The 119,772-nt window shown below is 45.1% G+C and overlaps 2 protein-coding genes across 6 annotated transcripts; one reads left to right on the top strand and one right to left on the bottom strand.

The window, feature by feature from the left end:
• Window positions 1-10,477: 10,477 nt before the first annotated feature.
• FERMT3 (FERM domain containing kindlin 3) lies at window positions 10,478-50,846 on the top strand. Of its 2 annotated transcripts, none has more exons than XM_083164164.1 (15): window positions 10,478-10,650; window positions 21,730-21,900; window positions 26,204-26,437; window positions 26,516-26,641; window positions 30,176-30,347; window positions 30,962-31,064; window positions 31,858-31,965; window positions 38,088-38,219; window positions 39,567-39,616; window positions 39,701-39,825; window positions 42,275-42,381; window positions 42,462-42,674; window positions 42,820-42,944; window positions 49,295-49,436; window positions 49,573-50,846. In XM_083164164.1, the coding sequence occupies exons 2-15, from the start codon at window positions 21,741-21,743 to the stop codon at window positions 49,753-49,755; spliced, it is 1,980 nt and encodes a 659-aa protein (XP_083020290.1). In that variant the 5' UTR covers window positions 10,478-10,650; window positions 21,730-21,740; the 3' UTR covers window positions 49,756-50,846. The 2 variants fall into 2 exon arrangements, with proteins under 2 accessions (XP_083020290.1, XP_083020289.1); XM_083164163.1 differs by lacking the exon at window positions 10,478-10,650 and adding an exon at window positions 14,165-14,616.
• Window positions 50,847-53,269: 2,423 nt separating this feature from the next.
• TRPT1 (tRNA phosphotransferase 1) lies at window positions 53,270-97,322 on the bottom strand. Of its 4 annotated transcripts, XM_083164167.1 has the most exons (9): window positions 97,179-97,322; window positions 89,239-89,340; window positions 86,762-86,815; window positions 84,066-84,147; window positions 83,179-83,348; window positions 62,874-63,036; window positions 59,245-59,301; window positions 54,104-54,214; window positions 53,270-53,335 (listed from the first exon to the last, which is right to left on the bottom strand). In XM_083164167.1, exons 3-9 carry the CDS (start codon window positions 86,801-86,803, stop codon window positions 53,313-53,315), a joined length of 648 nt encoding a protein of 215 aa, XP_083020293.1. In that variant the 5' UTR covers window positions 86,804-86,815; window positions 89,239-89,340; window positions 97,179-97,322; the 3' UTR covers window positions 53,270-53,312. The 4 variants fall into 4 exon arrangements, with proteins under 4 accessions (XP_083020293.1, XP_083020294.1, XP_083020292.1 ...); XM_083164168.1 differs by lacking the exon at window positions 89,239-89,340 and having other exon boundaries at window positions 97,179-97,316; XM_083164166.1 differs by lacking the exon at window positions 97,179-97,322 and having other exon boundaries at window positions 89,239-89,436.
• Window positions 97,323-119,772: the final 22,450 nt, after the last annotated feature.

Raw genomic sequence — 119,772 nt, 5'->3', positions numbered from 1 at the left:
GTGAACACGCCAAAACGCGTTGAGCAACAGCACCAGTATTCCAGCTTATTTCTGGAGAGAAATCCCATTCCACACCTATCTCCAATTTGGAGCCACTACACCAGATCTCATCAGGACCAGTTTTTTGCCATCACCTTGGACCTCGTTGGTTACTCCTTTCTGCAGGACTCAAGCCGGGTATAGTTATACCACAAAACTGCACCATACCAAATTGGATTATTATCATTGGCATCCACAACAGGGCAATCACCGGGACCTTGTCCAAGCCCCCATTCAATCACGGACATCGTCAATTTCTGGTAACTATATATTCCATGGTGTTCTTGGGATAACAATTGACTCTCTCCAACACATCTGAATACTAGCTGGAATCCAATCTCTGTTTTAAATCCCCGATACCATGTTTTTTGAGAATTCTCATATGAATTACACATTGTGATATTTTATTCATGTATTGTTTTTTATTAATTTATTTGCAATAAATTTGTTATAATAGAAACCTAGTGCTGTATCATAAATCTTCTATTTTTTGCTTTGTACCTTTTGGGAGCCTCACACCCTCCCGATACAGCTGCTTTAGCAACACCGGTGGTTCACTTTCCTTTGTAATACTTGGTATGAGGCTAGAGTATTAATGTATAGGCATCAATCAAATTGGATTCGTAAAGCAAACTACAATTCCCAAAAGGCAATGCGCTTAAGCGCAACTTCTGGAAGCGGCGGGGTTGTACGCATTCAGCAGTAATTGTGCAGACTACAAGCCCCCAGCGTGGCTGGCTGGCTACGTCTTCTCACCTAAAAGGCAATATTGCGGACTGCTGCTGTTGGGAGATTGCTACACTACACTTGAGACACTGAACCAAAGGTATAGTCCTTTCATTGATATCCGTACATGCTGGATTGTTACTCTTCTATGCCTCCGCATTAAATATATGCAATGTCTGACTTTAGGTCCTGCATAAGTGATCATGGTGCTGTCTTCTCCCCCATAAATCAGATTAGGCCCTGTGTGAGGTAAACTCTGACAATTTTTAGTGACAGGCATTTATTATTTGTTATAGTGTGTCTGCCAAGCCAGTCATTTCTAAAAAGAAGCCAGCAAAAAAGTATATTGACAAAAGCTGCATTGCTTGTGTCCACGTCTTTTCCCCCCGGATCCCAGAATAAATCCCTCTGTGATAAATGTGATGTTCAGCATGTTCCCACTCCTGATCAGCAAAAAATCCTATTAGATCTAATGGAGTGGATGAAGAAGTCGTTTGTATCCAAAGAGGAGTTTTTAGAATCACAAGGAAAGGGATCCGGCTGACTTTGGTTTTGAGGAGGAAGGCTCTTCAGAAGAAGGTTTGAAAGGGGTGGAATATATTTCATCAAAAGAATCGGGAGAGATTAGGGAGGAGGTTAGAAGCTTTAGCTTTGAAAGTGGAAAGTATCCTTAAAGCTATATACAAAACTATGAATTATAAAGAACCAGTAAATGCTGACGAAGGCGAAGATATTCTGTTTGAGGACAGGTCAAAGAAGAGTCGCCACTTCCCAATTCATAAAGTCATGAAAGATCTGATTTCAAAAGAATGGTCTAATCTGGACAAAATACAGGAGGGAAAGCTATCCAGAAAGACAAACTTTGGTACTTAAAGAAAAAGAAGGAAGCAGTGCTGGTAGTACAATGAAGAAATACACAATTTCAATGGATGTTTATATTGTATAGATATTTTTTATGTAATAAAAAAGTTTAAAACATTGACATAAGCAAATACATTTAAATACAATTAAAAAAATGAAAAGGAAAATGCAAGAGGGGTATCTCACTCTCAGGATGGACGCTGGATGCTTGGTCCAATGATGGGTAAGTGCACTTAGCCCAATGGCTGGTATTTGGGAAATCACTGCTCCAAGATGGGGTGGGGAAATTACGTAACAGGTCCTCACTAGAACACGGAAACTGTATCTTTTTGCCGCTGGAGGGTTCTGTGAATGTAGATTTCTTTGGTGCCCAAAGGTCCTCTCTAGACTAAGTAGGGCCACCAAAAGCCGCTGGAGGATAAGGTGGGCTGCGGTGAATCCCGTCAGGACAATCCAAACCGTCCAAGATCAGAAGACTCAACGCGTTTCAGAATAGTCCTTCGTCAAGAGTGTAAACGTTTACACTCCTGATGAAATACTATTCTGAAACGCGTTGAGTCTTCTGATCTTGGACGGTTCCCTGGAGGAGAACGGCTGCTGGTTCGGTGCGGTGTCCTTGGTGCTTCGGATCCCCTGTTCCGGACGGGTGTTCTGGACTCACCGTTGGATCCGCTTACTTCCATCTGGACCTTGCTGTTTATACCACTGTGGAAACCTACCATGCTTTTATATTAGTCTACATATTGTAAGTGTGGACCTTTTTTATTAAATGTCTTTTTAAAATGATAATTTGCACTATTTTTGTATTCCTCTGTCACCCCTTGAACACACATCTGCGTGAAAGGGGGGTTGTATTTGCAGGTTCTACCTCAGATCTGCTGGAACCAAAGTGCAAAAAATTGGTGACACCTATATTAGGGCGGAGTGAAAAAACTGAAATTGAGAAATTCAAAATCGGCTAGTGTGGAAAAGTTGTGACTTGACTTGAATAAGAAACGTGCAAAAGCATTTTGATCTGAGTCAACATCTTCTGTTCTGGCAAGAGGCCTGAAGTTTCACTTTTTTTGTGAAAATGACGAAAACTATGAAGATGCTCCGATCTAGTTAAAATTATGTCAGGATGTCTTAGAGTGGTTCATTAATATACTTTAGCATAGTAAAAGAGAGTACGAGATTGTCCTAGTGCAAAGTGACTGACTTTGGTGGGAGAAAAAATCCCTAATAATTGACCCATTTTCATAGTCACAATTGTGAATATTGTGTGTTTTCTCCTGAACGTGTTTATAATAGAAGAAGCACAAATACTCTAAATGGAATTTCGGTCACACTGTGTGAAATATAACACTGCATAATAGCCCTTAATCAGAGCTGATCCCAGTACAAATTTTTTCTCAAAATGGGCAAAACAAATGCTGCATTGCAGGTGGGGCAGATGTAACGTGCTGAGAGAGTTAAATTTGGTTGGGGTGTGTTGAAACTGAAATCTAAATTACAGTGTAAAAATAATGCAGCAGGTATTTACCTTGCACAGAAACAAAATAACTCAAACAAATCTAAAGGTGGCCATACATCTACAGATCGATTGTCAGATTGGGCTGGTTGGAACAAACAGCTGGTAATATCTGAATGACAGTTTTTCAGCATTTCAAAGCAAATGGTCAACTGTCATTTGCTCTCATCTTTTACCAGGATTTTGTTCCAACCAGACAGATCGGACAATAAATCTGTAGATGTATGGCCACCTTAAATCTCTCTGCACATGTTACATCTGCCCCACCTGCAGTCAAGCATTTTTTTGCCCATTTTGAGAACAAATTTGTACTGCGATCAGGTCTGATTAAGGGCCATTATGCAGTGTTATATTTCACACAGTGTCACTGAAATACATGAAATTGGATTTATGCTGCTCTCTTTGCAGTGCATATACAAAGATAGACAAACAATCCTGTGTATATAAATAAGAAATAAATGTTGCAGTCTGTTATTGAAAAACAGTAACTGTTACAATAAGTATTACAAGTAAAGGCCCATACACACTTGTAGACTTTCATTTCAAAAGACTTTGCCAAAATCTCTGATAGATTTATCTTTCACCAAAGTAGTGCGTACACACTGAACTATTTTCCCCAAAGAGCAAAAGATTTTCAGGAGGCAAAAGACTTTGCTGAAAATCTTTCATATAAAAGGCTATTTACATAATGGGCGGGGTTAGAATTCCAAGGGTGGGAGCAGGGGCCATTTTATTCAGTGCATGTCTGCTCTTGGGGCCTGATTCAGAACTGATCGCTGGGCTGTGTATATTCGGAGCCCAGCGATCAGGTAAAATCCCGAAACGCCATTGGAAGCGCATTAAAAAGTACTGTATTTTCAAGAGCCTGGAGTGACTTTATTTCTTCCATACAGATGGAGCCCGGCTCCCTCTTGCTGGCGAATCGCCAGAACGTCACCACTGGCGATCCGCCAGCAGCCCGGCTCTCCATCTGACTGAGACGTGCACACGTGTCTCAGTTTCCGGGGCGGCAGGGCGACGGGAACCCTGTCCGTCTCCGCTTCAGGGAGACGGACAGGGTTAGGAGGGGGGGTGCAGGGAGGTGGTGAGGACCCCGGGTTGACCGCCGACAAGCCAGCGGGGACCCGGCGGAGGAAGCACCGTCGGAAGGGGACGCGCGCGCATCTCGTGCGCGCACATCCCCTTTCGCAGATACAGATGGCGGGTGGCGGGGGATGGCGTCGCCATCGCCATCCCCTGCAAAGAAGAGACCCACTCCATCTGTAATTTTGTGTGTGTGTGTGTATATCTATATATATATATATATATATATATATATTCATATATAAATATTCATTGGTGGGTAGTGGAGCTATTAATATATACATTGCTGGCATGTGCCAGCAATGTATATATTATACTGGCCAATACATAAATATTCATTGGTGGGTAGTGGTGCCAGTAATATATACATTGCTGGCATGTGCCAGCAATATATATATTATACTGGCCAATACATAAATATTCATTGGTGGGTAGTGGTGCCAGTAATATATACATTGCTGGCATGTGCCAGCAATGTATATATTACTGGCTAATAACATTGGTGGCCAGTGTGCAGTATGCTGTGCTCCGTGTGGAGCAAGTCGGAGGGAGCAGGGCGGATAGAAGCCGGGAGGGGCGGGGCATCAGCTGACAGTCTGTGCTGTGGCCGGGCGGGAGCAGCTGCAGCCTGGAGAACTATGGAGCCGGGCAGACGAGCGGGGCGGTCCTTCAGCGGCGGTGAGTATGATCTGCAGCCGGTGGGGGAGCAGGGGGAGGGAGCGGGGCGGTCAGCCGGGCTGAAAGTGTATCATCTTTCAGTCCGCGCTGCGTACACACCTGGCGATGATGGTTGAAAAACCAGCCATCATCGCTAGATGTGCTGGTAAAACCAGCAGACTGCCCACCTCGTTGGCGATGATGCGGGAGCGCGCATCATCGCCAGTCGGCAGTCGGGGGGCATACACACCAGGCGACTTTCAGGTGAAAATCGCTCAAAACGGCTGTTTTGACCGATTTTCAGCTGAAAGTCGTCTAGTGTGTATGGGCCTTTAGTGTAAACTGTCTAATGTATCATTTTACATATCACTTCTGTTTATTGACAGAAAAACAGTGTTGCATCCCCTATGCTGGGAACATGAATGGGCTGCATTACAGCATATAATTATGCCAAAGATAAGCCAATATATTAACTGTTAAATACGTTGAAGTGTATTATGATGTAATAAATTGTAAGCTTGCAGCAGGGCCCTCTAACCCCCAAGTCTGTCTGTCATTACCCAGTTTGTTTTATCACTGTCTACTATTGTAAAGCATAAAGGAATCTGCTGAGCTATATAAGAAACTGTAAATAAATAAATAAACAAATACATCTAATGTTTAGGGGGGAAAAAAAACAAGAACATTGATTCAAAAAATAACAGGTTAATCATTCTATGAGTGGTGTCCAGCAGTACATATATGCCAATCACTGTGTTCATTTCTAGGCAGCAGGGCCGTCTTAACAGCAGTGTGGGCACCTGGGCAAAGCAATGCACTGGGGCCCTTACCCATTCTCCCCTCCTAGGGGTGGGGGGTGGTATCAGCAGCAGCTTTGATGTCCCACGGGTGGCAGGGGATGCTCTATCTTCCATTCAACATGTAGGACCTGGAGCAGTAACTTCTGCTATTTACTCCTTTACTGCACAGGTGGTGGGAGGGTGAACACTAACGTGTGGAAGGGGGCACTGAGCTGTATGAAGGGTCCCTTGTAAATGACTTCCAGGGAGGTAGGGGGTGTTTTATACACAGGGGATAATGGAGTGGGCTTAATATTCGTCATTTTCCGGTGGAAGGGCAGCTTGTTTGACTGCAGATATCGCCATTATCTGGAAATAGATTTCTTAAGTCCCAACTTTCAGGAGGTGCTGGGAACTTGGGTATCAGATCAGGAGTCAGAGCAATCCATTGACAAAAATATAAAACTACACCAGACGTTTGGAGCTGGAGCAGGGACCGGCTGCTTGAAGGCTGATATCTCTGGTTCTGGGCATGATAGAGACAAGCCGCTAGTGTCAGAGAGAACCTGAGAAATATGTCTGGAAATTGTATTTAACAGGTCGGATGTGGACTGCTGCTTTGAAGTTGGATATCTGCAGTTCCCCAGGGCCGATTTTCAAAATTCTGGTATCCCTGGAAAAAGGGGATCCTCAGCTATCAACATAGAGCCCTTATATGCCTGGGGCCCCTGGGCAAGTGCCCATTAAGCCCATACAAAAAAAACGGCCCTGCTAGGCAGGATTGATCAGCAATACTTATTACAGCATAATGCACTTTAATGTATTTAACTGTTAATATATTGGCTTATCTTTGGCATAATTATATGCTGTAATGCAGCTGCAGGTGGGGCAGATGTAACATGTGTAGAGGGAGTTAATGTGGCCAAACATCTACAGATTTATTGTCTGATCTGTCTGTTTGGAACAAAATACTGGTAATGGATGAGAGCACTTTGCTTTGAAATGCTAGAAAACTGCCAAAAACTGTCATTCAGATATTACCAGGTATTTGTTCCAACCAGCCAGATCTGACAATCGATCTGTAGATGTATGGCCACCTTTAGATTTGTGTTTGAGTTATTTTGTTTCTGTGCAGGGTAAATACCTGCTGCATTATTTTTACACTGCAATTTAGATTTCAGTTTCAACACACCCCACCCAAATTTAACTCTCTCAGCACATTACATCTGCCCCACCTGCAATGCAGCATTTGTTTTGCCCAATTTGAGAACAAATTTGTACTGGGATCAGCTCTGATTAAGGGCTATTATGCAGTGTTATATTTCACACAGTGTCACCGAAATTCCATTTAGAGTATTTGTACTTCTTCTATTATAAACACGTTCAGGAGAAAACACACAATATTCACAATTGTGACCATGAAAATGGGTCAATTATTAAGGATTTTTTCTCCCGCCAGTCAGTCACTTTGCACTAGGACAATCTCGTACTGTTTTTTACTATGCTAAAGTATATTAATGAACCACTCTAAGACATCCTGACATAATTATAACTAGATTGGAGCATCTTCATAGGTTTCGTCATTTTCACCTAAAAAGTGAAACTTTAGGCCTCTTGCCAGAACAGAAGATGTTGACTCAGATCAAAATGCTTTTGCACGTTTCTTATTCAGGTCAAGTCACAACTTTCCTGCACCAGTTTTTTCACTCCGCCCTAACCTATATCCATTTATTCATTTGTTTGCTAAACACTGAGTGCTATTTATTTTTCTCACCACCTCTTGTCTCTATCTGTAATCTTAGGTAACTTCTTGGATGTATACCTTTTGGTGATGATTAATTAAGCTGCACTATGTTTTTAATCGCGCACCTATATTTGGAAACTATATTTGCTATTGTATTATAGAGTCTGGCAGGCCTTCATTCATTGGAATGGCTCTGCAGAGAAAATTGAACAAGCCTCCACTCAAGTCTTATAGTTTTTATTTAATGGATATTCCTCTGGATTGGCTATGTCAACATTAAAAGTGCAAATATCAGCATTGAGTATATTGCTTAGCAGGAGATTGGCAGAAGATCTGATCAAGAGATTCTGCAATGCTGTTAAAAGGATTAGACCCTCGGTAAGATCACTAGTCGCCCTTGGGATCTGAACTTAGTGCTGAAAACTCTTATGAGAGAGCCATTTGAACCTTTGACAGAGACTTCTCTAAGATATCTCACATGGAAAATGGTCTTCCTAGTCGCAATTACCTCTGCGAGGAGAGTCAGCGAACTTCAAGCTTTGTGCATAGAGGAACCATATTTAATAATGTTTCATGACAGAGTGGTGTTAAGAACGCATCCTGATTTTTTGCCGAAGGTGATCAGTTCTTTTCATCTAAACCAAGAAATTACGCTCCCCGCCTTCTATTCCAATCAAAAGGACAAGACGGAGGAGGACTGGTCTAAGTTAGATTTGGTGAAAGGAATCACCATTTATCTAGATCGTCTTAAGGAAGTCAGAAAGTCAAAAAATCTATTTATTGTACCAGAAGGTGTAAGAAAGGGGTTGGCACCCTCTAAACAGACGATGGCTAGATGGATCAGAGAACTTATTTAATTTGTCTACAGACAAGAAAAGAAAGAAGTTCCTGGCATCATAAAGGCACACTCCACTCGGGCCATGGCGACTTCATGGGCTAAGAAGGCTCAAGCCTCTATCAAGGATATTTGCGGTGCAGCAACTTGGTCTTTCATACATACATTTTCAGGACATTTGTAAATACCTATAACAGTATAATCGGGCTCAACTTGTATTTATAATCAATATTTCAAAATTAATTTAGTACCAACCACATCTATTATGCTGCTCCCAAAAAAACAGAATAATTTGAACCTAAAAAAAACAAAACTAAAAATCAGAGAGCGCACTGTATTGATCGAATTGTAGTTTTATTAAAAATTATATATATACTGTAACCTAATCACATACACATAAAACAATAATTAAACTTTAAAAATTGCAGTTAATATTTCATTAATTAATTATCAATATGCAACAGCATCCACTTTTTTAATCAATTCTTCTAATAAATTTCTCTCTGGGTGCCTCAAACCCATTTAAACATATTGTAGCCTTCAATAAAAATGGATAGTGTTCCAATAACTTTTTCAAAGGATATGCTGAAAGTTTGTAACAATGGCCCTTATTCTGGTTGGTGCGGTAATATCCGCGTGCGTTCGTGCCGCCGATGTTTTGTGTCTGCGCATGTGCAGAGGCGTCTCTGCGCATGTGCGAGCGGGACGCACGGCCAAATCCCGCATGAAATGTGAACACTCCGAACAGGGGGTGGAGAGGGGCGTGAAGGGCTATTTGGGCTCATTACCATATGCATACGCCCCGCGTTTCATGGGCGTTCCCATGCAAACGCTGGGCGTACGTATGGTAATGCGGCCGTGACGCACGTGTAGGGGGCGGACATATGACATCGCCGGATGTCAGCTGCCCGCCCAGATCCCTGCTTTTGCACGGAAAAATGTCCGTGTGGTCTGAGGTTGCGGGAGCTGGTGGACCACTCGGTCCTGCATTCGATGGTCTGCGACCATCGAATGATGGGGGAGGTTCCCTGAGATGGAGGAGGCGTATTCCATGAAAAATACACGTGCGGTCCGTTCGGCCAGCTTTTTACCGCGTACGGACGGAGTTGGCGATCCGTATGGAAGGCGGGGTTTCGCACGCACGGTCCTGGCCGCATATTCGGATCCGGCCGCACCGATCAGAATAAGGGCCAAAGTTATTGATAACAATCAAAGTGTTCTTTGGTATAAAAGATAGAAGGTAGATAGATAGGTAGAAGATAACAAAAGGATGGTAATATTCATCATCTATATTTTTCACCCCTAATCCAAATACTGCAAGACTTGGAGATCTCAATACAATAACATCTTTTTATCCCTGATATATTCTATTGATTGCTCTTTTTTTTATCATATTTTATGTACCCATATTTTTTTTTATTCATTTATTATGTGATAGATGTACATGATTTGTGTTATTAATTAAATACTAATCTTTGAGAACCATCTTGTCTCAGTCATTGGAATCGCTAGCGCTGGCACATCTCTTGTTTGTTTATTCATATATTTTGGGCCTGACAACCCAGTGCCAGCTGCTATTGATAGCGTACCACTCCACTTCCATTGGTAATATAAACCATCTTGAACGCAGAACAAATTCCACTGTTATTAGCCACATAGGCTTCTTCTATACCAAATAACACGTTGATTGTTATCAATAACATTGTTACAAACTTTCAGCATATCTTTGATACAGTTATTGGAACACTATCCATTTTTATTGAAGGCTACAATATCTGTAAATGGGTTTGAGGCACCCAGAGAGAAATTTATTAGAAGAATTGATAAAAAAAAGTGGATGCTGTTGCATATTGATAATTAATGAATGAAATATTAATTGCAATTTTTTAAGTTTAATTATTGTTTTATGTGTACAGTATGTGTTTAAGTTATATATATCATTTTTAATAAAACTACAATTAGATCAATACAGTGCGCTCTCTGATTTTTAGTTTTGATTTTCAGGACATTATGCTCTAAATGTGTCAAATTCTTGCTTTTGGGATCAAGTCCTACAAAGTGTTCTTGTGGATTAAAATAATTTTTCATGCATATACTGTAGTTTCCCTCCCCTCTTCTTGCTTTGGCTGCCATGGAGATTGTAGAAGAAAACTGCGGATTATACTCACCAATCATTCCTTTTCTTCCTAGAGATCCCATGGCAGCCATTCGTTTTTCCCTTCCCTTGTGTTTTTTCCAGGACTCATTTCCAAGAGGAAAGGAGACACTAAAAAGACAAAGTGGAAAGGGAGACGCAGGGATTTATACAAGAAGGGGGAGGTCCTAAGAAAAAAAAACAGCCTTTCTAACTAGGAGAGGGATAAAATCCCCAAGGTCTTGGCTGTCATGGGATCTCCAGGATGAAAAATAATTATTGGTGAGTATAATCCGAATGTTTTTTTTGTGTTAATTTTCTGATACAGGATTGGGTACACGGACCGCAACATCTGTTGCTTTTTATGTAGAGGTGAAGCTATGTACACACATTTCGTTTTGCTTTTGATTCGAGGTTAGATTTGATTTTCTATTAGAACTGGCATTAGACCTTCACATTCGATTTGGCATTAGATCTGCACTTTTGCATTAGATATCGAATTTGATTTATATTCATGGTACATTTTCGATTTACTGGATCGAATTCGATATTTCCTTGGCTGCACAGTAGATTTTTCTTTTCGATTTTGAGAAAACGGGAGCGCGCATCGAATCGAATGCAGATTGAAAGTGTCCTAAAAACCATTCAAAAAATGCAAAAAAATGAAAACCTTGGTGCAGAGTTGAGGATTCACTAGGCACGTTCATTGTGTGTAGATAATACTGAGGGCTCCATAGCCACAATCACCCTATGCTTGGACAAGTATCCTCCAGAATGCAATTACGCCACTCAACAGTGAACGTGTTTCAAGCTCCTGCTCTTTCTCAGGGCACTGTGGAGTGGAGTGCTTTCCCTTTATGGAGTGCTTTCCCTTTATGTAGCATAGAGCAGTGGTTCCCAAACTGTGTGCCTAGGCTCCCTGGGGTGCCTCAGGAAACTTGTAGGGGTGCCTTATGCTGGTGGACCAAGATCAATTCATATTATTCATGGTCAATGTACCGGGCAAAACCAGTGCCGGTGGCTGCCAATCATAACATATGTGGACAAACAGAAGCAACTCCTGTCCCTCACCAGATAACTGTGACATATAAACACAATGCACTTAATGTAAATTTTTTTTTCTGAATTTCTTGATAAGAAGCATTTGGCCTAGGGGTGCCTTGAAAATATTTTGATGCTCTAGGGTGCCGTGATTAAAAATAGTTTGGGAACCCCTGGCATAGAGGCACAATACTTCCAGGTCAAAACATGGTTCAAATATTATTTTATAGAAACATAAAAAAAAGTGTATGTAATATGGGAAATTAACCCTGATGTTCATAGTATTTCCTCTTTGTATTATATAAGCTTTATGTTTGTATAATAGAATGGACATCCAGGTTAATTTGGATGTGAGATGGGTTGCTCCAGGGTTGGTAGAGCATCAGACCTAATGGAGCGAAGTAATTTGTTAGTGGATGGAGCTGGAGGAGGCAGACATTACTGGTCCCTTTCTTTTCTTCTATTATGGTATATTTAGCAATGGCTCCACTTCCTCTTCTCCACACTCGCAGGACTTTACCTAGGCAGCTAAGACTGAGGAAGTTACTGGTTGCAGGGTCATTACAACATGGTTTTTCTTTAGTATTCATATCTGCTATACAAATGGTGGTTTGCAGATAAAGGTGGGGATAGGCCACAATGTACAGAATATGGAGTAGAGGAAGCCGCACCATATAACCCTGGGAGACACACTGAACATAATACAGTCAACGTCACAGCAACCACCATAGCATACAGCGAACATGTGGCTGACTGCAGGACAATACAGAAAGTAAGGGCCCTTTCACAAAAGCTGTCCATTTTTTTGCTGGCTGTCAGTGCCTATCACATGCACTGGTTTTCAGCCGATTTTGAACATGTGCTTTCTTTCAAAATGAAAGTGAATTTGGAGTTGTGGTCTGCTACAACTCACTGAAAAGCCTGTGTGTGTGTGTGCGGGGGGGGGGGGGGGGTAAAACCCCACCCAAATCTAACTCTCTCTGCACATGTTACATCTGCCCCACCTGCAGTGCACATGGTTTTATGCATTTTAGAAGGTGCCTTTGTGAGTGAACCAGAATAAGGGCCACAGCCTGGCAAGTCAGTGGATGTTTCTGGCTGTAGACCAGCGGCTTGGCCGTGTCTGCGCAGTGTGAAAGAACACATAAGCTAGTATTTAACTACATTTTACACCCGGCAAAAAAAGTCTGGTTTTGTTTTGCCAGCCAGTCAAAACTAGTTGTGTGTGTGTGTGTGAAAGAGTCCTATCCGCAACCGCCATATAACATAGAGATCTTCGCACAGTACATTCCCTGGAAAGGGATCATTCTGAAGGTGGCCATACACTGCTGCAACTTCTTTGTATGCAGCTGCTGGGACTTGCAGTGCTGGCAGTGGGCATCTCAATACAAATCCAGGTGGCTGCTGCCTTTTGAAACAGTCACTGCACAGTGTATGAATCAGGCCCTTGGTTAGCAGCCAAGCAAATGGAAACAATTGCGGCCCAGTGTTTATCAAATTACACAGCTACTTAGATGATATATGGCCATTGCAACTTAATAAGGTAGTTCCCCTATTATCTTAAAATTGTGTATGCAGAACCTGGCATATTATAGTGACAAAATGGGATCCGTTATCTGTGTGGAGTAAATAAACAGAACAAAGTCGGTGTCACAGTGGTGCTTAAATGTTGTGCACACAGGAATAAATAAACTTTTGATCTTAAGCTGGGCGAATTCTCGCAGCATTGTTTGACCACTCACGAGCTGCCCGGGACCTTCCCGGACGGCAGGGTCAAATGTGATCCAGCACAAGTTGTCTTTATCTTGAGTCGCATGCGACCTCTGTTCCCTGCCTGGCCTGCCACCGGGAGGGAGGTCGGACCTGCATGCCGACCCGACATCCGACTCAGGGGACCGCACATCAGACCTTGGGGGACATCACACTGACCTGATTTGGGCCAATTTCTTGGCCCGTTCCGCTGGAAAATCGAGTTCGTGTTTAAGGGGCCTTTAGATCTCATTTTCAATGGGAATGTCTCCACAAAACCATTACAAATCCTACTTAAAGGATAAAGATAGCCATCATAGTGCAATAATTGTAAAGCGCAACGGAATATGCTGCACTATATAAGAAACTGTAAATAAATAAATAATGTTAGATTAAAATAATGCATTGCACTCACATAAAAAAACATAACATACCGTAAGCATATCACGATTGTGGAATCCTCCTGGCAAAACAGCTCGGCTAAGTCCGTGGCCAGCCCCTCAGATCTCAACTGGGTTGTGTGGGAGAGGGTGCTGGCTCCACCAACCTCCACATCTGGTCAGCGTCTAAAGCGCCTTTTGTTTCCAGGGGTATAAATGTCCATCACCAGCCTAATGCATTTCAGACTAATTCATCCTTCATCAGAGGCTTCTGTGACGCAAAATTTGTTCTGGTTCTCATGTACTTCGATGGTCTATAGCAGTGGTGTCAAACTCATGGCCCTCCAGCTGTTGTGGAACTACACATCCCAGCATGCCCTGCTACAGATTTTATATAATGGATTGCTAAAACCGTGGCAGGACATGATGGGACATTTGTCAATGTGAAGGCCTCGTGTGATCACAGGCAGCACTGGTGTTTTGTTTGCGCAATTTCTTGAGTAAATGGTCCACAAATAAGGGTTATGCAGGGAACTGGAAATGCCAAATATTTAAATAAAGGAGAAGTGGGGTTAGGGAGGAAACTGAAGGAGGAAGAGTAGGAGCCTACAGCGCAGTATTTTCCTTCTGTCAATGCACAGAGAGTGGAGCAAGACACTACAAATAATAGGTAGCACAGCAAAAGCAGACCACAGATGAACGCCTATACAAGAGGGAAGAGCAGGCTACAAGTAGAAGAGTATAATACAGATTGCAAGTGCAAGACAGGTTCAAGAAAACACTAAAAAACTTTTAGGCTATATTTAAACTAAGAAATAGAAGAGCAAGTGTAGATGTCCGGGGAAAGTAGTGCCCACAAGAAGAAAAGAGAGAGATAAGAGTGCAGCAACAAGAAGGAAGCCGGGTAGACCTACGGAGACAGGAAAGAATATATTCTCAGAGAAGGGAGGAGACCGCGCACAAAGGGAGTGGTAATGAGTAAGCACACAGCTCTACAGGACCAGAAGATCTGTGCTCAGAAGAAGTGCTAAAGTTGCCAGACCATAAGAAATCGACACAAGAACAACACAAAGAGGAGGTAAGTTATTTTATGTTAGTATATAGTAATGCAATGTATTAGCAGTATATGTTAGCAGCACAGATTATGGGCTGGGCCTTTCATATCTGTAACTATCTATGTGTCAGTCTTATAACGGTAATTACCAGTATACACAAATGATGTGCAGCAAGTTTCATATCTTTGGGGGTATTTCTATGTTTAAAACTGGAGCAGGATGTAGAATGGAGGTTGCACCTGTAACATTAGGCCAAGATATGACGTGGCTTATGTATACAGGAACAATATGCTGAAATTCATCGTCCTACAGTGATGTTTTATAACATATAAGGGTTATTCACTTACCTGCTACACTATGACTGGAATGAAGAACTCTAAAGCTGTTTTGTGATATGTATAGTAATTGTGTACTGAGGAATCCAACTGATTTGTATAATGGGATGAGGTAGATATCCACGAGTTTTCTGACCTCTAATACTTTAAGCACACGTTCACAGTGATGGAAAACGTTATAATATAGGAACAAAATCCCAATTTATTTTCCTGGCATTTATTATGAGCCATATAGCCAATAGCACTGGTCCCAACATTACGTTGTGTGTACAGTTGTGTCCTTTTACATCACCAAGATGCATATTCAGCCCAATGTTAGCAGAGTTGCGCGGGTCCATAGGGCCTAATTAATTTATGAGGACACACGTTCTAACATTTTGGAACTTATGGGGTGATTCAAATTGGCTCGCAAAGCACATTTGGTTTGCTAATGGACAAAACCATGTGCACTGCAGGTGGGGCAGATGTAACATGTGCAGAAAGAGTTAGATTTGGGTGTGGTGTATACTTCAATCTGATATCTATATTGCAGTGTAAAAATAAAGCAGTCAGTATGTTCCCTGCACAGAAACAAAATAACTCACCCAAATTGAACTCTCTCCGCACATTACATCTGCCCCACCTGCAGTGCACATGGTTTTGTCCATTAGCAAACCAAATGTGCTTTGAGTTCCAACCTGAATCACTTTCTTAATGCAAAGTATCTTGTGCTCATTTGGGGGACAGAAATAGGAAATTCCTTCTCTTCTGAGAACACCTTTGTAGGCCATGGTTGCCAGTGTCCCTGGCCATATAGAGAACCATTGGTCTCTCCTTGACATCTGATATCATTCTTCATATATATATATAGTTCCTCATGCCTGCTGTGAACCATCCACCGCTAATTTGAATTGTAACCTTTTGCACTTCTCTGTAAAACATGTTTCCAATGAATAGGTTGCATTGCAAAACTGATGTATTGCTTTAAGTGTGTAATGTGTGTACAATGGTCGCTACTTCACATTCACTGCAGAGAAACAGTAATGCCACACATAAAGGAGAAGTGAGGTTTGGGGAGGAAGCTGAAGGAGGAAGAGCAACAGAGCAGCCCTCCACTCCTCACACAGAATTTTACTGATGCAATACAAGGTCCTCCTTGGCTGCGTCATCAGCTTCCCATGTCAAAGGTATACAGTAGATTTCCATCAGATGTATAGGCTATGGGGAGGTCAGCATGTGACACTCCAGCTGCTGTGCAATTGCCACAGCTAGGAAATGACTAAAACTATGACAGGGCATGCTGGGATATTTAGTTCCACAGCAGGAGTGCCACAGGTTGCAGTACCTTTAATATAGGCTTTAAAAGCAAGATGGCATTTGGGGTAGGCCATAAGTTTTCATCAGCATTGTTGCGGTTGCCGACTTTTACAATCTCCTCTCCGGGAGAACCCCGGAGAGGAGACTGTCAACATCACTTCTGGGGGCGGGGCCTGATGGAGACATCATCAGTCCCTGCCCCCAGTAATGGAAATACTGCAATATGCGGGTCTCCGATGAGGGGGCGGGACTAAATATACACGATTTGCATATTTAGCCCCGCCCCTTTCGCCGAAATGCCTCGAATCGCGGCAATTTAAAGCCTCCGCCACCACCAGGTACATGAGGGGTGGAGGGGACAGCCGGAATCCGGGAGGGTTGCCCCCCTTTCCGGGGGGCCGGGAGGGGGACCCGATTTTCGGGATCCTCCCGGCCATTCCGGGAGGGTTGGCAACCCTGCATTGTTGCACTTCCCAGGGAAGTACATTTCAATTTGTTCAATGTAAAAATAGTTCACAGATTTCTCTTGTGAGCAGGCCCTGTATTTCCGCAGATTACCTCATCCCCATAATGGTTCCGGTTTATAGATTTGCAGTGTCTAGAATGACAGTCAATAGGTCTACCCTAAAAGGTCGACAGGGTCAAAAGGTAAAAATCCAATAGGTCAACATGGCTAAAATGTAGACAGGGTAGACTTATGACAAGGTTGACATGAGTCTTTCATCATTTTTATTTTTAAACTGGGTCATTCTTCACCATCCACATCAGCATAGAGGGATAATATACTAATGTGCCGAGCTTAGTGAGGCACCAAGCCTGAAGCATGGCAAATGCAGCAAGCCATGCGAGCTCCATGTTACTCTTATTGAGGTCCATGTCAACAGTTATCCATTGACACCAAAACTTCAAAAGTTGGGAGGTATGATATACCGTTTACAACAGGCAGTGTGAATGGGGTTAAACTTGCTCTGACTATGTTAAAGAAATGTTTAAAAAAAACTGGGTCAGAGCAGGTTTGGCAGTGGGAAAGCAGCATTAGTAAACAAAAACCTGAAGATATACATTGATATCTCTATAACGGTGGGTGGTATTTTAGCGTTTATATTTTTATGTGTAAGCTGACAGGAAGTGGAGTAGTATTTACTTGATATCAGCATTATTGTTTACATTCTGTCTATATCTAATTGTTGGAGGGATGCTGGCATATTTTCATTACTGTAAATCAGTCACTGAGATGCAGTCTGTGCTGCATGGTGGTCATGGAGATGTTGTCTGTGTTGCATGGTGGTCATGGAGATGCAGTCTGTGTTGTACAGCAGTTACTGTAAAGCTGGCTGAACTTTTTGGTGGCAAATGGGATGTTGTATGGCACTCACTGAAATGCTGTATGTGCTGAATGTTGTTCACCGGGATGCTCTCTGTGCTGCATGCTACTGGCATGTTGTCTGCAGTGTATGAGGGGCACTTGGATCCTGTCTGTACTATGTGGTGGTCACTGGCATATAGTCAGCACTGTATGGCAGCAACATTGATAAGGTCTGTACTGTATAATGGAAAAACAGAAAGCAGCGCTGTACCTTTGGAAAAACTATTTTTGCCAAACAGTACTGATTATGATGTAATAGTTACCCCTCCTGGGGCCTTATTCTGCTTGGAGCGTCCGGGCCGTACGCGTACGTCCCGGGGTTTTTTACGATCTGCGCATGTGCAGATACGCTAATGCGCCGGCGCGAGCACTCCACAACGCTTACGGCCGGTGTCTCAACGTGCGAAAAAACCTGTAGGCGAGCGTACGGGTAATGGGGCGGCATAGGGGCGTGTTGATGGGAGCGGCCGAAATAATGAGGGAAAATGGGCGTAAATATGGGCGTACACGGGGGTGTGCACCCAAAATGAGCGGTGCTACTACCGCACGATAGACTAAGGCACCGTTCGTTTCGGACACCAAACAGGCGGCCGCCAACCGCCAGCTAAAACCACCCCTACAGATACCGCATGCCAGCGTGCACCTGAGTTGGCTAATTAACGCTGATTACTACTCAAACACATACACCTGAATGTAATAAGCAATGCTGCAGTCTATTAACTCCAAACCATGATTTCACTGCCTGCAAGCCACACATGCAGCACGCAAACACATTGGAAGCTTATGTTTCTATACTTCTCCACAATTAAAGGTTTGTTTAATTTAAGGTAAGAATCTTTTTATACGCTAAGGTAGGTATTTGCTAAACAGACACATTCACTACGTGCTTTCATAGACTTTACGCAGTAGCACACTCAGTCTACACAAGTCGACATGTGTCAACGTGTTCACTCTAATACTAACATAGGATTTGTATTTAGGATACAATAACATAAACCACATCTAACACCTACAAAGGATGTTTCAGCAATGTTTTAAGCCCATGACCACTATTTTGCACATTAATTAATTCAATCAATTAATTAATTTTCATAATTATAGTTGAAAGGCAAGATTTGCAGATCCATATATATGAAGGGTATGTCAGCGTACACGGACGTACGCTCACTCTCACGAGCGGTGACATAAGCTGACTTTTCTATTGAAAACAATAGGGACCCGTCCGTGCAAGCTGGCGTACGCTCAGATCTCCGCAAGAAGGCGGTGGGAAGACGGACGAGAGACGTCCGTAAACGGCGCCGTACGCTCAGTTGTACGCCAGTTGTCGGAGTGTAAGGGCTGGGCCGTCCGCGTACGTTGCCGTACGCTCATTTGTACGCCACTCCCCTTCTACGGTATTTCTGGTCGTACGTAAGCGGCTGATTTGTGGGTGGAGTTAACCCTAATGGCCGCGTACGGCTAGCGTGCGGTAATGGCGAACGTACGCACGTTTGGCCGCTCCGATCAGAATAAGGCCCTAGGTGTATCAGTCTCATGGATGGATGGTATAGTCCATTTGTCCAAGTGGTCGGCCCAAAGATGGCACAAATTACCGGTCCACTGGAAAGGAATGCAGATGGTAGGTGTTGGGATACCAATTGACCAATGGAGGTAGACGGTTTGGAGAAAGAAATCAAGGTGACCCTTTTCCTTTTTTGGTTCTTGCCCACCCTTTTCCTTTTTTCTGTACTGTATAATGGTCATAGATTTTGGCTGTGCTGCATGGCAGCCACGAGGATACTCTTTGTGTGGTGGTCACATGCATGCTCTATGTATTGTACCGTGGCTAGAGTTAATAAGGCTTCTTGGCTGATCATGGTGCCATAGGCAGCTGCCTAAAGCTGCATTTTTGGTAGAGCCAGCCAGCCCTGGTTGGGAAGTAGGCCTTTTATATGTTATATGGTTATTTTGGTTCACTCTTTCTGACAAGTTCCATCTTAGATGGACAAAACCCATGTGCACTGCAGGTGGGGCAGATGTTACTTGTGCAGAGAGAATTAGATTTGGGTTTGGTTTTACTTCAAAGTGAGATCTATATTGCAGTGTAAAATAAAGCAGTCAGTATTTACATCTGCCCCCCTGCAGTGCACATGGTTTTGTCCATCTAAGAAGGAATTTGTCAGAAAGAGTGAACTCAATTAACCCCCAAAGTGTTTTTTTTACAATTTTCCCATGTTAGTACAAAACCAAGTTGGAAATGAGGTCCAGCATGACCCGAGTAAAACCTTACAGTAACATAGAAACATCACATAATCTATCTACCATACTCAAATAGTTACCATTGTAAAGCGCAACGGAATCTGCTGCGCTATATAAGAAACTGTAAATAAATAAATTAAATAAATAAATTAAGAGAATGATCAAATCTGAACAATCTAATTTCAGAAAACAACATTTACTTACTTCTCATACATATTTCCTGTGTATAGGTGCGGTCACAGCAAATCATTATGGCAGATCTGAGCTTGATTTCTAAGCAATCTGGTTAGATCACTTAGAAATGAAGCACAAATTGTTTGGGGGTGTGGTCAGAGTGTTCAGAGGTGGGCGGAGCTAAAATGGCACGATTCACATCATTTGACCTGCCCCCCCCCCCCCCCCCCCTGCTGAGTGGTTGTCTTGCCCCTCTTTCTGGGGGGGGGGGGGGGGGGCGATGGTTAGGTGGGGGACACAATTTCCCGGACCCTCCAGGCCTTTCCAGGAAGGTAGGCAACCCTGAGAATGGAAAAGTTTTCATTGCAGTTGCATGGACATGCTAATCTAAACAGGTCATTAATTTATTCAATTTATATAGCATTTTTCACTAATGGACACTTCAATACATGAAGAAGTACAATGTTATTATGCTTGGACATGTCTGTATAATGCTACAGCATGGGCTATATTAAAATTAATATCTTAACATACAGTAGCTTACTTACTGATTACCCCCATCCATGCCAAACAGCACCCGTTCAGCGGGGTCAAAGGGGGTAAATGCCGCCCGGTTGCATCCGGATCCCACCACTGGAAGGGACGGCTGCCGGACTGTGGCCATCCCTACCATTGTAAACTACTGTGTGCGGCACGGCTTCCTGGCCGTGGGGGTTTCGCCGCCCGGCAAGAGCCGGAGCGTGTGAAATAGCCCTATAAAGACAATAACACCTGAGATACTGCAGAGAAAACATTGGTTACATTTGTCAGTTTATTATGTTTATTGACCATTTTGTTATAAGAATGCAAAAAGACGCTATCGCCCTGCGATTATTATCCAGCTGATAGTAATCAGTCAGGGCCAGTGTTCACACCGGACAATACTGGCTCTGACAGATAGCTCAGTGGCACATCGCTGACACAACGCTGTGTGCTTAGCGATCATGCTAGCATCGCCCAAAACGCTTCAGCATCGGTACGTGTGTTGGCCCATTTAGGAGCCGATTGGCTGGTACTTTATCTCTGTTCTCTCCAAGATTTAGTAAATATACCTCATAATTAGTAACACCTGACACATACATATCTTTTAAAATGTGCCAACTACAGTAGTAAAGAATTCAACTCTGTTCCAACTAGTACATCTGGAAAACATGCACTGTTAGATGTCTCTGAGTAATGTAGCTGGGTGTCACTTTTTATACTACAGTCAGTATATTGTATGTTACATAATTGATAACAAAGAAAGGCCACTCTACAGATTTACACTATTCACATAACTACCCCTGCAGAATAGATAGGCTTAAACTCCCATCTGTTCTGCACCCTAAATATACACCCAAAGATCACTGAAGACGTGGAAGAGTTTTATTTACACCCTCCCGGGAGCTAAAATTCCTCAGATATACATAAGGGATCTTGAGACCCCTACTCAAAAATGCTGATATTAAAAGTAAGTAACACATTATTAACCAATAAATGTCCCCTTACATTGTTGGGCAGTGAACTACAACGGCTGGGCATACATCTAAACACAGCTATTTCATTTTCAATAAATATTATTCTATATCAACATCTCTTATGCTCACATCAGAATTATTAATATTATTGTGTGATCTCTTTTATATCATTCATCTTTTGCCATGACTACACATGGCTCATGTATCCTTGTGTATATTCCTTCCATACAGGTGGACTGAAGATGGCCGGGATTCAGACCTCCACTGGAGAATATATAGATTCCTCCTGGGAGCTAAGAGTCTATGTTGAGGAATACGGGGAGGAAGCTGACCCTGTAACACTCAGAGTAACTGGGGACACTCACATTGGAGGCGTTATGCTGCAATTGGTGGAGAAGATAGGTAATGATAGACTCTAGCTGTAACCCATCACATAACCATTATTTCTACTCCCGAGCATTTCTGGTATGGTCAGAGTAATCAGTGTGTCTCAGGCTGCCCTGCGGTTGGGAACTTCCTCCTATTCCTATCAGGGTCTGACACTTTTACAGACAAAAATAACCCAGGGGATAGAAAGGAGGAAGCTCTCTGCACTGACAAGAAGTAACAAGTTGAGTGGACTCAGTGACTCAACCAAGGGGACTATCTGCATTGCAGCGACTGGGAACTACTGTATACATAAAATCCATGTATGATGGCATGATTGCTGGAATGATGGTCGGCTGGACACACTGAACAGTATAGTGTACAATTTATCATCCAATGGCCACATCCAGCAGCTGATATCTTCAGAATAGACTTACAGGCCAATCAGAAGATGCAAGGAATGACGTGTGGGATATCGCAATAGTGCACACAGACAGACTGATGAGAATGATACATTGCAACTAGGGGGTAATTCTGGTTGACCCGCAAAGCTGCAAAATTTGCAGCTTTGTGAGTTATCTAAACGCCGCCCGAACGACCGTCCACCTCCCTTCCATCCAACGATTCCGCCAACCATCAAACGATTTCTACAGCGCTCGCAGATCTAAGACCCTGGCGTCTTAGATCTGCATTGCATCCCTGTATGTGAAGTGGGCGGGCAGCTGACATCCACTGCTGTCAGCTGCCCGACCACAGCACCCGCATCACGGGATCTTTCCATGGGTCTGCCCAGTGTTTTCATGGGCACAACCCCTATCCCCATCGCATGCCATGTGCCAGCATGCGATTTTAAATTGTATAAGCCCCTATAAGATTTTTAATTGTATAAGCACCCTAATGGGTGCTTACAATGTTAAATGCACCCCCACGCCACCCCCACTATCAACGCCAACCCGAAGCGTGGCCAGCACAGCGGTACGCGTCCTCTGACCTTTTCATACCCCCACTATCCACGTCGGCGTGGAGTCAATTTTATATAGTGTGGTGAGTGCAGAGAGCCACCGAGCCCGAATCGTGGCGAGCGCAGCGAGCCCCACGAGGGGACGCGTATTACTTTACATGCATTCCGCGTCCGCTCGCCACGCTTCGGGCTCGGTGGCTCACTGCGCTCGCCACACTATATATAATCAACTCCACGCCGAGGTGGATAGTGGGGTATGAAAAGGTCGGAGGACGCGTACCGCCGCCGCTCGCGGGCTTGCTGCGCTCACCACGCTTCGGGTTGGCGTTGATAGTGAGGGTGGCGTTGTGGGTGCTTTTAACATAGTAAGCACCTATTACGGTGCTTATACAATTAATTATCTTATAGGGGGCACATTTAACATTGAAAACACCCTTATACAATTTTAAATCGTATACCATTGTATATGGCATACAATGGCATACAATGCGATGGTATACAATTTAAAATTGTATAACATCGGCTGCCATCGCGTTACATCGCATCGCATACCATCGTATGCCTTATGGTCTGCAAATCGATGGGTGCCGTGCTAGGAAACAAGTACCGAGGTCTTTATTGTTTCATTGCCTATCTTCCCTAGAAGGGAAATGATGCCTAGTTGAGTTATGTTAGAATGGGAGATTGTCATCCTCCCACCGACCCAGGCACTAGAAACATACATAGCTAGAATTTGTTACCACAAATATAAAACTGTGTATGTCCTCAACAAAAATACATTTCTAATTTGCTTGTAATAAATTGCTGTGGAATAATGTTAGACCTTTAACAACTACAACTATAGAAAGTACAGACATTGGGGGAAATTTACTAAGATGGGAATAAGACTTCACATGTGATGTTGCTATGGGCAACCAATCAGAATCTACCTCTTTTTTTTATTTAGCACTCTCTAGATAGTAGACAGGATCTGATTGGTTGCCCATAGCAACATCACATGTGAAGTCTTATTCCCATTTTAGTAAATTCTCATATAAAATCCCAAAAATGATGTGCAAAAAAACAACCCACAAACAGTAGCTACTCTATGCTTTACATACAGGTTCGTCATATTATACATATACTTAATATACAATATGATAAAACATGTAAAACTAATGGAAAAAAAGACAGTAATTAACTTTATCCTCTAAAATGAGCATAAAACATGAGACCGTACAGGAATCACAGAGCGGCTGTATTTTATATAATATATTGTCAGGTATACATAGGGAGGACCAGCCGACGGGATGTCCACAGTATTTTAGTGGAGGGAATCCCGATAGTCAGGGATTTGTAAGTATGCTTACCTTCTCCCTGCTGCCCCTAACCTTCCAACCCCGCACCCTAAGCCTCCTGCCCTGTAGCCTGGCCCTAACTCTCCCTCCCTGCAGCTTAACCTTCAGCCCTGCATCCTAACCCTAATGCCTAAACCTAACATATATGAATATTATTAGGACCAATCCCCATTTTAAGTTTCATGCCTCACCTGGATACATCATGGGTGGAATATACATCCCAGAAATTGATGACTCAATATAGTCACCACATTGCAATAGTAAAACCATAGTCTCTGTGGCCCTTATTCTGGTTGGTGCAGTAATATCCGCGTGCGTTCGTGCCGCCGATGTTTTGTGTCTGCGCATGTGCAGAGCGGGACGCACGGCCACATTCCGCATGAAATGTGTACACTACGAACAGGGGGCGGAGAGGGGCGTGAAGGACTGTTTGGGCTCATTACCATATGTTTACATCCCGCGTTTCATGGGCGTTCCCATGCAAACGCTGGGTGTACGTATGGTAATGCGACCGTGACGCACGTGTAGGGGGCGGACATATGACATTGCCGGATGTCAGCTGCCTGCCCAGATCCCTGCTTTTGCACGGAGAAATGCCCGTGTGGTCTGAGGTTGCGGGAGCTGCCTGGCCACTCGATCCTGCATTCGATGGTCTGCGACCATCGAATGATGGGGGAGGTTCCCTGAGATGGAGGTGTATTCATGAGAAATACACGTGCGGTCCGTTCGGACAGCTTCTTACCGCGTACGGACGGAGTTGGCGATCCGTATGGAAGGCGGGGTTTAGGACGCACGGTGCTGGCCGCATATTCGGATCCGGCCGCACCGATCAGAATAAGGGCCTGTATCTCTTGCATAGCTAAATCCCCTTTATTGTGCTCATGGATTCTGTATTGTATTTTGGTTTATTGATACATGCTCTATTCTGTTTCCACAATGTGAAGCACCTTGAGTGCTATTGGAGAACGAGGGCTACACACAATTATTATTATAGTTATTTTTTTTTTCAGATATATTTTATTGAGCCTCAATAAGCAAAATCAATATATCAAATAGTACAGATAGTGATGTATAAAGATCAAAATACATTTTCAAAATTTTCCAAACAGATAACACTATAGAAATAGATTAAAGAGTTATCTCCTATTTTAACAAAATAAGAACGGGAGGTGTTGTCTACAATCTCTTAAAGGTCAGGTAGGAGGAAATACCTCTAAGCATTGAACTCAACATAAACATAGGACCGTTATAGTGTTAAAAACCAAACACACACAAAAAAACAAACAAATATATATAAACTATAACAATAAAATGAAAATAAAAAGGAAAAACAAATTGGTCAAATACAAATGACATTTAGAGCAGTCTGATCTCTCTGACGTGCCCAACAAATAACAGCGTTTAGGGGGAAATAGGCTCTATGCTGGGATGAGTTTAAGGTTTATTAAAAATGTATTCAAGATAGCTTCAGGGTCTAGAGAGGAGGATTGGAAGGCCCATTTAGTGAGCGCTGGGAGGTCAGTGTCAGGGTCTAATTTAGGGCGGATGCGGGCATATATAGTAGAGATAGAATGTGTTTTAGTACAAATAACAGAATCCAGAGGGTTTGTAATATCCTGGGGTCGTAGCTTAGATAAAATTGATTGCAAATAGTGGGTAGCTTGAAGGTAAGAAAAGGCGTGGCTAGGTGGCAGATGAAATCAGTGCATAGCCTCATCAAATGTAAGTGGGACATTAGAAGTGTTGAGTAAGTGTCGTAGACATAGGATTCCAGAAGACCGCCACGCCGTAAAAGGTGGCCTGGCTTTACCATTCTGGAATTCTAGGTTCCCCACCAATGGGAGGGATAGGGAATTATACTTATTTTTATTATTATATGAGAGACCTGTTTGTGCTTGTCAGTGTCTTCTATAGAAACAGGAAGGCCCGTTGGTTCTCAGTTAATCTTTCCTTTGTATTAAACTCCTCATTCTCTACACATACAGTACATGTGTGTTTGTTCTGTGTCAGGAAGACTTTTTCTTGCTCTCTCGTGCTGCAGAGATGTCCAAGGACTGGTCTGACCATGCTTTATGGTGGAAGCAGAAAAGCCAGTGGCTACTGAAGACTAACTGGACCTTGGACAAATATGGTGTACTAGCAGATGCCCTTCTCCACTTCATGCCGCAACACAAACCGGTCATCTTATCACTACCAAACCAGTGCTCCCTTAGGATCCGGGTTTGCTTCTCCAGCACCACATTTAGTGCTTGTGCTGAGGTCTGTAAGGCTCTGGGTAAGTGTTCTAGAATCAATTATTATAAGTCCTTGAGCATATGCATGCCCCATATTCATCTCACCCTGTCTCCTGAAGGCATCCGACACCCAGAGGAGCTTTCTTTCCTGAAGGCACCTGATGAACAAGAAAAGAAAAAGAAGAAAGAGAAAGACCCAGTGACACAAGAAATCTTCGACGTTACTTCCTTTCAACCTTCATCTGGTCAATAAATAAATATATTTTTATATATATGGGAAATATCTTGGTACTAAAACACACCTAGAAAAGGGCCCCATCAATACTTCAAACGTACTTGTGTCTGAATGCAATTACAGCAGAATAAAAACCCACTAGGCCACAAGACAGGTGGTAGAACATCCCCAGCCTGGCATCCTGTTGCCCCATTTACTTCTCCCCGGTAGTTTTGTGTTTGACCCCTATGTTTTCCATGTCTTTAGCTTATTCTAGCAGCTCCCCAAATGGCACTTTTGCTGCATCTATATCCTAGGTCTTCTTACCCCAACTTTTCCCTCCTGGTTTCATGTCCGCAGTCTGCTAAACACCCATGCTGGTGTCCATCTTTCTTGACTGTATGCTTCTCTGCTGCCTATCACCTCATGCCTCTTAGTACTACCTTTTATCCTGTCCTCTTCTCTGTCTCGTTACTAATGTCTTCTCTGTCTTGTTACTAATGTCTTCTCTGTGTCTTTACTAAGGACTTCTCTGTCTCGTTACTAATGTCTTCTCTGTCTCGTTACTAATGTCTTCCCAGTCTCTTTACTAATGTCTTCTCTGTCTCTTTACTAATGTCTTCTCTGTCTCGTTACTAATGTCTTCTCTGTCTCGTTACTAATGTCTTCCCAGTCTCTTTACTAATGTCTTCTCTGTCTCGTTACTAATGTCTTCTCTGTCTCGTTACTAATGTCTTCTCTGTCTCGTTACTAATGTCTTCTCTGTCTCGTTACTAATGTCTTCTCTGTCTCGTTACTAATGTCTTCCCTGTCTCTTTACTAATGTCTTCCCTGTCTCTTTACTAATGTCTTCTCTGTCTCTTTACTAATGTCTTCTCTGTCTCGTTACTAATGTCTTCTCTGTCTCTTTACTAATGTCTTCTCTGTCTCTTTACTAATGTCTTCTCTGTGTCGTTACTAATGTCTTCTCTGTCTCGTTACTAATGTCATTTCTGTCTCTTTACTTATGTCTTCTCTGTCTCGTTACTAATGTCTTCTCTGTCTCGTTACTAATGTCTTCTCTGTCTCGTTACTAATTTCTTCTCTGTCTCTTTACTAATGTCTTCTCTGTCTCTTTACTAATGTCTTCTCTGTGTCGTTACTAATGTCTTCTCTGTCTCATTACTAATGTCTTCTCTGTCTTGTTACTAATGCCTTTTCTGTCTCTTTACTAATGCCTTCTCTATCTCTTTACTAATGCCTTCTCTGTCTCTTTACTAATGCCTTCTCTGTCTCTTTACTAATGCCTTCTCTGTCTCTTTACTAATGTCTTCTCTGTCTCGTTACTAAGGACTTCTCTGTCTCGTTACTAATGTCTTCTCTGTCTCTTTACTAATGTCTTCTGTCTCTTTACTAATGTCTTCTCTGTCTCGTTAATAATGTCTTCTCTGTCTCGTCACTAATGTCTTCTCTGTCTTGTCACTAATGTCTTCTCTGTCTAGTGACTAATGTCTTCTCTGTCTCGTGACTAATGTTTTCTCTGTCTTGTTAGTAATTTCTTCTCTTCTCTGTTTACTAATTACCAACAGGGGTGATCCAAGAGCTGAGCCACAACAGCAGATCCCAGTTTTCTTTTTTCTGGTGCCCCCATATTAGTAGCCCCTTATTCTGCGCCCTACTTGTTCTCGTTCACTGCCGGTGAGGCACACAAGCAAGAAAGGGCCAGTTGGGACTCTAGGGGTGCACACTTGTTTGCTAGTGCTATAAATAGCTCAGATAAATTTATGTTTGACTATATGTGCATAATTGAAATGAAAATTATGACAGGATACTATTAATGATATTGGGGTCTCCTGCATAGTGGCCGACACCACTGTAACATCATATTTTCGCCATCTTTTTTATTGACTTTTTTGATTATCTCACCTAATTTTTAATTTTTAATTTATAGTATCACTATTGATTGTCACCTACTCAATAAAACTCAGCCCTGCTGATCAATGACCCAAGTGGTTCTGAGGAGGATCACAGGTTGTGTTCATTGACGACACAAAATGATACATTTATCACATTTTTCACAAAAACATTTCTTGTTAGATTTGTCAGTATTAATTGAAAAACCAGTGTTCAGGTGCATTTATTGTTTGGTTAAGGTTGGCTCCAATACACTGAGGATACAACTTGAATTCTGTATTGGTCCAATTTCACACATATAACAATTCTTCATCTAGATAAATCGTAGTATTTCTTTACCTCTTCCCAATTCTTGTTTACCAGGTTATTGCTGTATAGTGTGTCTGTTCTTCTTTAATTGACATGAATAAAATTTAATAATTTTAACCGTATAAGATAGTGCCCCTAAAAAGAGAGTTATCTTTTCTCTAGTCTCAAACATATGGTTATCCATAACTCTAGGGAGCACCACCAACTAGTATATGCTTGATATTTGGGTACTCTTTACCTAGAAGGGCGCCCACGATTTTGATCGTCGACGCGATGACCGAGATTTCCCATAGGGAACAATGTTAAATGTCCCAATTGACCCGATTTTCCATAGGGAACAATGTTAAATGGCCCACAAAGGCCAAATAGGCACCCTGAAGTGTGAAATGGCCCCCCCAATTGTTAACGCCACCCCACGATCAACGTCAACCCGAAGCGTGGCGAGCGGCAGCGGTACGCGTCCTCCGACCTTTTCATACCCCCACTATCCACGTCGGCGTGGAGTTGAGAATAGAAAGTATGGCGAGTGCAGCGAGCCACCGAGCCCGAAGCGTGGCGAGGGGCCGCGGACACCTTCACAGGTATACGCGTCCCCTCGCGGGCTTCACAGGTGTCCGCGTCCCCTCGCGGGGCTCGCTGCGCTCGAAACGCTTCGGGCTTGGTGGATCGCTGCGCTCGCCACACTTTCTATTCTCAACTCCACGCCGATGTGGATAGTGGGGGTATGAAAAGGTCGGAGGACGCGTCCCGCCGCCCCTCGCGGGCTCGCTGCGCTCGCCACGCTTCGGGTTGACGTTGATCGTGGGGTCGCGTTAACAATTGGGGGGCCATTTCACACTTCAGGGTGGCTATTTGGCCTCTGTGGGCCTTTAACATTGTTCCCTATGGAAAATCGGGTCAATTGGGACATTTAACATTGTTCCCTATGGCAAATCGCGGTCATCGCGTCGGTCGCATCGCATGCGATTTTTTGGTACATGCGATGACCGCGATGGGCGCCCTTCTAGGTAAAGAGTACCTATATTTGTATCCCCATGTATATAAAAGTTGGTCCATAAAATTAATCCAAAAAATTTTCTGGTCAGTGCAAGCCACGGCTTTTTCCTACAAATGTTTACTAATGACATTTGTCCCCCTTGTGTTCCCGGTTCTGTGTGTCAGACCATAACAGCAACAACAATGAATAGCAATGTATAGTGTGTGTATATAGGAGATTAGAGGAATCATAATTTCACACATTATAAATGCTCATTTTCTCTCTCTCTCTCGACATCACATCATAATAAAATTCTGACACCTTGTCAATTTCTCCCCATCTCTAATCTTTTACCACCTGCTGTTTCCCATTTCTCTCTCCCCACAGCCACTACAGGACAGGTTTTCTTAGGGGGAATCCCTTCACATTTCACTGCCAGTCCTGAGGGGAAACAGTGTTACAGAGCTCTCTCTATCAGCCGGACTGGACTAACCCCTGAGGATATACAGAAAAGATACAAACCGACTTCAGTTACTAACAAAACCCTGGTGCATGGCAGGTATGGACTGAAGAAATGCTGGCCAGTCATCCAGTTCATATATTAACTGCTAAGTGAATTTGTCTAAATTGGTGTGAAAATGGTATGTTTACCATACAGTATATAGGAAATATAATCTTTTTTTTACCCAACATTTTTTATTTGAATTTATATAACAAATGGGAGCAACCCTGGCATTTTTAGCAGATACTTTGCACATCGCTCACAGGGATGTTGACACTCATTTTTTTGCGTATCTCTCACGGAGATTTTTGGCACTGATTAACCTGACTTTACTTTTATTTCATGGCAAAATCTATGCTTTTTATGGTAAGAGGCACTAATAAGGACTAGGAATAAGTAATAATAATAAGGCAGCTGAGGTTACCATAAGCACTCGTCAGTTTTTATAAATACAGGATGTTCATTATTCTGTATCTTTACCAATGTTATTTACATTTTAAATGTAAACTGAACCTACTGAAGTAATGGTGTTGGGCACAGCCAACTATTGTAGTATGATACTGGCACCTACAATAGCTACAACCCCAATATTTGGTACCAAGTTCGAAATAACACAGAACACCATCATAACTAGCTATCCATTCCTACATTTCTCACTCTCCCTTATGCAGGTGGCTGAACTCTTCCAAGTCGCTCATGCAGCAGGGAGTGAAGGAAGGAGACAGGCTGTGGCTGCAATTTAAATATTATACTTTTCATGACTTAGACCCAAAGGTGAGAGACAATGGGAAATACAATGTTATAGGCAGGGGTTAAAGAGTATGTGTGTGTGTGTGTGGGGGGGGGGGGGGGGGGGGGGGAGAATGGGAATAAGCAGCACTACTTGAGCATTATGTGCAATGGGTACTACTAATGTGGACACTTTGTGTAAGTGGTACTACTGTTGTGGGCATTATATATAAGCAGCATTACTACTGAGGACATTATGTGTAAGTGGCACTATTATTATGGGAATTATGTATAAAGGACACTATTATGTGGCATAGCATGTACAATGGGTACTACTGTGTAACTTATGTGAATAAGGAGTACTACTGAGTGTTGTAACATGAATAAGGGGCCCTTCTGAGTGATGTAATGTAATGTGAATAAGGGGCACTGCTGTGGGACTTAACATTTAATAGGGGCACTACTATGTGGTGTAATATGAATCAGGGGCACTACATACGGTGTAATGTGAACAACATTGTGCTACTTTGGGGCATAATTTGAATTCTGGGTTGTAGGACCACGGTCCCTTTATAAATGTAGGGCACAAATCACAAATGTATAGTTTGCAGGAGGTACTGGAGAATACCCTAGTACTTACTCTGGCTCAGCCTAGTGGGTTGGGGTGGGGGGGGGGATGGGGGGAGAAGGAGTAGGTAGCATGGGAAATGAGTTCCACTACCTCTCCAGGACCACTGAGTCCTGGTTATCGGTATGCTGTCATGACAATAGGTATACATAGATAGAATGTCAGGGATAATGAAAAGCAAAGTGACAATAATCTATATGTCTCTTTTAGATCGATGCTGTACGGATAAACCTTCTCTTTGAGCAGGCACGGTGGGCGGTGCTATTAGAAGAAACGGAATGCACAGAAGAAGAGATGATGACGTTTGGTGCTTTCCAGGTATTGCCCCCAATGAGGGGTGTAGTATGTCAGGTTGACAGTTACCATGTTGACATGCATCAGATTGAAAATGTCAGCATATTTACATGACATGCTTAGCATGTGGCAATGTCAACATTCATCATGTCTACACTATGACATATTAACACAATAGCATGCTGACATAGTGTACTTGGTGGCCCAGTGGTTATATACTGCTTTTACACCAAAATCGTGGATCCGACCTGGCATTTGGAACATGTTTATAATCCAGAATTTAGCGCATTTACACTGCACATGGCTGCAGCATCTGGAAGGCCAGCACTTCTCGAAGCACCAGGAAATCCACCAATCGGGACCCCCACGGCACCTACGTCATGCTGAGGGCAAGCCTAGCACTCGGGAAAGCTGCTGCTGGGCTGTCTCTAGTCTCCATCTCTGTGCGGTATCCAATCACCTTCACCTTGGCACCGCTGCTGTGTACATAGGAGTGCTGACCGAAGCGGAGCCTGCAGTGCGCTGTCCCCCAACCTCCAGATGCTGCGGTCAACTGGTCCTAGGTTGAATGACCCTGGTTACCCGTTTCCACTCCACCTGGGTTGGCCTAGGTGCAAAAATATAATTTGGGTCCAACCATAGTTCACAATATGCCACACAGCAGAGGTTGACAGTGTAAGGTAGGGGAGGCAGAGGTGATAGTGGAAAGCAGGGTGTAAGAAGGGCAGTGGGGAACCATTGGGTTACAGAGAGAGGCAGCGGGTGACCGCAAAAGGCAGTGGTTGACAGAAGAAGGTGTGTGTGTGTGTGTGTGTGTGTGTGTGTGTGGGGGGGACTTGGTGACAGGGAAAGGCAGAGTGTGGTAGTGTATTGCAGGGAGAGGCAGAGGTTGACATATAGAGGCAGACCGTGATGACAAAAGGCAAGGGGAGGCAAGGGGTGGTCTGTACTCTGCCTGTGACAGGGACCCCCACCCTTTGTGCTTTCCGGGTGTGAGCTGCCTTTAATTCACAGACAGCAATGAATGGGAAAAATGTCCAGCGGTCTCTTAACTAGAGGCAGTATATGGCTGTGATTAATAGTGCTCATAGGTGGCAGGACTCTCCTAAGCTAATTTTCAGCAAACACAGAAAATGTCAGCCCTGCACCTCTAAACTAAAGGGCAGGTCCCTCGAGTAGTGGGGTCCAACCTGCTCTCTGCACTGGGCCATTCATCTGGCCATTCATTGCACAAAACGGTCTGCCGGGGGCCAGGGGATAAATCATTGCTGGTCTGGGCAGAAGTCAGGTCCTTAGTCCTGAGGGGCCCCAGTGCAATGTACCTGCTACACCAATAGTAGTTCCGCCTCTGGAAATAACCATCTGATTAGCTGCGGTAATTTACGGCAGATAATGGCTTTCCAATTAGCCCCAATAGCCGCCAATTATCTCCTGCTGACAAGCTTATTGCATGCCTGAGACCAAATCCCCTGAACCCAAATGTGTGAGAAGTGCCCATTTTTTGCTGTAATAAATCCTGCAAAAATACATAGGTTCAAGGCTTTTTGCCAGGCCTAAATATGCTCACATGAGGCAACATCCAGGAGCTTGAAGGCCAACCATCAAGGACAACTTCAAACAGTCGGCTGAAAAGGTCATCCCTGGAGTAAAAAAAAAATTACCAATGTATCGGACCTCCTTCACTTTGAACCTGCATTTGTTCAGCTTCATGTTGAGGAGATTCTGTGCAGCACTTTCAATAGACATTGATCATGCTCCTGGATGGTGCAACCTCATATCAGTATGACCTGGATAATTTCCCAAGGGTAGTCATCCAACAAGTGCTCCATAAACCTTTGAAAAACTTAATTGTCAGTACATTTGCTATATGGAACCCTGAGTAAATGGTATCTAACCACTGGTGCCATAAGTGTGGCCAGCATGGATCATTCCTTATCCAGGTTGACTTACAAGAATAGACATTTGGATTTACATGTTACTTTTTTTTTATAATTTTTTTTGCATTGTCGGTGATCACATGCTCCACCGCTTTGAGAGGGTGGTGCAGTCTCAGGACAGCCTTTTTTAAAAGGACTAGATCATTACATGTGCACAGAACCATCTATATTCATAGCATCTGGGGCAGCACATATGGTAAAATGGTTAGTATTACTGCCTCACAGCACTGATGTCAAGGGGTTCGATTTTAGCCCTATTTGTAAGGAATTTATACTAGATCACTTAGAAATTAAGCACAAATCGCCATGTGCAGTATAAATCTAATCAGATTTCCTGCCAGTGTTTTCACCAGAGAACACTGGTCCGCACAGATCACTCAGTACACAGTGCTGGTGCACTGCATGTGTGTACAGTGTGCTGAGCGATCTGTGCTTAAGCACATAAGCTCAGAGTCTCCATCCTCCTCCTCCCGTGTGTAGGGGGCTTCATTCCTGAAGTTTACACATTGGCTGGGGGGATATAGGACAAGAAACTGGTTGTCCTGACCTTGGATGATTACAGTAATCTTTGAAAATTTGGAGCTTTAGTTGTGTTTGTTGCATATTTATGTTGTTACAGTAAGTGGGCAGGGCAGGTTTATTTTGTAGTCTGGCAATGTGTTGCCTGTCTTAGGCAGTTCCCATATGAGATGCAAATATTATTGTTGGCATTGAGTTTCCTGCAGCTGCAGCTGGATGATGCGTGCGACATGTTTGCCGGTTGTTATGTGGTCTTTGTGGTCTGTTGTGGGAAACGCCCTCCTTGGAGGAAGCGTTACATTAGTAACCGTTGCAAATATCAGACCAGACAATACAAAGAATAATATAGCCACGTCAGCTTTCAAAATATTCAGATCTGAAAATCCTTGCATATTTATTATTTTAAAAAAAATCCAGAATTAAACAGTTAAAATACAGTGCAATAAGTATTCATCCATTAATGCAACAGATAAATAGTAAAGAGCAATACATAAAATACGTCAACTACAGTGTTAAGTAATATTCTATCATCAAATGGTATTTGACCAGTGAAAACTAGATCGCTATATAAATCTAAGTTTTAAACCATTGGATCTTGTACAATGGCCATGGAGACTCATTCAGGCATGGTTGGAGTTGCTATCACTGGTCGCACTGTATGGTAATGCAGCAGGAGGCTTCTATTACAAACAGTAGTGTTCTGACCTCCGTCCTCGGATACAGCATCAGATCAGTGGACTCACCATCAGGCTGCTTGCAGCACTCGTGGTCTCATGCAAGATAGAATAGAATAGAATCAACTTTATTGGCCATGTGTGCTTGCGCACACTAGGAATTTTTTGTGGATTACAGTGCAGCATCAAGCAGGGATGAAAAGGGGGGGAGGGAGACATTACATATATTACATAAAGACATTACAAGCATTTAATTTCTAGCTACGACTATGGTGGTCAGGTTGCCAAGTAGGGACACGTTGTTTGGCTGTTGATATTGGGATTGCATTCGCTTTGATTAGATTGTTCAGGTGATGGACGGCTAAAGGAAAGAAGCTTCTTGCGGATCTGGACGTTTTGATGGGGATGGACCTGAACAGTCTTCTGGATGGTAGGATGTCGAACAGGTTGTGACCAGGATGCAGCTTGTCGTTTGCGATCTTCTCAGCACGTTTCCTTACCCTGGATGAGAACAGATCCCTTATCGGGGGGAGGTCGGTCCATATGATCCTTTCCGCGGTCTTCACTACCCTCTGCAGTTTTTGTTTGTCGTTCTCGCTTGCGCCACCGTACCAGATTGTGATCGAGGAACATAAGACAGACTCCACGATGGCGGTGTAGAATACGCACAGCAGCTCCTGTGGGATGTTGAATTTCCTGAGTTGCCTCAGGAAGAACAGGCGCTGTTGGGCCTTTTTGATGTTTGTGGTTATGTTTAATCCCCATTTTAGGTCACTGGACATGGTTGTCCCTAGGAATTTGAAGGAATCAACCCACGACACCACTGCGTTGGCTATTGTTAGCGGGGCTAGTGCATTTGGTTTTTTTCTGTAGTCGACCACCATCTCAATTGTTTTGGTGGGGTTTAGATCGAGGTTGTTGCTGCTGCACCACTGTGTCAGCTTCTCCACTACACGCCTGTACGCGGTCTCGTCACCATCCTTGATTAGGCCGATGATAGTGGTGTCATCTGCGAATTTGATGATTTTCACTGACTGCTCAGCTGAGATGCAGTCATTCGTGTAGAGAGAGAAGAGCAGAGGGGAGAGGACGCATCCTTGGGGGCTCCAGTACTGATTGTTCGTGTGCTGGACGAGAAGGCGCCGGCTTTGACCACCTGTTCCCTTGCCGTTAGAAAGTCCACTATCCATGAGCATGTTGATCCTGGGACTCCTAAGGAGAGGAGTTTTGGCTGCAGGATGCCGGGAACGATAGTATTAAATGCTGAGCTGAAGTCCACGAATAGGACTCTTGCATAGGTGCCTTGGTGGTCGAGGTGTTGTAAAATATGGTGCAGCCCGAGGTTGATCGCATCCTCTACACTTCTGTTCGCTCGGTAGGCAAACTGCATGGGGTCAAGGTGAGAGTTTGTCACTTCTCTCAGGTGTTTCAGTACTAGTCTTTCAAATGCTTGCATGGCCACTGAGGTCAGTGCAATTGGCCTGAAATCATTTAGGTCCTTCATGGGTATTTTCTTAGGGACCAGGATGATGATAGAGCGTTTGAAGCAGGCAGGAACCTTGCATAAGTCCAGGGAGGAGTTGAATATCGTTGTGAAGATGGGGGCGAGCTGAGCTGCACAGGTCCTAAGGCTGGATGGCGACACACCATCCGGTCCTGCAGCCTTCTTAGGTTTTATTATTTTGAGTACTGCTTCTACCTCGCCTTGGTCCACGTGGAGGGCCTGGGTGTGGTGGTCTTTGGGATGGAGTGGAGTAGGGACGGCCTGCTCAAATCTGCAGTAGAACTTGTTCAGGTCTTCTGCAAGTTCATGGTTGGTTTCAGACTGTGTTTGGGCTTTCTTGTAATTTGTGATGTTTTGTATGCCCTTCCATACTGCCGCAGGGTCCTTTGCTGTGAGGTTGTGTGTCAGCTTGTTTGTATATTCCCTTTTTGCGAGTTTGATACCCCGAGTATCAAGATAGCTGTCGCGGAGGCCAAAAAAATGCCATCCTTCAACCAAGATCAGGACCTCTACCCACCCCCTAAATGGCGGTGATACACCTCCTTTTTCACAGAGGCCATCGCTGCCCCCTTTCCTCCCCCGAACTGCAGCCGACTGCGAATCACCGACAGTCTGCTGCTACCCCTCTCCTAAGCTCACCCATAAGCAACAACAAAACTGAAACCAACTTTTAAACAACTAGCCGCCATTAACTCCTTCCTGCAAACCCAAAAATGTAAGCCTCCTAACTACACTGTGGCTTAGGCAGCCCGCGCTTAATCTGATTTTCCCAGTGTACTGTATGCAGTCTGTGTGTAACCTAAAGCCTGTTCTGCCTGTGCAATAGAAACTGGCTGATCAAGGTCAAAGCTGATGTCATGCACCCTCCCTGAAAACACCTGGGCACGCCTGCATTTTCCATGACACTCCCAGAAAATGGCAGGGATCCGCCCCAAATTGCCAACTTCATTCAACGTGCGATCTGAAAAAACACTCGTATTTGACATAGGCGATCGATAATTGGGAGGGCTGCGGACAGGTCTGAATAACCCCCTTAGATTGGATACACTTGACCCAAATCTGAGGCTGGGTGCACACTAGAAGATATATCTGCAGATTAATTGAGCTGCAGATATATCTCTCGCCCGATCAGGCACCATGTTCGCCATAAACACTGCTTGATCGGTCCTGACTGACATCACACCTAGGTGCGACCCCCGGGTTGAGCTGCAATCACCACCGCCTCCTGCTGCAGGTGTACGGCAGTTGGCGGATTGCCTGAACATGGACACCTGATATATCTGCCAGTGTGTACCCAGCATAACTCTCTGCCCCACCTGCTGTACAACATGGTTGTTGCCCATGTGCACAGTTATTTATTTATTTATTTTGCTTTATTTTCATATCAGAATCAGGCCCTGAATGCCATTGTTGGGTATATTAAAACAAAAAGGTGCTGTTAAATGGGATGTGTTGGGACATTATTTTAGTTGTAATTGTTATTTATTGGTTATCCTCTTTTGTCCCCCTTAGTATCACGTGAACAAACTGTCAGCAGCCTCGGACCCCATGCATATGCACCAAGACCCCGCTCTCCAGGACCTAGATGAGGCATTATCACATCTGGAAGTAAAACTGGAGGCGAATACTCAGAAAGAGGCCCTGGTAAGTCAGACCCTCACATTGGGCCAGATGCAAGAGAGGGAACACTTAGCCACAACCCCCAAACGCATTTCCCATATATACTAAGCCCAGGAATATGGGCATTTTCTGGCGATACCCTATAGAAGCCTCTCTCTCAGCATTCTCCATAAAGATCAGCTCCTCTCTGCACCCCCTGGGCCACTGCATCTCATTGCATGTTCAGAGGGACTCTCAGGGCCAAGAGATCTGATCTTTACGTCACTAATAGCATATGTTAGTACGGGATACATACGGACGACCTGGCGGTCAGAATACCGATGCCGGCATCCCAAAGGAGGGAATCCTTACCACCTTGGCCGTCAGCCGGTCTCTATGGGCTTTATTCTAGTTCACTCTTTCTGACAAAATCCTTCTTAGATGGACAAAACCATGTGCACTGCAGGGGGGCAGATGACAAATGTGCAGAGAGAATTAGATTTGGGTGAGTTATTTTGTTTCTGTGCAGGGTAAATACTGGCTGCTTTATTTTTACACTGCAATATAGATCTCACTTTGAAGTAAAACCCCCACCCAAATCTAATTCTCTCTGCACAAGTAACATCTGCCCCACCTGCAGTGCACATGGTTTAGTCCATCTAAGAAGGATTTTGTCAGAAAGCGTGAACTAGAATAAGGCCCTAAGTGCCTAAACTTAACCCCCACTCCCTGCAGCCTAACCTCCTCAAACCCCTCCCCCATCCATGGTAGCCTAACCCCAAGTCTTCCTAAACCTAACCCTCCCCTGCATTTGGACTGCATACTTACTTGCCTGCTGTCAGCGTCAGCATCCGGATGGAATATGACATGATTTTCCTCGCATGCAAGCATAACATCCATTCGCAGCCTTGTTGGGGGTGAAATCATTCCATGATCGCCAACCATGGAATTATACCAGTGCTCGCAGATCTAACTTAGCCTTTGCTGACCTTAGATCTGCGGCGCCCTTGTACGGGAAGCGGGTGGGCAGCTTGCATTTGCTCATTCCACCTGTTGTGACATTTACTTATTGCCTGTTACACTGCACATACTAATTCCATTTTTTTTACTGAATTTTGCATTCTCATCAATATACAGTAACTATATATATCTATATATATCTATATATATATATATATATATATATATATATATATATATATATATATATATATATTGTGTACATATATTCCCCGTGTTGTCAAGGCAAACTGCATACATTCAATGGCTTCCGGACATGGCCCATGTACTACTGCTACTGATAGAGTAATGTCTATATTGCTACTGACTATGTAGGTTAGTTATAATACCACTTTATAAAGCTCTTATGTGCACAAACTCTCTAACCTCCAGGAAGGGATCGAGGTGGAACCAGAACTACAGGAGTGTCTGCGAGTGCTAAGGTGACTCTATCGTCTGTCCTTACTTTCACTGGATATTAGTTCTACTTATTAATATTATATTTACTATTCCTTATTTACTTGCAGACCACGTAAAATGACTCTTAAAGGCTATAAGCAGAACTGGGTGATGCTGAAGGGAACCAATGTGTCCTGTTATAAGAGTAAAGAGGAGTCCAGGGGAGAGCCGCTGATCATGCTGGCTTTGAAAGGTAAGGAAGTACAATAGAATCCAATGCTGGTGCCTAGAGAGCATAGATTAAAGTGTAGTACAATTAAAAAGGTTTCCCACCAGATATTTTGATTTATTACTTGTGTGGGCTCATCTACGCGAATAAGAATTCAATACAATTAGATGCATTTGATCTCACATAGTAGATTACCTTCATTGCTGCCTATGTAGTATGTACGGGGTATTGGCCCTTAGGCTGTACTGACCCCTGCTGTCCCACTACCGTCACTCAGAGGGCAGGCTTACTCTCCAGGTGTCAGATGATGACCAGATGTTCTTGAGTCACACCAGCAAGAATGAAACCAAAATTAGACTGTGACGTTCACCGGTTGAGTGAATGGTCATCATCGGCACGAAGCTTCAGTCACCCAGTTTTCACATATACAGCACTCGCATGCTGAGGTGTAAATTAGGGGACCTCACACAGATGTGCAAGGTCCACCAGACCGGCGCTCAATGAGGGGAGAAACAGACACAATTCTCACACTAGGGGGGTTATTCTGATTTATTGGTAGCAGGGCTGTGTTCGCACGGGGACCAATGTTTTTGTACTGGGCATAAGCATTTCTGCGCATGTGCATACACAGGGTGTGTGCACCCACAGTGAACACACCCTGTGCACGCACCCAGGACAGCGGGCAGAGATGGGAGAGGGGTGTGATCGGCTCCATTAGCATATGGGAATATGGATTATAAATAAGTAGTTGTGGTCCAAGGCTGCCGCTCCTGCGTATTCTCCTGCTGCTGGGGACTCTTCTGTCACTTCTGGCACTGCTCCCACGTCTTCTGATGCAGCTGCCGACTCTTCCGTTGCTGGTCCTCCTCGGGAGCTCTCCGCTGACGAACTGACTTGTCCTGTTTGCCAGCATCTATTATAAGATATTGGAAGAGGGCAGAGCTATGATGCAGCAGGCCCTGATTGGATCGTCACAGCCTCTTCTGATTGACCGCCAAGTTACGAGCCATGGTTGGGGGTCAAGCCACTCAAAATGCCATACCTCAATTGGAGGAGCTTGAATCCATAGCACTAGGAATACAAACCATGGATAATGCTGGTACCTGAGCGCTAGGAATAGAAACCATGGATAATGCTGGTACCTGAGCGCTAGGAATAGAAACCACAGATAATGCTGTTACCTGAGCGCTAGGAATAGAAGCCACGGATAATGCTGGTACCTGAGCGCTAGGAATAGAAACCACGGATAATGCTGGTACCTGAGCGCTAGGAATAGAAACCACAGATAATGCTGGTACCTGAGCGCTAGGAATAGAAACCACGGATAATGCTGGTACCTGAGCGCTAGGTATAGAAACCACAGATAATGCTGGTACCTGAGCGCTAGGAATAGAAACCACAGATAATGCTGGTACCTGAGCGCTAGGTATAGAAACCACGGATAATGCTGGTACCTGAGCGCTAGGAATAGAAGCCACGGATAATGCTGGTACCTGAGCGCTAGGAATAGAAGCCACGGATAATGCTGGTACCTGAGCGCTAGGAATAGAAGCCACGGATAATGCTGGTACCTGAGCGCTAGGAATAGAAGCCACGGATAATGCTGGTACCTGAGCGCTAGGAATAGAAACCACGGATAATGCTGGTACCTAAGCGCTAGGAATAGAAACCACAGATAATGCTGGTACCTGAGCGCTAGGAATAGAAGCCACGGATAATGCTGGTACCTGAGCGCTAGGAATAGAAACCACGGATAATTCTGGTACCTGAGCGCTAGGAATAGAAACCACTGATAATGCTGGTACCTGAGCGCTAGGAATAGAAACCACGGATAATGCTGGTACCTGAGCGCTAGGCATAGAAACCATGGATAATCCTGGTAGCTGAGCGCTAGGTACAGTATAGAAACCACGGATAATGCTGGTACCTTAGCAATATTTAAGACAGAACACCCCCCACACACTGTAAAATTCAAGTTTATTAAGTACATTTATTAATCTTTCCAATGTAATCTGTAAAAAAAAAAAAAAAAAAACACCTATTCCACTTTAGATTGTTCCAAATTAGAAATCCCTGTGATGTACCCAGACCACACATATGTATATGACCTATGTGTATAACCATAGGCCTCCTTTGCTAAATGCCAGCCTTCATGTTACTTTTCTTACTAGGAGACCCACCAGCCAATCAAGGAGTGCCATGTACTGCTGATCTGCTGATTGGCTATATGTTCCTGTATGGTCATAGAAACCTATGGTGGAAACAGCGCCATTATATGGTTAACCACAAGCTTAATTGAGGTTAATACAGGTCATGCTTGTAAATCTATTTTGTTTACCCATATACTATACCCTGACTATGCCCTATGGTTAAATTTTATGTTTTGATGTGTTTTCAATAAGAACATTTCTTTAAACAATAGGAATTCTAATTATCCTATACTGGTGAGACTTCTACTCCTCCTTCATTTCAGGATGTGAAGTTACTCCAGAAGTCAATGTTGCTTCTCAGAAGTTTTGCATTAAACTCCTTGTTCCATCCCCAGAAGGGATGAATGAAATTTACCTTCGTTGTGAAAATGTAAGTGTCAAAAGTGCCAGTGATTTGTATTATTGTACGTATCACTTATCATATATTCCACTTGTATGTATTTGTTGTAGGAGCAGCAATATTCCCGTTGGATGGCTGGATGCCGTCTGGCAGCTAAAGGACGTACTATGGGCGATTCATCTTATGAGGGAGAGGTGCAAAGTATTCTGTCCTTCATGAATCTCCAAAAATCCAATCAGAATACCTCTGCCTCTGATACGGACTCCATTAATATGCTTGCATTGGTATCACCACGGTATCAGAAAAAGCTTAAACTTAAGCAGGTGAGGAGATAGGTAGAGATATGAGAAAATGGGGATTAGGTGGTGATATGCAAATCTACTTCTGTGTCATTTTCTTTAAAATAAAATAAATAAAAAAAAAACCAACTACAGTACAATCCATATTGTTTGCGGTTTTTTTTTCTAGTTATCCCCTCGTATCCTGGAGGCCTATCAGAATGTTGCTCAGATTTCTCTTGTAGAAGCCAAAATGCGCTTTATTCATGCCTGGCAATCACTACCAGACTTCGGAGTGTCATACTTTCTTGTAAGGTTGGTGATGTCCTAATGCTCCCCTCTACGCTCTCCTATCTACTACCCAACTCTGTATTCTCTTTCCCATGTCAGAACCTTATTCCCCCTCATGCCATATCCTGTCTTCTTTCATTTTCTCATCTCATGCCTATCTATTCTCTCTTTTCCCACATCTGGTGTATTCTGTATCATCCCATGTCCTGTCTATTGTCACTCATCCCACATCAGATGTATCCTATATCATCCCATGTCCTACCTGTGCGATCTCAACCGGTGTATCTGTATCATCCCATGTCCTGTCTGTGCTATCTCAACCGGTGTATCTGTATCATCCCATGTCCTACCTGTGCTATCTCAACCGGTGTATCTGTATCATCCTATGTCCTGTCTGTGCTATCTCAACCAGTGTATCTATATAATCCCATGTCCTACCTGTGCTATCTCAACCGGTGTATCTGTATCATCCCATGTCCTGTCTGTGCTATCTCAACTGGTGTATCTGTATCATCCCATGTCCTACCTGTGCTATCTCAACCGTTGTATCTATATCATCCCATGTCCTGCCTGTGCTATCTCAACCGGTGTATCTATATCATCCCGTTTCCTGTCTGTGCTATCTCAACCGGTGTATCTATATCATCCCGTTTCCTATCTCCGCTATCTCAACCGGTGTATTTATATCATCCCATTTCCTATCTCCGCTATCTCAACCGGTGTATCTATATCATCACATGTCCTACCTGTGCTATCTCAACCGGTGTATCTGTATCATCCCCTGTCCTGTCTGTGCTATCTCAATCGGTGTATCTATATCATCTCATGTCCTGTCTGCGGAATCTCAACCGGTGTATCTACAGATGGAGCCCCTCTCAACTATCTTCCTTAGGTTGCGGCTCACCATGGCTAGCCATGGCTATCCTATTGTTCTCAGCAGCAATACAATACATAGAACAATACAGTAGGGGATTAGCAGAGTAATCATATTACTCACGTAATCCTATTAAAGGGCTAGATGAAAAGGGCTCCATCTGTATATCATCCCATATCCTGTCTGTGCTATCTCAACCAGTGTATCTATATCATCCTGCCTGTCCAGTCTCATCCAGTTTATCTATAGCATCCCATGCCCTGTCTATCCTCCCTTATATCTGGTGTATCCTATATCAGTCAGTGTCCAGTCTATCCTTTCTCACCCAGAGCATTTATATTGTCCTGCCTATCCTCTCACATCCAATATATATTTATATCATCCCATGTTCTGCCTATCCTCTCATATCTGGAGTATTTACAGTATATCATCCCATATCCTGCTTATCCTCTCACATACAGTGTATTTATATCATCCCATGTCCTGCCTATCCTCTCATATCTGGAGTATTTATATCATCCCATGTCCTGCCCATCCTCTCACATCCAGTATATTTATATCATCCCATGTCCTGCCTATCCTCTCATATCTGGAGTATTTATATCATCCCATGTCCTGCCCATCCTCTCACATCCAATATATTTATTTCATCCCATGTCCTGCCTATCCTCTCACATCCAGTATATTTATTTCATCCCATATCCTGCTTATCCTCTCACATCCAGTATATTTATATCATCCCATGTCCTGCCTATCCTCTCACATCCAGTATATTTATATCATCCCATTTCCTGCGCATCCACTCACATCCAATATATGTATATCATCCCATGTCCTGCCCATCCTCTCACATCCAGTATATTTATATCATCCCCTGTCCTGTCTATCCTCTCAGCTCCAGTGTATTTATATCATCCCATGTCCTGCCTATCCTATCACATCCAGTATATTTATATCATCCCATGTCCTGCCTATCCTCTCACATCCAGTATATGTATATCATCCCATGTCCTGCCCATCCTCTCACATGCAGTATATTTATATAATCCCATGTCCTGCCTATCCTCTCACATCCAGTATATTTATATCATCCCATGTCCTGCCCATCCTCTCACATCCAGTATATTTATATCATCCCATGTCCTGCCCATCCTCTCACATCCAGTATATTTATATCATCCCATGTCCTGCCCATCCTCTCACATCCAGTATATTTATATCATCCCATGTCCTGCCCATCCTCTCACATCCAGTATATATATATCATCCCATGTCCTGCCCATCCTCTCACATCCAATATATGTATATCATCCCATGTCCTGCCTATCCTCTCACATCCAGTATATTTATATCATCCCATGTCCTGCCCATCCTCTCACATCCAGTGTATTTATATCATCCCATGTCCTGCCCATCCTCTCACATCCAGTATATTTATATCATCCCATGTCCTGCCGATCCTCTCACATCCAGTGTATTTATATAATCCCATATCCTAACTATCCTCTCATATCTGGAGTATTTATATCATCCCATGTCCTGCCCATCCTCTCACATCCAGTGTATTTATATCATCCCATGTCCTGCCCATCCTCTCACATCCAGTATATTTATATCATCCCATGTCCTGCCTATCCTCTCACATGCAGTATATTTATATCATCCCATGTCCTGCCCATCCTCTCACATCCAGTATATATATACAGTATCATCCCATGTCCTGCCCATCCTCTCACATGCAGTATATTTATATAATCCCATGTCCTGCCTATCCTCTCACATGCAGTATATTTATATAATCCCATGTCCTGCCTATCCTCTCACATCCAGTATATTTATATAATCCCATGTCCTGCCCATCCTCTCACATGCAGTATATTTATATCATCCCATGTCCTGCCGATCCTCTCACATCCAGTATATTTATATCATCCCATGTCCTGCCGATCCTCTCACATGCAGTATATTTATATCATCCCATGTCCTGCCCATCCTCTCACATCAAGTATATATATACAGTATCATCCCATGTCCTGCCCATCCTCTCACATCCAGTGTATTTATATCATCCCATGTCCTGCCCATCCTCTCACATGCAGTATATTTATATCATCCCATGTCCTGCCGATCCTCTCACATCCAGTGTACTGTATTTATATCATCCCATGTCCTGACTATCCTCTCATATCTGGAGTATTTATATCATCCCATGTCCTACTGATCCTCTCACATCCAGTGTATTTATATCATCCCATGTCCTGCCCATCCTCTCACATCCAGTATATATATATATATATATATATATATATATATATATATATATATATATATCATCCCATGTCCTGCCTATCCTCTCACATCCAGTATATTTATATCATCCCATGTCCTGCGCATCCTCTCACATCCAATATATGTATATCATCCCATGTCCTGCCTATCCTCTCACATCCAGTATATTTATATCATCCCATGTCCTGCCCATCCTCTCACATCCAGTATATTTATATCATCCCATGTCCTGCCCATCCTCTCACATCCAGTATATTTATATCATCCCATGTCCTGCCCATCCTCTCACATGCAGTATATTTATATCATCCCATGTCCTGCCTATCCTCTCACATCCAGTATATTTATATCATCCCATGTCCTGTGCATCCTCTCACATCCAGTATATGTATATCATCCCATGTCCTGCCCATCCTCTCACATGCAGTATATTTATATCATCCCATGTCCTGCCCATCCTCTCACATCCAGTATATATATACAGTATCATCCCATGTCCTGCCTATCCTCTCACATGCAGTATATTTATATAATCCCATGTCCTGCCTATCCTCTCACATCCAGTATATTTATATAATCCCATGTCCTGCCTATCCTCTCACATCCAGTATATTTATATCATCCCATGTCCTGCCTATCCTCTCACATCCAGTATATTTATATCATCCCATGTCCTGCCCATCCTCTCACATCCAGTATATTTATATCATCCCATGTCCTGCCTATCCTCCCACATCCAGTATATTTATATCATCCCATGTCCTGCCTATCCTCTCACATCCAGTGTATCCTATATCATCCCATGTCCTGCCTATTCTCTCACATCCAGTATATATATACTGTATCATCCCATGTCCTGCCAATCCTCTCACATCCAGTGTATTTATATCATCCCATGTCCTGCCCATCCTCTCACATCCAGTATATTTATATCATCCCATGTCCTGCCCATCCTCTCACATCCAGTATATTTATATCATCCCATGTCCTGCCTATCCTCTCACATCCAGTATATTTATATCATCCATGTCCTGTGCATCCTCTCACATCCAGTATATGTATATCATCCCATGTCCTGCCCATCCTCTCACATGCAGTATATTTATATCATCCCATGTCCTGCCCATCCTCTCACATCCAGTATATATATACAGTATCATCCCATGTCCTGCCTATCCTCTCACATCCAGTATATTTATATAATCCCATGTCCTGCCTATCCTCTCACATCCAGTATATTTATATCATCCCATGTCCTGCCTATCCTCTCACATCCAGTATATTTATATCATCCCATGTCCTGCCCATCCTCTCACATCCAGTATATTTATATCATCCCATGTCCTGCCTATCCTCTCACATCCAGTATATTTATATCATCCCATGTCCTGCCTATCCTCTCACATCCAGTGTATCCTATATCATCCCATGTCCTGCCTATTCTCTCACATCCAGTATATATATATCATCCCATGTCCTGCCAATCCTCTCACATCCAGTGTATTTATATCATCCCATGTCCTGCCCATCCTCTCACATCCAATATATGTATATCATCCCATGTCCTGCCTATCCTCTCACATCCAGTATATTTATATCATCCCATGTCCTGCCCATCCTCTCACATCCAGTATATTTATATCATCCCATGTCCTGCCTATCCTCTCACATCCAGTATATTTATATCATCCCATGTCCTGTGCATCCTCTCACATCCAGTATATGTATATCATCCCATGTCCTGCCCATCCTCTCACATGCAGTATATTTATATCATCCCATGTCCTGCCCATCCTCTCACATCCAGTATATATATACAGTATCATCCCATGTCCTGCCTATCCTCTCACATCCAGTATATTTATATAATCCCATGTCCTGCCTATCCTCTCACATCCAGTATATTTATATCATCCCATGTCCTGCCTATCCTCTCACATCCAGTATATTTATATCATCCCATGTCCTGCCCATCCTCTCACATCCAGTATATTTATATCATCCCATGTCCTGCCTATCCTCTCACATCCAGTATATTTATATCATCCCATGTCCTGCCTATCCTCTCACATCCAGTGTATCCTATATCATCCCATGTCCTGCCTATCCTCTCACATCCAGTATATTTATATCATCCCATGTCCTGCCTATCCTCTCACATCCAGTATATTTATATCATCCCATGTCCTGCCCATCCTCTCACATCCAGTATATTTATATCATCCCATGTCCTGCCCATCCTCTCACATCCAGTATATTTATATCATCCCATGTCCTGCCCATCCTCTCACATCCAGTATATTTATATCATCCCATGTCCTGCCTATCCTCTCACATCCAGTATATATATATATATATATATATATATATATATATATATATATCATGCCATGTCCTGCCCATCCTCTCACATCCAGTGTATTTATATCATCCCATGTCCTGCCCATCCTCTCACATCCAGTATATTTATATCATCCCATGTCCTATCTATCCTCTCACATCCAGTATATTTATATCATCCCATGTCCTGCCCATCCTCTCACATCCAGTATATTTATATCATCCCATGTCCTGCCCATCCTCTCACATCCAGTATATTTATATCATCCCATGTCCTGCCCATCCTCTCACATCCAGTATATTTATATCATCCCATGTCCTGCCCATCCTCTCACATCCAGTATATTTATATCATCCCATGTCCTGCCCATCCTCTCACATCCAGTATATTTATATCATCCCATGTCCTGCCTATCCTCTCACATCCAGTATATTTATATCATCCCATGTCCTATCTATCCTCTCACATCCAGTATATTTATATCATCCCATGTCCTGCCTATCCTCTCACATCTGCAGTATTTATATCATCCCATGTCCTTCTATCTTCCCATATTTCTGGTGTATCCTATATCATCCCATGTCCTGTCTATGGTTTCTCATCCAGAGCAGTTCTATCATCCCCTGTCCTGCCTATCCTCTCACATCTGGAGTATTTACATCATCTAATCTGATGCATCTATATCATCCCATGCCTTGTCTATCCGCTCATATTTGTGCATACAAATTTTTTGCGGGCAGTAATTTAATATTTCTTTTAGTTATTTATTACCCCTGTGTGTGTTATAAGGTTAAAGTCTAGTCTACCCAATGTATTTTATTCCCCTGAATTTTTACACCATACACTTTTTTCATTATGTGACATCCATAGGTTTAAAGGTGCCCGAAGGGATGAAATACTGGGTATTGCCGGCAACCGCTTAATCCGAATTGATCTAAATGTTGGTGATGTGGTGAAGACCTGGATGTATAGCAACATGAAGCAGTGGAACGTTAACTGGGACATCAGACAGGTAGGAGACAATTGGTGACGCATGTTATACTATATGTGCAGGCCTAAGACTTTCTATGCAGCTTATCTGCAATCTTTAAAAATGAAGCTGGAAAAATGATATTTTAGCTTTTAACAACGCTTAATTTACATTGCAGGTTTCCATTGAGTTCACAGAGAATATAAATGTTGCATTCACCTGCGTTTCTGCTCCTTGCAAAGTGGTCCATGAATACATAGGAGGCTACATCTTCATGTCTACACGAGCTAGGGATGGTGGAACCAAGGGCCTCAATGAAGAGTTGTTTCATAAACTGACTGGTGGACATGAAGCCCTCTAATCATCTATTATCTATGCTCACTTGTTTCCGTTTTACCTAAACAGACTTTATATTTTATATACTGTAGTTAGTCACACGCAGAATTCCCCAGCTTATGTTTTCCTGCGCTTCACTATTTTCTCACGATACCTTGGAACTGAAAATCCTGGTTTTGTTCACAACATGCAGTGATAATACCCTGCCCAATGGATGCAATATACTTGGCTGTAGGGAGACAGCAGTGTGTACAATATATTACTGACACATGAAATGACTGGGAATGCCGAACTGTATAATTGGAGCTGGGTACACCAGCGGACAACTCTTACAATTAGTAAATTCATACACACTTACTAATCATCTGCCTGACGTCAACATTGGACGCAGGCATTTAAATATGCCCACCCAGTAGAGAGGTTAATCAATGGCGGTCCCTGCATCAAGTCGCCCGTAAACACGGTTAGATACACTGTAGATATTTTGCCAATCGACAGTGCTGATACGATAGGTCTGTAAATGATGATTATCATAGACAAATCAGAGGTACACACATGTGCTTGTGCTATATCATACCTTTGACCCAATGGCCAATATATTGCGCAGTGTGTTCCCAACTTTAGAGAATGGTCACTGACTGGTGTGCTCACTGCACAGTGTTTCCTTATTACAAGTGGTTCAAAATGTGCTTCCCATTTCCTTCAGCATTACTGGACATGGATTAGGCCGGGCCTTTAAATGAACGGTAATGGCTACCAGGTAGAACATATGAGGATATCACACTGCTGTTACCCAACATAAACTTGCAATACAGATACTGCACACACCTGCCACATGGCATAATATATTTGAGCTGCAAGGGATACAGTATGTATGTAGTCTGGGGCACAGAGAAGATGTAGTGTTTCCCATAACAGCCAATGTTGTAAGATACAATAGAATCCAGTTATTTAAATGTCACCTGTAGGATACTGTGACTGTATATGAGCACAACTCAATCTCCGTATGACTTGTTTTCTATTACAAGAAAGTGTGTGATTATGTCATAACTACAGCACTAGAGGCGATCACTATATGAATGTAACTTATGTACCATAAACATGTAATGCACAGTCCATATTTCATGTCATCATTAATTAGCGGTTACCCCTGGTAACTGCTGTACAGTTTATTAGTATATGCAATTCTTAATGGTAACCCAAGGTTGATAAAAAGCATTGTGTTGTAGTAACAATAAGAACACAGTGAGTGTATGTAAACTACATTTGTTCTCCAAATGCAGTGTGATATGAAGTTAGTAGGTACAATGCTACATAGGCCCTCATCTCTCTCCCCTTAATATATTAAGCCTCTAAGTAAGTCTGGGCCACCCAGGGCTCAAATGCCAAAACAACATTGGTTGCACGGATGCCCTATAAATAAAAGGTTATGCTTGGAAGCCCGTTGCCCATAGATCTGTAAGCCCTACATACATAATACTCACGGTGGTCATGTTACAGAGGAAAAGCATTTCCTGTAGTTTATATGGATACCTAAAGTGACTATTATATGTATTTAAGCTAGTGATTCTATACAAGACTCAGACTATGAGGGCTGTGTGACCATATACATGTATGAGGATGTAAGCTGAGTTCTTCTATACAGGTCACAGACTATGAGGGATGTGTGACCATATACATGTATGAGGATGTAAGCTTAGCGGTTCTATACAGGTCACAGACTATGAGGGATGTGTGACCATATACAAGTATGAGGATGTAAGCTTAACGGTTCTATACAGGTCACAGACTACGAGGACTGTGTGACCATATACATGGATGAGGATGTAAGCGGAGTGCGTCTATACAGGTCACAGACTATGAGGGCTGTAAACTGAGTACTTCTATACAGGTCACAGACTATGAGGGCTGTGTGACCATATACATGTATGAGGATGTAAGCTGAGTGCTTCTATACAGGTCACAGACTATGAGGGCTGTGTGACCATATACATGTATGAGGATGTAAGCTGAGTGCTTCTATACAGGTCACAGACTATGGGCGCTGTGTGACCATATACATGTATGAGGATGTAAGCTGAGTGCTTCTATACAGGTCACAGACTATGGGGGCTGTGTGACCATATACATGTATGAGGATGTAAGCAGAGTGCTTCTATACAGGTCACAGACTATGAGGGCTGTGTGACCATATACATGTATGAGGATGTAAGCTGAGTGCTTCTATACAGGTCACAGACTATGAGGGCTGTGTGACCATATACATGTATGAGGATGCAAGCAGAGTGCTTCTATACAGGTCACAGACTATGAGGGCTGTGTGACCATATACATGGATGAGGATGTAAGCGGAGTGCGTCTATACAGGTCACAGACTATGAGGGCTGTAAACTGAGTGCTTCTATACAGGTCACAGACTATGAGGGCTGTGTGACCATATACATGTATGAGGGTGTAAGCTGAGTGCTTCTATACAGGTCACAGACTATGAGGGCTGTGTGACCATATACATGTATGAGGATGTAAGCTGAGTGCTTCTATACAGGTCACAGACTATGGGGGCTGTGTGACCATATACATGTATGAGGATGTAAGCTGAGTGCTTCTATACAGGTCACAGACTATGAGGGCTGTGTGACCATATACATGGATGAGGATGTAAGCTGAGTGCGTCTATACAGGTCACAGACTATGAGGGCTGTAAGCTGAGTGCTTCTATACAGGTCACAGACTATGAGGGCTGTGTGACCATATACATGTATGAGGATGTAAGCTGAGCGCTTCTATACAGGTCACAGACTATGAGGGCTGTGTGGCCATATACATGTATGAGGATGTAAGCTGAGCGCTTCTATACAGGTCACAGACTATGAGGGCTGTGTGGCCATATACATGTATGAGGATGTAACCTGAGCGCTACTATACAGGTCGCAGACTATGAGGGCTGTGTGACCATATACATGTATGAGGATGTAAGCTGAGTGCTTCTATACAGGTCACATACTATGAGGGCTGTAAGATGAGTGCTTCTATACAGGTCACAGACTATGAGGGCTGTAAACTGAGTGCTTCTATACAGGTCACAGACTATGAGGGCTGTGTGACCATATACATGTATGAGGATGTAAGATGAGTGCTTCTATACAGGTCACAGACTATGAGGGCTGTGGGTCTCTAACGATTCAGGTGTTATATTTCTCTACCCTAGGGGACCTGTAACCCAGTCAAACAGATTCTGGTTACAGCACTTCTCCATCTGCTCTCTTGTTGATACTCATCTGCTATAAACCTATAATACCCTAACCATCTCTGCGTCTCTGATGGCTCAGGAGTTATGTATTTCTGCACCCTATGGGCCCTGTAATCTAGTCACCAATCTGCCCAATTCTGTGTCTCCTTCGCGTGACCAGACTGGACAAATGTTTACTGACTAAGATCACATCAAGTGGAAAAAGCTACATGTGATAAGTGACTTACTGTAAGTCTGGTGAGTCACTTGTGCCTCTGATCTCACTGAACATAATTCACATAAAGCAATCTGTTCAAAATAATTTATTTAGGGAGATATTCTTTTTGCATGTTTCATTCCAGTGCGAGCAGCCTTCCTGCAAAGAGAAAAAGGAACAGGTAAGATAGAGACAAAACAATATGGGTGACACAAACATGGCACTAGTGCTGTCCACTAGATACATGTATTGCATGCCCAGTGTGTCACCTATGTCTGACCTCTATTTTCTGCCACTATCTGAGGAACATCCTTTATGTGTTCCATGCCATTGGCTGGAGGGCCATAGTTTGGACATGCCTGATCTAAATGGTTTAACTTTTAGTATATTACTTTACAAAGGTAATAGTTATGGATGTTAGAATATGAAATGTCCTGTCTATTTCAGGAAGAAGGTTATAATTCTACCAGTAAGCCTACTCAAAGCCAAAGCTTCGAAAGCTAGTCTGCTACCTTCTGTGTTTGTGCGCGTGAGAAAGATACGCAGTTTCACTCTCTGCCAGCAGATGGCAGTGTTTAGGAGCTCAATCACACAGGACTAGTTTTGCACATGTGCAGACCCACAAACATCAGGTCTACATACAGCTTCAGAAACATTCATACAGATATAAATGTAGAGTAATCCAAAGCGATTGAGGTCTGTGGGGGCCCTGGACAACGGACTTGTGGGGGCCCCTATCAATAAAAGTTATAGAATGGCGGTTATAAAAATAAAGTATACATTTATCACTCCTGTCCATAAATAAAAGACACCACAAACTTTCAGTGCTTTTCATACGACACCCCAGTAACGCTGCCCCTATCGACCCTCCCTTAATCCGACCCTGCTATTCGGACATTAAGCAAACATGAATTTCCAGAGACTTACTTTGAGGTCTGAGCTGCAGAGCTTGCAGGAAATATTTAGGGAGAAGGACACCATCGGCATTCCCAGGTGTGAGGAGGACATGGTTAGAAGACCAGAAGAATGGGATTTCATCTAAAAATAAAAATATATATATAATAAGTATCTGCAAAGGACTGCATTAGTGAACAGCTTGCTCTGAGATTATCCCACTGATTTAATACTCATAGAATCAAGATTGTTTTCTGCACAGACACCCTTTCAATTAAAGGGACGTACACACGGTTCAGTTTGGACACTTTTTGAATTCGATTTTGCTTCTAGGTCTACTTTGATCTGGAAGATCAAAGGCAGAGTAATACTGTTCTGTGCAGCATCCCACCGTCCTCCCTCTCTCCTGTTCAATTCCGGCTGTAGATATCGAATCGGTATCACCGCCGCCGGGATCGGACCGTGTGTATGCCCCTTAAGAGGGTTGGCATGGTTGCACAATGTTCAACATTGCTTGTGCACAACACTGGTTCCATGAATTACATTCAGCACAGGGCACGATCTGTGTGGAATTTGCATGTTAACAAACAAATATTATTTACAAAACTGTATTTGTCCCTTTTGTCAACATCTTCTTAAAAGGAAATATGGAATCAATATCAGTGCAAAACAAAAGAAAATCCTTGAGTGCGTATGAACTGCGTGCATATGCAATGTGATGGATACATACAAAAGACTATTTTATAAAAATTAATAGAACTTATCATTTCTAACACCCCTTTATTGGCTAAACAGAAAATTGTGTAGCCTGCTAGAATGGGCAGCCTTTTCAGATTGCTGACTGTTTGATACAGTTATGCTAAGATATATACAGTATTCATACATTTTTACATCATCATTATTTTGTATATATATATATATATATATATATATATATATATATATATATATATATAATGTTGCTTGTTGAAAATGCACACCAATCAATGCAAGAGTGAGTGCACGGTCAGAGAATTATGCAGTCCATGAATCAAGTGCAAAAACCAAGGTGTCCACAAATGATGGGACCGGCACATCCATATAGTAAATAATCAAGTATTTAATAAAGCAGGCAAATCATACTCATCTACAGGCAGTAGCAGCTAAGTAACCACGGGTATATTTCATCTCAGTGGTAGCCATAAACGTGAAGCATAGTAGCCATACATGTACCATGTACCCTCAGGGTACATGTATGGCTACTATGCTTCACGTTTATGGCTACCACTGAGATGAAATATACCCGTGGTTACTTAGCTGCTACTGCCTGTAGATGAGTATGATTTGCCTGCTTTATTAAATACTTGATTATTTACTATATGGATGTGCCGGTCCCATCATTTGTGGACACCTTGGTTTTTGCACTTGATTCATGGACTATATATATATATATATATATATATATATATATATATATATATATATATATATATATATATATATATATATATATATATATATATATATATATATATATATATATATATATATATATACAAAAATTCATATTTAATTGACAAGGAGAGAGAAAGTAACCAGTTGTTATGGATACATGGTGGCTGTGTGTCACCGACATTTAGTATTAAAAGGGGGATTTCTTGATGCCACACTCAGTATGGTGAAATCTTCTTTGTGCAATGTAAAGCATTGTATTTAAATGTCAACACAGTATTAAAGCAATGTATAGCATTGTAATCATGTCAACACAGACCCCGGTCTCAGCAAGCCCTACCCCCAAATAGTCACAGCTTCACTTACGGGTTACTGTGTGCTAAAGAGCAGGATGTGCAGATCGGGTCCTGCACATACGCAGTGCACCAACAATTGTAGATGCACACACACGCACATCTCAATACCAACTCTGTAATATAATGGCTTAGAACGGTAAGTGGTTACAGTGCCATGTCTACAGGAAATACCATTATAAAAAGGGAGCCTCCTAATAATATAATGAAATATAGCCTTATCCAATTGTGTACATGCCACAGTAGCTAAGACCTTGTGTGATTGTATATCAGTGGCAGGGTTAAAAAAACAAGTAATATAATGTAACCAGCTCCTTTGGTACTTATGTAGTAACTGGGCTGCCGATTTTGAAATCGGGTCCATCGCATCGCATCGCACCCGACCAAATCGCATGCGATGCGATGCGATGCGATGGACCCGATTTTTCCATAGGATTCAATGTTAAAATGGACTGAGTCCATTTTAACATGGAATTCAATGGGAAAAAGGGGTCCTTTTCATACCCCTACTATCCAAGTGGGCATGGAGTTGGATATAAACCTGTGGCGAGCGTAGCGAGCCACCGAGCCCGAAGCGTGGCGAGCGTAGCGAGCCCCGCGAGGGGACACAGAATACCGTCCCCTCGCGGGGCTCGCTTCGCTCGCCACGCTTCGGGCTCGGTGGCTCGCTACGCTCGCCACAGGTTTATATCCAACTCCATGCCCACTTGGATAGTAGGGGTATGAAAAGGACCCCTTTTTCCCATTGAATTCCATGTTAAAATGGACTCAGTCCATTTTAACATTGAATCCTATGGAAAAATCGGGTCATCGCATCGCATCGCATCGTATCTGATTGTATGCCTTAACTTAAGGCATACAATCAAAAAATCGGCAGCCCAGATACTACATAAGTACCGCTCCTTTTAAGTAAATGGAATAAAATGAGGTCTTTAGCCTCTGTCTTGCAGTTAGGATCTATGGGATAATATGGGATAAACACAGCATCATGTACTGCAGACACCAGGGGCCAAATGTAATAGGGAGAGAGTTTTCCCATGTTGTTTAAAGCAGCAATCAACTACATGGCAAAATCAACCTGGTTTTGCAGTGTAATTGATTGCTGCTTTAAACAAAGGGGAAAACTCTCCCAAAATCTCTCACTTTCTGAAACTCTCACCCTATTACATTTGGCCCCATATACCTGAGATGTACAGGTCCTGGTATTGCTTGACCATTAACTTTGCAATCTCTGGTAGTACGGTGGCAGCACCCAACATATATCTCTCTCAGACTGCTTTCTAAAAAAATTTATTAGTGCCGGTCTACAGATATATAATATATATAGACCTTATCTAAAATCAATGATCATTGACATACCACTTTTTTTTTTTTTTTATTAGTTTTTATTGAATTTTTCAACATTACACAAAATAAGCTGTGAAAATAGCAAAAATAAAGAAGAGGGGGTATAGGGGACAAAGTAATGGAAAATGGGGTACATGTCAGGTACAGAGCAGTATTCACATACTTTACATACGAGATGGTAAATTGAGCGAGAGGGGTATGAACAATATGACTTACTAGTCGTGTCAGTACAAGCTCCTAGGATGTAATATTACCCCCAGTGACACCAACAAAAACAAAAAAACCCGAGTGGGCGTGAGATTCAGCTAGGAGAGTCCAGTACAGACAAATCACACGGCGCACTTGAGGTACAGGATTGACCTGATGATTCCCTATATTCACCCCACCTGCACCACCTCATGTGTACATACCACTTCTTTAATACAGGAATTATGCACAAACTAGAATTTATGAAAATTTATACAGACAGATATTTGAATTGATACGATTACTTAAACTGATGATAAAACTATTTTCATTGTGAACTCTGTACTACTGTGTCACTTTCCAGACTGTGAGTGCTGCTTACCAGGTCTGATGTGTGGCCTTTGTTCCAGAGTCTTCTCCCATGGAAATCCAGGTTGATCTCCTCTGCACAAAGATCCTGTATAAAGATTGTCACATATGGGCTGCCATCTTGGAGTCTCTTCCAATGGTGCCCCAGCCATATGCAAGTCATGTGACAAGAATACCTAGAATTATGAACCCTATTTAAATCTGCAGATGTTGGAAATTATTGCCAGAACTTCTTCAATCTCTTGTGGTTTACAGTCTCATGGCAGACTAGCTCCGCTGACCTTGATACCAGTACTGTACACCACGCTGCTCCAATCAGTACAGTAGTGCCTCCAGTTCAGTCCTCACACCTTGGTGCACAACAGTCTCCTTTTCGCTATATTAAGCTGTCCATACACTTATACAATATCGCGCCGAGAAATTTAGTGAAAAGTGCCCAAATCATATGCGTCCAACTCAAATCCAGAGATCTAAAGCATTGCACGTAAGTTTGTCGGATTCAGCAACACTGGCTGGGGGTCACATACCATATGTCATATGGAGTCCAGCCGGCAGTTGCCGAGGTTGCATGCAATACCTCGGATTAGTGTATAGGGGCCTTTAAACTACACTGCACAAGTTCCTTCTGTACAGTGTATTTATCTAGTGCCTCTTGCATGAGTGCCGGACGAGGTCCCGACAGTTGGGATTCCGACAGTCATTTACCCGACGTCGGGATCCCGACTGTCAAAACTCCGACAGATGGGTTCCTGATGGCCACCGCCTATTCTCCCTCTTGGGGGTCCACGACCCCCATAGAGGGAGAATACAATAGGTGGCGAGCGCAGCAAGCCTGCAAGAGGCTTTGTTGTGCTCGTCATGCTGTCTGAGTCCGGGGAGTCGGGCTAATGACTGTCGGGATCCCGACTGTCGATACCCTATACCACACCCTCTTGCATCACAGTTTCATTTGACTAGTGTAACATCTTTCTATCTCCTATCATGCTGTGCTGCGACTGCACTAAGTTGTAGTGTCACAAGCTGTGGCCCCTTGCAGCTAAGGTCATCCCATCTTGTGGTGAAAACCAGGGACTGCCTGCCTTCAGGTTAGAAGTCCAAACCATGGTGATCTAGTACATGATCCACTATCAGCTGAAAACCATGAAACATTGTGATTAATGTGGAAATGTGCATGATACATGTAGTGACTTGCTGCTGTGCATAATGATTATGGACACATCATTTCCTATCTTCAACCTTCTGCAAATACACGTATCATTCATTTCCTGTGCATGTAGTGTGGTGTGTGGAGTAAGTATTTGCAGTGCTGACTATTATCGAAAGACTGCGCATGCATGGGGTCCCCTTGAGAACGGACCATGTAAATGCTCGCCTTTGGGGGTTTAACTTCAGCAGGTACTTGTTTCAACACTGGGGGTCACTTAAATGAAGTCATGGCTAACATGAAACAGTGCTTGTATAGGAATTAGGGAGAACACGCAGACATACCTGCCATAGCCTTTGGAAGGTCTATATATATGGCTACTTCACAGTCCCTGCGCATTCCTGTAGAGAGACATATTGGCCATTAATTAATAGCATACTATTACAAAGCCTGTAACCACTAAAGACTGATATTTGTTTTACCATTAATAGAATTTCTCTCACTGATCTGTAATACCAATTATATTCCTGGTAATAGGGTGTGATTTTTTTTAGAACAATCAATTGAGATTTCTGGTGATTTTTTAGTAATGGGAATATGCGATTTTTTCAGTAAAAGGTGCAATTTTTTTTAGTAATCAAATTGTGCAGTTTTTGGGTATTATTTAATAATGTTAAATGATGATGAAAGTGGAGAAATCAATGGGACCAGATGACATACATCCAATGATACTAAAAGAGATTAATGGGGTCTTGATAACTACATTAACGGAATTATCCAACAATTCACGAGCTACAGCAGTAATTCCAGTGTACCTGAATGGGTGCTCCATTGCTATGCGCTATGTCATCCCACTGCACAAAAGTGGATGCAAGGTAGAAGCAGGTAATTACCAACCAGTGAGCCTTACATCAGTAGTAGTGAAAATAATAGGATCCTATTACAAGAAACAATTGCAGATAATCTCAAAGCCAGCATTTTACAGTATCCCAAATTGCACCTATTTACTGGGGGAGGTCATGCTAAACAAATCGTATTGACTGGTTTGACTGGTATTAGATCAATGTGGTGGTGATCAGAGGAATTTGTTTTGCAGTCTGTGTTGCATCACAGACTGCTAAACAATCTGGAAAGCATGGGACTATGGGGGTCTTTCAGAATGACTCGCTCCCCCATAGTTCACACCGGGGAGCAATGTTTTCAGTCTGCCTACACTGATGTAGGTGCATGCGCAGGGTCCTTGGGCGAACAGACTCAGCGACTTGCATAGTCGCCGATCCGTTCATACGGGACAGTGCGGGCGTGGGTGGCAGGCCAGGGCGTCACCTATGGGAACGCTCAGCATTTCATGGGCATTCCCATGTAAATATGCCGATGAAACGGGTGCGGGGAGGGGGCAGCTGACGTCAGTGGATGTTAGCTGCCCGCCCTCTCCCCGTACAGGGAGCCCGCAGATCTGAGACACCAGAGAGTGCACTGTAGAAATCATTCAATGGTCGTCGACCATCAAATGATTTCCTCCCCGCATGCAAGCTTCAAATGGATGTTTATGCAAAACATCTATTAGCATGCGTGTGGGGACATTCCCGGTGCTGAGATGCACTGGTAGAGGAATCAGTAACAGGAAAAAACGAAGTAATAATGTCGTTGTATAGAATATTGTTATGGACTCATCTAGATTACTGTGTCCAGTTCTGGAGGCCATACTGCATCTTCAGGAGGATAGAAATACATTAGAGACTGTACAAAGAAGGGCCACTAAAATGGTGCATGGCCTACATCACAAACTTACCAGAAAGACTAAAGCAGAGCAGAGAAGGGAAAGGGGGGACATGAAAGAAACGTTTACATATATCAGGGTCCAGGAGGGAAACATTCTTCAAAGGAAGAGAAGTATTAGAACACGTGGACAGGCGCTGACACTGGAGGGTGATTTCAGGGGAAATGTGGTGAAAATTTCACAGAAAGGATAGTGGATAAGGGAAATAGCCTCACATCAGAGGTGGTAGAGGCTAAGACAGTAGAGCAATATAAATATGCATAAGACAGACATAAGGATATCCTTATGCTGTGTACACATGGTTAAATTCAGTGTCAATTTTTATATAGTCCAAATTGAATTGAAAATGACATTGAATCGTACAGTGTTAGCTGCATTTTATGCAGATTCGATCAGGCAAGGCAAGCCTACAGTATATCTGCTTAGAATTGCAAGATCAAAAACATTTCAATGTTGAGCATCCCCCTTCCCTCCCCCCACGCATCATCTTTCTGACATCCCTCCCTCCCGGGTGAGGCCGGCAACCCTGTGGGTCCCGGTAGCCGGTGTTATCAAATCTGTATTGACAGCTGCTGGGTCGGCCTATGTGTACACCCCTTTACAAAGACCTAAAAAACAAATATATTTGAAGTTGCCAAAAACAAATAAATAGAATAGGGCAGTCTAGATTGGCCAAGAGGTTCTTATTTGCAATGTAAGACATGGTATTTAAATATTGCTGCATCAGAGGACATGACACTGAGAAAAGCAACATGGCGGTAGAAACTGAGGTATTAGCACCGTTATAGGGAATATGAAGTAGAAGATAGTCTAGATCAGGCATGTCCAACGTTGGCCCTCCAGATGTTGTGAAACTACACATCCCAGCATGCTTTGCCACAGTTTTGCTAATAGAGAATGCTAAAACTATTGCAAAGCATGTTGGGATGTGTAGTTTCAAAACATCTGGAGGGCCAACGTTGGACATGCCTGGTCTAGATGAAAAAAGGAAAAGCAGGTGAGAGGGCACTGCTTGTGAAAGCTTAACCCCTTCACGACATTGCCTTTTAAGGTAATTTTTTTTTTTTTCCTCCTTGCGTTCAAATAAGCGTAACTTTTTTAATTTTCCGGCTATATAGACACATGAGGGCTTTTTTTTTGCGGGACAAGTTGTACTTTTTAATGGTACCATTTACTATACCGTATAATATTCTGGGGAATCAGGAAATAATTCAATGTGGGGTAAAAAGAAAAAAAAACGCAATTCCACAATTTTGCGCTGGTTACGTTTTTTTTGGAGTTCATAGTTCGTTTAAAATGATGGGTTATCTTTATTCTATGGGTCGTTACGATTCCGGTGATACCAAACTTATATAGTTTTCGTTACGTTTTACGACTAAAAAAAAAAATAGAATGTTACGGTTTTTCGAATTTGCGTCGCGTCGCCATGTTCTGCGGCTTATAACTTTTTTATTTTTCCACCTACGGACCTGGGTGAGGGCTCATTTTTTGCGGGCTGAAGTGTACTTTTTAATTAATACCATTATGGGATATGGGCGACTTTCTGATCTCTTTTAGCTATTTTTTTTGGGGTAGGCGATGCGACCAAAAAACGTAGTTTTGGCGTTGGGGATTATATTCCGTTTACGCCTTTAACCGTGCGGGATAACTAATGTTATATTTTAATAGATCGGACTTTTAGGAACGCGGCGATACCAAATATGTTTATTTTTTTTATTTTTTATTTATTTTTATTTGGGAAATGGGGAAAGGGGGGTCCCAGGCCGTGAGAGCAGGGACCTGGCTGTAATATACAGCCATTACCTGCTCTCTTTCAAGCCAGCTCACTCCGTGAGCTGGCTTGATTCCCCCGCAACCGACATATGACGTATATATACGTCATATGTCGTGAAGGGGTTAAAGGGGAGGTGGAAGACAGACTGATTACCACGGATGGGATAGACAGTAAACATGGACTTCTGGTGAGAGATGACTGGGTTTTAAGTTATTCCAGCAAAAAACTTGGTTTCTTGATTTTTCTTAAAAGAGTACCAACAAATTAGAGTCCCTGTCTGTGTGTACAGAATCTCACACACGTATTTTATATATATTTATGCAATGGATAAGCATATTGAAACCGTTCGGTTCAATTCAAATTATGTGAATGAGCCCCAAAAAGTTTGCATATTCTAATCACATGCTGACAATACCCACCACTAATAACACCTTCTCCTGGAAGCTGCGGGGAAAGGTGGATGTGTGTCCGCTTCATACGAGAGAGGCCATAAGAAAGAATTGAAGGCCAGTGACGGAGATAAGTCCCATGTATGGCTTGTGCAGGAAGCTCTGTTCCTATTGGGGTGAGATCAACCTCCACCTATAAAAACGATACAGAATGTACACAGTTCTGCCTTTCTAACAACTGCTTGCTATATCTTACATCTATTACAGATAAGTTAACAAAAGTGAAGTTAAAAGTAGCCAAACAACCTGACAAAATCACCAGAAGTGTGAGGAGCTTAGGTCAGATGTGGGGAAGAAAGACTAAAGATAAGAAATAAAGGCGGTATCAATCATGGATTCCAACTGTCAGAACATCCCAATAGTTGAAATCCCGGGCCTTTTTTCGCCAGGCTTGAGTGAAACTCGACAGCTGGAATTCAATGTTCCGGCTGTCGAGTGTTGGAAAGTGGGCGTGTCGGCAGCAGATTTTCGAAAAGCGGCTGTGAATTAGGCAATCCACGGCCATTTCCGACAAAACAGATCCAACTTGTTTTAAAGTTGGGTCTGTGTTGTCGGAATCTGCCCTCAATGCTGTCAGAAATGGTAGCATTCAATAAGCGGCAGCCGCTACTTCCCCCGGCGGAAATAGTGAACAAGATTGAATACCCCCCAAAATCTTAACAAAAGTTACTTCACTAAAGAAATGATACCAAATACATCACATTATTACATGCATCACATCATCACATTCAGGGCCGGGGGGGGGGGTGATGTGGCCACTGCCGCCGAGTACAGGGGAGGGGGTGAAGAGGCCATCGCCGAGTCAGGGGGGTGGGAGCTTGATGCGGCCACTGCCAAGTCTGGGGGAGGTGGGGTTTGTGCGAGGCGCCATTCACCTGGCTCCAACAGGGGGGGGGGGGGGGGCTGCTCTCAATTGACACCTAATGCCTAAAGCTGCCTAGTGGTGGCGCTGGCCCTGATCTGCAATCAATCATATACTGTACCAGAGATTTCAAAGCGCCTTCCTATGTACATTCTTACATCACTGTGGGCCTTATTTTGGTTCATTCTTTCTGACAAAATCCTTCTTAGATGGACAAAACCATATGCACTGCAGGGGGGGCAGATGTAACATGTGCAGAGAGAATTAGATTTGGGTGAGTAATTTTGTTTCTGTGCAGTGAAAATACTGACTGCTTTATTTTTACACTGCAATATAGATCTCACTTTGAAGTAAAACCCCACCCAATTCTAATTCTCTCTGCACAAGTAACACCTGCCCCACCTGCAGTGCACATGGTTTTGCCCATCTAAGAAGGATTTTGTCAGAAAGAATGAACCAAAATAAGGCCCATTATCTTCATTTCTCATTATGCAGCTCTCCCTCTTCTTGCAAAAGGCAAAGGGTGGTCACACCAAATATTGATTTGATTTACATTTCTCTTCTGTTGATTCACTTTGCATTTTGATAAGAATAAACTATTAACACATCTATTTTTGTTTTAAGCATTCTTTTTACTTTGCAGCATTTTTCCACATCTGCCTAAAACTTTTGCACAGTGCTTTATATTTAATCAGCAAAACACCCCAGTGGCTAAGTGACTATAGACTGCTATGAAAGTTTGACACTATACATTTCAGTATATACTCCTGTCCCTGTGCCTGGAGTGCTGTTTTGTGCTAATCATTCAAATATGCAATAAGCCAAACATTGGGCAGGCCTGAGCACTGGTGGGAAATGTATAATTACCCCCTCCCTATCTGCGTCCCTGCTGCCAAGTACCTGCTGATCCAATACCCCAACTCTCATCCATCTAATAAAACTATTTTCTCCCTACAATGCTTCTCTCCATCATCTTAGTTCTATCCTTCCCTTAATTAGTTCCCCTCCCTGTAACTTAACCCCTTCCCGACATTTGACGTACATTTACGTCATGGTCGGGAAGCACTTCCCGACACATGGCGTAAATGTACGTCATGGATTTAAACTGTCACCGCGTCTATAGACGCGGTGACAGTTTCAACATGTCTGCTGTCCCTGACAGCAGACATGTCCGTGCATGCCCAGGGGGGGCTGCGATGCCGCCCCCCCGTCGGCGATCGCTGTGATTGGCTGTTCAGTGTGAACAGCCATTCACAGCGTTTTCCTGTGTCACCGGCGAATAACGTTCGCCGGTGACACGGGATCAGAGGTGATTGGTGCTGTAAAGTACAGCACCAATCACCGCGGGGTGTAAGGGTGACACTGGTGTCACCCCACCTCACCCCGCCCGCCCCCAAAGGCCGTGATTGGTTCGTCGGACCGACGGACCAATCACAGCCAAGGAGGGGGATTTAAACTAACGGTGACTGCACTGCAGACGCCATTCCGGTCTGGAATAGCGTGCAGTGCGGTCACCGTACCCCCCTGCCGCCATACTGACCAGAACCTTGCTCCATACTTGCTCCATACTTACCTGATCGCTGCTTCATCACTGCTTCCTGGATCCTGTTGCTACTTGTGCCTTCCTGTGAAATTGTGCTGCTGCAGTGTACTAGCTAGATAGAGAGATAGAGAGAGATAGAGAGAGATAGAGAGAGATAGAGAGAGATAGAGAGAGAGATAGTGTCAGAGAGTGCTATATTTTGTGCTGCTGCAGTGTGATATAGTTATAGATAGAGAGAGAGATAGAGAGAGAGAGATAGATAGAGAGGCCTAGTGACAGAGTGCTATATTTTGTGCTGCTGCAGTGTGATAGTTATAGAGAGATAGAGAGAGATAGAGAGAGAGAGATAGAGAGAGATAGTGACAGATTGTGCTATATATTTTTTATATAACTGACTGCTGCCCCCTCCTTTTGTGCTGATCAGTATAAATTAACTGATCAGCAACTTTTTGGGGGCGCAGGTTTTTTTTTATATATAGATATACCTGTCAGTGCTGCTGCTGCAGTGTCATAGAGTGATAGATAGTGAGAGATAGAGAGATAGAGAGAGATAGTGACAGAGAGTGATAGAGAGTGCTAAATTTTGTGTCTGCTGCCCCCGCCTTTTGTGCTGATCACTATATCTGAGGTGATCAGCAACTTTTTTGGGGGTACAGAGGTTTTTTTTTTTTTATATATACCTGTCAGTTGCACCAAAGGTTGTGCACCTGCTGCACCTCACTGGTAATCAGTGTCGCATCACTGATCACCTTTTTTTTTTGTGTGTGTGCTGTGGGGTCTTTTTTTAATTTTTTTTTTACACACACTGTGATTTTGTGGGTGTCCTGTGGCCGCTGTGCGCTGATCAGTGACGTACATCACTGATCATCTTTTTCGGCACAGGGTTGATCTATTTTTTTTTTTTTTTTTGATCAAATTCCTGTTGCCTTTGAGCGCTGTTCAGTGACAGACGTTACTGACCAACATCTGTGCTCAATTTTTGGCGCAGGACCTTTTTTTTTTTTTTTAACCCCTTAAATTTTTTATTTTTAACCCCTTCATTTTTTTTTTTTTTATTGGTATAAAGTATTTTTTTTTTTCTGCACCACATACACACTACACACTACATACCCCCCGGATTGAAATAAAGTTTGTACCCCCCCCTACACTATACACGTGTTGAAACATTTCACTACCAGTAACACAAAAATAAAAATGGCATCCCAAATGTCCTCCCAAATGTCCTCCCAAATGTCCTCCCAGTCATCCAGGAGAATGTATTCAGTGGAGGAGGCATATGCCATGCTTGCTTCTGACTCTGACACAGCCAGTGATGCAAGCGGGGAATTTGAAGGATTCGCCTTAACCTCATCTTCCTCCTCTAGTGATGAGGGACCCCCTCAAAGACGCCCCCGTAGAGCAGCTGAGACCCCCCCCCCAATAATTGATCTCGTATGGACCCCACCACCAGACAATTTTGAGCCCCAGGTTCCTGAGTTTTTGGCCATGCCAGGAATCCAATTTGATTCCACAGGTCTCAGAGAAATTGACTTTTTCAAATTATTTTTCTCTGATGATTTTATAAATTTAATGGTGGACCAAAGTAATTTATATGCCCAGCAGTTTATTGCTCAAAACCCCACGTCATCATTTGCTAGGTGGACCCCTGTAGATGCAGTAGAGATGATGACGTTTTGGGGTCTGGTGTTTCATATGGGCATAGTAAAAAAGCCAGAAATTAGGCAATATTGGAGTACAGATGTTCTGTACAGTACTCCATTTTACCGTATGGCCATGACCCGGACTCGATTTGAGACAATTCTTAAATTTATACATTACACCGATAATGCACAGTGCCCACCCAGAGATGATCCCACCTTTGACCGGCTATTCAAAGTCAGGCCGGTCATTGATCATTTCAGTGCCAAATTTGAAGAGGTGTACATCCCTGAAAAATGTATTTGTATCGACGAGTCCCTTATACATTTTAAAGGAAGGGTTAAATTCCGCCAGTACCTTCCCAGTAAGAGGGCAAGGTATGGCATAAAAATGTATAAACTGTGTGAAAGCACCTCAGGGTACACCCACAGGTTTAGGGTTTATGAAGGGAAGGATTCAAGAATTGAACCGCCAGAATGCCCCCCCTCCCTCGTAGGTGTTAGTGGGAAAATTGTCTGGGATTTAGTGCACCCCTTCCTGGATAAAGGTTATCACCTCTATGTGGATAACTTTTACACCAGCATCCCCCTGTTTAAGGCCCTTGGTTCAAGAGGTACAGCAGCTTGCGGTACTGTGCGCAAGAACCAAAGAGGCCTCCCAAAAACGCACATTGCCCAAGTAATGAGAAGGGGTGAAAGCAGGGGAATATGCAACGAAAATATGTTGTTGGTCAAATATAAGGACAAGAGGGATGTCCTTATACTGACAACAATTCACGGAGACAGTACCACCTCCATCCCTGTACGAGGTACCAGTACCCACACCTCCAAACCTAATTGTATCCTGGATTACAATAGGTACATGGGCGGAGTTGATCTTTCAGATCAGGTACTGAAGCCGTACAGTGCCCTGCGGAAAACAAAAATCTGGTACAAGAAGGTGGCCGTGTATATCATCCAGATGGCACTGTATAACGCTTACGTGCTATTCCGTTCTACCGGCCAGAGGGGGACATTTATGCACTTTCAAGAGGAAGTCATAAAGGGCCTAATATTTGGGAACCAGCAGGCAGAGGGCCCCAGTACTTCTAGTACTGGCCCCCGTATTGTACCATGGCAGCATTTTCCTGATGAAATCCCCTCCACTGGAAAAAAGGGCAGGACACAAAAAAGGTGCAAAGTTTGCTATAAAAAGGGAATAAGAAAGCAAACTATTTTCCAGTGTGACACTTGCCCCGACAAACCCGGCCTATGTATAAAGGAGTGTTTTAAAATATACCACACATCTATGGAATATTAGGTTCATAATTTCACCGTGCTTCGGGGGTCTTGCTAATGCCACATAGCACCCACCATTCATTCCACCAGAATCTGAGCCGCAAAATCCAAAAATCACTCCTTCCCTTCTGAGTCCTGCCATGCACCCAACTGGTATTTTTTGGTCACATGTGAGGCATTGCCGTACTTGGGAGATATTGGGGCACAGATTTTGGGGTGCTTTTTCTCCTTCATTCCTTGTGAAAATGAAAAATTTTGAGCCAGAACTGCATTTTTGTGTAAAAAAATGTAATTTTTCATGTTCACTGCCCAGTTTTATCAAAATTGGTGAAACCCCTGGGGGTTTGAAATGTACACTATACCCCTAGATGAATTCCCTGAGGGGTGTAGTTTGCAAAATGGGGTCACTTGTGGGGGGGTTCCACTGTATTGGTGCTTTGGGGGTCTTGCTAATGCGACATAGCACCCACCATCATTCCACCAGAATTTGTGCTGCAAAATCCAAATATCACTCCTTCCCTTCTGAGTCCTGCCACTTTTTGGTCACACATGAGGCATTGCCGTACTCGGGAGAAATTGGGGCACAGATTTTGGGGTGCTTTGTCTCCTTCATTCCTTCTGAAAATGAAAAATTTTGAGCCAGAACTGCATTTTTGTGTAAAAAAATGTAATTTTTCATTTTCACTGCCCACTTGTATCAAAATTGGTGAAACCCCTGGGGGTTTGAAATGTACACTATACCCCTAGATGAATTCCCTGAGGGGTGTAGTTTGCAAAATGGGGTGACTTGTGGGGGGGTTCCACTGTATTGGTGCAACATAGCACCCACCATTCATTCCACCAGAATCTGTGCTGCAAAATCCAAAAATCACTCCTTCCCTTCTGAGTCCTGCCATGCACCCAACTGGTATTTTTTGGTCACATGTGAGGCATTGCCGTACTCGGGAGAAATTGGGGCACAGATTTTGGGGTGCTTTTTCTCCTTCATACCTTCTGAAAATGAAAAATTTTGAGCCAGAACTGCATTTTTGTGTAAAAAATGTAATTTTTCATGTTCACTGCCCACTTGTATCAAAATTGGTGAAACCCCTGGGGGTTTGAAATGTACACTATACCCCTAGATGAATTCCCTGAGGGGTGTAGTTTGCAAAATGGGGTCACTTGTGGGGGGGTTCCACTGTATTGGTGCTTGGGGGGTCTTGCTAATGCGACATAGCACCCACCAAAATTCCACCAGAATCTGAGCTGCAAAATCCAAAAATCACTCCTTCCCTTTTGAGTCCTGCCATGCACCCAACTGGTATTTTTTGGTCACATGTGAGGCATTGCCGTACTCGGGAGAAATTGGGGCACAGATTTTGGGGTGCTTTTTCTCCTTCATACCTTCTGAAAATGAAAAATTTTGAGCCAGAACTGCATTTTTGTGTAAAAAATGTAATTTTTCATGTTCACTGCCCACTTGTATCAAAATTGGTGAAACCCCTGGGGGTTTGAAATGTACACTATACCCCTAGATGAATTCCCTGAGGGGTGTAGTTTGCAAAATGGGGTCACTTGTGGGGGGGTTCCACTGTATTGGTGCTTGGGGGGTCTTGCTAATGCGACATAGCACCCACCAAAATTCCACCAGAATCTGAGCTGCAAAATCCAAAAATCACTCCTTCCCTTCTGAGTCCTGCCATGCACCCAAATGGTATTTTTTGGTCACGTGAGGCATTGCCGTACTCAGGAGAAATTGGGGCACAGATTTTGGGGTGCTTTGTCTCCTTCATACCTTCTGAAAATGAAAAATTTTGAGCCAGAACTGCATTTTTGTGTAAAAAAATGTAATTTTTCATTTTCACTGCCCACTTGTATCAAAATTGGTGAAACCCCTGGGGGTTTGAAATGTACACTATACCCCTAGATGAATTCCCTGAGGGGTGTACTTTGCAAAATGGGGTGACTTGTGGGGGGGTTCCACTGTATTGGTGCAACATAGCACCCACCATTCATTCCACCAAAATCTGTGCTGCAAAATCCAAAAATCACTCCTTCCGTTCTGAGTCCTGCCATGCACCCAACTGGTATTTTTTGGTCACATGTGAGGCATTGCCGTACTCGGGAGAAATTGGGGCACAGATTTTGGGGTGCTTTTTCTCCTTCATACCTTCTGAAAATGAAAAATTTTGAGCCAGAACTGCATTTTTGTGTAAAAAAATGTAATTTTTCATTTTCACTGCCCACTTGTATCAAAATTGGTGAAACCCCTGGGGGTTTGAAATGTACACTATACCCCTAGATGAATTCCCTGAGGGGTGTAGTTTTCAAAATGGGGTGACTTGTGGGGGGGTTCCACTGTATTGGTGCTTGGGGGGTCTTGCTAATGCGACATAGCACCCACCAAAATTCCACCAGAATCTGAGCTGCAAAATCCCAAAATCACTCCTTCCGTTCTGAGTCCTGCCATGCACCCAACTGGTATTTTTTGGTCACATGTGAGGCATTGCCGTACTCGGGAGAAATTGGGGCACAGATTTTGGGGTGCTTTTTCTCCTTCATACCTTCTGAAAATGAAAAATTTCGAGCCAGAACTGCATTTTTGTGTAAAAAATGTAATTTTTCATTTTCACTGCCCACTTGTATCAAAATTGGTGAAACCCCTGGGGGTTTGAAATGTACACTATACCCCTAGATGAATTCCCTGAGGGGTGTAGTTTGCAAAATGGGGTCACTTGTGGGGGGGTTCCTAACTTTTAGCATCTTATGGTGCCTAGAAACCTACATGGTGCCTAAAAAATAATCTCATAAAAAGGAGGCTCCAAAATCAAGTAGGTGCTCCTTCTATTATGAAGCCTGTGGTTTGGTCACCGTGCACACTAGGGCCACATATAGGATATTTATGAAAACAAAAGAATTGGGGGAATCAATTTTTAGTCACATTTCTCTAGTAAAATGTACTGTGTTCCTTAGAAAAATGTATTAAAATTGCAAATCTGCAAAAAAAAAGAAATTTTGAAATTTCACCTACACTTTGTTTTAATTCCTGTGAAACACCTAAAGGGTTAACAAACTTCCAAAATGCTGTTTTGAATACTGTGAGGGGTGCAGTTTTTGAAATGGCATCATTTATGGGGGTGTCTCACATACAAGTCCCTCAAAGTCACATCAGAACTGAACTGGTCCCTAAAAAAATCAGTGTTTGAAATTTTCTTGAAAATTTGAGAATTTGCTATTCATATTGTAAGCCTCCTAGTGTCCCAAAAAATTAAAAGGAAGTTGAAATAATGATGTCAACATAAAGTAGACATATGGTCTATGTTAGTTATTCACTATTTTGAGTGGTAAGATTATTTGTCTCACAAGCAGAAAATTTAACATTTTGCAAATCGCTAAATTTTCCATTTTTTCACGATATTTTGGTATTTTTCACAAAAAAACACAGACTGTATCGACCCAAATTTACCACTAATTTGAAGTACAATGTGTCACGAAAAAACAATCTCAAAATCACTGGGATAAGTAAAAGCAAAAAAAAGTTATCCCCACTTAAGTGAGACATGTCAGATTTGAAAAAAAGGGCTCTGTCAGGAACGCAAAAACTGGCTCTGTCAGGAAGGGGTTAAAATGCTCTGTCACCTGCATCATCTTCACTTCCCAGATTACACTATCTGACACTACCCTCTAACCTACATATCTCTACATACCCACCACCACCTGCCGGCTGATAGTGACATTCCAACACCCTATCTCTACATACCCACCACCACCTGCTGGCTGATAGTGACATCCCAACACCATATCTCTACATACCCACCACCACCTGCTGGCTGATAGTGACATCCCAACACCATATCTCTACATACTCACCACCACCTTCTGGCTGATAGTGACATCCCAACATCATATCTCTACATACCCACCACCACCTGCTGGCTGATAGTGACATCCCAACACCATATCTCTACATACCCACCACCACCTGCCGGCTGATAGTGACATCCCAACACCATATCTCTACATACCCACCACCACCTGCCGGCTGATAGTGACATCCCAACACCATATCTCTACATACCCACCACCACCTGCCGGCTGATAGTGACAGCCCAACACCATATCTCTACATACCCACCACCACCTGCCGGCTGATAGTGACAGCCCAACACCATATCTCTACATACCCACCACCACTTGCCGGCTGATAGTGACAGCCCAACACCATATCTCTACATACCCACCACCACCTGCCGGCTGATAGTGACATCCCAACACCATATCTCTACATACCCAACACCACCTGCTGGCTGATAGTGACATCCCAACACCATATCTCTACATACCCAACACCACCTGCTGGCTGATAGTGACATCCCAACACCATATCTCTACATACCCAACACCACCTGCTGGCTGATAGTGACAGCCCAACACCATATCTCTACATACCCAACACCACCTGCCGGCTGATAGTGACAGCCCAACACCATATCTCTACATACCCACCACCACCTGCCGGCTGATAGTGACATCCCAACACCATATCTCTACATACCCACCACCACCTGCCGGCTGATAGTGACATCCCAACACCATATCTCTACATACCCACCACCACCTGCTGGCTGATAGTGACATCCCAACACCATATCTCTACATACCCACCACCACCTGCCGGCTGATAGTGACATCCCAACACCATATCTCTACATACCCACCACCACCTGCTGGCTGATAGTGACATCCCAACACCATATCTCTACATACCCACCACCTCCTGCCGGCTGATAGTGACATCCCAACACCATATCTCTACATACCCACCACCTCCTGCTGGCTGATAGTGACATCCCAACACCATATCTCTACATACCCACCACCACCTGCTGGCTGATAGTGACATCCCAACACCATATCTCTACATACCCACCACCACCTGCTGGCTGATAGTGACATCCCAACACCATATCTCTACATACCCACCACCTCCTGCTGGCTGATAGTGACATCCCAACACCATATCTCTACATACCCACCACCTCCTGCTGGCTGATAGTGACATCCCAACACCATATCTCTACATACCCACCACCACCTGCTGGCTGATAGTGACATCCCAACACCATATCTCTACATACCCACCACCACCTGCTGGCTGATAGTGACATCCCAACACCATATCTCTACATACCCACCACCACCTGCTGGCTGATAGTGACATCCCAACACCATATCTCTACATACCCACCACCACCTGCTGGCTGATAGTGACATCCCAACACCATATCTCTACATACCCACCACCACCTGCTGGCTGATAGTGACATCCCAACACCATATCTCTACATACCCACCACCACCTGCTGGCTGATAGTGACATCCCAACACCATATCTCTACATACCCACCACCACCTGCTGGCTGATAGTGACATCCCAACACCATATCTCTACATACCCAACACCACCTGCTGGCTGATAGTGACAGCCCAACACCATATCTCTACATACCCACCACCACCTGCCGGCTGATAGTGACAGCCCAACACCATATCTCTACATACCCACCACCACCTGCCGGCTGATAGTGACATCCCAACACCATATCTCTACATACCCACCACCACCTGCCGGCTGATAGTGACAGCCCAACACCATATCTCTACATACCCACCACCACCTGCCGGCTGATAGTGACATCCCAACACCATATCTCTACATACCCACCACCACCTGCCGGCTGATAGTGACAGCCCAACACCATATCTCTACATACCCACCACCACCTGCCGGCTGATAGTGACAGCCCAACACCATATCTCTACATACCCACCACCACTTGCCGGCTGATAGTGACAGCCCAACACCATATCTCTACATACCCACCACCACCTGCCGGCTGATAGTGACATCCCAACACCATATCTCTACATACCCAACACCACCTGCTGGCTGATAGTGACATCCCAACACCATATCTCTACATACCCAACACCACCTGCTGGCTGATAGTGACATCCCAACACCATATCTCTACATACCCAACACCACCTGCTGGCTGATAGTGACAGCCCAACACCATATCTCTACATACCCAACACCACCTGCTGGCTGATAGTGACAGCCCAACACCATATCTCTACATACCCACCACCACCTGCCGGCTGATAGTGACATCCCAACACCATATCTCTACATACCCACCACCACCTGCCGGCTGATAGTGACATCCCAACACCATATCTCTACATACCCACCACCACCTGCTGGCTGATAGTGACATCCCAACACCATATCTCTACATACCCACCACCTCCTGCTGGCTGATAGTGACATCCCAACACCATATCTCTACATACCCACCACCTCCTGCTGGCTGATAGTGACATCCCAACACCATATCTCTACATACCCACCACCACCTGCTGGCTGATAGTGACATCCCAACACCATATCTCTACATACCCACCACCACCTGCTGGCTGATAGTGACATCCCAACACCATATCTCTACATACCCACCACCTCCTGCTGGCTGATAGTGACATCCCAACACCATATCTCTACATACCCACCACCTCCTGCTGGCTGATAGTGACATCCCAACACCATATCTCTACATACCCACCACCACCTGCTGGCTGATAGTGACATCCCAACACCATATCTCTACATACCCACCACCACCTGCTGGCTGATAGTGACATCCCAACACCATATCTCTACATACCCACCACCACCTGCTGGCTGATAGTGACATCCCAACACCATATCTCTACATACCCACCACCACCTGCTGGCTGATAGTGACATCCCAACACCATATCTCTACATACCCACCACCACCTGCTGGCTGATAGTGACATCCCAACACCATATCTCTACATACCCACCACCACCTGCTGGCTGATAGTGACATCCCAACACCATATCTCTACATACCCACCACCACCTGCTGGCTGATAGTGACATCCCAACACCATATCTCTACATACCCAACACCACCTGCTGGCTGATAGTGACAGCCCAACACCATATCTCTACATACCCACCACCACCTGCCGGCTGATAGTGACAGCCCAACACCATATCTCTACATACCCACCACCACCTGCTGGCTGATAGTGACATCCCAACACCATATCTCTACATACCCACCACCACCTGCCGGCTGATAGTGACATCCCAACACCATATCTCTACATACCCACCACCACCTGCCGGCTGATAGTGACATCCCAACACCATATCTCTACAAACCCACCACCACCTGCCGGCTGATAGTGACATCCCAACACCATATCTCTACAAACCCACCACCACCTGCTGGCTGATAGTGACATCCCAACACCATATCTCTACATACCCAACACCACCTGCCGGCTGATAGTGACATCCCAACACCATATCTCTACATACCCACCACCACCTGCTGGCTGATAGTGACATCCCAACACCATATCTGTACATACCCACCACCACCTGCTGGCTGATAGTGACAGCCCAACACCATATCTCTACATACCCACCACCACCTGCCGGCTGATAGTGACAGCCCAACACCATATCTCTACATACCCACCACCACCTGCCGGCTGATAGTGACATCCCAACACCATATCTCTACATACCCACCACCACCTGCTGGCTGATAGTGACAGCCCAACACCATAACTCTACATACCCACCACCACCTGCTGGCTGATAGTGACATCCCAACCCCAGGCTCCATGCAAACCCCACTATTTTACTCCTTTCCCTGCCTACTCCAGAAATGCAGGTCTGGCTGCATAATACAAGCCTTTCCGCTCTCATTCCTACAGCCATTACAGAAACCTGCTGCTCTCACCATGACAATGTCTCCCCTGCAACTATCTCCTATGGGGATCTCTCCTTCACTTACACTTATGACCATGTGACCAACACGGTGGTCGAGTCGTCTTCTGCACTTTCACGCCATTCCCTCATGCTCCTTCCTCTTAATGGGGAAGATGTATTAGGCCTGGTGAAGAGATAAAGTGGAGATACAATAGAAGGTGTTAACTCACCAGCCAACCAGCTAGGTTTGAAAAATGAAAGTTAGGAGTTCATTGGCTGGTGCGTTAAGACCTTCCACATTATCTCTTCACCGAGCTTAATACATCTGCCCCATTGTCATTTAAATCCCGTTATACGTTGCCAGGGGCGGATTGGGGACCAAAAGTGGCCCTGGAAAATTTCTGGAAGTGGCCTCATGTGGGCGGCACCAAATCAAAATGGGCATGGCCATCATAACAGTAGGCGGGGTTACTACATCAGTATTGCTGCCGAACTTGAAGCTGAAAGATGCACGTGTTTCCACCTAGTTACAGGTGTTGCGCCGCCTAAACAATTCAGCTGAGGACACTGCAGGAAACAGGGCTGATTACTTTGAATACATATACTTAAAAAATATGTATATGAAGTTTTCAGCGAATGTATAATTCTGAACAATGGGAGGAGGGAGAGCACCTCTCAGGGAGGGGAACATGTTCATGAGCTCTCCTCCTAAAGCCTTAATGGGGCAATTTCAGACCCTTTTCTAAGCGATCTGACTAGATCACCTTCGCTTGCCACAACTTTACTAAAGGTAATACATGGTGGCGTGGACACATATATGTTAGAAAGTAGTCCAGCACTTCACTGACACAACACTACTGCCCCGGTGCCCTCAGCGAAAACAACACCTTAATAAAGCGGTTATACACCTCAAAATGCTGTAGTATATGTGACATACTGTATTAAAACAAAGGTAGGGGCCCACTATATATACTTATTTATTTTAATTACAGTTGGAGCAGTTTTAATTCAACCCAACAATGCGGCATGTCTGCCCATCTCGACGCACCCTTAGCTGAGATTGGGACGTGCGTGCGTGATACTTGTGCACCACATTCGCAGCAATGGGACACGCAAGTGTTTGAGACGCTAGCGTGTCCCCATCTTGGCGCATTGTTGGGCTGAATGAAAATGACGCCATATGTAAATACAACTGCTGTATTGCTGCCTCACACACACTTGCACTTACTGTAAATATTGGGACTCAGAGCCTGAAAAGCAGCACAGCAACAGCAGAATTTGTGGTTGCTCAGTGTTGTAACTAGACTTCTTACATAATTCGTCCCCTCCATGACGTTTTACAGCGATTATCGGGCCTGTGGGGAGGGGGAGCCAAATTAAATTACAATTGAATATGTCGGCTTTGCTATAACCCCACAGGTCAAATTTACTAAGATGTGAGTTGTATTTCACATGGGATGTTGCTATGGGCAACCAATCAGATGCTATCTTTTATCTTCTAGAAGGTGCTAAAATAATGAGAAGTAGTTTCTGATTGGTTGCCCATAGAAACATCCCATGTGAAATACAACTCACATCTTAGTAAATTTCCCCCAAAATGTCCACAGTAGTAGCTTTGCATAACATTAACGCCCACTGTGCCCTCAGTAGTATCGCTGACTATACATATTGTCCGCACCAGTTACCAAAAGTCTTGGCACTGATTATACGTAACACACACACCAGTTGCCGACAGTAGTAGTGCTGCCTATACATAATGCCCACACCAACTGCCGACAGTAGTAGTGCTGCCTATACATAACAACCACACCAGTTGCAGACAGTAGTAGCACTGCTTTTACCGTATGCCCACACCAGTTTCCAACAGTAATAGCGCTGCATTTAGCTAATGCCCACACCAGTGCCCGACAGTAGTAGCGCTGATTTAAACTAATGTGCACACCAGTTGCTGACAGTAGTAGTGATGCCTAACACCAACACCAGTTGCCGACAGTAGTAGTGATGCGTAATGCCCACACCAGATGCCAACAGTAGTAGCGCTTCTTATACCTAATGCCCACGCCAATTGCTGACAGTAGTAACGTTGCTTATAACTATTGCCCACACCAGTTGCCGACAGTAGTAGCGATGCGTAATGCCCACACCAGCTGCCAACAGTAGTAGCGCTGCCTATATGTAATGCCCACACCAGTGCCCGACAGTAGTAGCGCTGATTTAAACTAATGTGCACACCAGTTGCTGACAGTAGTAGTGATGCCTAACACCAACACCAGTTGCCGACAGTAGTAGTGATGCGTAATGCCCACACCAGATGCCAACAGTAGTAGCGCTGCCTATATGTAATGCCCACACCAGTTGCCAACAGTAGTAGTGCTGCCTATACATAACAACCACACCAGTTGCTGACAGTAGTATCGCTGCCTATATGTGACGCCCACACCAGCTGCCGACAGTAGTATCGCTGCCTGTATGTAACGCCCACACCAGTTGCCGACAGTAGTAGTGCTGCCTATACATAATGCCCACACCAGTTGCCGACAGTAGTATCGCTGCCTGTATGTAACGCCCACACCAGTTGCCGACAGTAGTAGTGCTGCCTATACATAATGCCCACACCAGTTGCCGACAGTAGTATCGCTGCCTATACATAATGCCCACACCAGTTGCCGACAGTAGTAGTGCTGCCTATACATAATGCCCACACCAGTTGCCGACAGTAGTAGTGCTGCCTATACATAACAACCACACCAGTTGCTGATAATAGTAGCCCTGCTTATACCTAATGCCTACACCCGTTGCCGACAGTAGTAGCGATGCTTTTACCTAATGCCCACACCCGTTGCCGACAGTAATATCGCTGCTTTTAGCTAATGCCCACACCAGTAGCCGACAGTAATAGCGCTGATTTTAACTAATGCCCACACCAGTTGCCGACAGTAGTAGCGATGCTTATACCTAATGCCTACACCAGTTGCCAACAGTAATAGCACTGATTTTAACTAATGCCCACACCAGTTGCCGACAGTAGTAGCTGCCTACAGTATATGTAACGCCCACACCAGTTGCCGACAGCAGTAGCACTGCCTATATGTAACGCCCACACCAGTTGCTGACAGTAGTAGCGCTGCCTATATGTAACACCCACACCAGCTGCCGACAGTAGTATCGCTGCCTATATGTAACGCCCACACCAGCTTCTGACAGTAGTATTGCTGCCTATATGTAAAACGCCCACACCAGCTGCTGACAGTAGTAGTGCTGCCTATACATAATGCCCACACCAGTTGCTGACAGTAGTAGCGCTGCCTATATGTAACGCCCACATCAGTTGCAGACAGTAGTAGCACTGCCTATACATAACACCCACACCAGTTGCTGACAGTAGTATCGCTGCCTATATGTAACGCCCACACCAGCTGCCGACAGTATCGCTGCCTGTATGTAACGCCCACACCAGCTGCTGACAGTAGTATTGTTGCCTATATGTAACGCGCACACAACAGCTGCTGACAGTAGTATTGCTGCCTATATGTAATGCCTACACCAGCTGCCGACAGTAGTATCGCTGCCTATATGTAGCGCCCACGCCAGCTGCCGACAGTAGTATCGCTGCCTATATGTAAAGCCCATACCAGCTGCCGACAGTAGCATCGCTGCCTATATGTAACGCCCACATCCGCTGCCGACAGTAGTATTGCTGCCTATATGTAACACCCACACCAGCTGCCGACAGTAGTATCGCTGCCTATATGTAAAGCCAACACCAGCTGCCGACAGTAGCACGGCTGCCTATATGTAACGCCCACAACAGCTGCAGACAGTAGTATCGCTGCCTATATGTAACACCTACACCAGCTGCCGACAGTAATATCGCTGCCTATATGTAACGCCCACACCAGCTGCCGACAGTAGTAGCACTGCCTATATGTAACGCCCACACCAGCTGCCGACAGTAGTATTGCTGCCTATATGTAACGCCCACACCAGTTGCCGACAGTAGTAGCGCTGCCTATATGTAATGCCCACAGCAGTTGCTGTCAGTAGTAGCGCTGCCTATATGTAACGCTCACACCAGCTGCTGAAATAGGTATCGCTGCCTATATGTAATGCCCACACCAGCTGCCGACAGTAGCGCTGCCTACATGTAACGCCCACACCAGTTTCCGACAGTAGTATCGCTGCCTATATGTAACGCCCACACCAGCTGCTGACAGTAGTATCGCTGCCTATATTTAACACACACACCAGCTGCCGACAGTAGAAGCGCTGCCTATATGTAACACCCACGCCAGCTGCCGACAGTAGTAGCGCTGCCTATATGTAACGACCACACCAGCTGCCGAAAGTAGTATCGCTGCCTATATGTAACACCCAGACCAGCTGCCGACAGTAGTATCGCTGCCTATATGTAACGCCCACATCCGCTGCCGGTAGTAGTATCGCTGCCTATATGTAACGCCCACATCCGCTGCCGGTAGTAGTATCGCTGCCTATATGTAACGCCCACATCCGCTGCCGGTAGTATGGGGGGGCAAGCATTGGAGACGCACAGATACCAGAATCCCCAGCGCACTCTCGCTGATTGCTGCGCCAGGGACAGGTACAATGAGGATGGCTCCATCTGGACACAGTTTGCTGACAGTATTACTCGCTCTCATACACTTTTTTTTTTTACCTTAAAATCTGTGGCAGCTCATCTTCTCCTTTCATCAGCCCTGCTGTTCTCCAGTGTAGCTCCGCCCCCTTGCCCCGTGTGGCTCCGCCCATCCGATCCGTGTAGCTCCGCCCCCTGTCCAGTCTCTGGTGACAGTCACTGCTGTACAGTAAGTTAGCGGGGGGTTGGGACATGGGAGCTGGGAAGGGCTTCATTCTGCTGGCGCTGCTGCCTGTAGTGTGACAGGCAGCAGCCACTGAAAGCAGCAGCAGCAGCAGCGCGGGGGAGAGAGGGAGAGAGGATGTGTTCTCTGCTCAGTACGCTCACTGACTGGCTCCCCCGTTGTCTTCCCAGCCGCAGCTGCACCACCTGAGTTGCTGGTGATCGCTGCGGCTGGCCTCGTCCTCTGTAAAAATGAAGAAGCAGGAAGCCCCCTACACGCACAAAGCTGGAGATGGGGACCACTTCCGGGCACGGCCACTGGTGCTATTACCCATAACTCCGCTGTGGCCGGCCCCTTCAGTCACATGTCACAGTGTCACCAGTAGCTGTCGGCCTCACTATCGGCCGGCCTCCCGGGAAAATTCCCGGTAACTTTAATGGCCAATCCGCCCCTGTACGTTGCATTGGTGGCATTTTTAGCGGATATTTTGCACATCTATCAGAGAAGCCGGCTCTCAAAGGGTTAAAAACTACACAGATAAGATGGAAGTTTGTAAATGTTGACACCTGGCTCCATTTACTAAGATTGGAGTTCTATTGAAGATAGAATGTAGCCCATTATTTATATAGCACCTTCTAGAAGAGAATAGATACAATGTGATAGGTTGCTATCCCATCTTCAATAGAACTCCCATCTTAGTAAATTTACCCCAATATCTTTCTACCATACCTCATTCTCCCTCAGTTCTTTCTCTACTGTTACTGAAGATAATGTTTTCACACTCTCATCCCCCTCTACCTCCTTTCCTCCCAATAGTTGCCCGCAGATAGCTCACCTCTCCAACCTCTCTCTCTCTCTCCTCTGGCACTTATCTTTACATCTTCAAACATGCAATCATCTCTCCTGTTCTCAGCAAATCCTCCATGCACCCTTCCTCTCACTCCTGCTACCACCTCCTTTCTCTATTTCTTTGCTTCTAAGCTACATAAGCAGGATTTATACTGTACAATGGCCTGACCCACTTTCACTCTGCTGACTTTTTTATTCCACCTTCTACAATTAAACTTCCACCCTCTATATTATACAAAGACTGGGACCAACAATTCTCTCATGGCTGAGTCAGAGGGTCCTTTCTCCCTACTCAAGCTTACACACACTGACTATTACACCAAGACTGTGACCAATCATCTACTCATGGCTTTTTCACTTGGTCTTTATAGCTAGATCTTTAAACCTAGGAAATAGCCTAATTCCCTGAACCCATTTTTAAGTGTCTCTACTTTGAACACATCCTCCACCTCATTAACTTCTCCATGGCTAGGGTCACCACCATTCCTCTGGTCTCCCTCGCAGGTGACATCATCACAATCTTTCCAGTGCCTTGGTGACATAGGGAGCTCCACAAATCCAATCCTTTGTCTTGTCACCTACTGCTTTAAACCATTGTCTCACTTACTCAGGGCATTACCAAAATACATATCTATTATCTACCTAACTTCTGCTATGTTCCGCTGTTGGCCTTCTCTACAGTCATTTTCCATTGAACACTGCATCCTACATGCTGCACCAAGACTCTCTTTCCATTACCAAGCCCCATGTTACCCCGCCATTACCTCTGGAATAAAATTTATGTTACTTACCCGCAACCACAAAACCTTCACCAACTCCTCCCCATAATGCTCTCTGACCTCACCATATTCACATCATCTGTTGGTTCTGCTTCCGACCCTCCCTTTGGGCCAAATGTAATAGGGTGAGAGTTTCAGAAAGTGAGAGATTTTGGGAGAGTTTTCCCATGTTTTTTAAAGCAGCAATCAATTACACTGCAAAACCAGGTTGATTTTGCCATGTAATTGATTGCTGCTTTAAAAAACATGGGAAAACTATCACTTTCTGAAACTCTCACCCTATTACATTTGGCCCTTTGTCTCCTTTCTAATAAGATACTCTCACCCCTCCACCAATGCTTCTCCCATGCTACTTCCCCCTTACAGAACTCCCTACTCTGACCGACTAAACTAATGCAACCTAAATATTTCATGTGCTTTCTCCAAAAACCATCCACTTGTCTACAGCCTATTCTACGGCTACCTAATACTACTATCTGTGCATGTTCTACCAGCAACCTGTCCAATGTCCACTGCAAGTTCCATGAACTCCTATTGCCTTCTAACTCCGTGATTGCAATTATGGGCTCTATCTACCCAGTGTATGCATCTCTGTGTATCGCCCTTATATATGACTAATTGGCAAGTTTTGTGGTATCTTATATGAATAAACAATGAATATGCTGACATCAGGCATTAGTATAGGAACAGAGAAATGCTGCTCACTGTATGGTACCTGCAATGAATGTCCCTGGTTCGCTCGTATTTCCAGCTGGCTCTCAGGCGTCGTGCTTCTCAGTGTAAACCGCTGCTTGTCATTACACCTAACTACACGTTCAATGTCGCCCTGAGAAAAGGACCGGAACTGGGGCAGGGTGAGGAGGGAAGACACAGGGACAAAGCCATCTACAGGAGCAGATGAGTGTGAGAGGGGAAGATGTTAGGTATAAGGTGCATGTCAGACAAGAGACAGAATGATAGTGAGTTAGAAAAGTGTGATTGAGAGACGTTGAGACAGAGTAATATAAATAACAAAAAGAAAAAAAAAAAGAGGAAGACAAGGTTTAAAAATATACATCATATTATATCCGTCTATATTTCATGTGTTTTGCCAATAGAAACCTATTGCATTAAATGTTTATCTTTCTACATATCTGTACTGTACTGTAATTGGGAGTATATTCCTGTACCGTGACTGGGTGACAAAAGTAATAGATAAAGGAGGGGCCATAGATCTAGCTTATGTAGACTTTAGCATAGAAAGAACAGAAAAGGACTCTCTCTTTTTTTGGGGCACAACTTGTCTATGATATGATTTTTTGTTTAAAAATTCATTTTTATTATTTTCGGTTAAAATATTTGAGCCAACTATTAACACACAAACAATTTCACAAACAAAACATACAACATGCAAGGTCTTGCCTGGGTAAGTACGTCTCCCTAGGCAGAGCAAAATAAGATTTAATGTTTTTTTATATATATAAAAAAAAGGAGCAAAAGAATGTTTGACACCCTTCTACCTACACATATGTAGACTTTAGTAAGGCTTTTCACATTGTAGACTCATTTCTTTATTACAATGAAAAAATCTGAGCCTTGGAGTTGGCTCTAAGGATGACATACCTGATCCTATGGGCAACCGCAAAGTGACAGCTCCATGTCGCAGAGCATAGGATAAAAGCTTTGATAAACGGATATCAGGGTCCTTAGAGGAATAGACAAAAATATAAATACAGGCGGAGTATCCTTATCACAATTATTCCAAAAACCATTATTTTGCTAAAAGCTCTACTGGCACTACTGGGGACATCTGTAAATGGCACTACTAGGGACATAATATGTAACTGGCACTACTGGGTACATGATATGTAACTGGCACTACTGGGGACATGCTGTGTAACTGGCACTACTGGGGACATGATGTGTAACTGGCACTACTGGGGACATGATATGTAACTGGCACTACTGGGGACATGATATGTAACTGGCACTACTGGGGACATGATATGTAACTGGCACTACTGGGGACATGCTGTGTAACTGGCACTACTGGGGACATGCTGTGTAACTGGCACTACTGGGGACATGCTGTGTAACTGGCACTACTGGGGACATGCTGTGTAACTGGCACTACTGGGGACATGCTATGTAACTGGCACTACTGGGGACATGCTATGTAACTGGCACTACTGGGGACATGCTATGTAACTGGCACTACTGGGGACATGCTATGTAACTGGCACTACTGGGGACATGCTATGTAACTGGCACTACTGGGGACATGCTATGTAACTGGCACTACTGGGGACATGCTATGTAACTGGCACTACTGGGGACATGCTATGTAACTGGCACTACTGGGGACATGCTATGTAACTGGCACTACTGGGGACATGCTATGTAACTGGCACTACTGGGGACATGCTATGTAACTGGCACTACTGGGGACATGCTATGTAACTGGCACTACTGGGGACATGCTATGTAACTGGCACTACTGGGGACATGCTATGTAACTGGCACTACTGGGGACATGCTGTGTAACTGGCACTACTGGGGACATGCTGTGTAACTCGCACTACTGGGGACATAATATGTAACTGGCACTACTGGGGACATGCTATGTAACTGACACTACTGGGGACATCATATGTAACTGGCACTACTGGGGACATCATATGTAACTGGCACTACTGGGGACATCATATGTAACTGGCACTACTGGGGACATCATATGTAACTGGCACTACTGGGGACATCATATGTAACTGGCACTACTGGGGACATGCTGTGTAACTGGCACTACTGGGGACATGCTGTGTAACTGGCACTACTGGGGACATGCTGTGTAACTGGCACTACTGGGGACATGCTATGTAACTGGCACTACTGGGGACATGCTATGTAACTGGCACTACTGGGGACATGCTGTGTAACTCGCACTACTGGGGAAATGCTGTGTAACTGGCACTACTGGGGACATGATGTGTAACTGGCACTACTGGGGACATGCTGTGTAACTGGCACTACTGGGGGCATGCTGTGTAACTGGCACTACTGGGGACATGCTGTGTAACTGGCACTACTGGGGACATGCTGTGTAACTGGCACTACTGGGGACATGCTGTGTAACTGGCACTACTGGGGACATGCTGTGTAACTGGCACTACTGGGGACATGCTGTGTAACTGGCACTACTGGGGACATGCTGTGTAACTGGCACTACTGGGGACATGCTGTGTAACTGGCACTACTGGGGACATGCTGTGTAACTCGCACTATTGGGGACATGCTGTGTAACTGGCACTACTGGGGACATGCTATGTAACTGGCACTACTGGGGACATGCTGTGTAACTCACACTATTGGGGAAATGCTGTGTAACTGGCACTACTGGGGACATGCTGTGTAACTGGCACTACTGGGGACATGCTGTGTAACTGGCACTACTGGGGACATGCTGTGTAACTGGCACTACTGGGGACATGCTGTGTAACTCGCACTATTGGGGACATGCTGTGTAACTGGCACTACTGGGGACATGCTATGTAACTGGCACTACTGGGGACATGCTGTGTAACTCACACTATTGGGGAAATGCTGTGTAACTGGCACTACTGGGGACATAATATGTAACTGGCACTACTGGGGACATGCTATGTAACTGGCACTACTGGGGACATGCTATGTAACTGGCACTACTGGGGACATGCTATGTAACTGGCACTACTGGGGACATGCTATGTAACTGGCACTACTGGGGACATGCTATGTAACTGGCACTACTGGGGATATGCTATGTAACTGGCACAGCATATTAAAACCAAAAAGTGTGTTGAAGTTTTTAGTGCTACCATAATGGACACATTCATTTTAAACCGTATAAATTTATAAAGAACAGTGCATATAATGGTTAAATAATAGCAATATAAACAGAAACAACCAATTAAAAGAAAATCGGTCAATAATTCAATGATTAAAAAAATAAGAAAAATAATACAAAAGCATTAAAAAAAAACGTGATTTCTCAAGCATTGTCTGCAATGCCCTACACAGACCTTCCACTTCATCAGACAGGGATGTTCTATTTAGGCAGTGCATAGCTATATACAGTATAGCCTCTTCAAGAACTATATTAAAAACCTACAGAATCGTTGAACCCATTGATATGCTATTTATTGGTAAGCAAAGAAATACATTAGTACACAAACCACATCCTGTACAAGGGGCGATGTGCTGGCTACCTGCAGCGTCTTAGGCACCTGTCAGACTACATGAGGACAAGCGAAATAACGGCATTTTACAATTCATTCTTTTACCTGGTTTCTTGCTCCTTTCTTCCTATGAGTAGATCCCTCCATATCGTTGAATGCCTAGTAAAAAGAGTGGAAACAAACATTTTATTAGCGGTAATTAACCTGTAAGCAACATTGAAGCTTAGAATGGGACTATCAATGAACAGGTCACATCACGTGAGCCATACATAACAAAGCTGGTCAAACACTACACAACCATGCAGAAGAACGGTGACACACATATACACACACACACACACACACACACACACACACACACCCAACATTGGAGGGTATTCTGACTCAATCAGTCACCCGCTCGTTCGCACAGGGGACCGATTATTTGCAACGGCGCATAGGTTTTTATGCACATGTGCAGCCGCTGTGCGCAAGCGCCCACAGTACGGGCGGACCTTGGTGGCAGCCTTGCAAGTCAACCAGAATAAGGGCCATTGTGTCTACCTTTACAGCATGAAGTTGGCTAAACTTGGGTAGAAAGGGAATGTACAATACAACTGGTGCATAACACTCTTCTTCTTCAGTAAATCACGAGATAATACATCTCGCCAGTGTCTGGGTCTGCTTCACCACGCTAACTTGTGGAAGCAGGTCCAGACAAATAACGATTGTTAAGCATGCCATCATATGTCTACCCCAGTGACGTGCGGTGGGGGCTGTGAACGGAGAGGCACTTTCACAGCCCCCACCGCCCCCCCAGACACACCTGGCTGCCGCCGACACTGGGTGCCCCCCTCCAGCAGCAGCCAGTGCACCCGTCCCCTGCTACCACCTCCGTCCCCACCCGCTGACCCCCCTGCACCTGTCCACAGCAACCAGCAACCATCCTCCACCTCCATCCCCGCCGCCGAAAAAAAATATTTACTCACCGGGCAGGGGACTCACCAGGCATACAGGCAGGGAGCCGGGTAACAGGTCACAGGGGAGGGGGGAGCAAACGCGGCACTGTCAGAACCTTAAATGACAGGGGCTGCTGTGATTGGACAGCAGCTGGATCAGCTGTCCAATCACAGCAGCCCCTGTCAATTAGGCACTTGCAGTTCTGTGTGGGAGGCACGCTTATCGTGCCTCCCAAACTAGGTTAAATAGTTCAAACTAGTAAAATAATATAAAGAAAATACTTATGACACAGAACATGTGTCATAGTTATATTCTTTGTATTATTTTAAAGCAAAATGACAGGGGAAGCACTGCCTCCCCTGACTGCACGTCCCTGGTCTACCCCTAAATCTCAATCATCAGGTTTATTTACTAAGATGGGAATTCTATTGAAGATGGGATGTTGCTATGGGCAACCAGATTCTATTATCTTCTAGAACAGTGGTTCTCAACCTCTGCCCGCAGAACCACCCAACAGTGCACATTTTCCAGGTCATCCGGCAGATACACAGGTGCACTTATTATTCATTAACACATTTTAAAAGATTACAGGTGGTGCTAATTATTTCACCTGTGATTATTTGCGGAGACCTGGAAAACATGTACTGTTGGGGGTCCTGAGGACCGAGGTTGAGAACCACTGTTCTAGAAGGTGCTAAATAAGTAGATTTCAATTGGTTGCTATGGGCAACATCCCATCTTCAATAAAACTCCCATCTTAGTAAATAAACCCAATCATGTCTATGACTTTGATGGACATTTAAAGACAATTCACAAGCGCCCCAGGGTTCATCACGTGTGCATATGTGCTATATGCCGGCCATTGGGGGGGTATTCAATGCTGTGGGTGAGCGGTGACAGCGAGCAGAGCTTCCTGCTCACTGTCACCACTCACCCTGTCAGTATTCAATGCAGCCCCCGCATACGCCAATTCCCCCTCGCTCCATTTTTTGAGCAAGGGGGAATTGGCGTATGCGGCTCCAGAACCAGCGAGACTCGTGGCTAAATACAGCGAGTTTTCTGCACTAGCCGCGGGTCTCGCTGTTTTGGGGAATTCTCGCCGTCCTGTGACATTGAATAGAGCGAGTGGCCAGCGCGGGGGTTAAACAGCGAGGATCGCTGGTTTTCTGCAAACCTCGCTGTTGAACCCCTCGCCGGCCGCATTGAATACCTACCATTGTTATAAACCAGCAACCATTGCTATGGGCTCACTGGAATCGCCGCAGTGGTGAGGTAACGCACTCCTCCATATCCCTGATATTTGCACCTGCTGCACCATGATAATGAGTGAAGCAGGATCCAATGTTTGCTGGGCACTTTAACACATGTTCCCTAGGTTATAAGGGGAAAATAAAAAAAATCTCTGTACATGTCGCTACTCTGTCACCTGCCTGCTAATAGCAGGATAGAATATCAGCACAGCCATCTATGGCTGCGCAAGTGAACCAGCTATTACTTAGAAGAGATGTATAAGAAGTGGAAACGTCAGACAATGCCTAAATTGCCCATGCCAACCAATCAGCACTGAGGTAACATTCATCAAGTGCATTCTATACAATTACAAATAGCAGCTGATTGGTTGTCATGGGCACGATGTCACTTACCACTAGGTGTCTTCTCCAGCTTCACTACTTCTGCCTGGATGCCAATATTTGCTTCTCATGAGAACAGGGAGGGAAGTAGGAAGTGATCTCTATCTCAATTGTCTGTTTGTCAATAAAGTTTGGAGGAAAAAAAAACATCTCATATCATAGTGCTGCTGCAAGAGAGCTGGAAAGCAGAGTGTAGGGATGTCCATCGTTGTCATTGCCATCGATGACAATAGTGCAAATGCCAATTGATAGTGTTAAAGTATGCAATGCTTGACCATCGATGATTTAGACTCATCGATGGTCGATGGCCATCCATAAAAAGTATATTATCTGTTTGGTTTGCCAACAGGTGCAGGGTGTCAGTCACACAGTCACACACAGAGGAAGAGATGACAGGCTGCAGCCCCTGCAGCTCTCTCTCTCCCCAGCTCAGCACACTGCAATGTGACTGGGCTGAGCAGGGAATAGAGGCTGTGCCTGCCATCACCCCCTAAATAAGCAAGACAATTTTAAGCACTCAGATTTTTTACACGAATCTTAGGTGTTATGGGACAGTTCATCTTCAGATGTCTCAAAACATGGCAACTGATTCACGACGCTGGCCGACGACACTGGCCGACACTGCGCACACGCCTGGCCATATATCATAGCTGGCTGCCAAGTGCCAACTGAAACCCAGACCAGTCTGACTGGAAGCAAAAAAAAAAAAAAAAAATCACCAGCGGATGCTGTCCCATTGATTGCATAGAACTATTTGACCCTTACCTATCGATGCTGAAAACATCGAGCACTAGGTCCCAACCATCGATGTTTTGGGAACATCGATAGTTGATCCCTAGAAGCCCCCGGTTCCCCTCCCTGAATTATTACATGCCATTCACATACGTACAGCATCTATTCAGTGATCAGTGACTGCTTTGCAACCTTCGTCCCTCTTTTTACAAGCTTGTAGTCAGGTTATTAATAAGGATGTGGGCAGTCTATAGGTGCCTATACACTGTGAAATATTTGAATGAGTTTTGATCTAGATTGCATTGCACCGTGTAGGGGCACCTAGGGCCACCCAGAGGGGGGGGGGGTACTAATTACCCGGGCCTGGGCTCCCTGGTCCGACCCCCCCTTTCTCTCCGGGGTAGCAGCACACACCGACAGCATGTGCTGTGCTGACAGCGGGCTCTCTCGGCGGCCCCGGGGGAACCTTAAGAACTAGCACTGGTGTGTTTAAGAACAGTATCAATGTTTTTAATAACAATCACCTGTTTAGATATTAAAACTATTGCCCTTTTTGGAACTTCTATGTATTTTCAACTAAACAATGTTTTGTTTATTTATGTATACACTACTTGAGCATACCTCCCAACTGTCACGATTACAGCGGGACAGTCTCGATTTTCCCATTGTCCCGCTGCGGGGGGTGGCAGTTGGGAGACCCCCCAATCTAAAAGAATAGACGCTGTGCGCATGCGCACAGCGTCTATTCTCGTATGAAAATGAGGTTGCGGCTAATTAGCATAAGCCGCACCCTCATTTGCATACGCCACACCCCCTTTTCGGACTTTCGAGTGTCCCTATTTCATCAGCACAGAAGTTGGGAGGTATGCTTGAGGTTCAAGAAATATATACATTGGGCTTAAAAAAAACAGCGAAGCAGCAGCTTAGCCCTACAGTAGTAAATAAGCACAACTTGTCATATTAAAATACTGTAGGATCACAAAAGTATAGGATTTGTAGCAATGTAAATATATGCTTGTGAATTACTTTGCAGTCAAATTATAAATGTAAAAAAATTTACAATTGCCATAAGAAAATAATATTTTACAATTGCTGCTGCAGATCTCGAGTTATTTAACGCTACAGTATAATTATAATTGCCTACTCTCCCGGGACGGCCAGGAGGGTCCCGCAAATCGGGTCCCCCTCCCGGCCCCCTGGGAAGGTGGGTAAGTCTCCCGAATTAGTAGTAGTAATAGTTTGTTTATTTATAAGGTGCCACAAAGTGTCCGCAGCGCCGTACATAGCAAACAAAAACACAAATGACAAGGTAACGTACAGGGTGTGATGATAAAATACAGTATAAATAGGGTTATAGCTGGCGGAACTATAATCAGCATCAGTTCTGACGTAGGTGTTGAAATTGTCGAGGAGACTGAAGATGAAGTAGAGGAAGGGAAGAACAGGGCAGGAGCGCTGGTGAGGTAAAGAGGTAGGGTGAGTACGTGAAGATGGAGGACCCTACTCAAAAGAGATAACAGACTAAAAGGAGGTGGGTGGACGAATGAAAAACAATAGGAATAGTAGGAACGGAGGGAGGGGTAGGATAGGCAGGATAGGAGGAGCGAAAGAGGTTAGGAGGAGGAGGGATAGGCTAGTCGGAAGAAGTGGGTTTTAAGGGAGCGCTTGAAGGAGGTAAGGTATCGCCACAGCCCCTGCTCCCCCATTCCCTGCTATATAAAATACTGAATTTCGCGGGTCCGTGGGAGGGGGGGCGGAATCTAAAATGATGCAAATCGCGTAATTTTAGCCCCTCCTCCATCCACAGACCCGCAAATTAATGCGGCCGCCTGCCGTGGGGGCGGGGCTTGGTGACGTCAGCATCGCCCCTCCCCCAAAATGTAGCCTCATCCCGCTCCCCTTTCACTCCTCTCCGGGCTTCTCCCAGAGAGGAGTTTTTAAAATTCGGCAGGTATGCAGTATATTACTCCTTTACTTCTATCTTCTTTTAGTTTGTACAATGCTTCATTGGACCATAGCACATAAATTAAACTTAAGGTGCCCATACAGTAAAAATGAAACCTCTAACTATAGTACCAATACAGGTAATCCTCCATATAATTCAAACCAGATTTCACACACACGCGCTCAGCCTGCTGTTTTTAATTTATAAACTACTGGGGGCCTGGTCCGGCGGCGGCGGGTAATTGGCCAGTGTATCCCTTTTAAGGGAGCTGGCCCAGCTCAGCTGCGCCGGTGATATTGTTCCCTGCAGAGTGCCTGCAGCACTCTGTTGTCCCAGTCTGCTGTGCCACTGTGCTGTGTAGTCTGGTCCAGCCGTGGTTCAGCCATTGTCCAGCCGTGGTCCTGTCACCGTCCAGCCGTGGTTCACCCGTTGTCCAGCTACCATCTTGCTCCTTCGAACGTGGCGACTAAAGGAGAAGCCTATCACCTCGCAATCTACGGTCACCTGCACGGGACGGCCAATAGAGTCAGAGTAGGGTTTTGCCCCTCCGTTAGATGCCCAGATTATGGGTCTAACACAAATGGTTCAGGATTTTTCACTCCGGGTTACCAACCAGGAGGGAGTGTCCCGAGCTCCCCTGGTAGCGGCACCTGAACCAAAAATTAACCTGCCCGACCTGTTTTATGGTAATAGAAAAGATTTTTATAATTTAAGGGAGAGTTGTAAATTGTACTTTCGTCTCTGACCTAAGTCTTCAGGGTCAGAGGCTCAAAGAGTGAGTTTGGTTATTTTGCGGTTACAGGGGGACCCACAGACGTGGGCTTTTGGCTTGCCCTCTGATAGTCCTGTGTTAGCCCCAGTGGATAATTTATTTAAATCCTTGGGTTTGCTCTATGATGACCCTGATAGAGAGGTGTCTGCAGAGTTCCACTTATGGGCCCTAAGGCAGGGTAGAGATCCAGTAGAAGTGTACTGCACGGAGTTCCGCCGGTGGGCGAGCGACTGTGGTTGGAACAATCCAGCTCTGCGTAGTCAGTTCCGGTATGGATTGTCTGATTCCATCAAAGACTGCTTAATCCAATATCCGGTGCCTTGTTCGTTAGATAAACTTATGGAGCTGTCTATTAAAATAGACCGCCGGCTCCGTGAATGCAGAGCAGAGAGAGCGTCACTCTCTTGCCCCATCCCATTTGTCATGGATACCTCAGATGATACCAAAGAGCCCATGCAATTGGGGTCCGTTCATATCACACCAGAGGAAAGGTCTCGCAGGTTCGGTGCTGTTCTTTGCCTGTACTGCGGTCGTAAGGGTCACCAATACGTACTTGTCCTAGCAAGTCGGTAAAAGGCCAGGTCAAGTGAGTGAGGAGGAGATTCATTTGGGCCTCAAATTGTTCTCCTGCCATAACTCCCTATTGATACCTACTACTCTCGTTTATGGGGAGGTTAGTTTTGATTGCTCGGCTTTTGTGGATAGCGGCGCAGCTGACAATTTTTGGGATGTCGCTTTAGCCGAGAGACTCGGCATCCCCGCTGTTCCTTTAAGGCAATGTATCATCATGAGAGGATTAGATGGTAGTTCATTGCCCAATGGGGAGATTTCTTTTCAAACTCCTAATATGCGGCTTACTGTTGGCTCTCTTCATAAGGAAGAGATTTAGTTTATTTTGGTTACTTGTCCTGCCGTACCAATAGTCTTGGGCCATCCTTGGTTGGTCCAACACAGTCCGCAGATTAATTGGAAGGCTGGGGATATTGTCCAGTGGAACTCCAGTTGTTTTGGTTCTTGTATCAATACCTCCTTCCTTTAGGCCTCAGTCTCAATTTCTGCTGTTTCAGCGGCCTACTCTGAGTCTCAGTTTGACCGTAGAGGGGCTCATTCGCCAGGCCCAGAGCCAGGCTCCAGCCCAGATTCCTAGTGGTAGTTTATTTGTGCCAGAGACGCTTAGGCGGAAAGATATAGACTTTCATAACATCAAGACAGCAGGGCATCTTGGGGTCAATAAGACCATGGATTTATTGGCCCGAGTCGTGTGGTGGCCAGAAATGTCCAGGGACGTCAAAGAGTTTGTTTGGTCATGTCCTGTTTGTGCCAGACATAAGGTGCCTCGGTCCAGTCCTTTTGGAGAACTTATTCCCTTGTCCATCCCGTCAAGACCATCGTCGCACATTGCCATGGACTTTGTGGTAGGTTTGCCAGTGTCAGCTGGCTGTCAAACCATTTGGGTGATTGTTGACAGGTTTTCCAAAATGGCGTATTTTGTGGCCCTGAAGTAGTTGCCTTCGGCCAAGGAATTGGCCTCTTTGTTTCTCCGGCATGTCTTTAGGTTGCATGGATTGCCCACTGACATTGTGTCCGATAGGGGTCCACAATTTGTTGCACAATTCTGGAAATTGTTCTGTGCTTCTCGCAAAATCAAACTGAGCCTGACTTCAGCCTTTCACCCTCAGTCTAATGAGCAAACTGAGTGGCTGAATCAGTCTTTGAAGAAGTATCTGCGATGCTTCATCTCTAAGTTGCAGAATGATTGGGTGGACTGTCTTCCCATGACAGAATTTGCATACAACAATGCAGTGCATTCAGCCTCCAAAGTTTCACCCTTTTTTGCAGTTTATGGTTACCATCCCCAGGCTAATTCTTTTCTTCAGGCCTCTTTCTCAGCTCCGTCTAGGGCCTTTCATTTTAAAGCCTTATGGAAGAAGATACATGACGCCCTTAAGGAGACAGCCTTCAAGGTGTTTGCGGATAAGTCTAGATGTCCTGACCTGTCCTGCTGGCTGACTTCTGACCCCTGCAGCTTCCAGCCTCCTCCCTGTCTTCGCGCCGCAGCCTGCTCCAATCTTCATTGGCTCCATTTAGGTAGGTCCTGCCCCTTTAGCTCCAGCACTCGTGGGAAGGCAATCAACCCCCTTGCTGCTGTGGGCAAACCAATGGGGTCCGGCTGCAGTGGGACCCGCTGCCGGGTGCCACATATGCCCCACCTGAATTTGCATAGGCCACACCCCTTTTCACCGCCAGGGTTCCGCTTCATACACTGAAGAAGTTGGGAGGTATGTTGCTGTGCCGGTGCCTCCCCATCACTGCATAATGTGTGTGGGCTGTGGGGATGTGTGCACATGATGGGAACTTTTTCGGTTCCCTGCAGCAGCTGAGCTATAGTGTTTGTGAGGACTGGAGTCTGTGACTGTGTGTATAACTCCGCCCATGACTCCGCCCAGCGTTATACACACATTCACAGTCTTAAATATATAAGCGATGGTATGTTACTTTTCACTACTGTTATATATGTTAGTTAACTTTTTGATACAGTCTACTCCAGTGGTCGTGAACCTATTTTGGGGTGTGAGCTACTCGAGACAAAATAAACCGCCTGAAGAACTACTAATTATTTTTTTTTAAAGTCATCTGCCTGATAATCGAAAAATGCCCTTTACATATTATGCCACACACTATAATGCCCCTGACACATTATGCAACATACTGTAATGCCCCAGGCACAATATGCCACACACTGCAATGTCCAATATGCCGCATACATACCTCCAAACACTGGAGGCAGAGAAGGGACATTTGCGTGTGTTGAAGGCATGAGCCCAAAATTGGGGGCCATGGCCTACTATCGTGGTACTCCTGGTGACCATGTCCCCCATTTTTCCCGGTATGGGGGCATGGCCAGTGCTCTGAGAGCTGCTGGCTATGCCCCCAGCCTCTCTGAATAGATGCTGTGTGCATGTTGTCTCGCTGTCTCCATCCCCTTTGCACCCCTCCATCACCTCTCCGTTCCCCCAGTCACCCTTGCATGTGTCTGTCCCCCCATTACTCCTTCACCTCTCTGTAACTCCTGTACCTTTTTGTCGTCCCCCCGCACCTCTTCATCCCCTGTCACCCCTGCACCTTTCTGTCCCTCTTGCACCTCTCCATTCCCCTTACCCCTGTACCTATCCATTCCCCTCTCCAACCTTGCACCTTTCATTATCTAAAAACATTAAAAAAAAGCTCCTCCAAACTTATTCAACTTTTCTAACCTGCCGGTGGGCAGCAGGCAGCAGGTACCCGGGCAGGCAGAGGACAGCAGGCATCAATCAGTCAGGCTGCATGAAAGCAGACACTAGCAGGAATCAGGTGGCTGGGCGGTGTGGCGGACGACAGGCAGTGTAGCAGGAAGATGAGGGAAGGAAAATAGGATACACCTCCTGCCTCTCTCCCGCAGTAGCAGAGAAACAGACTAGGAGACAGAGGGCAGTATTCAATGAGAAAAATTCGCTGTGATTTCTGGAGAGTTTGTGCTTTTCACGCGGTGGAGAGAGGTTTTTTTTCTCCAAAGGCGAGCCACCCTATTCAATGTGAAATATTCTCCGTCTTTCTAAGGGCAGTATTCAATGAGAAAAGTTCTCCGTCTTTTGTGGAGAACTTGTGCTTTTTTCGCCGTGGAGAGAGGTTTTTTTTCTCCAAAGGCGAGCCACCCTATTCAATGTGAAATATTCTCCGTCTTTCTTAGTGATTCTCGCCGTCTCTCTCCGTGAAGAAATTCTCCATCTTTTGATGGAGAGCAGGAATGTGAACTTTTAAACTAAAAGGGTGTTTTTTTTAATTTTGGTGTCAAAAAATCAGGTTTTTTTTTCTGTGGAGGGCCATGTTATTTTTATTCATGTGCCTATAGCACATGAATATATATTTAGTTTTAAAAAAAATATTTTTTTACATTTTTTTTTTTCTTTTTTTTACACAGTGCAGCCAGCAGGGGGCCAGAGCGCTCGAGCCGCTCATTAGATATTCATATATTCACTGCACCCGAAGCACGTTCGGGTACAGTGAATACTGGGTCCCCCGCTGGCTATAGGGGGGGCAGCCTGTGCTGCCTTGGTCCAGGGGAGCCCTTCTCCCCTCCCCATATCCCCTGCAGCAGCCAAGAGAGACTTTAATCTCTCTTGGCTGCTACGTCCCCCGGCTCCCTGACAGCTCCCTGCCGCGGACGCTCGTCCGCTGCAGGGGTTAAGACTCGCCGCGAGTGGCGGCGAGTCTTTAACACGTTGAATAGGGGGAGCAGGAGGCTCCGGAACACGGAGAGTGCATGGCGAGAGAAAAAATCTCTCGCCATGCACGGACAATATTTCACATTGAATACTGCCCAGAGAGAGAGAGAGAGAGAGTGCAAAAAGAGAGAGAAAGAGAGATAGAGAAGAGTGAAAGGGGTTGAGACGGATATGTGCCCCCCCCCCCCTCAACGTGTGTTGTACTAAATGCCGCACCCTCCCCTTTTTCACTTAAATATACCAGAGTTGTATCTATGGCAGCAGCAGGGGTTCCGATGGTCAGTGTCAGGCAGCAGGGGGTCCCGTAGAGGAGGCTGAGGCGGGTCCTGTGGAGGAGGAGGGTGAGGTGGTGAGTCCTATAGAAGCTGCGGCTTCCATGGAGAAGGAGGCCGTGGCTGTGGTTCTCAATGTGACCTGAGAAATGATAGAAACAACAGTTTCTTAGTGCTGTGCTCCCTGTCAGAAGGTGAAATATGGCCTCTAGCGTCTGTCTCTCAGGGGAAGGCGGCGGAGGAGGGAGGGACAGGCAACGGCGGGAGATGGAGGGACAGGTGGGCAGCCTCAGAATGGTCAAGCCATCCATATCGCTACCACGAGCCACCAGTTGCTCGCTAGCAACAGGTTGGCGACCATACATTATCCAATGTATTAAAAGGCTGATTGTTTACATTAATGTCCATTGTCATTACCAGGTTCTTCTACTGCTCCCCCAGGGTCCCGCACTTGTGCTAATGTTCTGCAGAGTGGAAGATTGTGGATTGCATTTGGACCCCCCATTAGAAATTCTGCTTTTGCCACTGTGCTCCATCCATCCTCTGAGTTGGGAAGGAGCATTCTGGGACTAATCCAAAGGGGGTAAAATCCAGTAACTGGCCCCTACAAAGAGAATACCTGAATTGGCCCTGATGCTAGACCAGCCCCTTCAAATGGGCAAGGAGCTGGGACATGGTAAACTAGCCTGAGTATGTGGGGGGACATTAGAACTAGCCCCGGCTAGATATGGGTATATCTGCCTTTTTACGGATGGATATTCGCCATATTCATGAGGGAGCTACATTCTCACATTCCTCCACTGAATAAAGGCACCGGCAATCACCCAGTTCTTAAGCCCCATATACACTACCCAATTTATTTAAAAGATGTCGCTCAGAAGGGCTGTTCTGAGTGATATGTTATGAAAAACAGGTAGTGTATATGCTCAATATCGTTGCAACCATGCATCCTTAACATCCCCGTTCCACACCCCACCCCCCCTGTCTGCTGAACATGCAGGACAATTTTGGCTATGTAGCCAACAATCTGCATGAGGAGCGGCCACAGGTGATGTTACTAAGCGATATCGATAACACTATTGTTCAGTGTGTACTCACTATATTGTTCACCCGTGGCACCGACGATATCGTTGGCAACATCAGTGGTGCTGCAGGTCATCTAGTGTGTACAGGGCTTTAGGTACTAGTCCTTAAAAGATATATAGGGCCAGATGTATCAAGCCTCAAAAAGTGATAAAGTGGATAAACAACCAGCCAATAAATCCAGCCTGTAACATGACAGTTAGGAGCTGATTGGCTGGTTGTTTATCACTCTCTGTTTTATCACTTTTTGGAGCTTGATACATCTGGCCCAGTGTGCTTGTTTTCACATGGTCTAGTGCAGTGGTCACCAAACTTTTTTGGATAACGGCACCCTAGAGTATCAGAGTATTTTTCAGGGCACCCCTAGGCCAAAAATTTGTTACCAAGAATAAAAAATAATAATAATTAAATTAAATAAGTTGTGCTTAAATGTTATACTTGAGGTCCATACACACTGAGCGGCTTTCGCCCTGCACGACGCCGACAGAGGGGGGAGGACGGCATTGCATAGTGCAGAGCTGCTTTCCGGGGATGTTGCGGGAGCGCGCAGCAGCGCTCACTGCTCATCGCCGGGCCATACACAACCTGCTGTTTTGCGCGGCTTTCAGCTCAAACTTGTCCAGTGTGTATGGGCCTTTAGGTCCAGTTATGTGGTGAGGAACATGATTCACTTCTGTTTATCCACATATTTCATAATTGAAAGCCACAAGCACTGATTTTGCCCATTACATTGACCATAAACAATTTGAATTGGCTCTGGACCACCAACCTGAGGCACCCCTGCAAGTGCTCCGAGGCACCCCAGGGAGCCTAGGCGCACAGTTTGGGAACCACTGGTCTAGTGAATGTCAGGGGCGTCCACATTATTTTGAATGGGGGGACTAAAAAAGTCTACATACACTGAGCTTCCCAGCTATTCATTTTAGTGTTTGCTGAGTAACTCCTATTCTAAGAAATACATTTATTTTTAATGCCCAAATTTATAATATGGCATGTATAATGCTGACAATGATATCATGCCACACATCTGTGCCCCCAAATACATAATATAACTATCACAACCAATGGAATGTGGAGTGTCCAAGTCCTGAGAATGATGACAGCAGCGCACCAACAGGGAGGAAGACGATTCACACAGGGGACAGACTTAGCAGACTACAAGATACATACAATGGAGTCAGGAATGTGAAGTGTCAGCAAATGGAGATCAGCGTATACACGAGGAGCAATAAAACAGTGGAAATCATTCAGAGAATAGACAGATCAAGACTGAAAGAAGACAATTTAATTGTTTTACCCTGCGTCTGCCACTAGATGGTGTTGACGGAGAAATTGAATTGTTAAGCAGTAGGAAGAACATTTCAACTGGCTGCCTCTTGAGATGACACAGTAATGCCCCCATGCATAATTATTTATATGACACAGGGGAGTAACTAGACATACGGGGCCCCTATAGTAATAACATGTTGGTAGTGAATGTGGGTATTGACGTGTCTGGGTGCTGCTGGGGTGTTGGTAGTGAATGTGGGTATTGACGTGTCTGGGTGCCACTGGGGTGTTGGTAGTGAATGTGGGTATTGACGTGTCTTGGTGCCGCTGGGGTGTTGGTAGTGAATGTGGGTATTGACGTGTCTTGGTGCTGCTGGGGTGTTGGAAGTGAATGTGGGTATTGACGTGTCTGGGTGCCGCTGGGGTGTTGGAAGCATACTTGCCTACCCTCCCGCATTTAGCGGGAGTCTCCCGTTTTTCCAATCATTCTCCCGCCCCCCGCAAATCCCTGGGGTTCTCCCGGTTTTTTGTCCCCTTTCCAATGAAAACGGAATGCGCATGCGCGAACGCGTCATTGCGGGGGCGGGGCCTAAATGCGCGACGCCGTTACGTAATTAGGATGGCCACCGCGGGGCTGTGTGGGTAGCGCTGGCCTGAGCGTGCAGGAGCGGCACTGGCAGCGGCAGTGGCAGACAGTGAGTCGGGCAGCGGGAGCCGGGAGCACACAAGTGTCAGTCAGACTCGTCTCAGCGGTGTAAGGAGCAGCAGCTGCAGCCAGTAAGTAAAAGCTTAAAGTTAACTGAGTGTTTCTGACTGTAAGCTGCATTCCTCTCTCCCCCACTCACTAAGCCTGCTTCTTTCGATCACCTCTACCCTCACCACTGGTCCCCGACTGGCTCCCGTCCGAAGACGTGCTCCACTCCTCCTGTCGTCATGCCCCATTAATTTTCTAGCTGCCTGCCTGCCTGCCTTCCTACAAGGGACACTTAAAAGAGAGAGAGAGTGTATAAGTGTATATATAAGTGTGTATATATGTATATAAGTGTGTATATATATATATATATGTATATGTATATGTATGTATGTATATGTGTATATATATGTATATGTGTGTGTGTATATATATATATATATATATATGTGTATATATATATATATATATATATATATATATATATGCGGTGTAAGTGTATGTAGGTTGCAGTGTGTGCCACTGACATGCTTTCATACAGCTGGAGATGTCACCTGTTTGTCATGTTCCCATGACTACTGTTATGTGAAATAATAATGAACATGGGATAGCTTACTATAGTCATTCTGTCATTTCTGCTTTTTGGGCGGGCACGGTCTAAGCCACTATATTGCTAAACTTTTCAAATCAGTAGGGCAGCTGTTGGCAAGAACACGTGGTTGACTACCGGAGCCATCTATTTTGGTATGTTTAATAAGCATCACGGTCTGTGGCATATGTATAATGGGCATCACGGTGTGTGGCATATATATCTATAATGGGCATCACGGTGTTCTGCATATGTATAATGGGCATCACGGTGTGTGGCATATGTATAATGGAGCATCACGGTCTGTGGCATATGTATAATGGGCATCACGGTGTGTGGCATATATATATAATGGGCATCACGGTATTCTGCATATGTATAATGAGCATCACGATGTGTGGCATATGTTTAATGGGCATCTCGGTGTGTGGCATATGTATAATGGGCATCACGGTGTGTGGCATATGTAAAATGGGCATCAGGGTGTGCGGCATATGTAAAATGGGCATCAGGGTGTGTGGCATATGTATAATGGGCATCAGGGTGTGTGGCATATGTATAATGGGCATCAGGGTGTGTGGCATATGTATAATGGGCATCACGGTGTGTGGCATATGTATAATGGGCATCACGGTCTGTGGCATATGTATAATGGCCATCACAGTGTGTGACATATGTATAATGGGCATCAGGGTGTGTGACATATGTATAATGGGCATCAGGGTGTGTGGCATATGTATAATAGGCATCACGGTCTGTGACATATATATATATATATATATATAATGGGCATCACGGTGTTCTGCATATGTATAATGGGCATCACGGTGTGCGGCATACGTGTAATGGGCATCACGGTGTGCGGCATATGTATAATGAGCATCACAGTGTGCGGCATATGTATAATGGCCATCACAGTGTGTGACATATGTATAATGGGCATCAGGGTGTGTAACATATGTATAATGAGCATCACGGTGTGCGGCATATTTATAATGGGCATCACTGAGTGCGGCATATTTATAATGGGCATCACGGTGTGTGGCATATGTATAATGGCCATCACGGTGTGTGGCATATGTATAATGGCCATCACGGTGTGTGGTATCTGTATAATGGAGCATCACGGTGTGTGGCATATGTATAATGGAGCATCACGGTGTGTGACATATGTATAATGGAGCATCACGGTGTGTGACATATGTATAATGGAGCATCACGGTGTGTGACATATGTAAAATAGAGCATCACGGTGTGGGGCATATGTATAATGGGCATCACGGTGTGCGGTATATGTATAATGAGCATATGCCACATACCATGATGCCCAATATACAGTACATATGTGGCTGTCTCTGTGTCCTTGCTGTCACTCTCTCTGTGTTCCCACTGTCTCTCTGATGTCACCCTCCCTGTCCCTTTGTCCTTGAATTTTGTCTCATACTGTGTGGCACATTGTGTAAGGGCACTAGTACTAGATAGTATAAGGAGTCCTACTAGTGTGGTGTATGAGTGGTATGTGGTGTGGTACACTTCACTTAAAGACACGCCCCTTTTCCTGTGGCCACACCCCCTTTTGCAGAGAGCGCGCGCCTTCGGCGCGCGCAGAACTAAATCCTCTGGTTTGTTCCATACTCCGACTTTAAAATTTCCACTCTCTCTCTATATATATATACTGTATGTATGTATGTATGTATGTATGTATGCATGTATGTATATAGATATATATATATGTAGATTGCTGTAGAAAGCGTCACTCCAGAGCTTGTGATCAAGTGAAAATTTATTGTGTCAATGCAGTTTCGGGCCTCAGCCCGTCATCAGGAGGCCCGAAACGGCAATGACCCAATAAATGTTAACTTGATCACAAGCCCTGGAGTGACGCTTTCTACAGCAATCTACATTGGCGCACCTGAACACATGTACACTGAAGCAGGCACCCAGACAAGCATATTGACCCCGACAGCAGAAACAGAGAGTGCCGGTCCACTGATCTCTATATATGTATGTATGTATGTATATAATGATGCTCGACGCTGCTCTCGGTGCATTTTGCTATCATCTAAAATCTCCCTCATTTTGCTTTTCAAAAGTAGGCAAGTATGGTTGGAAGTGAATGTGGGTATTGACGTGTCTGGGTGCCGCTGGGGTGTTGGTAGTGAATGTGGGTATTGATGTGTCTTGGTGCCGCTGGGGTGTTGGTAGTGAATGTGGGTATTGACGTGTCTGGGTGCCGCTGGGGTGTTGGTAGTGAATGTGGGTATTGATGTGTCTTGGTGCCGCTGGGGTGTTGGTAGTGAATGTGGGTATTGACGTGTCTGGGTGCTGCTGGGGTGTTGGAAGTGAATGTGGGTATTGACGTGTCTGGGTGCCGCTGGGGTGTTGGAAGTGAATGTGGGTATTGACGTGTCTGGGTGCCGCTGGGGTGTTGGTAGTGAATGTGGGTATTGATGTGTCTTGGTGCCGCTGGGGTGTTGGTAGTGAATGTGGGTATTGACGTGTCTGGGTGCTGCTGGGGTGTTGGAAGTGAATGTGGGTATTGACGTGTCTGGGTGCTGCTGGGGTGTTGGTAGTGAATGTGGGTATTGACGTGTCTGGGTGCCGCTGGGGTGTTGGAAGTGAATGTGGGTATTGACGTGTCTGGGTGCTGCTGGGGTGTTGGTAGTGAATGTGGGTATTGATGTGTCTTGGTGCCGCTGGGGTGTTGGTAGTGAATGTGGGTATTGACGTGTCTGGGTGCTGCTGGGGTGTTGGAAGTGAATGTGGGTATTGACGTGTCTGGGTGCCGCTGGGGTGTTGGAAGTGAATGTGGGTATTGACGTGTCTGGGTGCCGCTGGGGTGTTGGTAGTGAATGTGGGTATTGATGTGTCTTGGTGCCGCTGGGGTGTTGGTAGTGAATGTGGGTATTGACGTGTCTGGGTGCTGCTGGGGTGTTGGAAGTGAATGTGGGTATTGACGTGTCTGGGTGCTGCTGGGGTGTTGGTAGTGAATGTGGGTATTGATGTGTCTTGGTGCCGCTGGGGTGTTGGTAGTGAATGTGGGTATTGACGTGTCTGGGTGCTGCTGGGGTGTTGGAAGTGAATGTGGGTATTGACGTGTCTGGGTGCCGCTGGGGTGTTGGAAGTGAATGTGGGTATTGACGTGTCTGGGTGCCGCTGGGGTGTTGGAAGTGAATGTGGGTATTGACGTGTCTGGGTGCCGCTGGGGTGTTGGTAGTGAATGTGGGTATTGACGTGTCTTGGTGCTGCTGGGGTGTTGGAAGTGAATGTGGGTATTGACGTGTCTGGGTGCCGCTGGGGTGTTGGAAGTGAATGTGGGTATTGACGTGTCTGGGTGCTGCTGGGGTGTTGGTAGTGAATGTGGGTATTGATGTGTCTTGGTGCCGCTGGGGTGTTGGTAGTGAATGTGGGTATTGACGTGTCTGGGTGCTGCTGGGGTGTTGGAAGTGAATGTGGGTATTGACGTGTCTGGGTGCCGCTGGGGTGTTGGAAGTGAATGTGGGTATTGACGTGTCTGGGTGCCGCTGGGGTGTTGGTAGTGAATGTGGGTATTGATGTGTCTTGGTGCCGCTGGGGTGTTGGTAGTGAATGTGGGTATTGACGTGTCTGGGTGCTGCTGGGGTGTTGGTAGTGAATGTGGGTATTGACGTGTCTGGGTGCTGCTGGGGTGTTGGTAGTGAATGTGGGTATTGACGTGTCTGGGTGCTGCTGGGGTGTTGGTAGTGAATGTGGGTATTGACGTGTCTGGGTGCTGCTGGGGTGTTGGTAGTGAATGTGGGTATTGACGTGTCTGGGTGCCGCTGGGGTGTTGGAAGTGAATGTGGGTATTGACGTGTCTGGGTGCTGCTGGGGTGTTGGTAGTGAATGTGGGTATTGACGTGTCTGGGTGCTGCTGGCGTGTTGGTAGTGAATGTGGGTATTGACGTGTCTGGGTGCTGCTGTGGTGTTGGTAGTGAATGTGGGTATTGACGTGTCTGGGTGCTGCTGGGGTGTTGGAAGTGAATGTGGGTATTGACGTGTCTGGGTGCTGCTGGGGTGTTGGTAGTGAATGTGGGTATTGACGTGTCTGGGTGCTGCTGGGGTGTTGGTAGTGAATGTGGGTATTGACGTGTCTGGGTGCTGCTGGGGTGTTGGTAGTGAATGTGGGTATTGACGTGTCTGGGTGCTGCTGGCGTGTTGGTAGTGAATGTGGGTATTGACGTGTCTGGGTGCTGCTGTGGTGTTGGAAGTGAATGTGGGTATTGACGTGTCTGGGTGCTGCTGGGGTGTTGGAAGTGAATGTGGGTATTGACGTGTCTGGGTGCTGCTGGGGTGTTGGTAGTGAATGTGGGTATTGACGTGTCTTGGTGCTGCTGGGGTGTTGGAAGTGAATGTGGGTATTGACGTGTCTGGGTGCTGCTGGAGTGTTGGTAGTGAATGTGGGTATTGACGTGTCTGGGTGCTGCTGGGGTGTTGGAAGTGAATGTGGGTATTGATGTGTCTGGGTGCTGCTGGGGTGTTGGTAGTGAATGTGGGTATTGACGTGTCTTGGTGCTGCTGGGGTGTTGGTAGTGAATGTGGGTATTGACGTGTCTGGGTGCTGCTGGGGTGTTGGAAGTGAATGTGGGTATTGACGTGTCTGGGTGCTGCTGGGGTGTTGGTAGTGAATGTGGGTATTGACGTGTCTGGGTGCTGCTGGGGTGTTGGAAGTGAATGTGGGTATTGACGTGTCTGGGTGCTGCTGGGGTGTTGGTAGTGAATGTGGGTATTGACGTGTCTGGGTGCTGCTGGGGTGTTGGTAGTGAATGTGGGTATTGACGTGTCTGGGTGCTGCTGGGGTGTTGGTAGTGAATGTGGGTATTGACGTGTCTGGGTGCTGCTGGGGTGTTGGAAGTGAATGTGGGTATTGACGTGTCTGGGTGCTGCTGGGGTGTTGGTAGTGAATGTGGGTATTGACGTGTCTGGGTGCTGCTGGGGTGTTGGTAGTGAATGTGGGTATTGACGTGTCTGGGTGCTGCTGGGGTGTTGGAAGTGAATGTGGGTATTGACGTGTCTGGGTGCTGCTGGGGTATTGGTAGTGAATGTGGGTATTGACGTGTCTGGGTGCTGCTGGGGTGTTGGAAGTGAATGTGGGTATTGATGTGTCTGGGTGCTGCTGGGGTGTTGGTAGTGAATGTGGGTATTGATGTGTCTTGGTGCTGCTGGGGTGTTGGTAGTGAATGTGGGTATTGACGTGTCTGGGTGCTGCTGGGGTGTTGGTAGTGAATGTGGGTATTGACGTGTCTGGGTGCTGCTGGGGTGTTGGAAGTGAATGTGGGTATTGACGTGTCTGGGTGCTGCTGGGGTGTTGGTAGTGAATGTGGGTATTGACGTGTCTGGGTGCTGCTGGGGTGTTGAAAGTGAATGTGGGTATTGACGTGTCTGGGTGCTGCTGGGGTGTTGGTAGTGAATGTGGGTATTGACGTGTCTGGGTGCTGCTGGGGTGTTGGTAGTGAATGTGGGTATTGACGTGTCTGGGTGCTGCTGGGGTGTTGGTAGTGAATGTGGGTATTGACGTGTCTTGGTGCCGCTGGGGTGTTGGAAGTGAATGTGGGTATTGACGTGTCTGGGTGCTGCTGGGGTGTTGGTAGTGAATGTGGTAAGGGGGAGTGTATGGGTCTGAGAGCTGCTTGGATTTGGCTGTTGATAGTAAATGTGTGTGGGGAACATAAACAACAACTATTTCCCCTCTGGACTCCTGATATGTACTTAGGGGCGTAACTAGATATTAGTAGGCCCCATAACAAAAGTTGGTAAGGGCCCCCTATTTAGCGACTGGAGATAAATGTATGTAAAACATTACTTATAACAGTAAAGATGGGCCCCCTTCAGCTCTGGGCCCCATAGCAGCTGCACCACTTGCACCTATGGTAGTTACGCCCTTGTATGTACTTACACCCCTGGGGTAAATTTACTAAGGACCCATTTCAAATTGATCTAAATCTATCAACATCTCAATGTTGGGTTTTAGAGGCTAACTCACACAATTACTAACACCTAAGAATTGCTATTATAATAAAAACAAAAACAAGTAAATATGGGATTAAATTATATTGAAATCAGCCTTAAATAAATATGTACATGTTAGTATAGTTTCCAACTTGTCCCCTCCCCCTCTCCAGGAGGGGCATGGCTTACGTGGAGATGAGGTGTATATGTGCATAAGCTGCACCATTGTGGCTCAGCCCCCCCCCCCCCCCCCCTCCACCCCATACAGTGCTAAGAAACAATCATTATATAGCGGGAAACGGGAGGCTATGGTGATACGATTCAGAAACGGGAGGCTATGGTGATACGATTCAGAAACAGTAGGCTATGGTTATACGATTCAGTGCAACTCATGTCATCCTTTCCCCTTGGATTGTAAATTGAGGACCAATTAGGGTGAAGGGGGCTGGTGGGGAAAGCTGTAGACTTGCCCCCAGTCATTCTGGTTGGCATTATTATTAATTTTATGTATTATACACTCATTAGCAGTGTAAGTGTCCTTAAGAAAACTATTGGCATATGCTTAAATGCTTCTTCTAAAACTGTTTGAATGTTTTATGGTTATGAAATGACAAATCATACTGAAATTGCTCCAGGGTGTACCTATCTTTAAATAGTAGTACATGTCTTTGGAGTATAGCGATGCACACATCTAGCCTCAATATGTGATGCAGCGCATGATACCTGGTGTGAGTGAGCTGCCAGTTCCCAGGTAACTCTTAGCATTGGGTACCTTTTTTCTGTCAAAAATGCATAGTTATGAAGAGATGTGGCTAATATGCCTTGAGAGACAAACGATACAAATTAATTTGATATGCAACACATATATCTGTGCAACAGAACTTGCAGTGGAAAAAATCTGTGACCGCTGCATAGTAGGACTTTCGTGTACAAATTCAGAGACTCAATTGCAAAGATGTACAACTGATGCAACTAAGACACATTTTTGCCAAAAAGGACGCCCAAAGCTAGCAGAGTACTATGGAACCTAGCCGCAAACCCAAGTCCCAACAGAAGCGACCTCTGGTCATAAGATCTGGGTTGAAAGTCATAATTTCCAGCTTGCTAAGAATGTACCAGATTTTTCCAGGCCAGTCTGGAACTACCAGATTTACCCTTGCCTTTTGACTTTATCTTTATTATTGTTGTATCCTTGGAAGCTTTTCTTTTGGAGGGAAAAAATAAATAAGTGGAAAAGTCCACGGGGCAACCGAAGCATAGACATGTAAAGCTTTTGGATCCTGGGTCCAATAACAATAGCTACTGATCTTGTTTTAAAGAGGAAGCTGGGCCTTGCTCAGGGCACCAAACATTGTCCAACGACCCTGGAGAGTAGACTAGAGGGTGACCTCTCCCCATCGCCAGACACTGGAATCTGTGGTCACCAGAGTCCTAGATGACAGACAGATTGCCCTTATTCAGATGGTGGCTCTGAAATCACCAGGTGGTACAGAGTAACAGAGATAAGTCTTTTGTGAGTCCTTCTAGTTTGTCACTGAGACAAGTGCAGCAGAGACCTGTTCCACTTGTAATTAAATCGAGTTGAAACTACCTGGAGTAGAATTGGTCTCAAAGGAGGAGACCACCTTGCGCGGGAATGTCGTAAAAAGATGACTTGAGATCTGCTGTCATTTCAAGACCAACCTGATCATGGCCTTCAGAGACAAGGTATAAATGAAATAGCCAGTGTGATGTAGGCATGCTCAACGTGCCAAGAGTCTGCCTAATGTTTTAAAGAGACAATCATTTAATAGGCAAAACCAACCTACCTAACCGTGCAGTAGCTAAGGGGAAGAAGGAAAACGTTAATTCAGATAAAGTAGTGGTTCTAAAGCAGTAGGAGGCTAGAGTTTTTGCAGTGATGCTTATACATGTACACAGTGGGCCTGATTACACATCTGCATCTTATGCTAATGCTGCAGCCCTTTCCACACAATGGAGAAAAGCACTTGCAGCACCTTGCATTACCATCACTGTGTATTTTTAAATGTACCATCAGACACACCAGCCCTACAGCAGGTGTAGTTTTTCCATCTGAGAGCGGCTGTGCATCTTTGGACACTGCCACTTTTAGCGACACAACTCTATTGCCTCCAAGGAGCGCCTACTAAAATTCACAGACCCTGTATCTGATTCTGCACTGATTCTGTACAGCACAGGCATTGGGGACTCAGAAGAATACTCAGACTTAGAACAAGTGCAGCCATGCGGTATCACAGTGTGTTGGACTCAGGCCCACAGTGTTTCTCCAGATATTCTTCCCTTTCCAAACACATACACATACACACACCAAGATACCGTATAAAGATGTCTTCCCAAGAGCACAGCAATCTGTGATCAGCAGCATTAAATGTTTAGAACTTTTTAACTAGACATCATGGGTGACATTCTATGGAATGAGAGTTGTGTTTTTTGGCGATTTTTACTCCAAAAAACGGCTAATTCGCATTTTTCCGTGAATTCGCATATTTAATGTGATGCGAAAAGGTCCCTAAATTGCATATTTTTTGCGATAAGTCATGCGTACTGAAAGTGCGGTAAAAATTTGCACTTTTATCGCATCCAGATGTTTTCCAATAGAAAAGTATACAATTCGCTTATTTAATGGAATGGGATTTCGCAAATCGCACTTTTAAGGTGTCTAATAATCGCCATTTTTTCAGACCAGGTTCTGTTGGGCGATTTGGCCCAGAACTCAATTTGGTCAAGTGCACACATGGTTAATGTCATCACAGGTGGTCTTAATTTCACTCACAAACACCCCTACATATACCCCCACATCATTAAGGACACCTGTGAGGGTTTGAGACATGGAGATTGTGCAGAGTGGATTTGAGTTGCTCATTTTGGATTTGGCCCATTTGGAGGAGCTGGGCAGGAGGGAGGAAACTGCGCACCAGAACCAGGTACCACCCCAAATAGTGCGTACCCCACGTATGTATCGTGCTAGGCTATACCTGGACCCGCAAACGTGTCCACTGGATCCAGAATTATCTCTATGTCATTCACCGGCATATCAGAGGATTCTGTGGATTGTTGTCCTAGCTGTACAGTACCTGTGGATACAGAGGAAGAGGTAAGTACAGATGCAGATATTGTCCTTTCTGTCGTCAGTACTGTTTTGGAAAGGGTCTGAGATGGTAGACGCCCATACCTAGGGGTACTATGTACTTACAAATGGACCCCGATCCTGCATGAAACATTGACAATAATCTTCATTGACATGGCTAGGCCACATTACATTCATGTCCGTTGCAATGTAGCAGCTGGAGATGACTGTAATGTGATTTATTATTTGATGTGACATGGGTGTGTGTACTGTATGTGTAATGGCCTGTGGTTTGAACATTTACCTGCTTCCACAGATGCGGCACCATGGGAGCTTCTTTTCTCGGATGCTTGATCACTTCGGGATGGACAATCTGTGAAAGGAAAGATCGCCAGACTTTATGTACCGAGCAATGGAGATGCTTTTGTGCAAAATCATCAAATAAATTACAATAATGGACAAACTTACCTTTGGTTTAGGGCTATATTATTTACTATTCATATTTTTACATTGATGTTTTGCACCTGTAGTCAGCCAAAAAAATTAAAACACTGCTTGACACATTACAACTGTTGGCAAATCTGTGGTATGTAGGCGTGACTGCTAAACCACCAGTACACCAATGTTTTTGGGCCACATACATATGAAGGTGCTAGAAAAAATGTTACAGTGTGGAACAATAGATGTGCAGTTGTGGAACTACAAGGCCCAGCATTCTGATCATTTTTAAAGTAGGTGTAAACTATTGCCATTGACAGAACTTGCTGGGCTATGTAGTTCCAAAGCACCACATTAATTAGTATAACAATACAAAATAACATTGCAGTTTAAATACATTGGCATGTATGTTTCATATTGCATGTGGTGACACTTACCAGCTCGGGGTGGGCTTGCCGGCCTATCGGTATCCGCAATGTGCATCCCAGGCAGGACCTCAGGGGGGATAATTCTTTGGAGCTTCACCTCATATGACGTGTAGGATATTGTGGTGGGGCTTCCTCCGCCAGTCTTGGTGGCCTCCTCCATCTCCATGGCCATTTTCTTTTTCAGCTGCCGCTTGATGTCGTTAAACCGCTTTTTAACGTTTTTGCTTAGCCTCTTGCGGTGACTGACAGCGTTGACCGCCTGGGTGATATCCTTCCACATACCACGTTTACGATGTGAGGTGGTCTTGTGCTGGTTTTTCCCCAGTAAGCGGTCATACAGGGGTATGATGGCCCGGACAAGCGCCACATTCTCCTCATAGCTGAATCGGACCTTTCGCCCACTTTTGGTGCGGCCAGCTTCACCCTCCTCCTCATCCTCTATATCTTCCACATGCATGTCAAAATCCTCCTCCATGCCAGTGTCTTCCTCCTCCTCCTCCTCCTCCTCACCTCCATCTTCCTCCATCTCGGACATGTGGCCCTCCTGCAGCTGCAGGATGGGGATGCCAGCGGATCCTCCACCTCCTCCTGCTGGGCCTGGTCCGCCAAGGCCTGGTCTGGGGCTGCCCTTGCAGTGGCCATGGTGGCTGCCACACTGCTGCCACTCCCTGTAATGGAGGTCGACCTCACCAGTCCTCTTCTGCCTCTCCCACTGGCTTCTCTTGCCTGGCTGCTGCCACTGCTCCCTCTGCCACTGGCCCCTCTTCCTCTGGTCACACTGCAACTGCTCCCTCTGCCACTGGCCCCTCTGCCACTCCTCACTCTGCCACCAACACCTCTTCCTCTTCTCACACTGCCACTGCTCCTCTCCATGCTCCTTACTTCCTATCAAAGAGTGAAATGGCGCCAATGCCCCTTTATATAGGGGGTGTGATGCATAATGGAGGGGACCTAGGTGGCCCAATAGGTTAGGGGGTTATTTGTCATGTGGAGACAGTCTTGTAAATCGCACTCCGGTTGGTCTAAAATGCGCACATGACCGGTGGAAGAAATCGCACTTTTTAGTGACATAATTTTGCATCAATTTCGCCGCAAATCGCACTACATCGCACTTTTTATCCTCTAATGCGCATCCCATTAAATATGCGAATTATGTCCAAAAAATGCGATTTCTGAAAGTGCGAAGAGCGGCGATGTGGAGTGCGAAAAATATATGCGCTTTTCTCTCAGCCCATAGAATGTCACCCCTAGTTTTGTCTATCTCAAAGAAATCATATTGTAAGCTGCTGGCAAATTAGAAAACCTACAGATACATGCACTACACATTGGGGTTTTTTATTCTAGTTCATTCTTTCTGACAAAATCCTTCTTAGATGGACAAAACCATGTGCACTGCAGGGGGGGCAGATGTAACATGTGCAGAGAGAATTAGATTTGGGTGAGTTTTTTGTTTCTGTGCAGGGAAAATACTGACTGCATGATTTTACACTGCAATATAGATCTCACTTTGAAGAAAAACCCCACCCAAATCTAATTCTCTCTGCACAAGTTACATCTGCCCCCCCTGCAGTGCACATGGTTTTGTCCATCTAAGAAGGATTTTGTCAGAAAGAATGAACTAGAATAACCCCCATTGTACTACAATTTCAATTGAGCATTCACTCAGACACTGACTAGCTGTTCCCAAGAGCCGTCATCTGATAAATCCATACCCTGGTGGCCACCTTTCTATGCCTTCTTTAGCGTTAATCACCACAAGATTGACCAGAACAGAAGTTGTAACTATACTAATGCAGAATTACTTTTTTAGGTACTTGTGTAGTTTCACGGCTGCAGTTACATAGTTTACGTAGTGCTGTATTGAGAATACCAATACATCACTATGCTGTCTACATGAACTACGTAAGTGCTTCTGGAGCCCTGAAAGTACACAATGGTTAATATCCCCACTATCCACATCATACCCCCAGTATCCATGTCGGCGTGGAGTTGATTTTATAAAGTATGGCGAGCGCAGCGAGCCACCCAACCCGAAGTGTGGCAAGCCCCGAAGGGGACGCAGATACGCTGCACTTGCCACGCTTCGGGCTCGGTGGCTCGCTGCGCTCGCCACACTTTACAAAATCAACTCAACGCCGACGTGGATACTGGGGGTATGATGTGGATAGTGGGGATATGACGTGGATAGTGGAAATGTGTGTGTGTTGTGCATTATACTTACCCTCCGGCCCGACCACCACGTCCACTGGGTCCCCGCGATCCACTGATGGGCAGCGATCAGTCCCCCTCCTCCGGCAGTCACTCCCCAGTGCCATCGTTCAGTACCCCTTGTCACGATCCGAGCTCTCAGACAGACTTTCTTACTGGCTAAGTGCCTCCGCAGGTTCAGCTTGCGGTTCAAGTATCATCCCTGCTGGCGTCCTGTCTGCCGTGCGCCATCACCGCTGCCATCCTCCAGTCCTCTCAGCGCTGCTGAGTCCGCGGCTGCGCGGCGCACCGCTCTCCTGATCCCCAGTGACAGCACTCAGTGCACGGCAATCCGTCTGTCCGCCGCCATTGCTCCCAGCCACAAGCATGGCGTGCACAAACATACTTTCCCGCCATAGCAGACATGGGGGCTGCCATGTTTTTCCCAGTCACATGTTTGCTCTGTCCAATCCTGATGGTTCTGATCTCCCAGTCATACCTGCCCGGCCAATCCTGGCCACTCAGTGGGTATAAGTATGCTGGGAGCTCTCAGAACCATTGCTAGTGCTTCAGTTGTCTCCAGTGTGTGTTCAGCTGTCCTTGTCTCCGTACAAGTGTATTTCCTGCTGGTGTTGTCTCCTCTATGCTGCAGTGTATTCCAGGCATTCCATCTCCTGTGAAGTCCAGGTTATTCCATCTCCTGTGATCCTGCTTCTACAGCCCAGCACTCAAGCCTAGCTCCGGGACTCTGGTCCTTCCGATGTTCCATCATCGCTCACCATCGATGTTCCACCATCACTTGTAAAGTCCGATATTCCGGATCTCCTGTTTCCAGTTCCCGTCCGTCATTCCGGACCCACAGTCTCCACTCCATATCCGATATTCCGGATCCGATGTTCCACCATCGATACCATACCATCATCATCCAGCTGTAAAGTATCGCTATCTGCAAAGACTGTGTCATATCTCCTGCATACTTTACTGCCTGTCTATTTACAACCATCTGCTAAATAAAACTCGGTTGTATTTTATTACTGACTGTTCATTGGCTTCGGGTGCACTGTCACGCATTCTATGCGTAAGGGTCCTCTCCAACCTCCCCGGTTCAGGTACCGGTCCAGGTCCCCACCAGAGGTCTCAGTCTCGTCGACTCAGACCCCTGGTGTGACAGTAAGCACTAGCCAAATGGATCCAGCCGCAAGCCAAGCATCACCATCCAGCCCTGTACAGCAACTGGCTGTTCGCTTGGATCAGCAAGAGGCTGCGCAGAGCCAAGTGATTCATTGTCTCCAAGATCTGTCTTCCCGGCTGGATAAATTACAGACCACTCTCAGTGGCCCTGAGCCTGTCAGTGAACTTCCAAGTCCAGTTCATCCTCCTGTAATGGCTGCTGCACCTTGCCTTCATCTGTCTGTCCCCACTAAGTATGACGGAAACCCCAAGACCTGCCGAGGCTTTCTCAATCAGTGTGAGATTCACTTCGAGCTGCAACCCAGTAACTTCCCTACCGAAAGGGTCAAGATCGCCTACATCATCTCCCTCCTGTGTGGAGCAGCGTTAGAATGGGCGTCACCTTTATGGGAAAGATCTGATGCCATCTTGTCTAACTACAAGGACTTCGTGTCAACATTCCGGCGTATCTTCGATGAGCCTGGGCGATCAGCATCTGCCTCCACTGTACTCCTCCGTCTTAGACAGGGACCCCGCTCCGTCGGGCAATATCTGGTCCAATTCCAGATTCTGGCGTCTGAACTCTCGTGGTGTGATGGGGCCTTATACGCAGCTTTCTGGCATGGTCTATCCGACCGTATTAAGGATGAACTCGCTACCAGAGACTTACCCTCAGGTCTAGATGACCTTATATCATTATGCATCAAAGTAGACCTACGCTTCGGTGAAAGGGCTGTAGAACGTCACAAGAGCGCTCCAGTTAAAGTGCCAACTCCTCCGCCTTCTTTACCTGCTGCTCCAGTGGCTCATTCCAAAGAAGAACCAATGGAGATAAATCACTTCCGTTTGTCTCCAGGAGAACGTCGACGTCGTCGATTGGCACAGCTCTGTCTGTATTGTGCCGACCCTGCACATCAAATCTCTACATGCCCAAAAGCGTCAGGAAAACTCATCCTCCTAGCCCGTCAAGGAGAGGGTAGGCTAGGAGTAATTAAGTCCTCTCCATCAGCAACTGATTGTGTACTTCCAGTTTCTTTACAAGTTGGTCAGCATTTCAAGACTGTCTCCGCACTTCTTGATTCCGGTGCCGCTGGCAACTTCGTCACTGCTGAACTGGTCCGCAAGTGGGGGTTGCCCACTGAAAGTCTTTCCAAGACTGTCTTCCTTACTGCTGTGGATGGCAGTAGGATTCCTGATGCGACAGTCTCCCGCAGAACTTTGCCACTTACAGTGAGAGTGGGAGTCCTGCACACTGAACTCTTGTCCTTCCTGGTATTACCCCAGAGCCACTCATGCTCTGGTTCTGGGTTTACCCTGGCTCCGTTTTCACAATCCTCACCTTGATTGGAAGACATTCGAAATTCTTTCCTGGGATCCTTCCTGCTCGGTACCTGTCTCCAAAAGGTACTCCCAGCTCGTCATTCTTCAGCCGATGCAGCAGACCTTCCGCCTCTTCCCTACCAAGAGTACTCAGATGTATTCAGCAAGTCTGGCGCTGATATTCTACCTCCTCACAGACCGTGGGATTGCCCTATCGACCTTATCCCCGGCAAAGAACCACCGAGAGGTAGAACCTATCCTCTCTCTCTTCCAGAGACTCAGGCCATGACCGATTACATCAAGGAAAATCTGGCAAAGGGATTCATCCGTCCTTCGACTTCTCCTGCTGGCGCAGGATTCTTCTTCGTAAAGAAGAAGGATGGAGGCCTATGTCCCTGCATTGATTATCGCGGCCTCAATGACATCACAGTAAAGAACAGATACCCGTTGCCCCTCATCACCGAGCTGTTTGACCGCGTCAGCAGTGCAACCATCTTCACGAAACTCGACCTGAGGGGCGCATATAATCTCATCCGCATACGAGAGGGCGACGAGTGGAAGACGGCGTTTAATACCAGAGACGGCCACTATGAGTACCTCGTCATGCCCTTCGGGCTCAGCAATGCCCCAGCCGTGTTCCAGCACTACAGTATGTCAATGAGATTTTCCGGGACATTCTGTATCGACATGTAGTCGTATATCTCGATGACATTTTAATCTACGCCAATAACATCAAAGAACATCGTTATTGGGTCAAAGAGGTCCTGTCCCGACTGCGAGCTAATCATCTTTACTGCAAACTGGAGAAATGTGTCTTCGAGGTGAAGTCTATACCCTTCCTAGGGTACATTGTCTCTGGTTCTGGTCTACAAATGGACCCAGGAAAACTGCAGGCCATCCAAGATTGGCCAATTCCCTCTTCGCTGAAAGGTATTCAACGTTTCCTGGGTTTTGCCAATTATTACAGAAAATTCATTCGTAACTTCTCTTCTATTGTGGCCCCCATCACTGCCCTAACAAAAAAAGGGTCCAATCCAGCGAAGTGGCCGGCAGAAGCCATCGAAGCCTTCCATCTGTTGAAGCAGAGGTTAACTTCAGCTCCTGTGTTAAGACAGCCTGACAACACCTTGCCCTTTATTCTCGAGGTCGACGCCTCCTCCGTGGGTGTTGGGGCAGTTCTCTCGCAGAAAGCGCCTGATGGACGTCTTCATCCCTATGGGTTTTACTCCCGTAAGTTCCTGCCTGCAGAGCGTAACTATGCCATCGGCGATCAAGAGCTCCTCGCCATCAAGTTGGCATTAGAAGAATGGAGATATCTTCTAGAGGGCACTGTCCATGAGATCACAATTATCACAGACCACAAGAATCTTCTGTATCTCAAGTCTGCTCAATGTTTAAATCCCCGTCAAGCCAGATGGACACTTTTCTTTTCCAGGTTCCGTTTCAAGCTGTCATTCTGTCCGGGGACACAAAATCAAAAAGCTGATGCCCTTTCCCGCTCATGGGAGCAAGATAGTGAGTCAAAGTCCACACATCAACATTTTATTATTGATCCAGTGGCATTCTCTGCAACAGGAGTTTCAAATCTCACGCCCCCTACAGGGAAAAGATATGTAAAGCCAGCCCTAAGGAAGAAGCTGCTTTTTTGGGCGCATTCTTCAAAATTTGCTGGCCATGCAGGCATTCAGAAAACTTACGAGTTTATCACCAGGACCTACTGGTGGCCGTCCCTCAAACAGGATGTACAGGACTTTGTCTCCTCTTGTGCTAAATGTGCTCAGCACAAGACCAGTCGTCAGTCTCCTCCTGGGCAATTGATGCCACTGTCAGTGCCACATCGTCCTTGGACGCATATATCTATGGACTTTGTAACTGATCTTCCAGAGTCTGACAAGTTCACTACCATCTGGGTGATTGTTGACCGGTTCACCAAGATGGCTCACTACGTTCCCCTCACCGGTCTTCCGTCAGCTTCCAAGCTGTCCCAGCTATTCATTAAAGAGATATTCAAGCTTCATGGACTGCCCCTTGAAATCATCTCCGATAGAGGAGTCCAATTCGTAGCCAAATTCTGGCGAAGCCTGTGCTCCCTGCTTCAAATCAAGTTAAAGTTCTCCACAGCCTATCACCCTCAAACAAATGGCCAAACGGAGAGGGTGAATCAGGATCTTGAAGCATTTCTCCGCACATATATCTCTTTCTCCCAAGATGACTGGGCTCAACTTCTTCCATGGGCAGAATTCTGCCATAACAACCAATATCACTCTTCATCAAATGTCACTCCATTCCTTGCCAACTATGGGTTTCATCCTCGAGTTCCTGACTTCACTCTGCAACCTGTGTCCTCTGTTCCAGCGGTCGACACGACCATCCGGCAATTCATCAAATCCTGGAAGCTCATTCGTTCTTCACTCCTGAAAGCTTCAAGCAGGTACAAAAAATTTGCCGACAGGAAACGCAGAGCTGTGCCAGCCCTCCGTCCAGGAGATCGTGTCTGGTTGTCAACCAAGAATCTTCGATTGAGAGTGCCATCTATGAAGTTCGCTCCCCGATATATTGGTCCATTTCCAGTTGAGCGAGTCGTCAACCCTGTGGCTTACAAGCTCAAGTTGCCGCCTTATTTGAAAGTGCCAGCTACATTCCACATTTCGCTGCTCAAGCCGCTGGTCCTGAATCGCTTTCATTCCAAGCTTCCCAAAGCACCTAAGGTTTGCACCCAGCGTGGAACTGAATACGAGGTCAGTAAAATCTTGGACTCTCGCATCCGATATGGTCGTCTGCAATATCTGATCGATTGGAAGGGCTACGGCCCCGTAGAGCAATCATGGACCAATGCCAGCGATGTCCATGCTCCCAGACTCATCCGGGCGTTCCACTCCAAGTTTCCCCGCAAGCCTAAAAGGTGTCCTGGGGCCACCCTTAAAGGGGGGGGTGCTGTCACGATCCGAGCTCTCAGACAGACTTTCTTACCGGCTAAGTGCCTCCGCAGGTTTAGCTTGCGGTTCATGTATCATCCCTGCCGGCGTCCTGTCTGCCGTGCGCCATCACCGCTGCCATCCTCCAGTCCTCTCAGCGCTGCTGAGTCCGCGGCTCCGCGGCGCACCGCTCTCCTGATCCCCAGTGACAGCACTCAGTGCACGGCAATCCGTCTGTCCGCCGCCATTGCTCCCAGCCACAAGCATGGCGTGCACAAACATACTTTCCCGCCATAGCAGACATGGGGGCTGCCATGTTTTTCCCAGTCACATGTTTGCTCTGTCCAATCCTGATGGTTCTGATCTCCCAGTTATACCTGCCCGGCCAATCCTGGCCACTCAGTGGGTATAAGTATGCTGGGAGCTCTCAGAACCATTGCTAGTGCTTCAGTTGTCTCCAGTGTGTGTTCAGCTGTCCTTGTCTCCGTACAAGTGTATTTCCTGCTGGTGTTGTCTCCTCTATGCTGCAGTGTATTCCAGGCATTCCATCTCCTGTGAAGTCCAGGTTATTCCATCTCCTGTGATCCTGCTTCTACAGCCCAGCACTCAAGCCTAGCTCCGGGACTCTGGTCCTTCCGATGTTCCATCATCGCTCACCATCGATGTTCCACCATCACTTGTAAAGTCCGATATTCCGGATCTCCTGTTTCCAGTTCCCGTCCGTCATTCCGGACCCACAGTCTCCACTCCATATCCGATATTCCGGATCCGATGTTCCACCATCGATACCATACCATCATCATCCAGCTGTAAAGTATCGCTATCTGCAAAGACTGTGTCATATCTCCTGCATACTTTACTGCCTGTCTATTTACAACCATCTGCTAAATAAAACTCGGTTGTATTTTATTACTGACTGTTCATTGGCTTCGGGTGCACTGTCACGCATTCTATGCGTAAGGGTCCTCTCCAACCTCTCCGGTTCAGGTACCGGTCCAGGTCCCCACCAGAGGTCTCAGTCTCGTCGACTCAGACCCCTGGTGTGACACCCCTCCTCCGGCACTGGCAGCGGACAATGTATGCAATTAGCGTAGTGCCGCTTGGGGAGCTGGAAAGCCATGTGATGCTCCCCCAGCGGCAATGTGCTGAATTACGTACATTGCTGGCACCGGGGAGTGACTTCCGGAGGAGGGGGACTGATATCTGTGGCCGGGGAGTGACCATCGCCCGCGGGGATCGCCGCCCGGAGGACGGTAAGTATAAAACAAAACACCCACAACCCTGCTCTCCCTGCTCCCATTTGTAGTTTCACGGCGCCGGCTACAGTGACAACGTATCTTAGGATACATTGAAAACGTAGCGTAGAGCTGCCGCCGTGAAACTACACAAGTACCCTTTTTTATTATTATTCATTTTTA

This window comes from Crinia signifera, chromosome 11 (assembly GCF_055691185.1).
Source record: "Crinia signifera chromosome 11, ASM5569118v1, whole genome shotgun sequence".
Taxonomy (NCBI): Eukaryota; Metazoa; Chordata; class Amphibia; order Anura; family Myobatrachidae; genus Crinia; species Crinia signifera.
Note: the sequence above shows the minus strand (reverse complement) of the source record. Positions and strands in the feature narration are given on the sequence as shown.

Excerpts from the sequence above, each read along its gene's own strand:
- TRPT1 (XM_083164165.1), bottom strand. Across the intron at positions 59,302-62,873 it reads AGGAGAAGGTGTTATTAGTG|GAATGCGCAGGGACTGTGAA; the intron begins GTGGGTATTGTC and ends GTCTCTCTACAG. Across the intron at positions 54,215-59,244 it reads CCTTCCAAAGGCTATGGCAG|ATGAAATCCCATTCTTCTGG; the intron begins GTATGTCTGCGT and ends TTTTATTTTTAG.
- FERMT3 (XM_083164164.1), top strand. The coding sequence starts at position 21,741 with ATGGCCGGGATTCAGACCTCCACTGGAGAATATATAGATTCCTCCTGG. Across the intron at positions 26,438-26,515 it reads TGAGGTCTGTAAGGCTCTGG|GCATCCGACACCCAGAGGAG; the intron begins GTAAGTGTTCTA and ends TGTCTCCTGAAG. Across the intron at positions 39,826-42,274 it reads GATCATGCTGGCTTTGAAAG|GATGTGAAGTTACTCCAGAA; the intron begins GTAAGGAAGTAC and ends CCTTCATTTCAG.